This window comes from Glycine max, chromosome 10 (assembly GCF_000004515.6).
Source record: "Glycine max cultivar Williams 82 chromosome 10, Glycine_max_v4.0, whole genome shotgun sequence".
Lineage (NCBI taxonomy): Eukaryota > Viridiplantae > Streptophyta > Magnoliopsida > Fabales > Fabaceae > Glycine > Glycine max.
In genome coordinates, this window is record NC_038246.2 from 12,063,305 (window position 1) to 12,207,483 (window position 144,179).

Here is a 144,179-nt window from a genome sequence, read left to right on the forward strand (position 1 = left end):
ATCAAGTACAAGATTCTCCACTAAGTGTGCTTAGGTGTCATGAGGCATGTAAAGCATGAAAAACATGCACAAAGTGTGACTATATGATGTGGCAATGGGGTGTAGCAAGAAAATGCTCACCTTCTCCTCTAAAATTTAATTGGATTCGGCTTCTCCCAATTCAATTAAATTTATTTCTCAACACACACATCAAATATTCACTTAATACATGTGAAATTACAAAACTACCCCTAATACAAAAACTAGTCTAAGTGCCCTAAAAATACAAGGGCTGAAAAATTCTACATTTCTAGGGTACCCTACCTACATTATTGAGCCCTAAATACAAGGCCCAAAAATAATGAAATTCTAATCTAATATATACAAAGATAAGTGGGCTCATACTTAGCCCATGGTCCCAAAATCTACCATAAGGCTCATGAGAACCTTAGGGTCTTCTCTTGCATCTCTTTTCCAATCTTCTTGGAGTCTTCTATCCAATGTCCTTGGGGGGTAGGATTGCATCATCTGCTCCTTTACATTTCGAAGATGACAATGTCTTAAGTCATTTATGCTTTCAAAAGGCAACAATGCCTTCATTTACATTTTGAAGACGATAATGTCTTTAGTCATTTATGCTTTCAAAAGGTGACAATGCCTTCATTTACTTTTCAAAGATGACAATGTCTTCAGTCATTTATGCATTCAAAAGGCGAGAATGTCTTCATTTACTTTTCAAAGACGACAATGTCTTCAGTCATTTATGCTTTCAAAAGGCGACAATGTCTTCATTTACTTCTCAAAGACGACCATGTCTTCAATCATTTATGCTTTCAAAAGGCGACAATGCCTTCATTTACATTTCAAAAGATGACAATGTCTTCAGTCATTTATGCTTTCAAAAGGCGACAATGCCTTCATTTACATTTCAAAAGATGACAATGTCTTCAGTCATTAATGCTTTCAAAAGGCAACAATGCCTTCATTTACATTTCAAAAGACAACAATGTCTTCAGTAATTTATGCTTTCAAAAGGCGACAATGCCTTCATTTACATTTCAAAAGATGATAATGTCTTCAGTCATTAATACTTTCAAAAGGCGACAATGCTTTGATTTACATTTCAAAAGACGACAATGTCTTCAGCCATTTACGCTTTCAAAGACGACAATGTTTGTGCTTCATAGGACTCGACGTCCTCTGTTTCTATGCTTTTAAAAAAAGAAGAAAAAGAAAAAAGAATAATTTCAATGTCCTCATGTTTTCTCAGTTTCACTCCCTTGGTTTTTGCTAGTTGCCCGATCAAATAGCAAGATCGCTCGAACGAAATCAGTGTCCTTATCTTTACTTCCCTTTTATTTCCAATAAAAGATAAGTAAAGAGGGGCAACTGTCATACCCTAATTTCGTCCGGGGACTGTCATTTGCTAAAATTTTCATCCTTGCAAGCCAAATTGAGCTGCTTGATGCCAGTTACCGCACAATAGGAAAGGTTTTTCAACATTTTGGAAAAGAACACAAAAATACCCAAAGGGGAGGGCAAAAGGGACATTTTAAGGCTTTTTCTGACCCCTAGCTCGCCCAGGCCACGAAATAGCTTCATGGTAAAGTAACCAGCTCGCTTGGGCAAGCTGTCATGATCCCAAATGCTTTGTTTTGCTATAAATAAGCGTGAAAAGGGGCTGAGAGAGAAGTTTAGTGGTCCAGAGGTGAAGGATTGGAGAAAAATAAGAGAAAAAAAGAAGAAAGAAGAGAAAAGAAGCTAGATCACGGTCGAATTGCAACTGTAATCGATTTCTACATCGTTTTTCAATCATTCTTCGTTCGTTATTCGTTCATTCTTCATTCTTCATCCGGTCAAGTGTTTGTCTTTAAGGATTTGAACATGATTCATAGACCCTTAGGGGTCCTCTCTATTGTTTTGTGCATCTTCATCTTCGTCTCCTATCACCGATGATCGCTTTTCTTTTGCAAAGTGAGTTTTAACCGATCGTTAGTGCCACAATTTATCTAAAAAAAAAAGGATTGAAGGTTAATAAACAAAAACCAAAATAAAACCAACTCATAAACTTCTTCATTTCATCAAAAATCAAGAGATCATTTCAAGTTCCAACGCCTTAAGATTTTCTCCTCTTTTAAAAAAAAAATTAAAATTAAAAGATCGTTTCAAGGTCCAACGCCTTAACGATTCTCTCTGCTTTACGAATAAGTTTAAAACATCGTTTCAAGGTCCAACGCCTTAAACAAATTTTATTCATAATTAAAATCAATCTTTCAAAAAACATAAAATTAATGTAACACACAAACTTTTAGACTTAAAGAACTACATAGGTCTGAATTCCTCATCGCACCTGAGGATACATAGGAGCAAGGGCAACACCCTTATCGACCCCAAAAAGTAAAAAACATAAAAGGGAAAAGATAATAAACATAAAAAAGGAAAATACATAATTTTGAAGTCATGTTTTGCACACTCGATTAGAGGTTGTTGTCCCTTGTGACGGACGTGTGAGGTGCTAATAGTTTCCCCGTGCATAAACAACTCCCGAACCCTCATTTTCAAAATACGTAGACCTTTGCATTTTTGGTTTTTCTAGCATTTTCCTCGAATAAACGTTGGTGGCGACTCCACGCATTTTCTTCGTGAGAAGACGCCATTTTGTTTCGCCTCGCCCCCCTACCAAAGGGTAGGTTGCGACAGGTACCTGAGGTATGCTCATTGGTTTGTTGTTTCTTAAGGGTGTGACTTTGAGTTGTGTTGTACTTCACATATTCGACTTGGCAACCTTGAAAAATGTGAGGCATAACCAAGGTTGGTGATGTAGACAAAGGATCAAGCTGAATGTTTTGATGATGCCAAAGGATTACATGTTTCTCAAAGTTTTATTCAAGACAAAGAAATCAAAGATATTCAAGATGGATGATCAAGACAGTCTCTAGAGTCTTAGGAAGATTACATTAAATAGGAAGGGAATTCCAATTGAAGTAGCAAAAGGTTTGGCCAAGAAATTTAAGTTAAAAATGTCTTTTTCAAGAGATTTACTCTCTGGTAATCGATTACCAGAGGATGTAATCGATTACCAGTGGCCAAAACTAATTTACAACAGCTATTAAAATTTGAATTCAAAATTTGCACTGTGTAATCGATTACACATACCAGCAGTTTCTGAACGTTTTAATTCAAATTTTAAAGCTTGTAATCGATTACACACATACTATAATCGATTACCAGAGGAGTTTTTCAGAAAACATTCTCAACAGTCACATCTTTTTATCTGTTTCTTAAATGGCCATCAAAGGCTTATATATATGTGACTTGAGACACGAATTTAATAAGAGTTTTCAAGAACAAAAAGGTCTTATCCTCTTAAAAAGCAAAATAGTTTTATCCTCTTACAAATTCCTTGGCCAATACACTTGTGATTCAATAAGGAATTATTTGAGTGCTCAAATTGTTCAATCTATCTCTTTCAAGAGAGATTTCTTCTTTTCTTCTTCTTTATTCTGAAAAGGGATTAAGAGACCGGGGGTCTCTTGTTGTGAAAGAATTCTAAACACAAAGGAAGGATTGTCCTTGTGTGTTTAGAACTTGTAAAAGGAATTTACAAGATAGTGAAACTCTCAAGCGGGTTGCTTGGGGACTGGACGTAGGCACAAGGGTGTGGCCGAACCAGTATAAATCTGAGTTTGCACTTTCTCTTCCCTTAAACTCCTTTATTTATTGTTGCTTTACATTTACATTCAGATTGGTTATTTTGAATCATCTTTTAGAAATCTATCTTTAAGGGAATTTATAACTTGAATAGAAAGTTAAATAGAATTTTTAATTGGGGAAATAATTTGTAATATCTTAATTCAACCCCCCCTTCTTAAGATATCTGAGGCCACTTGTCCAACAGGTGAGAGTCTGTCATTATATCGTGATGAAGGCGTACTCCCTATTGTCCTCCAGTTGAGAAACATGTAATGCCACTGAGTTATTGGAGATCCAGTGGCAATTGGCCCAAAATGTGATGTGTTGTGAGACTAGTCAAGAAAACCAATTAGGGTGTGAGTGTAGTATGTTAGAAAACTATGATGCAGTGATTAGTAGAATGATGTAGGGTTATGAGGTTCATTTTGTGTGTGAATTTAGATGGATGGAAGACTCACTCCATAACCTTTTATTTTCAGAGAATGATGGATGGGCATATGCAAAAGCTGAAGATTGAGTGAGAAAGTTATGGCAAGTGTTATTGACGTGGATGGACTTGTTCGAGGAAAAAGAGGATCCTTTGAGGATGCCTCACAAGTTTAAGTGGGTACCAAAAGGTTTGAATTTTATTGAGTTTGTAACTTTCCAATTTTCACCTTATAGAAATGTATTTATTTTAGGAAATTAAATATTTCATAAAATAAATATTGTTTGATTTAAAGAGAATTATTATTACAAGAATTGTGATTATTTCTTTGAGTAATGTGTTTGTGTGAATTGTTTGATATTTAATTTTTTGTGGGTATGTTTTATTTGATTACATGAATTTTTAACGTATTATATGTTTCTAAAGTTGGTCCTAGAATAAGAATATCTTAGTTTTTGGGCTTATATAATAAAAATAATATAAGGTGTTGTAATGGGTGTCAATAGTAGTATTAGCAGTGCAGTAAGTAAAATTGGACAACACTAAAAAAAAAGGTGCAGAGTGTGTTTTGTGGTGCAAATAGTAAATTAAAATTCTATTTTATATATATATATATATATATATATATATATATATATATATATATATATATATATATTAAAAATAGGAATACAAACATTTATCTTTACTTTAAATAACCTAGAAAGTATCTAGAATATCTAATTAATAAAAGAAAATAAAAATAAAAATAAAAATAAAGAGGTAGGTTTAATAATAGACTCAAAGGTTAAGTAACCTTAGGGCTTATAGGTTCTTTCATTTATTATCCTATATTAGTACTATTTATTTCCTTACTACCCAACTAGCCTATAAATACCACCCTTCATTCTTTAGTTCTTCACACCAAAATTCTCACAATAAAGAGTTTTAGAGAAAATAGAGAAAAAGTTAGAGAGGAGGTAGCAAAGTTTGAAGCTCTCACTTGGTCGTGGTGGTGGTGGAGTGGCATGAGTTTGAGACAGGAAAGAAGGAGAGAATTTTCAACTTTATTCAAGCTTAGGAGAAATGGGCATGAGTGAGGTTGAATTTTTTCCAATAGGATGTTATTTTATAGGAGTGTAGAGATGGACCTCAAGGCCCTCTCATTCCATGGTTAATCTTATATTGTTATAATGGTTGCTATAAAAACTATTAGTATGTTATTATTAATAATTTGTATGTAGTGAACCGTTGAATTTGAATGAACATCATAATGAACTTGTATGAGTGTCTATGAACAAGATGAACATTGTAACACCCTAAGGATATTACCGTAATTATGCTTATTTTTCTAGAATGTGAAAATTAAAAACATTTATACGATGTTATCATGTGGAAGCTACCATATAAACATTGCAACTTGAATCCATATGTAAAATAAACACAACTTATTTCTTATTACATCTACCATGACAAGGCTCCATGCTCCACAACACGCATCATCACCTATTTCTTGAAAAGAAGGAAACTTAAAGGGGTGAGACATAATGTCTGAGTGAGTTCTCTAAGGACTTTACAATTGGGTTAGACTTTTCTACCCAAACATTCCATTGTTCATTTGTTTCTCATGGCTTTACCCTTACTTGGTATTTATCAAACTTCATTTCTTCTATGGATAGGTCTACATAAGCTATTGCCTAAAACTGATCCCTTATACTCACTAACTACACTAGTTCATCTTCACTAATATCTTGGAGTTTAATCTTAGTCAAGCTTATACTTACTCTTACAACACTAGCTCTCCCTCTTGCGGTAACTTCACTTTCCTTATTCGGGCTTTACTCTTAAACACTAACCTTGCTTTAGTCTATGCTCAAAAGCAATATACAATGAAGCCTATGCTCACATAGTGTCATTCTAGATAAATCTCTCTATATGCCCTTAAAGAGTCACATCTCATCCATTTCAAGTCATCACAATAGTTTCACATCACAATATACCATAACTAAGGATGGAACCATGCACACATAACACAACAACAACCCAAGGCATTCATGGAATCCACATCATCAATCACACGAGTTAAACCAACTCACAATAATGCACTATGCAATGAAATGCAATGTTCTTTTCTCTTTTTCATATGCATGTGGTACCAAAAAAACATTTTACAAAAGAAGCTTGATAGAACATGTAGTGACAAACCCATATATGATCACATTACTACACTCTCATCGAGACGAGACTCTCGGGGACGCGTTAGGGTTACCTAATCTTGTAAGGATACTCCAACCCATGGGATCAACATGAGTCACAGGGAGATTCTGAATTGGGTACTCCCCAAGGACAGCTCATACTTAAACTTATTCATGCCTTCTCCAGTTAAGCTCGACCACATCCCTCGACTTAAAAACAATGCACATTTATGATGCTTGTATCAAACAATCAAGCACAAGTAGTTTTTATTGAACCTCACAACACATAAAAAAGCTAGGTAACTCATGAGAAAAATACCACCCAGACCCATTATTGCCCCACATAAGCTAGGTCACCTATCTCAATGGCATTTAACTATAACTCATAATTACATGATGGTCTCTGCTTCACATGAATGCGAACCACATATAAATATTTTTAAAACATTATCATGACATCACTTGATTCACCATGCACACATGAACATCATATATTACAATTCACACATTCAATGTAAAACAAAACATTCAATGATTCCACAACACTCATAAATCACCATTCAAATTATAGCCTTAACACCCATGTATTCAATGTCATCAGTCAATCAAGTCATGTACCTAAAATACCTCTTAACCCTATGTCATACATCAATTTCAGTATCTATCTACTATGTGTGATGATTGGCATAATGATAAACATCAAATTTATTGGCTTTGTTTTGAATCAAATTAGCTTTAAATTTAGTTTTTACTTTGTCTTAGATAGAATTTTATGTTTTAGTTATTTTTAATGAATTTTTGATAGTTTTTCAACAAAAATAGGTCAATCTGGCAAGAGCTCCAGAGATCCAAAATCAATAGAAAGTTCTAGAAGAAGAAATTGCGGAATTTGAAGATACAAGCTAGGAAAATCAAGAGCTAGATATTTTTCAAGGATAAATCAGCTAAAGAAGAATATAATTACTTGAATCAATTACAGATATTATTTGTTTTTAATTTCTTGTGGTAATCTCCTTAATTAAACCCAACTACAATTTTATAAATAGGAGGCTAGATTCATTGTAGCAGTGTAGAAGTCCTGAGTAGTTCTTAGAATTATATTTTATACTTCCACCTACTAGACGTCTCCATTATTCCATTATACACTCTAGGTTTCATTATATTATTTTTATGAGTGCAATTCCTTCCACCTAAGAGAGGAAAGGATGAACCTTGTTTCACTTTAATTCTATCAATTTAATACTTCATCTTGAGTTCTTTATTTATTTTTGTACTTAATAATTTTATTTGATTGGACATCTTATAAATGAATTCAAGAATTGACTTGCGCTTTGGCAAGCCTTATTGAAACTCGAACATGAATCAAGTACTTAATTGAGATTATCTCTAGGGATAGAATAATCATGGTTAAGCCTCATTAATTCTCGACCATTAATGTTGATTGTTTGTGTTGATATGTCCAAGGGATTGGGTATCGACAAAGTAGTTTAGAATCTGTGACCATGCAAGAGCTAGGGCAGAATACATTAGTGAATTGAGGATGAGCAAGAGTGATGAGTAGAGAATTGTGAAGTTACAGTGAATCGAGTAAATTTCAAGTCCAAATCTAAACATTCATTCATCAAGATCGACGTCACCATCCAAGTCTAGTATTTATATCTTTACTTAATTATTTTATTGTCATTTAATTTTTATTGCAATTTATTTTATGCAATTTATTTTATGCTATTTATTTTGTGACAATCACAAAACAAAAACACAAAAACCTAGTTCTTAGTTAAATAATTACATAAAATTCTTCCTTCATTCCTTTGGGAGACGACCTAGACGATAGTTCAGTTACTACATCATGATTGGATTACGCGTATAAATTTAATTTAACGTGAAATAATACCTTAACACATAACATCCTTTAAGATTTTAGTATTACTTCCATCACTTTATGTTACGAGTCTTTGACCTTTATGAGGTGTAAACACAATATTTAGAGTTATACTAATTGTATAGATCTTACTTTTATCTTGTTTTAAATCTGAGACAATTGTTTGCAGGTTCAATAAACATGAAGTAGGATAATTAATCCACTCTGCATATGAATAAGGGAATAACCTAGTATTAACAAATAGTCAGGTCCACGATTTGAAGGTGATCAAATCCAACAACTCGACAAAAACAGATTCACCCCCCCTAGAAGATAATTTCATTTTGCTTATGCCATAGAGACCAAATGTATGTTCCCTATACAATGGAACAAGCACTAGAACCTTTCTTCCCAAAAATAAGATCTGAATGCTGCCAATATAAAGCTTCCATCGAGTTTGGCAAAACTGTTTCCAAACCCAGCCAATCATAGAAAAATTTCCAAATCCTCATTGATACATAGTTTTATTAAATCAACAAATTGTAATATGATAAATGAATATAAATGGTACCAAGGGTACCTAAGTTCTAAATTACAAAACAAGCATCCACATAGATTTAATGGTTATATAGTATTGACACTAATGTAGAGTGTAAATATTTGATAACCAAAAACTTGTTTCTCACAACCTACGACACCCCTCATAAGAACATATACCACTTTCCAAAAAGCATCATTGTACCAAGTTATAAATTCAATACAATTCCCTACTAGTAACAATAATAGCAAGCTCATCCCCTTCAACAACATACTACTATTTGAACCCGATGCACTCCTTTTCAAATCTTGAGTATGCCATTGGCAATAATTATACATACTACCCAACCATTGAACTGTCGAGCCATCAACTACACCATACATGGCCATCCAATAGGTTATCCTCCATGCCCTATGAAACCACCTACTGATCACCACATATATAAGTGGATGGATTAGTCGACCACATTACAAAAGAACACTTGAACCATGAGTGTTTATGACAAAGCCAAGACCAAGCTTGAAATTTAACATCCTCTATGATATGTAAAACCTCCATAGGGACATTCTCAAAATTATTTTTATTCCTAGTTTTCCATAACCAAAAAACGACAGAGCACCAAAGAACCTCCAATATTTCAACTTCCCGCTTGCATCTTGCAATTCCCACCATCTGTAGAAGATGCCCTTGAATATTTCCATGTTGAACTATTGAGAGAGACAACAATGCCAGGAGTAAAAAACCAACCATACCTGCCAACGACTTTGCACTGCAAAAGTAAATGCTCCATAGTTTCACCATGTTAATGACAAAACATGCAGAACAAATCAAAACTTTTTGACATGATGTTGTGTCTTAACATGTTATCTTTTGTAGGCAACTTGTTAAGCAATGACCTCCAGATAACAAGAGAGACTTTATTTGGAATCTTAATGTTCCAGATCCGAGAGAAAACTTCTATGGGACCATTTTCATCACTAGTAAAAGCCTACTGCTTGTAGGCCAAATATGTAGTGTACAAATCAGAAGGACAAGCTTTCCATCTCCATGTATCTGTAACAAACCTCCTCTCATGAACGTTAGTCAAAACATATTGAAATTGTTGGATTAGCCTATTTTCCCACTCAAAACTATTCATTCTCCATTTTAAAACCAATTCCCAAATGTTTTCTCTCCAAATAACCATGCCTCCAATTAATTTTTAAAGAAGAAACAAACAAGGTGTCGCAACCTACCCTTCGACGGGAGGGCGAGGTGAGACTCAAGGGTGCGTCTTCCCAAAAAAGAAAACGCGCGGGAGTCGCCACCAACATTTATTCGAGGAAAACATTAGAAAAACCAAAAAAGGTGTATGCGAATTTTGAGAATAAGGGTTCAGGAGTCGTTTATGTGTGGGGAAGGTATTAGCACCCCACGTGTTCGTCATAAAGGATGACAGCCTTTAATCGAGTGTGTAAAATCATGACTTCAATATTTGTTTTATTTTCACTTTTTTATGTTTTTTACTTTTTAGGGTCGACAAGAGCATGACCCTTGCTCCTACGTATCCTCGAGTGCAATGAGGAAATCAGACCTACGTACTTCTTTTAAAAGCATGAAAGTTATGCGTAAAATTGATTTTAAACTTTTAAAGGTTCATTTTAACCAATAAAAGTAAAAGAAACCGTTAAGGCATTGGACCTTGAACGGATTCAAGCGACTTTTGTGGATAAAAGCTCGATTACATGTTGATTTTAACTTTGGTTTCACTTATTTACTTTCAATCTCATTAAAAGACGACTTGTGAGGTAAATGATCGGTTGAAATTTTATTTTACAATGGTAAAATGAGATTACGGCACAAACGATCGGTTGAAATTAGCTTTACATGAAGAAATGAGATCACTAGTGGTAGAAGAATGAGATGAAAGATGTGCAAAGCAACAAAGAGGACCCCCAAGGGCGCATAGAGCGAATTCAAAACCTTAAAATAAATACTAGTCGGTTGACGAATGAAGAACGATGTAGGAATCGATCACGATTGCGATTCGGAAACGCCTTGATCTCGTTTTTTTCTTCTTCTTTCTCATTCTTCCCTTTAATTTCCCTAAATGTTTCAATATATGAAGGCTGGACCCCTTCCTTCAGCCCCCTCATGCCTATTTATAGGAAATGAGGGGACTTGGTTGATCAGCAGCTCGCCCAGGCGAGCTGATTACTTCATCTCTAAGTTATTGGGGGCCCAAGCGAGCCAGAGGCTAGCCTGGGTGAATTAGGGGTCAGAAAAAACTCCCAAATGACCTTTTCACCCTCCTTTTTTGGGTATTTTCCGTATTCTTTTCCGAAACATCGAAAAACCTTTCGAATTGTGCGACAACTGGTGTCAAACAGCTCAATTCGGCTAGCAAGAATGAAAACGTTAGCAAATGATTGTCCACAAACGAAATTAGGGTCTGACACAAGGAAATAATCATCCCCATCTACCCATTCATGTAACCAAAATTTATTTTTTTCCCTTCACCAACACACCACTCAAACCCCTTCTCAAACAATTTTTCCCTATTCTCACCACCACAAACTTTCCTTAAATCTTACCACCACAAGGACTCCCTCACTCTTGAATCTTCCCTCACTAAACCTCTCCAACCCTCATATTTAGACAAAGCACATCCCTTCACAAACTCTTCGGATAGTGAAAAAGGTTCCACCTCCATTTTCCCAAAAGAGCTTTGTTAAATTAGATTAAACTTTTTTACCCCTTAACCTCTCATCTTCTTACTCTTGCAAACATCCTCCCAACTCACCCAAGATACTTCTTTTATTTCATCATTTCCACACCATAAGAATATCCTTGGTATCCCCACCATTCTCCTCCAAACTTCTTTTTGTAATTTGAAGAAAAGACAAAGAAAAGAGGAAGAGACTTCAACACAAAATTTATTAAACAAATTCTACCCCCGAAGGACAAATTTTTATGTTTTCAAAGAGACAATTTTTTTGCAAATTTGGCAATGATAGGTTATCACAACTCCACCTTCCTAGGGTTCCTTCCTATATGCAATCCAAGATGTACAAAAGGCAAAATATGTGTCTTGCAATTTAACAAATTTGCATATCTTTCCACCACCCTTCCATCCACCCCAATAGCTCCAAAACAACTTTTGAAGAAATTGACTTTCAATTTGGAAGCCAATTCAAACATTCTCAATATTGTTTTAATAGAAAAAACATTATTTGCATTAGGCTCCCCAAAAAAGATTGTGTCATCGACATATTGTAGCATACTAATGACACAATTTTTATCACCACCTTGTAACCACTAAACAAATGCTTTGCCTTTGCTTCTCTCATAAAGCCACTCAACCCCTCAGCCACCACAAGGAAAAGGAATGTTGCCAATGAGTCTCCTTGTCGTAGTCCATTGAAACATTTGAATTCTTGAGTAGGGCTATCGTTCACCAATATTGACAACCAAGAAGACTCAAGACAACCTTTGATCCATCTAATCCAATTCCCATAGAAGCCCAACCTCCCTAGCATGTACAACAAGTAATTCCAAGAGACTAAATGATATGCTTTTTCAAAGTCTACCTTGAAAACAAGGCATGGCCTTTTACTTCTTTTTTTGCATCTACCACCTCATTAGCTATCAATACACTATTAAGTAGTTGTCTCTTTTTTACAAAAGCACTTTGACAATTATCTATCACCTTTCCTATAACCCTTCTCATTCTAATTGCAAGCACCTTAGCCAAAATTTTGTATAGACACCCCACCAAAAAGATTGGTCTAAATTGACTAAGGTTTTGAGGATTCCTATATTTAGCAATCAAAGTTATAAAAAGATGAGTTTGTACCTCTAGGGAGAACTCCATGTCTATGGAAATCCTTCAAAAACCTCATCATGTCACTCTTCAACATCTCCCAAAATTCCTTGATGAAATGGAAGTTGAATCCAAAAGGTCCTAGACTCTTTGTGCTCTCACAATCCCATATAGCTTGCTTCCCTTCTACCCCAAACTCAACCATTAGTATTACACTGTCCTCATATGAGATTTGTTGGAAAGGGACGCCATCTAGTTTTGCTCTATCAAAAATGTCTTCCTTGAATCTACTCTCAAAATAATTCTTCACTTCTTCCTTCACTCTATTCGGCTCTTCTTCCTACCTCCCATCAACATGCACTCTTTTCACCATACTTTTTCTCCTCTTCCAATTGATAATGGAATGGAAAAACTTTTTGTTGCAATTCCCCTCCTTGATCCACTTAGCTCTTGACTTTTGAAGAAGTAATAGCTCATTAAATGTTGCCACTTTCCAAAACTCTTGTTGTAGCTCTAACCTCTTCTTGAAATTCGCCTCATCCAACGACCCTTGTTCTTCAAGAATATCTAGTTCATTTAAGTCCTTCACAATTTGTTGTTGTTTCTTTTGCATCATACCCAATTGTTCCATATTCCATCTCTTTATAGCTATTTTTACCCCCTTCAATTTTTTCTTTTAAAACATAAGCTCCCCAACTTTGTACATTTTGGCTCAACCAAGCTTCCTTGAGCACGGCATGAAATCTTCCACCTTGAAACCAACCATTGAGCTCCCCGAATGATCAAAGGAATTATTCTTGATCAAGATTACACAATGATCCGAGACATCTCTATTCAATACATATTGTGAGCATCCTTGCCATGTCTCCAACCACCATCTACTAATCAAAACTCTATCATTTGCTGTTCCATTTGGGCGATACCATGTGAATTGCCTTCCTATTAGAGGAATGTCTGTTACTTCCATGTCTTCTATGAACTTATTAAATTCTTCAATCTCTCTCCCCCTTGTGAGCCAATCCTTACACCAATCATTTCTCCTTCCCTCCTAACACTATTAAAATCACCCATAGCACAAATTAATGATATGATAGAGTTCATTTTATAGTTTATCAACCCTTGCCACAATATAATCTTCTCTTTTCCTCCATATCACAAGGTGAATACACATTAATTATAATTACCTCCCTATTTCCTTCCACCCACACTCCCTCCAATGCAAGGAAACCTTCCCCTTTTAAAGAATTATTTAAACAAAATGCTTCCTTGGACCACAAACATAAATGTGACAAAGAGGTGATCAGTCGTTTCCTCCTCACGACCACAAAAAGGACAAAGATAGGAGTTACATGTCAGGGAATGTTCCTACGTCTGAGATTTGTCTTCAAAGGTAGTTTGTCAAGTGCAGCCCGCCATAGTAAAAACAAAGCTGGTTAAGGGGCCTTGATCTGCCACAACTTGAGATGAATTCATTAGGTTCCAATGTAGGTTTTTCAATTAAGAACCGATAGGGCAAGCCAACCCAGTAAGACCCTTCCACCTCAATTTTTCCAACATCTTCTATCCGACCTCTCACTATGAATGGTCACCCTCTTGATGTCCTCCCAAAAGCCACTCACACCCTCCCTTTCTCACATGAATCACTCCCTTCTCCCCTTAGGATCCACATCCACATCCCTTGCACCAACTTTCCCATATCATTCACCACCCACCCTTTTTGTAGAGAATTTTGAAAAACTCTACAGTTTTTTCACATAAAGCCTCTTCCCCCAACCACACATACTCCCCCGTACGGATCTTTTCCCATTCCCTATTTTCCTCATAACGTTGGAATCAAACCACCCCTATTGTTTACACACCTTGCGATGGTCTACCCACCAAGTAGAATCCATACTGTCACTACCTTCCGAACCCAACAAATTCCAACCACGGTATTTTGACATTAGAACTTCCTTCCAAAGTCCTTCATCTTCATTTAAAAACCTCCATTTTCACTTGACAAGAAGTGCAATATTGAAGTTAGTGTTAGTGATATCCTTAATGGCAAGACCACCCTTTTCTTTAGGTTAGGTGAGCAAATAGTACCCCAGTTCCAAATTGTTGCATTTTTTAATTAAAATTCAACGATAAAAACACTATTTTCATCTTTATGAACGCAAACGTTGCCGTTATTATTTTTTCTCAAGGAGAAACATTGATATTTAATATCTCTGTAATTGATCCTACGTTAAATTTCTCAAGAATGAATTTTATTTTTTATTTTTTATTTTATTTTCCTTTAAAAGAAGGATTGCTCCTAAAAAGTTAAAGTGCTTTCCCAACCTCACATGATGAAAATAAAAACGCGTTGGCTATAAAGACAAACAGTCCAATATTGGCGACGGTTTTTGTACTACATTCCACAGAAATGAAAAACACGAGGCTCATTTTGCATCGTGTTAAGTAAGGAAGAAAGCAGCGCATAAAAATAAAAATAAAAATAAAAACACCAAAAATAAACCTATATAAACCGTCTCCTCCCGCTATAAATTTTCAGCTCGAGTCACCAAAACGAAACACAAACAGTGTTCTCTCTTTCTTTCTTTCTTTCTGTCTGTTGTGCTCTCTGAACATGTTGATGGATTCCCCCTCTCGCTCCTCCGTCATCATCGTAGGTGCCGGCATCTCCGGTGAGTTACTTACTTCTTCTTCTTCTGCTCATTCTTAAAATTGTTCCGCGCAACCGCACAAACAACTGAAAGATATCGTTCTGGAATCTCATCATTGGTTGGCTTTGAAGGTATCGCTGCGGCGAAGGTGTTGGCCGAGAACGGCGTAGAGGACCTGGTGATCCTGGAGGCCTCGGACCGCGTCGGCGGCAGGATCTGCAAAGAGAGCTTCGGCGGCGTGACGGTGGAGCTCGGTGCCGGATGGATCGCTGGCGTCGGCGGCCAGCAACCCAACCCCATTTGGGAACTCGCCGCTCAATTCGAGCTCCGCACCTGCTTCTCCGACTACAGCAATGCGCGCTACAACATTTATGATCGCAGGTCCGCTCATCTTCCACGTAACGACGTCGTTTGCTTGCGTGCGCTTTGTCCTCTCTGTTTCAGTCTCATGTATGTATGTTTGTTGTTTCAGTGGGAACATCATACCGAGTGAAATCGCTGCTGACTCGTACAAAAAAGCGGTGGACTCGGCGATTCAGAAGTTGAGAAACCAGGAAGAAGAAGAAGAAGCATATGGTGATGATCATTGTAATAATAATATTAAAAATAGCGAAACGAAACTGCCTTCGTAAGTGCAAATCCCTGCGCGTCATTTTCAGCCGCAAAAGTCATTTTCTGAATGTTTTGTTATATATAATCAATCATGCCTTCAATTATTTTCCTTTTGAATTGTTCTGATTCTGTTCTTTTTTTCTTTCTTTCTTTCTTTTTTTCCTTTTTTTGTTGCTCATGCTTATTTTACGCTTCTTCCCCTTTTAGGACGCCGGAGACGCCAATAGAGCTCGCCATTGATTTCATCCTGCATGATTTCGAAATGGCTGGTACTATCCGTTCAATTCTCACTGTTAATTCGCTTCTAGATAGTGAAAAAAAAAATAGTAGCTTTTCAAACTCACACACAACAGAAAAGATTGTTCTTTATTTATTTCCTCTTAATTGGACTCTGCTCTGAAATTGGGAAATTATGGGTGCACAGAGGTAGAACCAATATCCACCTACGTAGATTTTGGGGAGAGAGAATTTTTGGTTGCAGACGAGAGAGGGTACGATTACTTGCTGTACAAAATGGCTGAAGAATTTCTCTTCACCTCAGAGGGTAGAATCTTGGACAATCGTCTCAAACTCAACAAGGTAATAATTATTTCTCAGAATTTTCTTATTAGAAGACTTTTCCTTCGCCTCTTACCTCGCGATACTTTATTGGTTTGTCTGTTTGCTTAAGGATTATTCATTCAATCCCTAATTAAATTCTTAATTATAAGAATTTTTTTAATTAATTCTCATCTCTTACAATAATAATTTATTTATTTAATTAAATATGACAATTATTTATATTGTTATTCATTTAATTATTCTTTATTAATATTTGATGAAAAAATATTAAAGAAAAAATATAAAAAATAATTAATGTATTTAAAGATAAACATACTTATGAAAATGTTCTTATGAACGTAGGAGTACATTACTCGGTGAAAATATGCGTTTGCTTGCTTACCCTGCCATGCGTTTTTTCCCTTTTCTTATTGTGTTTCGTTGTCTGTTATAGGCTCTATTGTCCCACTTTTGGAGTTTGCAGATAATGACTTTTTTTAAGCTTTTGTTTTTTGCGTGTATTTGCGATATTTCTGTCATTCGTCTCATGTCAACTCCCAATTTTTCTCGTGATGCTTTTGACTACTTTGTATTTTAAACGTAAATTATTCATTATTTTAATTTAAGTCCGAGAAGATTTTTAAATCAATTAATAAAGTATAATCAATGCCAAAGCTGCTAATCTCATAAAGAAATGCCTAATTGTAGAACTAGATTATACACTAGATTAGATTTATGTTAATTGTGAAGTATTTTCTTTTTTAAAAAGAGAATTAAAATAATGTGGATGTGATTTGTATTTTGTAGTATTAAACAAAGTCCCTTTTTTATTATTAAAAGTAATGTCAATAACTTTCAGTCTTGGGCGCAAAATTGTTGCTCAAAACCTTTTTATTCTTGTTCAAGTGGTGTTTTAAAATGTACTACTATAACATAAAGAATTATTTCATGTCATGGTCAACTGTCAAGTACACATACTTGGGGAAAAATTCTTTACAAAATTTGTGTTAAGGAAATCCTGTACGAATACAAATAATATACGCCTTGGAAAGATATTGAAAGCAGAAAACATATAATTGCTTCTTTTTAAAAAAAAACGTTCTTTTAAATACCATATATTTTATATTTATCCTGAATAAATTTTATTATATTTATAATTAATTTTTTAACATATTAATTTCATTCACCACTAATATTATTTTTATTTTTATACTGATTAATTTTTTATGATATTTTCAGTCATCATATTCAACCTTCAAGAAGTTTTTCTTGGGACATATTCAATGCTTAAATTATCTACTTAATTTCTTTATGAAATGAAATAATATAGGATCAAAATAAACCAAATAAAGAATTGAAAGAAGTGGAATTTAACCAGATGTTGAACTTGTACAAGAAGTGTGAGAAAGAAAAAAATAGCGGAATTTTGAAATAATATAAAGTTGGTTTTGGATAAAATATAAAATGGAAAGTAGTCGTTCACTAAAATTTAGCAAGCATGTGAAATCGTTAAAGAAAAAAGAATTAAATATATTTTTTATAATTTTTTTTATTTTTAATTCTTTTAAATTATGGTTGTTTTATTTTTAATCCTCAATACACTTTAGATTATGTTTTAAACAGTAAAAAAAATATCTGAAGTATCTTAAGGACAAACATAATTTACAAAGATCATAAATAAAAAAAATTACAAGAATGAAAGATAAAAAAAAATCATACTAAATTGAAGAGACTAAAATTTGCATTTAAACTAAGAAAAAAAAATATAAATCATTGCAGAAGTTCTGTTCTGTAACATCTTTCACGTATGTATCGTTCAGTTAGGGTATGAACACTCGATGGACAAGCACACGGGTTGTTCTACAAGTGAAAATTTTCAAGTCGTCATTTGAGTGTTCGAATTGACACTAAGCAGGTCGGTCTCGGGTGTATTTGACCATTGTTGCATATTTTCAAATTGTTACCATACATCAATATATGTCGAAACCTTTTGATAGCTCCACTAACCGGCAAAGTTTGACCCACAAATAATGGCACCTTATATATCAATCCCTTGTACACATCTCATAAATTAGTTGGCCCGGAGTTCCAATTTCTGCTTCCAGTCACACTATTTGAATTAGCCCAATCGCAATAACATGAGGTGATGTGTTATTTCATAGTAAACAATAGTAACACAAAGGAGTCTCGTCGATAGGCATTTATTAGGCAATACCTCAATTGCTCAAAATAAAAAACTATTCACTCCGTTTTATATATAGAATCTTTTTTTAAAAAAATTAATACCTTATAACTTAACTCATCAAGAATAATAATTTAGTTAATAACAATAAATTTATCTTAAATTTATAATTTTTTTAAAAAGTATCATCATTATTAATATTTTTATCTTATAATTATTTATCAATACATTATTCTTTTATTTTAACGAAAAATATTTCTAATTTAAAAATAATTAATATAACAAATATTATAAATTAATTCTTATAAAAAAATTATTTTAAACTTTAATGTTATAAATATCATATAAAACTCCAATTACTCATCATCAGCAAATGGGGTTCGTGCTCCAAGTCTGCCTAGATTCCTTTGTAATAAATATTCCTTTAATTCGAGGCGTTACTGCTCAGATTCTCATGGGATTTTATTGCTTTAGACTTCAATTTTACTTTTTAACTGCGTATGATTTATATTATTATTATTTTTTTATTTTTTTTTGCGTGGATTTGTGCAGGTCGTCCGGGAATTGCAATATTCAAAAAGTGGTGTTACGGTGAAAACGGAGGATGGTTTCGTTTACGAAGCCAATTACGTGATTCTGTCTGTTAGCATTGGAGTTCTCCAAAGTGACCTACTCGCCTTCAATCCAACCTTACCCGTACGTCTTCTATTTTTTTCCTCAACTCTCTATAGCATAACATATAAAAGGATTGGATTTGTTAACCAATTTCCTTGGTTAAGAATATTTTTTTAAAAAAATATTTATTATGAAGGTCATATGAAAAAATAAAAAATGTCATAGGTATTAGATAACATAATTTTATATATCTTAATAAAAAAATTCTTTTTAATTATATTTTTAAAATATTAACATTCGCCAAAAGAATTTGGTTGTGCTTAAAACAGTGATTAAAGAATAGAAGAGATTTTTTATTGAAATTATGTAAGAACACATTAAAAACTGGGGTCTCGCTGATCCGGTCTAAGGACATAAGATTGGTTAAAGAATTAAAAGAAAAATATTTATTTTTAAAATTATTGGAGGACACAAAGTCATAATCAATATAATTTTATGCATCTTAGTAAAATTATTTTTCTTTTTAATTTTTAACAGATGGCAAAAAAAAAACACTTAGTTAACATTTGTCTTAAAAATGATAGGTCATATTTTGATGCATTCTAATAAATAAAAAAGTCCCTTTTACTTTTGTAGCACTTCAAAGAAAAGATATTTTATTGAAATGGGTAAATTTATATTTTTCTATATTTTTTAATGCATCATCATATCATATGATTTTCATTAAAATCTTTTTTTATTTCTTAATTAATGTCGTCTCTACTTTTTTTTCTTAACTAGTGTGCTAGGAATACTTAGTATTTATGAATATAAAATGAAGTGGAACTTACTAATTGGTCCTAAAATATGTGGACATCTCCTGCTTCTCTTTCTAAGTGCATTATTTTGATAATCAAGGCCATTATTAAATGCACATCATATCATATGATTTTCATTAATTAAAATCTTTTTTTAAAATTTCTTAATTAATGTCTTCTCTACTTTTTTTTTCTTAACTTATGTGCTGGGAATACTTAGTATTTGTGAATATAAAATGATGTGGAACTTACTAGTTGGTCCTAAAATATGTGGACATCTCGTGCTTCTCTTTCTAAGTGCATTATTTTGAGAATCAAGGCTATTATATTGCATAATAACGCATTTACTGTACTTGCTACCATCCTGGTGGAAATGGAATCTTTAGGGTGTGGTTCTGTCTATACGGATCCCTACGGTAGTAGTTTCCCTTCTGTTCATTGGTTGGGAATGTAAAGAAATATAGAGATAGCTAGGTTTCGTATTAAATTGAGCTCTCTGGTTGATGACGCCAGAAGAAGTTTTTCGAGGTGTCTTCATATGTAGAAATCAGGGATCGCATGATCCACGGTATCAATGATCCACAGTCTCATCGTTGATAATCCATCAACCCTCTTGGTTAGGTTAACACATGGAAAGAGGACGCCAACTTACATATTTAGTTTTGTGAGTTCCAATAGCAGCGTCGTGCTGTCTTTAGAAAGATGCTACTAGCGCTACTTATCTTACAATGGTTGATAATTGATGCTACTAGCACTACTTATCTTACAATGGTTGATAAATGATTGCATTCAAGTTAAATATAAAAACTTTAAGGAATTATAAGGTTATCTCGATGTTAAAAAGAGAAGAGAGGCTGTAAGTTTAAATTCTTTATTAACAAAAATTAACAATTAACAATAGTTAATTAGCATGAATAAATGTGACTATGCGGAACACTTAGCTGTAACCTGAACAGAGCTTTACTTTTTAAAATGGAAAGGAAAGGTTTAAAGTTAACAGAGTGGGGTAGGGGACACCATAGAAAACGTTGGTGGATTTTTACTTTGTTGCATATTCATATGAATTTTAGAAACCTATTCTAATGCACTGTGTAATAAAAAATTGTAGTCTAACTTAAACCTTTCTAGTTAAGAGCAACCTGTGTGTTATAGCTAGGCCAACTCATGGTTTATATGGCCGATTCTGTATTAAATAATCTTTTACGGCTTCAACTCAAGACGAAATTGTGAAAACATATGTATATAGCCATCATATTAATGTCATATATGATGTCTGAAGGACTTCAATATTTAGTAAATGTAAATAGAAATTCTGAAGAGATATGCATGTGAACACTTAATGTATTTGATCAAACTGTGAACATCAAATTAATAATTATTAAGGGATACTATCGTTGAGGTACTTTGCCTTTTCCGTATACTACTAGTACTCAATGATGTTTTGATTAGTTAATAAATTTTGTCTTGTTGAACAAAATCTTCTCTGATTCATATAAAATAATGAAACAGAGATGGAAATTGGATGCCATCGAGAAATGTGATGTGATGGTGTACACTAAAATCTTTCTCAAGTTTCCGTATAAGTTCTGGCCGAGTGGACCCGATAAGGAATTCTTCATCTATGCTCACGAGCGGAGAGGCTACTACACATTTTGGCAGGTCGGTTATTTTTTTATTAAGCTGCTTCTTTTGCTTTCTATTTCTGTTTTGTTTCTATTCATCTTAATAACTCAAGTTCTGTGGGAAATTATTTATTATCTGCAGTCAATTTATTTCCAATGAACGTACTAGTCACTTACCTAACCTTAGGGACCAACCCGATTGAGCATACGTATCTTGCTTTTGGATGATTTAAAGTATAAACCAAAGATAATGGTTGGCATTCTGAGGATTTAAATAATACCTTGTTATAATTTTTGTGTTGTGCATGTGGGTCACATGGTTCATCTTAATCTCTAGCTATCAATTAACTTGTGGTTTATCTTGATTTACAATAAAATAGCTTAAATTATGTCTTTTGTTTTTACCCCCTTCCTGTGGTTAAACACTACTCTGGTTAAACATTAAATATTTGTAAAATAACAATCCCTGTAAAATGTACTAGAATCCTAATGCGGATCTCATTAGTAATCTCCAGATTTGAGTCAATTATCGGCTGAACTTCATAATGGATTTATTTAAAACTAGCTTTCAATATCATCTATTATTCTTGTCGTAATTCAACATACTAGACTTAATTGATAATAACGAATCTTTTGTTTGATATGGAAAAATAGCTTTGCTATTATCCCTCCCCTCCCCTGATTTACGCAAGGTGGATTAGGTGTATAAATACTTTTGCTTCAATTATTTCCATTTGTCTTATTATGATCATATTAATTGTAGCAATGGTTTTTCTTTGTTACGGTTAATTAATATTAAATGGTTCATTATCTTTCTACGATGTTGGTATTCCCTTGGAGTCATTTGTTTGAGTTTGGTAATGGGAACTACTGTCTACACTAGCTATGATTGGTTTCTTATTCATATAGAATATTAGGTAACATAACATATGTCAAACTATAGAAGAGTATTCTACGATGGAGGATTAAAAATCTAATTCCTTGGACTATTGAATTTTTGTACAGGATATTAGTTCTATTCTTGTCAATACTAAAAACCTATGCAACGATGCATTGATTTTGGATCTGAACTTGTATGATAAGTGAAAATGATTGAAATCCAAATCTTTATTCAGAATCAGAAAAGTTGTCTAGTTTCTTGGGTCATTCATCAAAATCTTTTTAGTTTATCTACTGATTTGTTGATTTGTTGACAGCACATGGAGAACGCGTATCCTGGGTCCAATATGTTAGTGGTGACATTGACTAATGAGGAATCGAAACGTGTGGAAGCTCAAGCTGATGAAGAGACCTTGAGAGAAGCTATGGCAGTGCTCAGGGATATGTTTGGACCCAACATCCCCAATGCCATTGATATACTTGTTCCTCGCTGGTGGAATAACAGATTTCAGCGTGGCAGCTACAGCAACTACCCCATTATTTCCAATCATAAACTTTTTCATAATATTAAGGTTGGTTTATTTACGCATTTTATAATTGTGTGACAGTTTCCTTTTTAATCTGTTCTGTTCTTAAATATATCAATCCATGCTACATTTTGTCTCTTATGCTATTCGTCTCTCTTGATATGATATACTGCAGGCCCCTGTAGGTCGCATTTTTTTCACTGGAGAGCACACTAGTGAAAGATTTAATGGCTACGTACACGGTGGATACCTGGCAGGTGAGGCACTAATATTTCAAGTTTGTATTGCTAATGGTTGATAATAGCAATAATAACTTGAAGACCTGACACGGGCTGCTTTAACTAACAGGTATTGACACCAGCAAAGCGTTACTAGAAGAAATGAGGAAGGAAAAAGAGAGTCAAACTCTGTTGTTAGAGCCATTGCTAGCATCATTAACAATGTCGAAACCAGAAACAGTCTCCAATATCCACAAGTGCGATATTCCTACACAATTATATCTCAGTGGCAAGCTTGGGGTACCAGAGGCCATATTATGACGACTATATGGGACTGTACCTTCTAGTCTAGATGATGCATATATAATACTTATGCTGAAGTGGGGGGCCTGCCTCATCCTTAACTCTCATTCAAGTCCTTGGCGCTGCCATTGCCCATTGGTGATGGAAATTAACAAGTCACTGAAGTAAGATGTGGTGAGGGGAAGAAGTGTTGGAACACTGCGATGTCTCCTCACTTTAGTCCCTTTCACTGGTAATTAATGAAGCTTAATTATAACTACTAGGTTTTAATTTTTGAAGAGAATTAATTAATTGGGATACACTTACGATTACTTTGTTCTTTATAGTCAGAAGCAAGATTACATTTTATGGATAATGGCTGATATGTATGTGGATCCTAAATTTTTTACTGGTCAACGATATCCATTTAAATTTTCTTGCAATGAACTCGATTTCCCAGGCTGAAAATATTTGTGTATACTTGAAAAAAAAAAAAAGGAAATTACAAAAATGAGAAAGACATAATCCTCTTAAGGTGTAATGCCTTTCATTTGGCACCGAATTTTTCTTTTTAAATTTAAGATGAGGAAGTTTGATAGGTTTTAAGGTAAAGAGAAGATTAAATGTCTCAATTTTATAAGAAAGGAAAGATGATATAGAAGAAATCTGTGTGGTACGCATTCATGTTGACCTGCATTGAGGGTGGTTAGTAGTTGTGGAGGATTCAAGAGTTTGAACTGTTTTTGAGGACGTTGTCGTTTTTTCTAGCGGGAATTTCGTTGTTTTTGTTGTGGTTGGCGTCAATGGAGATGGAGATTGCAGGGGAATAACTGTTTGTGACGAAGAAAGGGGGTTGGATTTAGAACCGGTTAGACCGTCGAAGTCGCCTTCTACCTCATCGAGTCATAGTGTCAATGGGTGGGCAAATAAGAAAGTGTGGTGGTATAAAATCAGGGTAAATTTGAAAATAGCCCAAATTTTAAAATGTTAAATTATATAATAAAATACTCAAATTGATAGACAAATGTCAAGTTTTTATTTATTCGAAGTATTATTTGCCTTTTGAATTCGGACTCTTTAGCGTTACTCAGCAAGTCTTGTTTTTTATCCCAAAAAGTTGAGTTCATGTTATTTATATTTTGTTTGGCAAAGGAGAAATATAAGAGAAAAAGTGAGAAATAAATTTGAGTGTGTTTAATAAAAGAGAATAATAAAAGGTGTAGGCTTTGTTAGTTATTTTTTTTTTTTTTTTTATCATTTTTATTCATTTACTAAACTTTTCCATCATTAGAATTTCAAAGCTTAAATAATACATTTTCTCAAATATGCAATTATTTATACCCATTACTGGTGGTATATGCATCAAAGGTCAAAGTATTAAATAAAGATATTTTAATCAAAATATAACAATGTTTTAGTTTCATCAAATGTTTCTTAATTTATATATAATAACCTTAAACATAAAAAATATGAAAAGAAAGTAGTATTTTTTTTAAAATCAAATACGGTTATTTTATTCCTTTATTCACTTAATTTAATTCACTTCCCTATTTTCATCCACCTTATTTTTTTCTATTTCTTTTCTTCAATCCAAATGAACTTTTAAATTCATTTGGGGTGATTGTGAGTTTTTATTTTTTATTTTTAATTGTAATTTCTACTGAAATGAGATTGAAGTGATTTTAATTTAGCTTTCAAAACACTTTTACATTTATTTTTTTAAAAGAAAGAAAGATTTATGAATTTTGGTTTCTAGTTTTAAAAAAATTCACACTTGCTATATTGATTATGACTTTCTCGTTGTCATCATCGTCATCATTATCATTGTCTTTGTCTTTATTATTATTATTGTCATCATTATTGGCATTGTGGCTACTACCTTAATTGCCATCATCACAATTATCATCATTGTCATCGTCAGAGTTACTATTAATGTCTTTGATTGTTGTCATTTGTAACTCTTACCATTGTGCACAAAACCCAAAAATAGGAAAATGAATAAAATTTATAACTAGCAAAACTTCTTACCACGTGAAATTTGTTGGATTGCTTTAATGCTTATGAAATTACGATTGAAAAACCATAACCCTGATGCTCCACTAAAAAACAATAAAATTTAGCTCAACAAGAATATAACTATGCACCTGATGTTTTATAATGGTAATGCTCTCACTAACTTCTAAATAGGGGTGGGAATAGGTTAGGCCGGCCTACAAGGGTCTACAACCTGGCCTACATAAAATCTGGTCTAGACTGGCCTATTTAATAAAAAAGATTATGCTCGGACTTTTTTAAAAACTTATTAAATTAAATAGATCAGACTTAGGATTATTAAAAAGTCTTATAGGCATGATAGGTCGGTCTATATATATGTATATATACTTATATTATTTTTTGGGTACCAATATATATTATATATGTGTCCTTGCATTGAACAGAACACACAGTATAATTAATAATATTTTTTTTGAAACTAGCAGACTTTGATTACACACGGTATAATCAAGTAAGATTTTAATTACAATTTAAGTGGTGTGAGTCACGTGCTGACTGCCATTTCATTATTTTTACTAGTTTTAAGAGATTCAGTTCATTCCCTTTATATTCCTCATTATTTTTATGGGCTTATTTTCCTATTCCTTTTAATGTTTCCTTTTCCTATCACGTTTCTCTCTGTTGAAGTAAAATAGAGAACACAATTAACAAAAATTGCAGAGCAAACAAAAATCGTATCATTTTCACTTCAAGCTTTGATAGAGGTAAAACTTCAAAACCTTGCCATTTTTTTCTTTCATCTTTTTGTTCCTTTAACAAGTTTCATTATGAGTCTTGATTTAGGCATGTTCAAGTTGGTTTTGTTACTTGGTGATATATGATTTCTATCAATACTTTTTTGCATGTCATTATAACTATTATATTTAGATAGCTTTTTCATTAGAGGCAATGTAGTTTTGGGACATCAATTTTAATGGTTCCTCTTGTTGTTGTCCTATGTTGTGTCATGTTTTAATTCATATTTTTACTATGTTTAGCATATGTCTTTTCCCTTGGAAATTAGTGCACCAATAGCATCCACTCATACAAATGATAATGAGGTGAATGTAAGTTCCTGCATATTCAAGTCAAGTAGAAGCTAACAATCAAGAAAATGAACATGAAGAACCAGTTGTTGGGAGAAAGAGGAAAAAAACTTTAGTTGTTTGGAATGATTTTGATGAAATGGAAATCTCCCCTGGGTGAAGAAAGCTGTTTGCAGATACTGCAAAAGTAAATTTGCTACTGGTGGAACTGGGTCAAGTACTACCCATTTGAAAAGACATTCCAAAAGTTGCATTCAAAAGAAGGCTAAAACAACTGCTGAAAGTAGACAACCCACCATTCCATTCTAGCCTTCAAATTCAAATAACCCTTTTATGATTCCCAGTGTTAGATACTCTAACGAAAAGATGAGGGAAATAATTGCAACTGCTATCATGGTTCATGAATATCCTTTTAGTGTTGATGAAGATTCTATTTGGATGTGGGCCTTCCAATATGCAAACCCTGATTTTCATAAGGTTACTCATAAAACTGCAGGAAATGATTGTTTGGCACTGTTTGAGATGGAGAAGAAAACATTGAAGAAATTGTTAGAAAGTGTGAGCAAGATCGGTTTAACTACATATATGTGGAAATCTAGCCATCAAGTAGTTGAGTATATGGTTATTACTGGACATTTCATTGACGCGGGATGGAATCTTCAAAAAAGAGTTTTAAGTTTTGTGAAAGTGCCTGCTCCAAGGCGTGGTATTGATGTTGTTGATGCTATTTTTAAGTGTTTGAAAACTTGGGGGATTGAAAATAAAGTTTTTTCAATATCTGTCAATAATGCTTCTTACAATGACTCATGCATAAGATGTCTCAAAGAGAATATATCTCTAAGTTGTAAGTTATTCCTTGGTGGCTCTTTGTTTCATGTTAGATGTTGTGCTCACATATTGAATTTGTTAGTGCAAGATGACCTTAGTACAATTAAGGATATCATTTTCAATATTCGTGAAAGTGTCAAATATATTAACCACAACGATGCAAGACTAAAGGCATTTTGTGATGTTGTTGAGCAAAAACACTTGAAAGAAAGGAAACTTGTTATTGATTGTCCAACAAGATGGAATTCAACCTTTAATATGTTGTCAACTGCTTTGAAATTTAAGACTGCATTTGCTTCTTACAAAGAAAGAGAGCCTCACTATAATTATGCACCTTTACTTGAGGAGTGGAATCAAGTTGAGAAAGTTTGTAAGCTGCTGGAAGTTTTTAATCTTGCTACTCATGTCATCTCAGGTACAATAACAAATATTTTTTTGTATTTTATTAGATCACTTTGGTATCCCTAAAAGTCTTTAATATAACTATTATTTAAACGTAGGTAGTGAGTATCCGACTGCAAATTTGTATTTCGCAGAAGTTTGGAAGGTTAAAAAAATACTTGACAAGGAGATTGAAGATGAAGATATCTTCATGAGAGAAATGATAGGTCCAATGAAGAAAAAGTTTGACAAATATTGGGGGGAACGTAATATGTTGATGGCTATCGCAAGTGTTTTGGATCCTAGCAAATTTCATATGGTGAGTACATGTTTTCCCTTGATATATTCTAAAGAAGATGTTGATGAGAATATAAAGAAGGTGAAAAGTTCATTTGAAGAATTGTATGATGAGTATGTAGGTCTATGTTTACAAGAGTCTACGTCTAGTGTTGTTAATTTGGATGATAATATTTCATCATCCTCCCAATTGAATACTTCAGTTGTCACTGGTTTTGACGATATGAGCATGCTACGTGAAAAGGAAGTTGTTTCTCCTATAAAATCAGAATTGCAAGATTATCTTGATGAAGGTATTTATGTTCCTAACACTAATTCCTTTAGTGCTTTGGACTGGTGGAGGAACAATAACATGAAATATAAGATGTTGTCTAAGATGGCTGCTGATATACTAGCTATTTCAATTTCAACTGTGGCATCGGAATCCACATTTAGTGCTGGAGGTAGAGTAATTGATGAATTTCGCTCTAAATTAAACGAAGAATCTGTTGAAGCTCTAATTTGTGATGGAAATTGGTTTCGTCAGAAATATAATGTGAAGAAAAAATCAAAGGTTAATATTACTTATTATAATTTTTATAAGTAATATTTAATCATTTTTTAACAACTTGTTCATTTATTTATGTAGTGTTTTTCAGTTCAGTAACTAACATATATGTATTTTTCTTCTTATTTTGAAGGCTGAAAAAGAAGAGATACAAATCACACTGAAGTTTTGATTGTCTGTCTTGTCTGGTTAGAAAGCTTGCATGCTGCATTGAAATTCTTATGGTGATTGTGTATGATTTGGAGGAGCTAATGATGAAATGGCGTTACTATTAATTTTATTGGTAGATATTTTATGTACCAGTTCTGTTCAAATGGAATGGAGATGTAGGCCAAGTATGAGGTTCTCTTTTGTTTTGGATTATTTTATATCATCTGGTAATTTCAGTTTATATTATTAATATATTTGTAGGATTACCAACTAAATTAACGTTAGATTAAAAATTAAGCCAAATTATATATTAAGGCCTTGTTTAGCCTATTATAGAAGGTGTATTATTTTTTTTTGGTAAAAACAACTATCAAAGGAATATTAAAGGTTTAATGTGAAGAAGTCTTTTAAAAAGGCTATCAGGCCAGACTAGGTTTTTAAAAAGGCCAAGCCGAGCCAAAATAAAAGTCTTTGATAGGCTATAGGTCAGGCTCTAAAAAATTCATTGTAGGCTAAGCTTAGGCCTTTTAAAGCCTGGCCTATTGCCACCCCTACTTCTGAAGAACTATCTTTTAAAAAATAAAAAATATATATCTTTTATATCCTTCAACCCTAAAAATAGAGATTGTCAATAAACTTCCATTCATGATATTAATCAAGTATTCAAGAAGCATAATTGTAAGATTGACAAAATGGACTTGGCTAGATAGGTTGGCTCGGGCGGCCTGCAAGTAGGGTCAGACTGGGCTCAAAAGAAATCAACTTGAATAGAAACAAGCATTTTTTGCTCAGCTTATTTAGCCCAACGAGCCAAATGGACTTGGACCAGACTAGCCCGATTTGTAATATATAATAAATATTAAATAAAATATAATATCTTATTAATACAATTTATAGTTTCAAATTACAATTTATACTTTTTTAAAGACAAAACATAGTCATTAAACATAAGATAAGTGTACACAAGAAGTGACAACTCCAAAACAACATTATTAATTTGAGTATTCATTAAACATAATTTAAATGGCTTTATCAATACTTGTTAGGCAGAACAAATGCATAATAAATATTTTTTTGCCATCGTTTAGCATGATTTGTTAATTTAGATAGCATTTTTTGCTTGATTTTGCTTTCGCAAATGCAGAATCGGATATTTGATAAATTTACTCCATCTTTCATCATATGTCTCAATATGATGTACAATTAATAAAACAAGTAAAAAAACAATTTCTCTTTAGCTTGACATCCTAATTCTGACATGCATAACATTTTCGATATCATATTTCTTATCGATGGCGCCAAAGCATAGGTATAATAATGGTCCATTTAACAAAGTATGATCAAAGTATGATCCATTTAACCAGGTGTCAACATTGATAATTTTAGTCAACAAGTCAAGTTATGTCTTGGTTCGAGTGGAATAACATTCCTTTTGTGCATGTCCATGGACTTTTGTAATTTTAATTTTGCATGTATTGTGATATATTAAAACAAGAAGTCAGTGAAAATTTTATAACTCGGTCAAGATTAACAACAACTATCAAGAACATGGATAACCATGAGCATGCAAATCATCATGATACGGCACAAGCCAGGATAAAGAATAAAGATATCAGGCAGCACAAAGTTAATGATCAGGCTCAGAATATTGATTGTAAGCAATTCAAAATATTATGTTCCAAATTACAGTTAATAATTTTAATTAGTTTGTTGATTTAGTAATACAATATCCATAATTTTTTTCACACAAGGACAAGCAAACTATAAGGTACATTCAATATTATGTGAATCCATTCCACATTAAATAAATTCCACTGAACTTAGATTCAATTCACTTTTTTAGTCAATATTCGTGATTCATCAGAGGATGAGAGTTCTGAATCAACACAAGGTACCAATTAAAATAGACTTTATCAAATTAATTTTCAACATTATAATGCTATAATCTAATCTAAATGCAATTTTCATGGGCTGTGTTTCAGTTTCTTCACCTGAGAACCAAAATTATATGTCCTCAGCTAATGAGCCCGCAATTAATAGAGAAGGTAACGATTAATATTGATAAACACTATGTTATTAGCTCACTGTCGAATATCTTTCACTCTACAAAACTACTTTTGTTTATCGTGTTTCAATTTACATGTTTTCCTAAAACATTTTCAATGACCAACTTCACTTTGCCATATATCATTAAATTATTTCAGGATATTCTGATCTTGGTGATCAACTCATGCAGTGTAGTCACTGTAATGCAAATATGTGGTATGATGAAAGAGTCTCAAAAGATAAAAGAACTACAGATCCAAGATTTAGTTTATGTTGTGGAAATGGCAAGGTTGAACTTCCATTGTTACAGAATCCACCTAAATATCTCTACCAACTTTTGTATGATCATGGTACATCTGATAGTAAAAATTACCAACAGAACATAAGGACATATAACATGATGTTTGCCTTTACTTCTGCTGGTATTAAGTTTGACAAATCAATTAATCATTCAAGAGGACCTCCTACAATAAGAATTCAAGGTCAACCATGTCATAGAATAGGTAGTATGTTACCGATGCCTGGGAAAGAACCAAAATTTGCACAATTGTATATTTTTGACACAGAAAATGAAGTGCAGAATAGGATTAATGCAATAAGGTAGTTAGTATTTCATTATTATTATTATAAATGCACAACATTGATCAACAATCTTACATTTAAACAGGATTCAATTGTTTATTCTGCATTACTAATCTTCCAACCATCGTATATATAATTGTTTATTTTGGTCAACAGTCCACATAATCAAATTCAAGAACACATTGTTTCACAACTTAGTGAGATGCTAGATGAATACAACGTGCATGCAAAAACTTTCAGGATGGCCAGAGATAGATTACAAGATGTTCAAGTGAATAATATCAAGTTGAAATTGATTGCTAATCGTGATAAAGATGGTCGTACATATAATGTACCAACTGTTCCTGAAGTTGCAGCACTAATAGTAGGCGATTTTGATGCAAATTCAAAAAGAGATATTATTATTGAAACTCAGCATGGACAACTACAAAGGATCCATGAATTACATTCTAGCTATCTAGCTCTACAATACCCTCTCTTATTTCCTTACGGAGAAGATGGATATAGACCTGATATTCTACATAGCAGTTGATCAGATGGTAAGAAAAGGAAAAGAAATCGTCTTACAATGAGGGAGCGGTTTTCTTATAGGCTACAATGCAGATCAAATGAATCTATGACTTTGTTGAATTCTAGGAGACTATTCCAACAATTTGTTGTTGATGGCTATACTATGGTTGAGTCAAAAAGGCTTTCTTACATCAGAAACAACAAAAAAAAACTTCGAGATGACAAGTTTTGTAGCTTACAACAGCCATTGGATGATGGAAGTAGGAGAGGCCTAAATAAAGGTAAAAGAATCATTTTGCCTTCAACTTTTGTTGGCAGTCCGCGCTATATGAATCAACTTTATTTTGATGGTATGGCCATATGTAGCCATGTGGGCTTCCCAAATATGTTTATTACTTTAACATGCAATCCAAACTGGCCTGAAATCCATAGATTGCTGAATCCGTTGAATCTGAAAGCAGCAGATAGGCCAGACATAATCTCCAGAGTCTTCAAACTAAAGTATGAACAAATGCTTATGGACCTGACAAAGAATCACATGCTAGGCAAAGTTATGGCATGTAAGTTGATTCTAAGTTTGTTGAATTTATATTATGTGTGACATTGTTATTTTACACTGCCAATATTAATCACACAATCATATCTAATAACTTTAATTATTTTCTATTAACAGACTTACTAATAAATTGTAGATATGTATACAATAGAATTTCAAAAACGAGGCCTACCTCATGTCCATTTGTTGCTTTTTTTACATCCTGATAACAAATACCCATCCTCAGATGAAATTGATCAAATTATATCATCAGAGATACCTTCACAGCAAGATGATCCAGAACTGTATTCATTAGTAAAAAACCATATGGTTCATGGTCCATGTGGAAGTCTGAATCCTCGATCTCCATGCATGAAAAAAGGCAAGTGTAGTTGTTTCTATCCTAAATGTTCCAACCACATACTGTTTTAGATGCTGATGGTTTTCCAGTCTATCATAGAAGAAACAACGGTAATGCAATTGAGAAAAATGGTGTTATAGTTGATAACAAGTATATTGTACCTTACAATCCAAGATTGCTCAGAAAATACCAAGCGCATATCAATATTGAATGGTGTAACCAAAGCACTTCTATCAAATATTTATTTAAGTACATCAACAAGGGATATGATAGGGTGAATGCTATTTTGATTGATGAAGATAACGATCAAACTGAGAATGGTGGCACCCATAATGATGAGATCAAAGAATATCTAGATTGCATGTATTGTTAAAACTTGATCTCTAATTTATCTGATCATCATTGTTATAACAACTAATTTTATCTTCCTAACAAATACATATGTCCCTGTGAATCTACTTGGAGAATCTTTGGATTTCCAATACATGGCAGAAAACCTGTTGTTGAAAGATTACACTTCCATCTTCCAGGCCAACATATTGTTCTCTATAAAGACCATGATGATATTGATGATGTATTGTCTAAGCCAAGTATCTCTGATTCAAAGTTTATTTCATGGATGAACACCAACCAAAATTCTGTTGAAGGGAGAAATCTTACTTATGCAGAATCTGTTTCTAAGTTTGTATACAATCAGAAGAAAAGATGTTGGCACCTTAGGAAGAAAGGCTATACCATTGGCAGATTACTATGGGTTCCACCAATTACAAGGGAATTATTTTTTTTGAGAATGATGCTTACCGTTTGTAAAGGACCTACCTCATTTGAGGATTTAAGAACAATTGATAATGTTCAGTATTCTACATATAAAGAAGCATGTTTTGCTATGGGATTTTTACAAGATGATAAAGAATTTATTGAGGAAATCAAAGAAGCAAAAGATTGGGGTTCAGCACATTATATAAGAAAGTTATTTGTGTTGTTACTTTTAACTGCAACAATGAGCAAACCTGAACAAGTTTGGGACCAAACTTGGCATTGGATGGCTGATGACATTGTCTATAATTATAAAAAATCATCAACAAGTCCAGGTTTATGCTAATTTCCCATCAGACAAATCAATATTGATACGACACATAATTTGACTTTTTTCTCTTTTGTGTATTAGCATTGCAGCTTGATGATAGAACTCTTCAAAATTTGGTCTTGCTTGAAATTGAACAACTGTTGCAAGCAAATCAAAGATCGCTAAGAGACTATCCTTCAATGCCATATCCAGAGGATGCGAATTGTCCAGCTTATCTAGACAATAGCCTTATATTAGCTGAACTGAACTACAACAATGAAGAACTTAGATCAGAGTTTGAACATCTATTTTCTCACATGACAGGTACATTAAGTACAGAGCAATTTACCCCTCTGAAAATTATTATGTGCATTTCCTTCTTAGCTTTTCTCATCTATAAATTAGTATTTTAACTTCATTCATTTATCTTTAAATCTAACACCACATATGGATGATTTCATATGAACAAGCTTCAATTTACAACCAGATTGTTGAAGCTGTTAATAAAGATGAAGGTGGTATGTTTTTTCTCTATGGATATGGAGGTACAAGAAAAACATACATTTGGAAAACACTTGCAAGTTCACTGAGAGCTGACAATAAAATTGTAATAATGGTGGCCTCTAGCGGCATAGCTTCTCTGCTATTGCCTGGAGGTAGAACTGCACATTCAAAATTTAAAATTCCAGTTCCAGTTTTTGAAGACTCAACTTTCAATATCCATCAAGGAACTCAATTAGCTGAGCTATTAAATCAGACAAGTCTAATCATTTGGGATGAAGCACCCATGGCTCACAAATTCTGTTTTGAGGCACTTGATCATAGTCTTAGAGATATCATCAAACACAACTCAAAGGACAATACAATCTTTGGAGGTAAAGTCATGGTCTTTGGTGGAGATTTCCGGCAGATCCTGCCAGTCATTCCAAGAGGCAGCCACTCTGATATTGTTAACGCAACAATTAATTCATCTTATCTATGGGATCACTGTCAGATCTTGAGACTGACAAAAAACATGCGTTTACAAAACAACATGCAAGCAACAGATCAAGAAGAAACTGCAGCTTTTGCACAGTGGATTATAGATGTTGGTGATGGTATTATTGGATATGAAAATGATGATTATGCTACTATTGAAATTCCACAGGAACTATTAATCACAGAATATAATGATCCTATTCATAGTATAATTAGCTCTACATTTCCGGATCTATCTCATCATCACAATGATCCTGAATACTTCCAAACCAGAGCAATATTAGCTTCCACAAATGAAACAGTGCAACAAGTTAATGATTATATGCTTACAATGATACTGGGTAATCATATAGTAAATTATCTTATTTTGTTTTTCATCTTTTAATCAATTTTCCTGGATTTAACATTTTTGGTTGATGAATTTGCTTTTTTATGTCTAAAATATTGATAGGTGAACAAATGGAATATCTAAGCTCTGATTCAGTTGACAAATCCGAAACCATTGAAAGTTGTCATTTCGGCTCACTGACAACTGAATTTCTGAATTCATTGACAACATCTGGCTTACCCAATCACTGTCTCAAACTCAAGATTGGAACACCAATAATGCTATTAAGGAACTTAGACCAAACTCAAGGGTTGTGTAACGATACTAGGTTAATTATCACAAGACTAGCAAAGCATGTTATTGCAGCTGACATAATTTCTGGGACAAATATCGGAGATCATGTTTATATCCTACGAATGTCTATGTCGCCTTCACAATCACCATGGCCTTTTAAGCTATTAAGGAGACAATTTCCGATAATGCTTTCTTATGCTATGACAATTAATAAATTCCAAGGACAATCACTATCTTCAGTTGGACTTTACTTGCCAAAACCAATTTTTTCACATGGCCAACTATATGTTGCATTATCAAGAGTTAAGTCAAAGAAAGGACTTCGAATTTTAATACATGATCAGGACAAAAAAAATGACTTCAACCACGAATGTGGTTTTCAAAGAGATCTTTACAAATATTAGAAGGTAAATCCAATTTATTTCCGATTACAAATTTAATTCTAACCATAACTGAATTTGCTTCTTACTCATATGATCTCTGATATACAGTTAAAACATCATCAAATGAGCCAATCTATAATTCATTAATTTTAACAAACCCGTCTTCCTTTATGGAGTGCATTTTCTTATTTGCTGCATTTTAAATTTTCATCCTTTTTCATGAACTCCAAATTAACCATTTCTTTCATGAATTGCACGAAAGAAAATAAAATGCTTATCTCAATTTAAATGCTACCATTCAGAAAATGAATTATATATGTTACTCTGTTTGTTTTCCTAACTTGATACACTTATTATTATTCTTTTAGTAGAACCATTTATCTTTTCTTAGATAATCAATTGGCCTTGCAAAATATTATCTATGCCAAATCATTATCGACTTCAGCATTAGACAGGTCATTCATCTAATGATGCAAATTGTATTTATAACAATACAAAAAATTAACTTACTCTTTGTTATATTCAGCAATAAAAATACCTTTTCACCTGCCTCCACCACCACAGTCTTTCATACTTATCATTCTGCCAATTCACGTCCAATCTTTCAACCCAACATTCAATGCTCCACGGTTCCCAAACCACTTAACTTGCTGTCACTTACACCCCCCCGAAAAGCAATGACCCTTCCATCACCCACTACTTTACATTATCAGACCACGGCTCATTTCTCTGCCACCTTCATTTCAACTCTAATGAAATTTTTCTCTCAAAGCGACTACCACCATGTCTACCGCTTCAAGCAAGGTAAGCCTAAACCCAAACCTGACTGCATGTTCATTCATTTCCTGATTTTTCTCTTGCATTTGGTTACATTTTTCATCCATATCCCGAACCAAAATTCAACATCTTGCCATCTATGTTTTCTTGAGTTTTTGAATTCCAATTTAGGACAGACATATTGAACAATCCTGCTTTTGAATCCATCATTGTCTCACTCAACTTTCTTTCCTGTGGCAAAGCCCTAATTCAATTTTCCCTGCTTCTGCTTCATTTATTTGTGCCCATTGTGTTAGGTTTCTTGCATACTACGTTATCATCTATCTTACCCTTTAGATATTAGTAACATTTAAATGTTATTTTTGTCCCTCACACTTTTTGCATTCATGTTGTGCTTTTATCGCAATCCATGTTGAAATTGGACATTTTGTTGATACTAATTCAAAAACCTGTTCCACTCATTCTGATGTTCTATTATTAAATACATAGTCAGAAATTTATATATTAATTTACTTTTGTTCATTGGTAACGAATCCAGAAAATTATTCAATAATTTTGAATGATGCTACTATATTGTCATTGCCAATGAACCCTAGGTAGCATGTCATCTAGAATAACATTTAATTCATGCATGTAGGAAAAAACAACCTATGCATATCCTGTGTGATTATACCCTATCCAAAACAAAACATATACAATATTAAGTTAAATCTTTTTAAATGTCTATTAAATTTCGTAGCATTCTATTACCATTATTTCGAACTATTGTATTAAGATTCTAATTAGTTCAGTTATCTGCACCATCTATTACATTGTTTTTATGATGCTGACTCTGCCCTTTCAAACTTTCTTGCTTTTGGTCCTTCATTACCATTATGAAGTGTATTTTCTTATTTGTTCGATCATATTATCTCTGATATACATCATCTATTATATTCTCTTTATAATCCTGATTCTGCTCTTTCAAAGTTTGTTGATTTAGGCCTTTAATTCGAATCATGAAATGCATTTTCTTATCTGTTCGATCATATGATATTTGTATTTGCTTTTACTGCATTTTCTGATCTCTGCAATGTTTTGTATTCCTTATTTTCATGCTTTGCATCTAGTTTCCTGCGTCTTATATTATATGCATCTTCTCTTATCTTATTTTAATTATCCTAAATTAGAACTATTAAATCCAATTACTACCACATTGCAACAAAACAACAATTTAGACCTGCAGACAATTGAATTAGTCAATATGCATGTTTTTTAAATGCTAAGCCCATTTTTTTCCTCATTGAACTGCAGTTGAGATTGCCTGCTATCAGACAACCATTGATATTGCAGTTTAAAGCTACCTTCCATTGTGACAAGGTTAAATCAAAGCCTTCCTTTCCATATTTTATCCTTTGTCCTTTTGATATTGTTTTCCTTTTTTAAACACTTTTTCCCCATTGCAGGACGCCATAGAAATACCAGGCTTTTATCAGCGCCAATGGCTACCAAATTATCCTGAAATTGTTGAATTTAAGTATGATGGGGAAACCTACGAAATTCTAGTCAGACAACAGAAAGACAAACTTTACTTTGCTGATGGCCTAACAAGATTCAGGACAGAATTGCAGATTTATGAATCTGTCACGATAAATTTCCTGGCCTGCGACCACCCTGCAAAATTTGACCTCCACTTCACTCCACCATTAGACCAGCAGAAATGCAAAAGGCGCCGTCCAACAAGAAAACACATCTGGACATATGAAATCACCCAATCAATGCTAGGCGCACCATATCCACTGGTAAAATATTCATATCCATATATATCTTCCATACAAATATTAATTTCAATGCCTAACTCCTTTTTTTTCCCCTGCAGCAACTTCCAACCTCTGTCACACAATGCCTAATCCACTGTGGTGATCATATGACAATTCTCAGAAGATTCGGACCTCCACTGCAATGGAATGTAGTTGTGCTCGACAAAGGCATCGGTGACAAGTATGTCACTCTCCCTTGGTACAAATTCCTTCAAGAAGGTGATTTTAGCCATTGAGACAAACTCTCATTCTATTACAGGCGTGCTGAGAAGATCTGGGAGGTTGTCATCAGGCGTGCAATTGATTGGGATGATAGTGATATAGATTAGGAAAATCTATGGTGTCATTTTGCAAAACAATGTTTGTTTATGTTTATTTCAGACATCTTTATATTTATCTTCAAACAATTTGAGATTACAACAATTTAATATGAATGTTGCTTCTTTTATCTTTTTATAATGTCTTTTTTATTATTTTTCCATCGAAAATCATTTAGACAAAAGACCCGTGCATGCGCACGGGCTACCGACTAGTTACATATACACGTAACAACATAAATTAAAAGATGCTGGAATATACAACCTAACGGTGTTATTCTTAATTCGAGGGAGGAAGACGGATTCAATTGGATAAAATTTAAAGATAAAGAGATCCAATTACATACTCAAAAATCTAAGGAACTTAATTGAATATTTTTAATAAATTGAGGGATCAAATTTGATATTAAAGGATAGTTATTTTAGATGTGTAGGGGATTGTTTATTTTGGCAAACAATCATCGACCTTATGGCTTTGCCTTGGAGTTTGTATATATGTTTTCTTTCTTTACTTGGGCACTCCTTGTGCTTATCTATTTTAATAAATTTCAGCTTATCTAAAAAAAAGATGCGTTTGTTTTGTTTTGAAAGGAAATGCTGAGGCTGTTTCAAGTTTAATTGGGATGGCAAGTGATTTTATGGCAGCATGAGTTTTATTCCAAAACCATTTTAAGAATTCAATATGTTATTTTTTTAAATGCGATAAAATATAAATAGGTGACGAGTCTTGGAATAAATCCGGATATAAATGCACATTCAATTAATAAGAAGATGCTAATATATGAATGGCTAAAAGAAATACTACGGACATGATATTCGAATCAATTAGCAAAGAAAAGATTTAAAGATTTTGTATTGATTTTCTTCTTCTATATTCAAACCTTATCATTTATCTTGTTATTTTTTTCTTCATTGAATGTTTTCTAAAATTTATTGAATGTTTTAAAATATTATAAATCTATAAACTCATTTGAAATTTTATGAATTTATATTTTTTTATAAATTTAATTAAAATCAAAACTACACAAGTTTTAGTCGTAAAAGTTTTTTAAAAAAATTCTTAAATGTCATAACATTATGTAAAGTTTTTTAAAATTTTCAGAATAATTTTTTATGTCAAAATTATTTTTAAAAATTCTAATCCAATAAATCCATTTTCTTACATTAACTTTTTGTTTGTACATGAGTATGCGTGTCGATAATACCGGTAGCCACAGTCAACGCAGTAGCAATTAGGTGTCGAAACAAAATACCACTGATAAAAACCCATGGCATCGTAGCCAACAATACTTTTTCATTTCTCTTTGTGGGAAGAAGAGAACAATGTTGAAGTTGGGATTTGTGTTTCTAATATTGATTCTAACGCCTTTACTGCCGGCGGCACTGTCTAAGTATGAAGCCATAGAGCCTTTGCTGCAGCGCTTGGACTCCAAAAGGGCACCTCCATCCGTGCAAGAAGCCGCCGCCATTGGTCTTCTCAAAAGGCTGCTTCCTATCCATTTCTCCAGTTTTCAGTTCAAAATAGTTTCCAAGGTCTTTCTCCTTTTTTTTTACTATAATGCATGATGTAAAAAGAAGGGTTTTTTTTTTTTTTTGATTTTTTTGTTGTTACGAGTCATGTATTAAAACTTTTGTAGACTTCTTATCATCAGTTTAGTCATGAGGTCACACAATTATAACCAGAGTAATGTTGAAAAGATCAATTTCTACATCATTATTAATGGTAAGAATTCAAAACAAAAATTTTAATACAATAAAAACTTAAAACAACAAAAGAATTTATTAGAAACTCAAAATAAAATTCGGTCTATGATGAACCTTGAACATATTTAAACTTTGTTTTATATTATTAGAATAGAAGTGACCGTTCTGAAAAGGAAATTTGTATAATCTTTTCCTATTCCAAATTGAAATGATACTTGTTTCTTATTAATGACAAAGATAGTTTTAAAAAAAATTATAAATTTAAGATAAATTTATTACTATAAACTAAATTAATCACTTTCTTTAAGATCAATTGGGTAATTTTAGGAATGAAGTGAGTATTTCTCAATAGAACAATAAAGAAAATCGGAAAACAGTTTGTTTCCTCTAACAGGCATTTTGTATTATTATAGACTAAATTGCATATCATAAGTTCACAACCCATTAGATCATGTGACAGTCACTTTACATGCTAATTCTGTTGGAAGCATCAATGACGATACTGTTCAAAGTCGTTAGCATCTGCATCTGCTCTCATTTTTTTTAGGATTGAATACAAAAATACGATTTTTACTATTTTCAGGATGTCTGTGGTGGAGACAGTTGTTTTCTAATAAACAATCACAACAAGTCAAGCCAGAATGAGCCTGAGATTATGTATGTCAGAAATTTATGCTGAAAATTATGATTAATGCTGTTTATTATTCCTTCTGAGTTCCAACTTTTCCTTAAATTTCTGAGATGGTTGGATTTCTTTTATTTACAAGTTACTACTAGATTTGATCCGGCTTCTGCTTTTCGTATATTTAAATTTGATTTTCATGCATACAATGCTAATGAGCTTCTTGGTTTGTTCTGTATATCATGTGGTGAAAATTCTAGCATTGAAATCTTCTGCTCATGGATATGAACACTTGATTTGTTTGCTTTCGTCCTTTAATATTAATTTGATTCTGACACTGTCATGTATATATATTTGTCAGCATTAGAGGAACCACGGCTGTTGAGATTGCATCTGGCCTCCATTGGTATCTTAAGTATTGGTGTGGTGCTCATGTCTCATGGGATAAGACAGGTGGCATTCAGACAACTTCAATCCCTGAGCCAGGGTCACTACCCAGTTTAAAAGATGAGGGTCTGAAGATTAAACGCCCTGTTCCATGGAATTATTACCAAAATGTTGTTACCTCTAGTTGTGAGTATCAAAATCAACTTTCCATGCAACAAGACATTTCTCTCTCATTTTTCCATACTGCATCACTGACTGAGAATTTGAACTAATGTAGCTGACAAGCACCAATGCTTAAAACTTTGTTCTAATAAAGAATGATAATCTTGGGAGTCAATTGTTCCAAAGGAGTTGAACTAATCACTGTTTGTAAATGGAAAATTTTCAACTAAATAAGTCCTAGGCTTGATTTGGAAGGGGAAATAACCTACTTGCGAAACACAAAATTCAGTGCATTCTCAAGGTCAGATAGGTAGCCTAAACATATTTCTGCTATAGAGAAGATCATAGACTTACTATATCCCAAAAACTGCTGTGCAAGATCATCCTGTTGAGATTTATAAAAAACAGAAGCACGTTTCAAGGTATTGCTAACTGCCCTTAGGCATACATAATCATCCTCTTGCTAAATGTAATACTATTAAGTTGGGTGAGTTGGTCTTCCCATGTTTAGCTTACAAATCCATTCATGTCGAGGAATTATTGGATTTTCAATTAACATGATTTCCTCACAAGGGGAAGGGGGGAGGTGCCATTACAAGCAAATATCATAAGCTAAATATTCTTCTTGGTTATTTGCAGATTCATATGTTTGGTGGAACTGGGAAAGGTGGGAAAAAGAGTTAGACTGGATGGCACTTCAGGGGGTGAATCTTCCCTTGGCATTTACTGGGCAGGAAGCAATTTGGCAAAAGGTTTTTAAGGTGAAGTGCTATTCACATGCTTGTGTATGTCTGGATAAAGCTTGGTTTAAGAAAAATGAATTCTCTAGTTTGAGGATATTAATCGAGCCAAAGATTTGTTCCTAGAATCTATGAAGACCAAAATATTTTTTAGAGTGCTATATAAAGCTTTTTTCCCTATCAGATTTTTTAAACAGCTACATGTTATGATGATATTAGAAGTTCAGTATTTTATTTATGCTGTTATTAGTGATACTATTCAAAATGCGAGTTTTTTCACAATTCTTTTACTCTTTGTTTCTTTCTTTCCCAACCTCTTGGTCTAACTTTTTCTGTGTCAAATATAGTTTGTAGCTTGTTTTCATTTGGAATTTGTTATGTGATTGACTATGCTACATGCGCTTATGCTTAGATGGATTATAGAGCACAAGTATTTGTTTGTTATGTCCTTTAGCATATGTTGTTGATTATGATAACTGGACCAGAAATTGCTGAATAGTGCGGTGTTATCATTGAAATTGTGCACCTGATATAAGTACCAGAGATAAGTTTGTACAGAGAATTGTAGAGACTCTTTTCCTTGCTTCCTCTAAACTGAACATAAAAGAATATACTGATATCCCAGACTTTTTGAGAGACCTGGATAAAATAAGTTCTATTAATAATATTTGATAAAATGCTAGAAGTTTCGATGACAATGCTAACCAACATCACATATCTGGGATAAAGTGGTTCTCTTAGCTTCTTTGTGGTGCTATGCTCCTGGACTTCTTTCTTCCTCTTCTCTCTAATCAATGTTTTTCCTACTTACTACTACTACCACACTATTATTATTGTTATTAATATTATTAACAGGAGAAGTATATGTGCTATATAACATATAGGAATTATATGAAGTCAGTGTGGGCATACTAGCATATATGCTCACAATACACATGACTCTTCCACTGACTTTGAACTCTCACAATGTAGTTATGGGAATCTTTAGCTGATCGCCTACCAAATTTAGATGCATTGCATGATTCTTGTTGATATAATTTATTTTCATAAGAACAACTACAGCTATTTAATATTTTGTTCTCTTTCAATAGCTACTTGACTAATATCTTCTAATTGTAGGATTTTAACATAAGTTCAAAAGACTTGAATAATTTCTTTGGTGGACCTGCTTTCCTTGCTTGGGCTCGCATGGGAAATTTACATGGGTAGGTAAAAGCAGTATGTAAACCCTGTTGTTGGTTTTTAATCTGTATAGAAAAAGCCTAGGAAATGATCTTGCAAATTAAGTTGTTTGTGTTTCATATTCATTTTTCATTCATATTTCATATTGTATAAACTATAAAGAGTGTGTCCATGCTGAACATTTAATACATTGACAAAATAATATGAAAATCATAATGCTTAGAGGAAAACAAAAGAAGAGAGTTATAGTTTGGTACAGTTTCAAAATTATTTAAAGTTTGCAGACCTTGTTTCTGTTTTAAAACTCAAAGGGCTGGTGGGACACTATTAAGAAATGCATTCTTCTAATGTTACAAATATCCAATACCCAAATCATAAGAAATGAAATTGTATATTGGGTACTACTACTGTTTTCCCTTAATTTTAGCATTAAGTCTCCTAAAGAAGAAAAAAAAATCAGTTTAATGAAAATTTAGGAAACACCTATCATAATCTCTTTATTGAAAGAGTGACTAAACAAAAATAAGGAATCAGAGCTACATGAGAAAACTACAAAAAAATTACTAATCATGCTGATCCTTAACTCTTGGGATTGGGTTCAGATCATCTAATAACACTTTTGAACTGAATGTACTTTGGTTTCTAATGAGATTTATCATTTCACAGCTGGGGTGGGCCTTTATCTCAAAATTGGTTAGATCAACAATTGGTGTTACAAAAACAGATAATCTCTCGAATGCTGGAGCTGGGGATGACTCCTGGTATACTTGCACCATAAAACCTGTAGATTTGTTTTTTGAGTTTCATTCTGTTAAATATCAACACATGTCACACACACGTGTGTGTGCGTGTGTAAGGATTTGCTAACACACTCGTTTTTTAGTTAGGTTATCATAAAATACACCGACGGTGTAGCTTGCTGATGCACTCTAACTAAAAAACAAGTGCATGTACTTGAGCAAATGTTTGTGGAGTTTGCTAACCTACACACACTTGTTTTTAGTTGGAGTACGCTAACAAGTTATAATTAGAGGTTGTCTTAAAGTACACCGATGGTGTAGCTTGCTCCCCCCCACCCCACCCACACACCCACCCACCCTCACACACACACACACACACACATATATATGCTTTGTGATTTTCAAATTCATGGAGGGTAAAATGTTGTCTACTTTTTCTAAATTTAGTGGTCTGATTTAACATTGACTCTTTATTTTCTAGTGCTGCCATCCTTCTCTGGGAATGTTCCAGCTGCTTTGACAAAGATATTCCCTTCGGCAAAAATAACTAGACTTGGTGACTGGTATTTCACTTCTCCTTTATATGATTGTTTATTTTTCAGTCATATTTTTGTGTTACTTTTTGCTGCATTCATTGCATGACTTAGTTGAAGAATTCCAAACAAGTGTGCAGATACAAAGAGAATGGATGGGTGGGGGGGGTTGCTTATGTGAAATTGATTATAGACTAAGTGAGGACAATTTCCTAGGCAAAATGTAAATGGGTGTGACTTCCTAAATAGTGGTTCCTAAGAAAACTATATGCATTTAACATTTGATGGATATGAATCACTTAACTTACCAGTGTTATCGATGGTGGACCATAGCGGATGGTGTTGTGGCATATGGCCAAAGGATGGCAAACAGAGAAAAATATTTTATATATATATATACGTGTGTGCGCTTGTATTCTTTTAATTATGTTTTTTTAATCATATTATATATAAATATATTCTATTATATATATAAGACAACATAATTAACAAAATAAAAAATATAAATTAAAAAAAATTGAAAGAATAACAGAATTAAAAACCATAATTTAAAAGACAAATAAAAAATAGTAGAATTGAAAGAATAATAGAACTAAAAAAGCATAATTAATAAAATAAAAAATAAAAACAGAATTGGAAAATATAAATAAAAAGTTCGGAATTTTCTATAATTAAAAATGTATAATATGAAAATATAATAAAAAAGAAAACAAATAATAAAATTAAAAGAATAATAGTCTTTAAAAAACAAATTAAAAGTAACATAATTAAATAATAAATAGGGTTAATTAAGTTTTTTGGTCCCTTAACTTTCTCAAATTATAATTTTTAGTCCCTCATAAATCTTGACAGCTTTTAGTCCTCTCTTAATTTTCTGTCAACATTTGTAGTCCCTATATTAAAATTAGTCCGTTAAGGGATGATGTGGTAAATAGATGTTCACATTAACAAAACACATGCATCACATTGGGGCACCATGTGGAACTATATGGAAGTGCCATGTGGCACTATATGGAAGTGCCATGTGGCACCCAAAGTAAGTGGCACAATGTTTTCGCTGCCTTTTTAGTCCTTTCAAAATTTTGAAATTCAGTTTAGTCCCAATAAAAAATTCAATCTTAACGTTTAGTCCCTCAAAAATTTGAATTCTAGTTTTTAGTTGTTAATTAAGTTGTTTTCTTAATTTAGCCATTTTTTATAGCAAAGTACCTATCAAACTCAAAGACAAGTTTTATCGTACAACTATACGTCCAACTATACTATATGGTAGTGAATGCTGAACTTTAAAGGGGCAACATGAGAAAAAGTAGGAATAACAGAAATGAAAATGTTAAGATGGACGTTTGGTTATAGTGTTATACAAGAAAGGATAGAATACATAAAGGATTTAGAGAAGAGAGAGAGTACAGTGATTTCTTATTGAGGAAATTCAACTCAACTGAAAACTGATTACAATTCAGTTTATATAGCAGTTACACAACTGTAACTGCCAACTAACCTGAGTTAGTTAGTGACAGCTATAACACAAATGTCCTAACTATCAGGCTAACTATTAACTGTCTAACTACTAACTATAGTTAGACTTACAGCTTTAGTTAAAAAGAAAACATTACAACGAGTAAGTGTACTCCTATAACCCCCCCGCAAGCTCCAGAGTGGTTGGCAGAAGGCTTTTCAACCACTCTGAGCTTGGTCCCGTATGTAGTGAAGTTAGAAAGGGTGAGAGCCTCAGTGAGAATATCTGCTCTTTGATCAGCAGCTGGAACATGAACAACCTGAAGATGTTTCCCAATAACCTTTTCACGAACAAAGAACAAGTCAAGCTCTATGTGCTTTGTGCTTGAGTACAAAACTGGATTATGAGCCAAGGCTACTGTGCTTAAGTTGTCACAGAAGATAACAGGTGGAGCATGAGGGACTTTTAGTTCAGCTAGGAGAGACTAAATCCAAGTAACTTCAGCTGTGGCCAAGGCTAGACTTCGATATTCTGCTTCTGTACTGGATCTGGCCACCACTGTCTGCTTTTTGGACCACCAGGAGACCAAATTAGGTCCTAGAAAGATGGCAGCACCAGAAGAAGATCTTCTGTCATCCGGATCAGATGCCCAGTCAGCATCACAATAAGCATGAACAGAGAAATGGGAAACTGAGAAGTTAGGCCGAGGCTGCATATGCAAACCAAAGTTTATAGTCCCTTTGAGATACCTAAGTATCCTTTTAACAGCCATCCAGTGTTGTTCAGTAGGTTTACCCATAAACTGGCACACTTTGTTGACTGAAAAACTTATCTCTGGCCTCGTAACTGTAGCATATTGGAGAGCACCCACAACAGATCTATAGAGAGAGGGATCTGAAAAGGATTCATATCCTGTACTAGTTGACTTACGGCCACCAACCATAGGATAAGAAAATGAATTGGCTTCATCCATAGTAGTCTTTTCCAATAGGTCTCTAATGTACTTTGATTGAGTAAGTATAAGAAATTCATTAGTTTGAGAGCTGACCTCAATTCCCAGAAATAGTCAAGATCTCCTAAATCCTTGAGAGGACTCAGAATTGAGTTTATATACGAGAGATTGATGAAAGTGGGATTATTTCCTGTGACAATAATGTCATCCACATAGACCAGCATGTAGACCACAGTAGTAGAGCCTGAATACACAAATGGAGGGATCACACTTACTGGATTTAAAATTGAAGGTAAGAAGAGTAGTTCTAAGTTTGTCAAACCAAGCTCTTGGGGCTTGCTTAAGTCCATAGATTACTTTGTTGAGCTTGCAAACAAGCTGTTTGTTGGAGTCCTCAAAGCTAGGGGTTGAGTCTTGTAGACTTCCTCCTGAACAATGCCATTGAGAAAGGCATCACTGACATCTAGCGACTGAAGTTTCCATTTGTGAGTGATAGCAAGTGTCAGAAAGATTTTTACAGTGACTGGTTTGATTACAGGTGAAAAGGTCTCATTGTAATCATAACCAAGCCTTTGTCAACAAGCCTGGCTTTATACTTGCTGACTGTCCCATCAGGGTTCTTTTTGACCCTAAACACCCATTTTCAACCAATGGGAGACCTTGAGGAAGGTATGTCTACAAGTGTCCAAGTGCCATTGTGAATAAGAGCATCATATTCTGCCTTCATAGCTGCATGTCAAGTAGGATTGTAAAGAGGGATGACTTAGTTGACTTGGGTTCAGCATGAGTGAGAAGCAAAGTTGGTTGGATCCTAGGTTTTACAATGCCAGCTTTTGCCCTTGTACACATGGAGTGAGTATTGTCAGGTCTGGCCAGCAAGGGAAGTGATTCTGCAGTGGGTGCTGAAGCAGATATCACAGGGGAGGATGAGGGAGCTGGTGCTGCAGTGGAAGAGACCTCTGGTTGAGAAGATGGTAAAGGACCAGCAGCTGCTGGTATAGGGATTTGTTCATTATTACTTAGATTAGATTGATGTTTCCACGTTCCAGTGCTCCGGGGACCCTTCTCTCCTTCTTTGAAGATCTGTTTTTGAATTTTCGGAAGCTTTTTCAGTGACCTTGCCGAAGAACACCATGCCGTCCACGTGCACAGCAAACTCAAAACACCACTGCACGGGGCCCCACGCAGGGCCCTATCGCGTGAAGTTCAGGAAATTGACGCGTGACACATCTCTGGCGAGCGTCATACTGGTCTCCATCATCACTGCAGGCCTTCATTGGCTGCCGTGGAACCATGTTTATCCGGCACAACCACATGACTCGAACCACCTTTAGTTTCTATTTGGTTGACCATATTTGTAACAAGCTCGATTTGTGACATTCATGCTTGAGCTTGAGGGGGAGTGTTAGAATTATATATGTAGATGATTGTGGAAATTAGACAGAATCATACGATTCTGATTGTACAGCTATAATTAGGATTTGCTATTATTTATTTCCTTTCTTAGTTGCAACAATCATAGGGATTTTGGTTCCTGATTTTTATGGAAGCAATTAATGATATACAAATTCAGCCTCATATGCAGGATATTAGGGTCTGGAAAGCTGATCCTAGTGGTATATATTCTACTAAGTCAGCCTACAGATTATTGATGACCAGCAATCAAATTCCAGAGGCTAACATCTTAAAGACTATTTGGAAGCTGAATATACCCCCAAGGGCTGCGATTTTCTCTTGGAGACTTATTTTAAATAGATTACCCACTAGAGGAAATCTCCTTAGAAGAAATGTGCTGATTCAGGATAATTCATTCCCTCTATGTGGGAATGCTCAAGAGGAGGTGGATCACTTGTTCTTCAATTGTAAATTGACCACAGGGCTTTGGTGGGAATCCATGAGATGGAACCAGATGTTTGGCCCCATTACACCTTCTCCAGCATCTCATTTTGCTCAATTTTGTGAGGGCTTTTTTGCAGGGCAAAACCAATCTCATCGATATGGATGGTGGGTAGCATTGACTAGCTCTATATGGCAGCATAGAAACCAATTGGTATTCGAGGGCAATCACTTTCAACCTTCTAAAGTGATGGATGATGCCTTATTCCTCATATGGTCTTGGTTACAGACCAGAGAGAAAAACTTTAGTATTTCTTTCAATCAATGGTCTTCTAACCTGGTGGAATATTTTAGTTAATATGGGCTGCGTATATTTATCCTATGTAGTGGGCTGGATATATTTATCCTATGTAGTGAGATTACTGTTGGGTAGTTATTTATGTTGGAAGGCGACACACTAAGTGTCTTGTATCCATGTACTTCAACAGTACCTCTGGTACTGCTATGATTCATATCAATAATATATATTTTTGCCTTCCAAAAAAAAAAAGTCTTGTAACCCTATTTATACACACCATAGTACCTTTTTTCAAATATAGAAAAATACAGTTCATTTTTCTATAATATATTATTCTCTTAATTATCATTAGAGAACAATTAGGGATTTGTTCATTATTACTTAGATTAGATTGAGTCTATGTAATTAATGTAGATCCTATTTGCTCATTATAAATAAAGGATTAGTGGGTCATCCAAGACACACAACATTACACAATAAGCAGAATAAAGGAGAATGAAATAAAACCAGATTTGAAAAGGGAGAATAAAATAAAACCAGATTTGAATAATCTGATCTCAATCTTAACTACTTAAATCTTCTAGAATAAAGGAGAATAAAATAAAACCAGATTTGAATAATCTGATCTCAATCTTAACTACTTAAATCTTCTGTAATCGTTATTTTAGGATAAAAGCACATACTATCAACAATACGATAATGAACTGCACACTGGCTTGTTTTGGATTGTTGCTGATAAGACCTTTTTAAGTTTTAAAGCTTCATCTCTACCATGTATTTACCATCTGAGGTATTTCATTATTCTTGCTTCTAGGAACACTGTTGACGGTGATCCTCGTTGGTGCTGTACATACCTTCTTGATCCATCTGATCCTTTATTTGTTGAAATAGGGGAGGCTTTTATAAGGAAGCAAATCAAAGGTGTGCTTGATTTCTCTTTTTTTTCCTTCCCTTTTTTAAATGATGTATATAAGTGGAGGGACAATTTTCACCTTACAAGTTGGTTTGATATGGTTGAGTTAGACCCAAACTCATATTTTAAGATGGTATCAGTGCCTATTCTAGTTTCATTGTGGACCACCTGCATTTGCCACGCTCCAAGCTGGAAGCCTTGGATGTGAGGGGGAGTGTTGGAAAGCTGCCTTAATTGAGATCCCCCTTAGTTGCAGCCTCTTTAGGAGCTGCCTTGCGGTCCTCTATTGGGTTGCCTTAATTGCAACGTCAAGAGTGGTGGTTTAGTCCTACATCAACTAGAGATATGACCAAGTTAAAGTATATAAGTGGGAGGCAACCCTCACCTTAAAAGCCGGTTTTGTAGGGTTAACTTAGGTCTAAACCCCACATTCTAAGATATGGTATTAGAGCCTATCCTAGAGCCACTGCTGGGCCACCTGAATTTGCCACGCTCTAGGCTAGAAGTCCTAGGTATGAGGAGGAGTGTTGGAAAGTCATAGTAATTGTGACCCCCCTTAGTTGTGGTCTCTTTAGGGGCCATATCACTACCACTCTTGAGGCAGCTGCAATTAAGGCAACTTCGAAGAAGTCGCAACTACAGTGGGTTAGGGGAGACAGCAATTAAGGCGGCTTTCCAATACTTGTTCATGTGGATATTAATGGGCACCACATTGCTGGGATTGCTGAGCATGGTGAGCCTTTGGTTCATGTTGACCAGAGAAAGGAGAGACAGGAATGGAAGGGGCAGTCATTGAATTGTGTTGAAACCTGTTAAGGGGAAAGGGAGGAGTCTAACACAATTCATAGGTGGCTATGGGAAGCATGAGGTGTGAGTATGGTGGAGGGAGGGATGAAGGGGGAGTATTGAATATGTAGATGGATTTCTCAGAGGCTTAGATCTTGAGGCAGAGTATAGGTTCTCTGTGTTTTTCTTTTGTTTTGTGTCTTACCTCTGCTACTCTCTACTTCCATTACTATAATGACTTAATTAGAGCATTGCTCTATACTGTTTCCTATTATACCAGAGTGAATACTTGGATCTATCACTTTCTTTTATTTTTAAGGTGAATACTTGAGTGATGATTATAATCTTCTGTGCTTTTTCCCCCTTTTCCCCTTCACACTATCTACCTCAATTGTGACTTTTTTTTTAAATTTTTTTACAGAATATGGGGATGTAACGGACATTTACAACTGGTAGACTCACTTATGCTCCACACTTTACATTATTTATTTTCTCTTGGACAATTTGGTTGCAATGTTGTAACTGGACTGGAGTGTTTTTTTTTTAATATCTTTGTTCCTGACATACAGAGTATATTTTTTTACTTCAGTGACACGTTCAATGAAAACTCCCCACCTACCAATGATCCAGAATATATATCAAATCTTGGAGCTGCAGTATATAAAGGGATTTCCAAAGGTGACAAGGATGCTGTCTGGTTAATGCAAGTATGTTTCAGTTGACTTGGGATCTTCTGGTTTCCTTTTTGATTCCTTGTATACCATGTGTTCTCTAATTCAAATTTTATAAGAATCTCAATTCCAGAAACAGCTGCTCTAAAGTGTGCCTATAAAGTATAAAGTACACAAGGACATCTATCTTTTAATTTTGTAGGTTAAAAGATCATATTGTACTTTAAATTGAACCAAGGAGGGTGGATACACTCTTTCTTTGTACACTTTATAAACAGGCTCAATTTAGAGGAGCCTTATTCCTCAACTCCCAAAGATAGAGAGATAGACTAGTTTGATGCCTCCATTATCTTCAGGAGTACCTTTCTTATATTCTCCTGTTCCAGATATCTTACAATAAATATTATTTGTTATTTTTATGTAAATTTCTTGTAGGTTTTTCTTGACATTTTTTATCGAATCATTTTCATTTTATAAGATCCCAACTTGGAAAATCATGGACAAAACTATAAGAGGATAAATAAATACATCATAGGTACTAGGCAATCATGGCCGAAACCGATGATTGAGCAGGTGAAGACACTGGTTCAAGGTTCAATGGTCTAACCTAGTTGAAACGATTTCTATTTTTAATGTTATATAATATTTTTAATACTAGGTTAAGCATATAAAAGCACTTGGACCAAGCCTGTATATATACTAAAACCCTTTTATTCTAAATAGCTCTAACATAAACGACTAACAAACTCATAACCATGCTGTATTCAAACACACGGTTTCAGTCTAAATATGCCTTTGTTCTTTCTCTTCAACAGATCTTATGTAATCAATAGTGATTCTATTTGCTTATTATTAATAAAGACTTAAGTGTTGTCATCCAATGCATACAACATACAACACATTACAGTAAATCCTTTCAACAGTAATATATATATATATATATATATATGGGAGGAGATCCATTTATGCCAAGAGAACTATTTTAGAGTTGCCTCTCATCCTTACCATTTATTTTCTTAAGATCTAATGGTTGTAATAAGTAACTAATTTTAACCATTAAATCTCAAGAAAATGAATGGTGAGGATGATGAGTTACTCTTGGAGTAAGTGGATCCCTCCTCTCTCTCTATATATAATGCAAAGAACATAAATACTCTCCGTACCCTAATCACAGGCATGATACACTTAATTTTCAACACAATCAAATGATTGAATCTCTTTTCGTTTCTTCTGCTGTGGATGTTTTTATGCTGTACTGTTGAAGTTGCTTTAAATAGCTGAAGAGTTACAATTATCCTCTTTTTCCATTTCTTTTCATGAATATTTTGGTGCCTTTATACAGTGACTTGTAGCTGACAAATATATAAATGAATTTGCAGGGCTGGCTCTTCTACTCTGACTCATCATTTTGGAAGCCACCTCAAATGAAAGTATGGAATTCAGAAACTGACCAGATATCTTTTGTTTTCTTGAGTAGATGGGCCCTACAAAGCTTAATCCACTTTACATGTCATATATGCAATTCATTTGTGCAGCCCACAAATGGTCGAAATATCATTTCCTGATTAACAGAATTGTAACAGAATGTAATAAAAGATATTTTGAGAGAGAAAAACTTCAGAAATGAGAAGTGAAAATATCATTTGGCACTGAACTTTGTGTTACAACTTGATATATAGGCCGAGATAGTTAGTTATGACAGCTGCCAATAACTAACCTACTAACTAACCTAATTAACACACTTAGCTGAGAATGCAGTTGAATACTGCTACTCTCTGTACAATACTCTAATACCCCCCTCAAACTCAAGGTGGGTGAGACTTTGAGGAAGTCTCAAGCACATTGAGTTTGGCTCTTAGAAACATGAATCTGTTTGGCAAGAGTGGCCTGGTGAGTGCATCTGCCCACTGATCAAGAGCAGGGATATGATGAACAACTAGCTGCCTTGTCAAAACTTTTTTCCTAGCAAAGAAGACATCAATTTTCATATGCTTGGTTTGTGAATGAAGGACTGGATTATGAGCTATAGCCACTGCATTTTGATTTTCATAGAAGACAATAGGGGTGCTGAAGGAAACTTTCAATTCAGTCAAGAGGGTCTGAATGCAAGATATCTCTGCAGCAGTCTGGGATAAACTTCGATATTCTGCCTCTATACTGGACCTTGCAACAACTTGCTGCTTGTGGGACCACCATGATATGAGACTAGGACGAAAGTAGATAGCTACCCCAGAAGTAGACCTTCTGTCATCAATATCAGATGCCCAATCTGCATCACAGAGGGCTCCAAGAGTGTATGGTTGCCCCAAAACAGCAGGTTTAAGGTGAAGACCATGCTGCTCTGTACCCTTCAATTATCTTAGGATTCTTTTCACTGCAATCCAGTGAGAATCTAAAGGGTTGACCATAAGTTTGCAGACTTTGTTTACTGTGTAGCTTATCTCAGGCCTAGTGATAGTCAAATACTGTAAAGCACCCACAACAGATTTGTATAAAGTAGGGTCAGAAAAGAGATCTGAGCCTGTTTTAGTGAGCTTGCAGCTGGAAGCCATAGGTGAAGAAATAGGCTGAGCCTCTGCCATATTTATTTTCTGCAACAAATCTCGGATATATTTACTCTGAGTGAGGAGTAATGACTTGTCAGGAAGTGTCTTAACATCAATTCCCAGAAAGTAGTCTAGCAGACCAAGTTGTTTTAAGAGAAAATTTAGAATTAAGCTGAGATTTTAGGTGCTAAATCAGCTTAGTGGAACTGCCAGTAAGGGTGATATCATCCACATAGACTAGAACATACACTGTGAGATGCGGTCTTGTACACAAAAAAGAGAGGGGCACACTTACTAGCAACAAAACCAAAGTGAATTGGAGTAGATTGCAGCCTCTCAAACCACTGTCTTGGGGCTTGTTTAAGCCCATACAAAGCTTTATTCAGCTTGCAGACCATAGAGGAATTTGATTGGTGGAAACCAGGGGTTTGAGACATGTAGACAATCTCCTTTATTCATCTTTGGAGATGTAGATTCTGCCATCTGCTGCAAGACACTTATAGCCTTTATGAGAAAGTGAGTAACCTTCCTGAGATCTTGGTTGTAGCTTGTGCTGATTATAGGGTCTGAGGAGGGGAAAGCAAGCACAACAAAAAATCTTGAGAAATTTGTAATCTGGGAGTCTTTTGTACAGCCTTTGGAAAGGTACTTCATTCTGAATAGCTGTTGAAGGAAGCCTCTTGATTAAGTAAACACTGGAAATGACAGCATGATCCCAATATTCCAAGGTCTAAGCTTGAGATAACATAGTCAAGGCTGTTTCCACTATATGTCCGTGCTTCCTTTCTACCACACCATTTTGGTGGTGTGTATGAGGGCATATGAGTCTATGAATAATACCAAGCTCTGCAAGATACTTAGTAAAAGGTCTGTATTCCCCTCCCCAATCAGACTAGACAGCTTTAATAGGCAAATTAAATTGAGTTTTCACCATAGTTTGAAACTGTTTAAAGATAGGTAGTGTCTCTGATTTATTTTTCAACAAGTACAACCAAGTGAAACAAGTGTGAGCATCAACAGAAGTTACATAGTATTTATAAACAGTGTAAATGAGTTCAAAAGGAGTTGAATACACAGTAAGAGAGGGAGAGGAGGGAAGTTATGAGATTTGCCAATGCAACAATGGGAACAAAAGTCAGAACTTGTTTTATTGATAAGAGGTAGATTACAAAGTTTGAATACAAGTTTCATAACATCAGCATTAGGATGACCTAATCTGGAATGCCAAGTGGCAAAAGAAACAGTACTATAGAAACTGTATTTACAGCAGAGACATTATTGATTCTGTTTACAGAAGGTGAAACAGAGTCGGAAGAAGATGCTCTTGACATGGTATTGACAGTGAAAGAAGACTGAAGTTGCTGTTTAGTTAATTGAAGCAAAGCTGGGAATTGGTAAAGGCCATCTTAACCAACCAATCCCTTAAGAAGAACTTCCTTAGAGACCTGAGATTTAACAAACAAAATTCAGGATGAAACTCAAAAAACACAGAATTATCTTTTTGCAAAATTGACTCACTCATCAAATTTTTGGTTATGGAAGGGACTGTAAGTGTATATGAGTAACTAACTCAGTTGAGTTTACTACTGTAGTTAATTAACAGTTAGCTTTAGTTACTTTTCAGTTACAACTAATTCTCAACTGAATCTCAACAGTATAAGTACTGTTCTTGTAAGAGATCTCAGTGGCTTTTGCATATTCTAAAATGAGATATACAAATCTCTTTTTCTCTCTCTAGAGTTTCTACAGGGACAAACAAAAGATTATTATAAATAAGAGGAAATTTAGGATTAAAAGGAGACTGGAAAGATGATTCACCTGAGGAATTGATGCTCAATCCCTGACCATTACCAATGGTGATTTGGTCTAGTCCTTCAAAGGGTGTAGTCTGGTGAATATTTTGAGGGAGATTTGTGACATGATGGGAAGCAGGTGGGTGGGTTTGTGAATGGGCTTGTGGAGCAGGTGCTTGAGGGTGATTGTAATGAGGCTGGCTAGGGTACTGGTTATGATACTGGTTAGGGTACTGATTGGGATAATGGCTAGGAGGGGGTAACATCTGATATTGAGACTGGTTAGGGTACTGATTGGGGTACTGGTGAGGGTATTAGGGTAGTGATTTGGCTGAATTGGATAGTTCATGGGTTGTGTAGGGACATAATTGTCATTATGTCTGTAGTAACAATAAGAGGCATCATGATTGTATTTGTAACGACCTCTACCTCCTTGGCCATCACCATTTCTATAGCCGTGACCACCACCACGGCCACCACGAGAAAAATTTCGTCCACCACCACGATCATTGTTGAGAAAGCGATTACTCCCATTATAGGAATATGTTGAATCACTGCTCTAAGTAACACTATTCTGAGCCTGAGCAACATTTGCTTGTGGGTCTGGAGTACCAGTGGTGTTAGGAAACATTTACTGAGAGGAATTGGGGGTATAATTAGGTTTAACAGCTTCTGTGAGATTGATAGAAGCAAGCAATTGCTTGCGAGTCTTATCAATACGTCACGGAGCGTTAGAAGGAAAGAGGGCTAGTAGATGGAAATGGTGGTGGCTTGCGCTGACTTGGACCATTTGGAAGCAAAGAAATGACATCATATTCTCCAATGGGACATTCAACGCTAACAGATTATTAGATGATGCACTTTTTTTGTTATGGACATGGCTCACACACTTGGAGAAGGATTTCAATATACATTTCAATCAATGGTCCTCCAATATCAGAGCAGGATTTTCTAATAGTATAGGATAGCATCCTAAGGCAAACTTTGTATTATCTCTTTTCCTCAGCTTTGGTTCACTTATTGTATAGGGACCAATCCTGAGGTGACTATTGTATTTTCAGTACCTCTGGTACTCTATTAATATATTAGTATTTTTGCTGATCAAAAAAAAAAAAATACGTGTTTCATGAGGGAGAAGGAGAGTCTCTACGTCATCAATGGTAAGAGCCTCAAACCTGCAACTAATAAGAGTAGCCAGCGACTCAAATTCATTAGTAAGCCATCAAGAACTATATCAACATGCTCACTGACTGGAACTACTTCTCCAATAGGCGACAGAGAATTGATCTAGGTCTGAACTTGTTGAACATGTATCAGCAGTTGCCTATTAGTTTGTTATTTTCTACTAATTGTTTGACCAAGTCTTTAGAATTAGTTATTTTATTTTCTGTTACTTAGTAGCTGTTATGTTAGTGGTTTGTTATTGTTTAGGAAGTCAGTTATTGTTGTTTCTTTCAGTTACTACAAATCTGTATTTAAACAGATGATCATTCAATAAAAAAATGTGCATTCATCTCCCTTTATTTTGTGAGTTATGCTTATTTTACAACAAAACTTGAAGAAGGTATTCAGAACTTGAGCGATTGTCAAGATAAATATTTCAAAGATCGCCGCAAAGCTGTTTCTTCTTTCCACGAATGATAGACTGAAAATGTGAATGAAGCTTGTCCCAGAGATGCGCGAAAGCAAGAGCTAATCCTGTTGTTCTCAAAGCAGAAACTCAGGTGAAGTTTTTCCAGCATCACGATCGGCAAGCGTCGCATAGCGCAGTGGAATCTGTGGATTGGTGAGAAGATAATGAAGACGATGTCTTTTAATCGCAGGTTCAACCTGTTGACACCGTAACAGATAATTGGACTTCTTGAGTTTCTCCAATATCGAATGTGAAAAATCCTTTGTAGTTGCGGTGGAAGATGCGACGGCGACTGGTGTTTCTGCGGAAATTGGTGTCAGAATTTCTTCAGAAGCAGAAGCCATGAAGAGGAATAAATGGGGATCGAAAAACTAGCTCAATGATACCATAAAGGAAACAGAGAGAGAAAAAGGAAAGATGCACTGAGGTGAAAAGTTGTTACTATTCAACCCAAACAGAAAACAGTTTACACTTTGGTTTATATAGTGGGTACAGTAGGGTAACTGCCAACTAACTAGAGTTAGTTAGTGACAGCTGTTACACAACTGTCCTAACTACTAAACTAACTATTACTAACTGAAAAATAACAGTAGTTAGGCTAAGAAAGAAAAATAACAAGTACACAGTAAGAATACTCCTATAATAAGAAAACCTTCAAGATGATGACTTCAGATAACAGGTTCAACATGTTGAATCCAGAGAAGATTATTCTTCGCATGCAGCTTCTGAGAGATAGAGTGTGTGAAGGTCTTTGAAGTGCTTGCCGGCAGAGGAGGCGGTGGAGGAGGAGGGGAGGAAGGAGGAGAATTAGGAATTGATGTGGAAGCCATGAACAAAAGCTAGGTTTTTGACCTAAGCTCTGATACCATAATAGAGGTTGAGGGAATTTGAGAGAAGAGACGAGTTGCAATTGAGAAAGAAGATATTATTCAACCCAATCTGTAATGTAGTTACAAGACTATTTATATATGATGAGATCATGGATTCTGACGAAGAAGTGCTAGAGAAGTCCATTTCTCCAATTGGCCCAATAACACGCGTAAGAACAAAAACAATGGAGTCCTTAGTTTCTTTGAAGGAGAAAACAATAATGGGTTGGGTTACATTGCTAAGTTATGAATAAATGTAAAGAAAAAGGTGCTGAAGTGTCCATACTTGGGCCCATTGGCCCAATAGCTATTTTGGGCTGGAATTGAAGCATTTTGGAAGAAGACCAAAGGACAAATCTGATGGGGTGCATGGAGCACTTTTTTATCATTAATAAACATTATTAGAAACTAAACAGTATCATAAAAGAAGATTAGAGAGTTTGAGAGAGAGGAAAACTCAAGAATCAAGAAAGGAAAAATATATTTGGCCAGTGAATATTGTGTTACAAAGATATATATATATATATATGTATATATATAAAACAGTTACTGAAACTGTTTGTAGCTAACTTTGAACTAACTAGGAAGACTAACAAGCTTCCAAACTATCTTTTAACTAACTCCCTTTAACTAAGAGTGCAGTTGAATACTGCAACTCTTTTGTACATACTCTAATAAACGTGAAGCTTTAATAATTTTTAGCAGAGCACTTTGTTTTTATTGCCATTTAATGTATTTTGCTGTTTTACTAGCCCACTAAGTTTGCCCATTAACTCATTCAATCTATCATTGCTGGGTAAGTGGAAATGGAACCTGTTTCATAGCCAAGGAGAGCTGTGGGCTAGGGTACTAGAATCGAAGTATGTGGGTTGGAGGGGTTTAAGCGAAATAACTAGAGGGAAGGGTGAATCGGTATGGTGGAGGGATCTAAAGCTCGTGCTTAATCACTCGCATCATGGAGCGATAATGAAGAATACAACAGCATGGAGGGTTGGTTGTGGGGATAAGTTTAAATTTTGGGAGGACGTATGGATGGGGGGAGAGGAGTCGTTACTTGCAAGATTCCCTAGGTTGTATAGCATTTCTACTCAGCAACACCAAAGTATACAGCATATGGGGGTCTTCAAAGATGCAGGTTGGGAATGGAACTTTAGGTGGAGAAGACCACTGTTTGATAGCGAAGTACATTTGGGGGTGTCATTCTTATTAGATGTTGCACGCCACCCAATTCAGCCTCACAAAGGTGATCAGTGGGTGTGGAATGCAGACCCGAGTGGGCAATACATGGCCAAATTTGCCTATTATGTGTTTCGGGGGAAATAGCTGAACAACAACAAGATGGAGCATTTGAGGAGCTGTGGAAGATCAAGCTTCCATCTAAAATTGTTATATTTGCATGGAGACTAATCAGAGATAGACTACCAACTAGAGTAAACTTGCGGAGGCGACAAATTCAGCTTGGAGATTCAGGATGTCCATTCTGCGGAGTTAAGGAGGAGAGCGCAGGTCACCTATTCTTCTTGTGCAGCAAGATCATTCCAATATGGTGGGAATCTTTATCTTGGGTGAACTTGTTGGGTGCCTTCCCAAACCATCCAAGGCACCACTTTTTCCAACACATTTATGGAGTGACAGAGGGAATGACGTCTAGTAGATGGAAATGGTGGTGGATGGCACTGACATGGAACATTTGGAAGCACAAGAACACTATTATCTTCTCAAATGGCTCATACAATGCCAACGGAATCCTAGATGATGCAATTTTCTTACTATGGACGTGGCTCACAAATTTGGAGAAGGATTTTAATACTCACTATAATTACTGGTCTTCCAACATTAGAGCAGGGTTCCTAAATAGAATAGGATAGAATATTAGTGCAGATTTCTGTATAACCTAAATGATATTTCAGATTGGTTCAAAGAAAACTAATTGTCTTGGGACCAAATCTGGACTGCTATTTGTATTTTCAGTACCTCTGGTACTCAATTAATATATAATATTATATTTGCTGAAAAAGAAAAAGTCTGCCCACTACTTTAGTGGATATTTATGATTACTTAGTGAATCTTTTCTACAAAAGGCACCATGTACTCAGATTCCAAATCAATTGAGTGAAATTTATTCACATTGCTTATTACAATTGTTTCCAATTCTTATCTAAGTAAGTTTTTAACTTAGTGGCAAATTATCCGAATTCTTATCACTCTCAATTTCTTCTTTTCTAGAGTGTGGCGAATTCAACTGGGTTACTTTAGGTTGTGGCGTTTCTACTTATCAACCTAGAGTTGGCCAGATTCTACTCTTTTTCTTATTTCCATTTTCTGGGCGCATCAATATAGCTGAACTAACTGTCAACTAACCTAAGTTAGTTGGCACAACAGTCACATAGCTGTCATACACTAACACTCTAAACTACTAACTGAAACCAGACTAACTACTAGTGGTTAGTCTATCAGTTAACTATTAGAAGTAAAATATACACTGTGAGTAATGTGATACTCTTATAATTACAAATAAATAGAGGATATTCTGTTTATTCTAAATCAAAGGTTATGTTCCTATAAACCACTATTACTAATAGAATCAGAATATTATATTATTATTCTCTGTCAATAGAATTGATAGGCAGATTATTTGGCATTATTTGTGCAGATTTGTTGGTCCTTTTAAACCAGTATATCTTGCATGATTGTATCACTGTAATTGTGTAATTATATCCTTAATTAGTTACCCCAGCTGTAGGTTACCATTTATAGTTTTTTAGCAAACTTCAAGGCTAGAAATCAAATTGTATCATACTATTTAAATGAGAATTCTCCAAAGGAGAACACAGTTTTCACCCCAATTTCTGAGTTTGACATTTTCAACATTTTCTGCAGTTACTAAAGCATTTTGGCAAAATGATCATTGACTTCTAATTCCAATGTGGTGGTAGTATTAGGATCCCATTCTAGATACTCATGTAGCATACTCTGCATTATAAATCTTTGTTTTCCATATTCTGCCCTGTAGCAGTCTACATGGTAATGCTTTTTAATGCCAAATTGCCAATGCTGCTTCAAATTGATATTTTTTTACTATGCGTGATAATATTTGCAGGCACTTTTACATTCTGTTCCATTTGGGAAGATGATTGTTCTTGATCTATTTGCTGATGTAAAACCAATATGGAAAAATTCCTTTCAGTTTTATGGTACTCCTTATATCTGGTAATTAACACTTTGTTAGCTCTTGTTACTAAATTCTATAAAGAAATACAATATTCTAAAGAATTATGCATTCTCAATCTTACTTGCTTCAGGTGCATGCTACATAACTTTGGTGGCAATATTGAAATGTATGGCACTCTGGATTCAATTTCTTCAGGGCCTGTTGATGCTCGTGTCAGTGCAAACTCAACAATGGTACTTTCAATATTTCCTGTATCACAAATACACAGATATCAACAATAGTTTGAGTTTTTATTTGTTAGAACTTAGAAGCCTAAATGGCACAAGCAATGCTGATAAAACCTATCTCTTTCTCGCGCATATTACATGACTCCTTAGAATTTGGGCTTAGGGCCTAACTCAACCCTACAAACCCTGTTTGTAAGGTGAGGACTGCCCAAACTTTATAAGCTCTAAGTCATATCTCTAGTTGACGTGGGACTAAACCACTACTCTTGAGGCTGAGGCTATGTACCATCTTTGAATTTGAGCTTAGGGCCTAACTCAATCCCACAAAATCGGCTTGTAAGGTGCTAATGATGCAGAGAGACAACTAGAAAAGATAAAACTGTTGTTTTATTGATGAATGAATAGCCGGTTACAAGACATACAGAGAACTGTTTATAGAGGTAAAAGGTACAATTGTCATAGTGATAGTTGCATAACTAACTAAACAGAGTGCTAAGCACCTAAGCAACTGCCTGAGTCGGAGAACTGGTCTCTTATACAATACTCACACATGCAGTGAGGACTCACCAAGTTTTATAAGTTGTAGTTAAGCCATATCTCCTAGCGATGTGGGACTAAACCACTACACTTGAGGCTACAAATAAGGCAATCCCTAATGGATTTAGAGAGTAAAGTGATTTCTTATTGAGGAAATTCAACACAACTGAAAACTGATTACAGTTCAGTTTATATAGCAGTTACACAACTGTAACTGCCAACTAACCTGAGTTAGTTAGTGAGATTTGTAACACAGCTGTCCTAACTATCAGACTAACCATTAACTGTCTAACTACTAACTATAATCAGACTTACAGCTTTAGCTAAAAAGAAAACATTACAATGAGTAAGTATACTCCTATACCCTCTGCAAGCTGAGGAGTGGTTGGCAGACTTTTCAACCACTCTGAGCTTGGTCCTGTATGTAGTGAAATTAGAAGAGGTGAGAGCCTTGGTAAAAATATCTGCTCTTTGATCAGCAACTGGAATATGAACCACCTGAAGATGTTTCCCAATAACCTTTTCACAAACAAAGAACAAGTCAAGCTCTACGTGCTTTTGCCCTTGAGTGCAAAACTGGATTATAAGCCAAGGCTACTGTGCTTAAATTGTCACAGAAGATAACAGGTGGAGCATGAGGGACTTTTAGTTCAGCTAGGAGAGACTGAATCTAAGTAACTTCACGTCTTCACCTGTGGCCAAGGCTAGACTTTGATATTCTGCTTCTGTACTGGATCTGGCCACAACTGTCTGCTTTTTTGACCACCAGGAGACCAAATTAGGTTCTGTCATCCGGATCAGATACCTAGTCAGCATCACAGTAAGCATCAACGGAGAAATGGGAAACTGAGAAGTTAGACTTACAGCTTTAGCTAAAAAGAAAATATTACAACGATTAAGTATACTCCTATAATCCCAAAAGAGGTCGCAACTAAGATGGACTAGTGGTGACTGCAAATATGGCGACTATCCAACAATGAATATCTATTCTTCATTTTGTTGTCTTAACATAAAATATCTTCAGATGTTAGCTGGAAAAAAGAAAAGAAAACATTGAGCGATTATGTTTCTTGATTAATGACATTTTGATTTTTAAAATTTTGTTAATTATTTTGCAGGTAGGTGTTGGTATGTGCATGGAAGGAATAGAACAGAACCCTATTGTTTATGAGTTGATGTCTGAAATGGCATTTCGTGATAAGAAAGTTAAAGTTTCGGTATTGTTCGTATGCTCTGTACTTGTACTGTTACAGTTGATTTATTTGAATTAGCTTGAGAAAATCTCTCAGCCTCATGAATTGATATATTGTCAAATTACAAATTAGAATCCCTCAATATTAGGTATTGACAAAGTTATTTATAGAAATACAAATGCTATTGTGGACCACCTTTATAGGTGGTCTACCATGCACCATCTTTAAGAACTATTAGATTCATCTAAACCCCTTTCCCTCCAACGACCACCGTTCACTTCCGGCAGTAGTGACATCTTGGTTTTTTTCCCCTTTTTTCCTCTCCATCTCTACCTCCGGCAGAACCCTCTCCACCCGGTCTGCTAGAAACATTGTCATCGTGGACTCTGCCAACAATCTCCCACTCCCATCCAATTAACACAAAAAATACCCATTGAAGAAAGCATCGTCTCTTCCGATTTCAATCTCCTCCACGGTTGCGTCCAGATTGGAAAAGAAAGCACCCATTGTGTGTATGCTTCAATTTGCAGGCACATGAGGAGGTTCCAGTATCTCATCTGTGACCACACTGGCAACGGAATCGGTCCTCAGATCCAGGCATTTCCAATTCCAGATAAAAAATGGCTGAACAACACTCAGCCTTCTAACCCTCTCACACCACCATTCTCTGATTCACCCTCCACCCTCAACCCACAAAAAAAAAAAAAACATGAATCTTTATTCTTTGGTGCCATCATATCAAACCCATTTCAGATTCCTTAAAGGGGTGTTGATACAGTTTAGATTTGTTTTTGGAGTTATAAGGTTGGCTTGGTGGTTAAAGGAGAATGGAGGGAGGGAAAAGTCATGGGTTCGATTTTCCCCCTAACAAAATACTAACAATTAATAACTAGCATTTGCCGATAAAAAAAGGAAAGTTTAGATTCTTTTTCTTTCAAATTTGAATAATTTTCTAGGAGGTTGGATAGAATAAACTCATATCTGATTCTGATTTGATCCTTAATTTTCTTCTATCTTCAATTTAATTTAACTTATTTTGTAATCAAATTGGCTAGAGAATCTCTCTAACCAATTTTGTCTATTTATACCCTCATTGCAACTTTCTATTAATCAATAAATAAGAAAATCATTCTTTTCTCCTGAACTACACTAAGTTTATGCACATTTGTAAACATACTTGAGATCATGTGTTGAAATTTTCTCTCTATCATTCAAACCTTTATGAGTGGGTTGAACTTTATTTCCGTGCAGGAATGGATCAAGAGTTATTGCCATAGACGATATGGTAAAGTTATTCATCAAGTCGAGTCTGCTTGGGAGATTCTTTATCATACAATTTACAATTGTACCGATGGAATTGCTGTATGTATTTCATGTATTGATTTCTGTTTTACAATTATCTAGTGATATCTTTATTGTATTTCTATCTTAGAGTATTTCAGAGTACCTTACATGGTTTGTTTCCTTATTTAATTACAATAAAGTCTTCTTATTGTGTTAGTAGTCTTGCTCTAGTATTATAATTAACTAGTACTTGACCTAGTATTTTAGTTTAAATAATGTAGTTGAAAATCAGGAAAAAATAATTACATTTAATGTGTAGAAGTTCTTAGCTAGAAATTAGGGATTATTTGATTCATTGTATCCTTAATTACTTCCTATATTTCCAAAGGAGATAGTTCTTGCTCGTTAACTTCTGAGAAATCGAGTGCGAGAGCCTCTTCAGAGAGGAAGACGATGAAGAAGCCACCGGTGGAAGGGAGGAAGGAGGAGAATTCATTGCGGAAGCGGAAGACATGAATGAAATCAGGATCAGAACTGAGCTCTGTATACCAAAACAGAGTTTGAGAAAGAGACAGAGACAGAGAGATTGAGAGTGAGAAGATATTATTATTCAACCCAAGTCTTGAATCATTACATGCTCAGTTAATATAGAGCTTAACTATCATAACAGATCTAACTGAGTAACTAACTGTAGTTAGTTAATACAGTTGCCTACAGCTGTTATGACGGCTGTCAACAGTTGTACTAATGAGAGAAAAATAAGCCCAATAGATATACTCTAATACATATATGATATATTATTGTCTTTTTTTGTTTCACTTATTTTTATTTTAAAAATTTTGTATTTTATTGATCATATATCTTACGATTCATAAAACGATTCGATTCACGATTAGTAAAATAGCTCTTCCGATTCACAATTCGAACCTTGATTCGATAACCATGCTTCATAGTACCATAGTTTTTAGTGTTCTTGACCTTTTGGTGTTGACCCACTCCATTGGAAGCTCGATCCTTCTAATTATGGATACAAAACATGGCATGTCTCGATGTTGGTATCACAAACTTTTTCTGCTAATTATGGATACAAAACATGGCATGTCTCGATGTTAGTATCTCAAACTTTTTCTGCTTCATGTTCTATTGACGAGATATTAGGTCTTGCTTGTGAAGGACATTCTTGGGCAAGCCAATATTACCTTTTGTGCGAGTGTCTGTGTTTTGACTGTCAGTGTGCATGTGTGGGTGGTGGGAGATCTTAGGACCATCATGGTGAAGGAGTTGTATTGTAGTTCCTTTTGTTGACATCAGTGTCTGGTATGGAAATTCTGATTGGGACAATTTTCCAATTATGTCAGGACCATAATCATGATTTCATTGTAATGTTTCCTGACTGGAATCCATCCACAAATTCTGTAACTGGCACATCCAACAACCAGAAGATATACCTGTTGCCACCTGGAAATAGAAGGTACTTATTTCAGGAAACACTATCTGATATGCCACAGGCACATTTGTGGTACCCCTCTGACGATGTAATTAAGGCATTACAACTATTCCTAGCTGGTGGGAAGAATCTTGCTGGAAGTCTCACATATAGGTAATCTATGAATTTACTGTGCTAAATTTAATTCTATGTTAATCACTTGTTAATTATTAACATGAACCATAATCCATGTTAAATTGTTCTTTGTAATAATTCACTTGTAAACATCCATCTTCCATATTTGATTGAGGTAGACCAGTTTCTCTGCATGGCATGATACCAGATCGATCCTTTTTAATTACTTTTGTCAATGGCAAGTCACTCCAGGCCATCTGTGGATAGTAGTAATCAGGACAATAATTTAAGAGAAATAGTTGGTAAAGCACTACTTCAGGCATCAAAGGTAAACCAACCTTCAAAAGTAGCATTGGTATATATATGTTGTGTGATGAGAATGGCATATCAATCTGAATGTAATGAAAATTTCTCAATATTAGTCCAACGAATAAATATTTTATAATAATATGGTCTTGTCTTGAGGTATATATATATGTGATGCTACCCAAAGGAACCAAACTTGTGCATTTCAATTGATTTATTTAGAAAATAGAAGTCCATATATAGTTAAGCAGGTCAATCACTTCTGATGTATGGAATGGTTATAAGTTTGGTGCTGTTGTATATTCACCAAAGGAAAGAATAAAGTGGAACTAGTTCTGGTCTCAAGATCAATTTGTTGAATTCCTAGTGTGCTCCAGTATGCTCCAGACTGGGAAGAAGTCAAACTTTGCTTTGCACGAAGCTATACACATGCACACCCAATGAACATGTGAAATAGAAAGAGCAAATGATTGGGTCAACAAAATGGATTAATAAATTGAAAAGCTGAATATCATTAGTGCTGTCATCTTTCTGACAGGTATGACCTGGTTGACTTGACACGGCAAGTATTATCAAAATTGGCAAACCAGGTATACCACAAGGCAGTTACTTCTTATCAGAAGAAGAATATTGAAGCTTTGCAATTTCACAGCAATAAGTTTCTTCAACTGATAAAAGATATTGATGTACTGCTTGCTTCGGATGATAACTTTCTTCTTGGAACTTGGCTTGAGAGTGCTAAGAAACTGGCAGTGAATCCAAGTGAGATAAAGCAGGTAAGGGACAGGTATTTACCTTACAAATAATCCTTCTCAGTTACATACTTACACCTGTTTTCAAGAAGTCATTTAGATTTACTAAAAAGAATGATTTAAATTTGCATGTTCCACTCACTACTGCTAGAATTAAAAACGCTGATAAAAAAAACTGTTTTAGAATTAAAAATATAGCATATTCCATTTGGCAGCTTGAGGAGTGTTAGAATTAGCACGTTTCATATTGGCTCATTGCTGATTGTATGTAATTATAGCTGTTTGTATTTCATTATGCTGTACATATTATATATGTTAGATTTATACGTTATCTTGTTTCTATTAGTTGATAGAAATCAGTGATTGTATTTCCTAATTGTGAAATATGCGTATTTAATATGATTGATTGTATATCTGAAATTAGGGATTTCACTTGCTATTAATCATTATTAGGTTTCCCTAATTTATGTATCAATTCAAATTATAAATAAAGGCATTGTGTGTGGTGAAGAACACACAACACAATAAATTCCTTTCTTACACTAACAATCAGTAATTGATTATGTAATTAATTACTGATTCTATTTCTCTATTATAAATAAGTTCATATGTGTGGTCTCAAGACACACAATTACACATATTGTAATATGGTATCAGATTAGGGTTCGATCCCTCTTTTTCTGTTTTCCTTTTTTTTTCTCCCGTGTAGTTTTCCTTCGCGGTGAACAGTACTGCACTGTGCCACTGCCCTTGTTTGGCAGCCTTCCTGACACCCTTTTGTCGGCAATGTTGTTAATGGCGGATGGCGGTTCATGGCGGAAAGTCAAAAATCCGCCATAAAAATATAGTGGATGGCGTAGCGGAAAATGGCGGATGTCATGGCGGAAAAAAAAAAAGAAAAACATATATATAAACTCATTGAAATTGAAAAAAAAAAGGATTGCATTCAAATAAACTAAAAAAGTTTCATGAGTTCATACAATAATCAAGTACCAACACCAAATAAACTCATCAAAGAGTTCAAAATAAGAAAATGATAAAAATTTGCAGAGAGAGATGAGAGAGGAGAGAGGAGAGAGAGACAGTGGGTGAGTGAGTGTTAGGAAAAGATGGAAGAGGAGAGAGAAGGGTCCTCGTCTGAGCACTGATCGGAACAGGAACGAAGACTATCAACGCTACCAGCGAGTTAATTGGCGAGAACGCAATGACATAACATCCTTTTACTTCACTAGATTCCCTGAAGAGACTACGGAAAAAGACTTATGGCGGCACTTCAAGCAGGTGGGAGATGTGAGGGAGATTTTCATAACTCCAAAACGAAACAAAATGGGAAAGAGATACGGCTTCGTTAGGTTTAAAGGGGTGCAAAATGTTCATCAGGTGGAGAAGAAGCTTGACAGCATGGTGTTTGGAGGGTTAAAAATGTTCGTAAACACTCCCAAGTTTGGGAGATTAAAACATGAAATCTCACAAATAGAGGGGAAAGGAAGAACAGGGGGTAAGTATCATCTGGAGGGGTCTAGAGTCTTAGACTCGACAATGAAACCAGAAAAAAAGGCTCACTCTCAGCAAGGGTCGTACGCGGAGGTTGTGAGGAGACACACTTCAAGAACAGCACAAAGGGGAACTCTGTATAAAGGGGAGGTTAATTGCCATAGCTCGAGGTCATCAGTGAACCTCGAGATACAGGGGATTGGGCAGCAATGGCTTAAAGGAGCCTGGATAGGGAGACTAAAAAATATGGCAATGTTTGATAGGGTAGAGGAGTACCTGTGGTGGGATATTGGAGAGAACATATACCCGAAGTACATCGGAGATGACATGGTGCTTCTCCAAGGTCTCTCAGAACAAAAAGCTAAGCGAATATTAGAGGAAGACAAAGAAGGGTGGGGAGACGTTTTCAATTCCTTAGAGCCATGGAATTCACAACTTCGAGTTGGCTCTAGACTGACGTGGGTTCATTGCTGGGGAATACCACTGATTGCGTGGGATATGAAGTACATTAAACAAATAGTGGCCTCTATAGGTGAAATGGTGGACGCTGACGATGATGTAGAAGAACTCAAGAAGTTGGACATGGAAAGGATCCTAATCAGGACACCATGGAAGCCTCTCATACAGCACACCGTGAATGTCTACATACAAGGAGAGCCATACGAGGTGCACATAGTGGAGGAAAGCGGGAAGTCGTGCGCCAACTGTCAACGCAGACAATGGAGTGACCATAGTTCATCGGAAGAGATACAGTCGGACGAAGGTGAAGATGGAACAACATGGGGAGACATCCCGTCATCGTGCTGGACTCGCATGCAACACCAAGACAAAGAGGAGTTTCACGGGGAGTTGACAGGAGAAGCTACGATGTTGGGGCCAAAGGAGACAGCGAGGAGATCGCCGGAAGGAAACACACCTCGCGACGGCAACTCAAGCAAGGTCGGGCCGTTACCCAAACAAGGAAGTGCGAAAGGGGAGGAGAGCGCGAAGGAGACGAACCCACATGTCGGAGAGACGCAGGTGATGGCGGCAATCCCAGTCGTGGACGGTCTGTCCGACGGTACTAGGGAAACGTTGCAGACGACGGAGGAGCAGGAGAAGTCGTCGTGGTCGGAAAACCTGGACCAGAGTCAGAATTTCGGCGCCGAGAGGGTCGAACCGGTACGGCTAACTCCAGGTTGGCATGCTGGATCAGAATCGAGGGACAAAGCTAGTGACCAACAGGTTATAGCGCAATTTGTCATAGTGCAGACAGAGGACGTATTGGTGCAGATGCATGGTAGGGAGGCACAGGGGACAGAACAGCTAGCTTGGATACATGAGGAAAGTCTTCGGCAAAAGGAAACCCATGCTCCAGGGGAAAGTGAGGAGAATAATCACAAAAGAGGAAACAGGGGGCCAGATATGAACGTTGAAGAGAGGATGAGGGATTTTAAATATGCAGAACCACGTGACCAGCACATGGGACGGGAAGTGGATGGGCCTTTTAATATTCACACCCCGTATAAGCTATGTCACCCCCAATTAACATACACAAACAGTCCCAGTCAAGCCCAATGCAGTTCTTGGAAGGTCTACTCCCGAAAAGGAAGGGGCAAAAAGAATCAAGCCCAAACGCGTGAAGCTAGTAGCCCGCGGGAAGTCATAGCTTATGAAATAGGGGCATCTCCACCACACCACCAAAATACGTCTGCAAACCCAGCAGAGAGACAGATAAGTGATTCCCTGCAGCAACATAAGGCACAACCACAACTGATACATGACGGGGATCTCCAACAAAGACAAGATGGGGATTCCTAAGCAGCAACTAATTATCAAGAGGCAGAAATTATTTGGAGTATGGTTACAGATCTAGGACTGAATACAAGCAACTCTCAAAAAAACGGTGTTCAGCAGCTGGTGGAATTGGAGAGCAGAGATGTTGAAGAGGTTGAAAGGTTGGGAAGCAGGAGGCAGAATCAATGAACATTATATCATATAATGTGAGAGGTTTGGGGAGGGGGATAAAGTGGCCCACAATCCGTAGGATGGTCAGGGAGAATCATATAGACATGTTATGCTTACAGGAGACAAAAAAGGAGAGTGTTGACAAGTGCATGTGCACTGCTTTGTGGGGGGATCCAGATATCAGTTGGGAAACACAACCATCGGTCAATTCGGCTGGTGGCATTCTATGTATATGGAATGAGAATAGCTTCAAGGTAGAAAGCAGAAATTTAGGAGCTGGATTTATAATGTTGACAGGCAAATGGAGGCAGGAATCACAGTTAGTACATATAGTTAATATATACTCACCATGTAATCTTCAAGATAAAAGGGCGTTGTGGGAAAACATTAAACAGCTGAAAAGTCAAAATCCTGAAGGCTACTGGTGTATATTGGGGGACTTTAATAATATAAGAACAGCTGCAGAGAGAGTGGGATGAAGTCAGAGGGGGCTGGACGAGGGAAATATCCGGGAATTCAATGATTGGATAGCGGAGTTGGAAGTACAAGAAGCACCTTGGGTGGGGAAGCGTTTTACTTGGTTTAGACCAAATGGTAGAGCGAAGAGCAAGCTGGATAGGTTTTTCATTTCTCCAGAATGGTTATCCAAGTGGTCTGCCTCATCACAATACACACTCAAGCGGAACTTTTCAGATCATTGCCCTGTCTTGCTCAAATCTCAGAATATTGATTGGGGTCCTAAGCCTTTTCGCATACTAGATTGCTGGCTTAAAGATCAGTCCTTCAAGAAGCTGGTTAAGCAAACCTGGTCCCATAATAATCAAAGAGGGTGGGGTGGGTATGTGCTAAAGCAGAAAATTAAAGCTCTCAAAGCCAGAATCAAGGAGTGGAACAAGACACACTTTGGAGACACTTTCAGTAAATACAAGAAAATAGAAGAAGATCTAAATAAGCTGGAAGAGGAGTCAACTGATAGGGCGCTAAGCCAGCAAGAGGTGGAAGTTAGAAGACAGTTGCAGCAGCAGTTATGGGAGGCAGCCCAGGCACATGAATCATTGTTGAGACAAAAGGCACAATCAAAGTGGATTAAACAGGGTGATTGCAATACCAGATTTTTTCACTTGATGATAAATGCTAGGAGGAGAAACAATTGTTTGAATGGGGTGTTGATTGATGGTGTGTGGAGAGATGAGCCTTCAATAGTCAAAGAGGAGGTGCGGTCTTTTTTCAGGCAGCGTTTTCAAGAAGCTGATCAGGCAAGACCAAAACTTGATGGTATTCAGTTGCAGTCCATTGATTTCCAGCAAAACCAAATGCTGGTGGAGCGTTTTAATGAGGAGGAGGTCAGGAGGGCGGTGTGGAGCTGCGGTAGTGATAAAAGTCCGGGACCGGATGGACTCAATTTTAAATTCATCAAGCTTTTTTGGGATATCATCAAACCTGATTTCCTAAGATTCCTAGATGAATTTCATGTAAATGGAGTGGTGCCTAGGGGACTTAATGCATCTTTCATAGCTTTAATCCCAAAGGTACTAGATCCTCAAGTGTTGAACGAGTACAGGCCTATCTCACTGATAGGATGTGCTTACAAGATTTTGGCAAAGATTTTGGCAAATAGATTGAAGAAAGTTATGCATTCCATCATAAGCGAGCGTTAATCAGCGTTCATAGAAGGCAGACACATGCTTCATAGTGTGCTAATAGCAAATGAAGTAGTGGAAGAAGCCAAAAGAGGTCGAAAGCCATGTGTTATCTTCAAAGTTGATTATGAGAAGGCGTATGACTCGGTGTCGTGGGATTTCCTGAAGTACATGTTGTCTAGAATGGGTTTTTGTGATAAGTGGATTCATTGGATTGATGGCTGTCTAAAATCAGCATCGATATCAGTCCTTGTTAACGGCAGCCCTTCATCTGAGTTTACGCCTCAAAGAGGACTTAGGCAGGGAGATCCTTTATCACCTTTGTTATTTAACATCGTTGCCGAAGGTCTTAATGGCCTTATGACCAATGCTTTGGAGAAAAGGCTATTCAAGGGATTTTTATCAGGCTCAAATAAGGTGGAAATTAGCCTCCTTCAGTATGCAGATGATACCATATTCTTCGGGGAGGCCACTATGGACAATGTTAGAGTTATTAAAGCTATTTTGAGGGCTTTCGAGCTTGCATCGGGATTAAAGATTAATTTTGCAAAAAGTAGTTGCGGGGCGTTCGAAGTGTCAGAGGAATGGATTTGCGAGGCAGCCAATTACTTGCATTGTAGTTTGATGGTATTTCCTTTCACATATCTTGGTATCCCTATTGGGGCCAATCCGAGAAGATGCCAAACGTGGGACCCTATCATCACTAAATGCGAGAGAAAACTAGAGAGATGGAAACAAAGACATCTGTCTTTTGGGGGGAGAGTGACCCTTATAAATTCCGTGCTAACGTCCTTGCCTATTTTCTTTTTCTCTTTTTTCAGGGCACCCAAAAAGGTGGTGGACAAGCTAGTGAGACTTCAAAGAAACTTTTTATGGGGTGGTACAACCGAGCAAAATAAAATTGCTTGGATCAAGTGGGAAGTGGTGTGCTTGCCAAAGGAGGAAGGAGGTTTAGGGGTTAAAGACATCACATCTTTTAACGTGGCACTTATGGGCAAATGGAAGTGGGAGTTATTTCAAAGCCCGGGGGAATTGTGGGTAAGGTTACTTAATTCAAAGTATGGAGGATGGAGAGGATTAAATGAGGACCCGAGAGTTGCTAGAGAATCTATATGGTGGAGGGATTCGAAGAAATTGTGTCAACACACACAGCAGGGGCAGCTTTTGAACAATTCAATAAGATGGCAGGTTGGGTGTGGAAACCAAGCAAAATTCTGGGAGGATTCATGGATAGGAGGTGAGACTAATTTATTAGAGAAGTACCCCCGGCTATACACCATATCGGAACAGCAAAACCAATTAATACAGAACTTGGGAAATCACAAAGATGATGGCTGGGAGTGGGAATTTAAATGGCGAAGATCATTTTTTGACAATGAGATGGACATGGCAGTCGCATTTATCCAAGAGCTGGAGGGAATCAGAATCAGACCATTAATTGGTGATCAGTGGGTGTGGGAATTTGACCCAACTGGTCAGTACTCAGCTAAGAGCGCCTACAAGGTGATTAGACAGCATGCTAATTCGGAGGTTCAGGGGGAAGAGTATAAGGAATTGTGGAAGCTTAAGGTTCCATCTAAAGTGGCTGTATTTGCTTGGAGACTACTCATGGATAGGCTACCAACTAGAGAAAACCTGAGGAAGAAACAAATTGAATTGCAGGACTTCACATGTCCCTTTTGTGGAAGTGTGGAAGAGAGCGCGTCACATCTGTTTTTTCACTGCAGGAAAATAATTCCACTTTGGTGGGAATCATTGTCTTGGGTGAGATTGGTGAATGTCTTCCCTATACACCCAAGAAATCATTTTATTCAGCATGTGTCGTATATTATGGAAGGAATGGCTGCATCTAGATGGAAAGGATGGTGGATAGCACTGACTTGGACAATTTGGAAGCATAGAAATGATATAGTTTTTTCCAATAGTAGTTTCAATGCAAACAGAGTGATGGAGGATGCACTGTTTTTGGTTTGGACGCGGATGAAAAACTTAGAGAAGGATTTCACCACTCACTACAATCAGTGGTCTTCAAATCTGACTCAAGGTTTTTTATGTAGTAAGCATTAGGAGTGCAGGGCAATCACTAGTATTAGGACCTGTTTTGTACCCCATCATGGGGTGGTATGATAAGTGGGCTGATCACAGAAATGTAACACTTGTAATCTTTTTCATGTACCTTTTCAGTACCCCTGGTACTCACTTAATATAAATATATATTATTTTGGCTGATCAAAAAAAAGAAAATGATAAAAACATAATGCAAAGTGCAAAGTGAAGGTTGAGGCTCTAATCATCTTCTCCAATCCCAACATAATCATCTTTGTTGTTATCATATGGTAATGGAGCATCTCCCTCTCCCTCTTCCCCATCAGACTCCTCAAAATTGACCATGATTTCTTCTTCTTCAGATTCAACATCAATATTCTCCTCAACATCTAGATCCTCATTATTTTCTTGGACTGCTTTTTGCTTCCTTGATGAAGATCCAACAACCATTGCCTGTTTTTTAGAAGTTTGGGCAGCAGCAACACTTGTTTTTTGCTTTTTCCGCCTAGTATACATCCTACACTCTCCAACCCCCGAAGCCTGATACACAGTTGCCCAATTTAGAGCATCATCATCTTCAAATACCAAATCATTTCCAGCATCATTATCATCATCTTGATCCATCTCTCCCACGAGCCATTCATTGCATACATCAATATTATTAAGAGAAATTGGATCAATTTCATCTCTTGCATTATATCTTTGCTTCAATTGTTGGTTGTATTTGACAAACACCAAATCATGCAACCTCTTGTGCTCAAGCCTATTTCTTTTTTTGGAATGAATCTACAACATAACAAATAAATGTTGATTTTAATCTCAAATATACTCCAAATAAAACTTGATCATCAAAATTAAATAAAATTAAAAAGTATAGTTAGAGTTTTGTCACAATTACTTGCTCAAACACACTCCAATTTCTTTCACATCCTGAAGCACTGCAAGTCAAACTCAAAATCTTAATAGCTAGCTTCTGCAAATTTGGAGTTTGTGACCCAAACATTCGCCACCAATATGCTGCAATACCAATTACCAACCAAGAGCATAACTTAGAATTCTGAATTATAACACTAATACATAAAAAAAATAGTATGATAAAAGTTTCTTACTAGGAGAATGGGTTTTCCTTTGAGCCATTGCAAAGTCGGAACCAAAGTGGTCAGCACCAATCTTGTAAAGATGCAACTCGGTTAGAATTTTCTGTTGCACATCAAATTGTGGAATCAACTTCTTAATGCACTCAAACAAACCATTGGTGGCCTCAAAATCAAACTCCAAGTCAGTGTTGTCATAAAAGAACTCTGGATTTAAGAAGTGGGCAGTTGCATGCAATGGCCTATGAAGCTGACAATTCCATCTTTTATCAATGATTGCAAACACATCTTTGTACTTGCTTTCATTGTTGTTGAAAGACTTGATAATTGTTTCTTTTGCCTTGTCCATTGCTTCATAAATATAGCCCATGGCTGGTTTCCTTTCACCATCCACAAGATGAAGCACTTTCACAAGTGGAGCCATGACTTTAAGAGTGTAAACAACACTATTCCAAAAAGAAGGCATGAACACTACCTTTGCAGCTTCTTTTCCCTTAGGCTCCTTAGATAGCTTTTTCAAGGTCCATTCATTAGAAGTAAACATTTTTCTAATATTGGCTTTCTCTTTGTGAAGCCTTTCCAAGGTTAGATAAGAAGTGGCAAATCTAGTAATAACATGTCTCACCAATTCCCTCTTGTTTGTAAAATTTCTCAACAAACTTAAGGTACTAGAATGGGCATAGATAAACCCAACTAGATTAATTGCCCTTCTAATTGTCTTCCTTATCAAGGGAAGCTTCCCAATATCTTCAAGCATCAAATCAATACAATGAGCTGCACAAGGAGTCCAATAAATATGTTTCCTTTTCTCCTCCAACAACTTACTCGCTAAAACATAGTTGCTCCCATTATCGGTTACAACTTGAACAACATTCTCTTCTCCAACTTCCTCCACAATGGCATCAAGCAACTCAAAAAGCTTTTCACCTGTCTTTACAAAATCAGAGCCATCAACAGACTTCAAAAACATGGTACCAGCTTGAGAGTTAATCAAAAAATTAATGATGCATCTTTGTTTCCGATCAGTCCATGCATCGGACATAATAGTACAACCATACTTGACCCATTGCTCCCTATGGCCTTTCATCAAATTTTCAGTATATTCAACTTCCTTCTTCAAGAGTGGAACTCTGATGTCATGATAGCTAGGAATGGGCAAATGTGGCCCATATTGACCAATGGCTGCAACCATGTTCTCAAAGCTTTTCAATTTAATGAGGTTGAATGACAAACTTGCTTGGTACCAAAAGCGAGCAATATGTTAATGCACCTTTCAATACTTCATTCTTATCCATTGACTCTCTTATGTTCATTTGCCTCAGCATCTCCATTTTTCTCCGATTGATTGCATTTTCTGGATTCTTACAAAATTTGTCCATTGGTCCTTTTTTAGTCCCACACTTTGTCTTTGCACTTGCAGCAGCATTACAAGAGTCCGCAAACTCATCTTCTTCACTTCCATCACATCCAATCGGTTCACCAAATTCAAAATCTCTTATATTTGCCATATTACCACTGCCAGAAGTACTGTAAGTGGTTCCACTTTTTTTTGTAGCCATATATTCCTTCAACTCTTCGACTACATTTGGGGGAGTTTTCTTGCAAGCTGCAACGTTGCCCGACTTCCCAATCAGGTGTTGTTTGGCTCGGGTTATTCCTCCCTTAGTGATTTTTCCACAGAAATTACAAACAATGGTGTTTGTATCTCCTTCCACTAGTGAATGGCAATATTTCCAGCCCGGGTCTGCCTTATTTTTCCTCGTTGCATTTGCAGTAGCAGCATCGGATGATGGTTCAGCCATTTAAAAGAGGATTGAACAGAAAAAAAAAATTGTGGTGTCAAATAGGAAAAAAAAAGGGACTGTTAACAGTAAAAAGGGGTGTCAAATAGCAAAAGGAAAAAAAAAAGCTGTAGATAGAAAAATGGGGTGTCAAACAGCAAAAAGCCCAAAACAAAATTAAAAAAAAAAGATCAGGTCTGACCCGCGTCTTCTTCGTCTTCTTCCTTCGCGCGTCTTCTTCGTCTTGTTCGTGCGTTGTCGGAGCTCGTCGCCGCCGTTCGTGCGTTGTCGGGGCTCGTCGCGATGCGTGCACGTGCGAACTGCGGGTAAGGGGTGGTGTCGCGGCGGCGGCTGGGTGTGGCGGGGTGCGGGAGTTACGCAGGCAGTGGAGGTTCTGAAGGTAAGCTTTTGGAGGGACGCAGGCAGGCTGTTCTGAAGGCAAGCTTTTGGAGTCTTTTAGTTTAATGAATAACCGGGTAGGGTTGGGTCGGGTCGGCCTAACTCCTACCGCGAACAAAAACCAAACAAATTTTCGCCATTTCCGCCACCCCGCCATGACCGCCATGGCGCCGCCATCCCAAACCCGCAATGCCACCGCTATTCGGTGGCATTTTTTCGAAAATCCGCCACGGAAAACCGCCATGGCGCCGCCATTTAACAACACTGTTTGTCGGTGACTACCTACGACCACCGTCGCCTATCTTCGGTGACCCTGATACTATAAATGCGCTGACGTCCATGACGCGCGACATCTTCTTGGCTATGTACTTCACGCATGCGCAACAGAACGACAAGTGGAGTAGTGTTAGGAAGTCCCACATTATTTGCCTCAGTTCTTGGGGTGCTGCTTATATATCTGTTGGGCAACTTCACTTAGTGTCAATTGGTTTTAAGTTAAAATCTAACAAGTAGTTTCCGACGCCAGCCCCCCTGTTTGGCTCCTATTTGGCGCTTGTTTGGCTCGTTTAGCTCCTGTTTGAACCCAGTTGCCTCCTATTTGGCTCTTTTTGTTTCTTGTTTGGTCTCATTTGGCCTCGTTTTGGGTTTGAATTTTACTACATGTTTCTTATGGGGTGATGCACTTTTTACTGAATTTTACTTGATTAATCGCATGCCCTTGTTCGTCCTCAACAATCACCCCATACTCTATTTTGTACCCGCAACAGAACCTCTACTCTGTTCCTCTTCGTGTCTTTGGTTGTACTTGTTTTGTCCATGATCTTTCCCCAGGTAAAGATAAACTCATTGCTAAGTCTCTTAAGTGTGTTTTTCTCGGTCACTCTCATCTATAGAAAGGATATCATTGCTACTATCCACAACTTCAACGGTATCTTGTTTCTGTTGATGTCATTTTCTTGGAGTCTACTCCATTCTTTTTTGAGACCGTTGTCAGTCTTGCACCGTTGACTGATCAACCTGTTGTTCTTGCTCTGGTCGTTGTCACTGATCCACCACTATTAATTGTTTATTGGTGAAGGCCGCTACATCCACCGGTGATTCCACATACTGATCCCCCAGCATCATCTCCTGCTCCAACCGGCCCTCCAACGATTCCTCCTGCACCTGAATTTACCATTGCCCTAAGCAAAGGTATTTGGGACACTCCCAATTCTAACCCTTTATATGCTTGTACTCTTAATTGTCATCGATTATGTCTTTCCTATTTCTCTTTTATCTCATCTTTGGATTTTGTGTCTATTCCTAAGTCTATAGGTGAAGCTATGGCTGATCTGCGTTGGCGGCAGGCGATGTTGGATGAAATGGCTGCTTTACAGACTAGTGGCACATGGGAGTTGGTTCCTTTGCCTCTAGAAAAGACTATTTTTGGTTGTCACTGGGTTATATAGTGAAGGTTGCCCCAGATGGTATTGATCGGTTCAAAGCCCATTTGGTGACTAAGGGCTATACTCAAATCTTTGGCCTTGACTATGGGAATACCTTTTCCCCTGTAGCCAAGATTACTTATGTTCGTATGTTTCTTGCTATGGCTGTTATTCGTCATTAGCCGCCTATGAAGCACGGGGACGCCTGCTAGGTGGCATTCCTCATTTTTGGTACTGCACAGGGACGGGACGGGTACGGTTAGGGGACGTAATTGACTTATTGGGTACGGCTGACCAAGACGGGGGAGAACGACTTTAATTTGTGGGGACCTATTGGGGACGGTGGTGACCTACACGTGCGTCCCCGTAGTCCAAAATTTTAAAAAAAGGAAAAACATAAAAAAGAGGAAAGAAGACTAAAGAAGAATCGGTTGTCCAAGCAACTTGAAAGCCAAAGATTGAAGGAAAGGAGTCTTGGCACGAAAGTTAGCCCACCAATTCCTAGGATCCAAAGAGTATCTCTTTGTAAGAGAAGTTGGATTTTCAAATGGACCCGTCATAAGTGAGAATTGAGCATACTCATCATAGACTTTATCAAAATCATCATTATTTGGAAATAGTCTCCGAAAGCACTTCATTTTTTCACGAGAGATTTCCTCATCTCTATGAGGAGCAACTCTAGAGTGATCCTCATAAAGTCATCCATCACTATAATACCTTCATTAAGTATAAAACAAAAATAAACATTACACATTTATCAAAAGGAATTATTTTTATTAACATAGAAAGCTAACTTTAAAGAATATATACCTTGGATTCAGTGTTTGTATGATAACAGTAAACACTTCTATAATATGGAAAATAGATTAGGCTTCCTAACTACAGGTTTTGTTGATGGATCCTTGTCCATGGATTTTGGTATAGTCCCCTCATGTTTTTTGTTATTTTCTCTTTAATCAATATATCTGTGGCTTGCTGAGGGTTGTTTAGAGGTGGATGTCAACATTGTTGGGATGCATCCTATTTTCCATGACTACAGCTTGCCATTTTCTATAAACAATGAGATGCTTCATATTTTACTCTCATTGCTCACTATATCTCTGAGAATTGCTATTACTTTTTTAGATTTATTAAATTTAACTCTTAAATGTGCCTCAAAATATAATAAAAGTGAATTGTTATTATCAATAACTATGCATTATTACTTGTAAAATGCTATCGAACAAAGGAAGTTTAGCAACACTTTTGTGGGGGAAAGTGGATCTCCTCCCTTATTCTATACAGCAGAATTCTTTTTATTATTTAAAAAACCTATGCACCCATATTAGTGATATTTTTTTTTGTGTGTGAGAAGGGTATCCTTAATGCCTACTGTTTTCATTCGATAGCAAGTTTCATTTCTCTCTCTCTTTTATTGACTGTACATGAATTAACTAATTCTCATCTTGCTTACCAGTTAGATGACAGTCAATTAAGCAATTGAGATGGTTTAATGCATTTATCTTTTCTCCACAGTATGAATGGAATGCTAGGACGCAAGTGACAATGTGGTTTGATACCAATGAAACTACTCAGAGCAAGCTCCATGATTATGGTAAAACTTCACTTTAAAACTTTGCTATGCTATTCCATTCTTAATTCATGTTTGACGTTTTCTGTTTTGTCTGGTTCCTGATTAGCTAACAAGTTTTGGAGTGGGCTTCTGGAAAGCTACTATCTCCCTCGAGCTTCAACCTATTTTAGTCATTTGACAGAAAGCTTGAGACAAAATGACAAGTTCAAGCTGATTGAGTGGAGAAAACAATGGATTTCACAGTCAAACAAATGGCAGGAAGGTAATGAGCTCTACCCAGTAAAGGCCAAAGGAGATGCTCTGACCATCTCTCAAGCTCTCTATGAAAAGTATTTTCAAAATAAGTTGATAAACCATTAAACTGGAGAATATGAGTGCACAGAACTATTTACATTGTTCCATATTCTTCATACAAAAGTAATATTGAGCCCCCTACCATATTGGGCTGGTTGTGTTGTGTTCTTGTGATACTTGCAATTATTTTCCCAATGCTTGACAGTAGTTGACATTATCTCAGCAATTGAGCTTTCAGATAAATGTGCGTTTCGAATGAATTGTTAGCTAATTATTTTACATGCGTTTATTAAAGATTTAAATATATTTTTGGTACCTAGAATATACTCAATTTTTTCAGATCACTACCCAAGTTATTTATTTATTTTGGTACTTGACATTTCTAAACTTTTACATTTAACACCTGTTATTAGTCTTTCATTAAGTGATGATGTGACCTATCACGCTATCTTTGCCACATCTTGTTGCAATAGTGAGTTGTTGTCTTATGATTTTCCACATAATTATACTTTTTTATTTTTAAAACTTTAAGAAAAAAATCTCCATTAAACACTTCTCGATCTCCCTCTCACTTCGAGCACTGGGACCTCTGTCTTCAGTTGCATTGCAAACACCTCCGTGACAGTTGCCTTATTCCTCGCATCACACTCCCACCCGTTGTCGTCAGCCTCGTCAATGATCTCCTCTCCTTTGCGAAATGAAGAACAACAGATATGATAACTCCACATTTTCTTTCCTCCTAACTTTTTATTTTTCAGGAAAATTATATCCTTATTTTTTGTGCTTGTTAATGGATAAATGATCAGAAGTAAAATTCACAAGTTTCTTAAAGTTATGAGTAAAATATGCTAAATTAATTTGTTGGGTAAAATTCACCAAAAGTTAAAAAGTTGGAGATAAAAAAAATGCAATTAAGTCTAATAAAAATGTCTTCCTAAATTTTTATAGAATGAGAAATAAACTAACTTGTCAAAAGTAGCATGTGTAGTAGTCTTTTGAGTTAATTAAGTTTTTAACCTTTAAACTTTTCAAATTGCGGGTTTTAGTCCTTAAAAAGAATTTTGACTGATCAAAGTTCCTAAAGTTTTTTTTTCATTACAACTTTTAGTCTCTATCGCTAAATGATGACATCATGATCTCTGAAACTGTCACTTTTTATTTTTATTATTTAATGCGGTTCATTTTCTATATGTTAAAAATCACCCAAAATTGCTTTGGAACTTTATTGAAAGGTATTAAACATTTTCTAGCACCTAAAAGGCATAAAAAAATTGCTTCTCTAATACTCCAACCTTTGTATCCGAGATTAATCTCTCTGTTCCACCCACAAAATACAATCACATGGTAATAATAATGGGATATCAACAACAAGAAGGAAAATGCAGCAAAATATTTTTTAATGGAATCAAACATTTTATTTAAAAATCTAAACCCAAAAATCCTATTCATATTCCCATTGCAAATGCTTGACTTGGCCCTCCACATTCTCACCCTCTTCAACCTATATTGCACTTCCCACTACGCTCGTCGTATACCTCGCCACCACCCTTTCTAACTCCACTGACGCCACCTTCACTGCAACTGCATTGCCCTCTACTCAAAGCCACGCTAATCCCCAAAGAAGACCTAAACACGATGCTAGTGTTAAATCAATGCTTGATAGTCTCCTAGTTGAAAATCATTACTTGTTTAAGCACAACAACCACATGTGCTACGACAAAGCTAGAAGAAGTCAAAACAACCAGATTCAAGGTTTGGCAATTGGGTTTTAGGCTTATTTAATTAGGATGTGAGTGTTGAAGAGATATGTAAGGCACAAAGAAGGTCCTACTTCAGTCATGGCTATTGGCACTGCCACTCCTCCTAACTGTGTGATAGGGGTGTACACGGCTGAAGTTGGGCTGGGTTTGACTTAAACCATCACCCAACCCAATCAAAAAATTTCAACTTAGATTGTGTTGAGTTTGAATTTTTTTTACCAAATCTAACCCAAATCAATTTGATCATGAATGAGTTGAATTGAGTTTGGTCAATTGGGTCACAACATTTTAAAAATAATTTTATTTTGCAAAATTTATATTTGAATAAATTGCGCAAAAATTAAAACAAATTGAATAATAAATATGTACTAGTCTCAAATGGACTTTTTTTAAAAATTTGAATTGTTTCGTGGCTTATAACCAACATCCTTCATGTCCACAGTCCATTTTTTCAAGACATGATATATCTCACCACTTTGAGGATGTTTCTCATCTGAAGTACTTCACACACCCATCAATAGTGATATAAAATAAAACTGAAAATAATATACAGTTTGTTTGGATAGCAAAATAAAATTGAATTTTGATTTTGTGTATATTATTATTATTATTATTATTATTATTATTATTATTATTATTATTATTATTATTATTATTATTATTATGTTCAGGTTGGGTTGGGTCATGGGCCTAAAATACAAAGAGTGTTGCTAGGCGCAACCAGCATTCTTAAAAAATGGCAAAATTGTCCTTGCTTGGTTTTCCTCTTACGGATCAAGTTGATTCGGAAGTCTCTTACGGATCAAGTTGATTCGGAAGTCTCTTACAGATCAACTTACGGATCAAGTTGATCCGGAAGTCTCTTACGGATCAAGTTGATCCGTAAGAGGAAAAATAATTATAATATACTTTAAAGATACAACATATTTATTTATAATATAATTAAATCTATTTTTTTATTTTATTAATTATAATATATTTATAAATATTGATTTATTATAAATAATTAATTTTTTAATATTTTTTAGAATAAATTTGTTTAGAAGATGATATTAAAATACTTACTCAGTCCCATTATAATTATTGTTTAAGGTTATTTTATACATATTAATAAAAATCAATAAATACATAAAAGATAATATTATAAAGAATTAATCATACCATTATTAATGTTATAAAGAATATAAAAAAATAATTAGTATTATATTAAAAATTAAAATATTAACTACTTTATAATACATTTTTTTACATGATCATTAGTATAAGTGGGAAAATAGTAATTATAAGAGAATTTAAAAATATTAGTACGTTATATAAGATCTTAGATAACGAATGATGTCCATTTTTTGTTTAATTTTTATTTACACCCTTTTCAACTTCTTTATTTCAATTATATTTAAAGTTATATTTTAAATTATTTTTTATTAGTTGGTAAACTAAGTTAACTAGATCATTTTAATAACACGGGCGTATATAGACACAAATGGAATACACAATCAATGAAAATAAATAAAACTAACATTAGTAATGAAAATAAATAAAATCAACAATACTAATGAAATGAGTTCATGTACAATATCTGTATATACAAGGAATATCAATGTAAAATATGTACATAAACTACGCCTGATCAGTGCGCCGCTTGCGTCTACACATAACGTATACTAGATGGTCCTGTGTCACACTCCTGGCCAATCTGAGACATTCTTCGATTACCTCATGTGTCGATGAGCCAGGCGTGACCACCCCTAGACTCAGATGGCGCTCCAACCTCTCAGCAATGTCATCACAAACTTCCTGTTACATACAAAACAAACTGATTACACAAATTATTATGCAAATATTGAGGTAAATGGTGTAAATTATTAGTATTACTTACCATTGCATGTCTGGGCTCCTCCACAGATGTCAACGATGCTCCTGGCTCCGGCACGTGAGGGATATCCGTCTGCGGGGCCTGAGGGACGACTCGGGGCTGCGGGGCGTGACCATGAGGCAGATGATCTAATGCGTGGCTTGGTGTCATGAAAGGATGAGAGATGCAGAAGAACCAGTCGATGTAGTCACTGGAACACGCCCCTGGCATAACGCACACCTCACCTGCAGGTACGATATGATCCTCGTAGTGCATCCATCTATCGTGTATATCATCATATGAGACCCATTAATCGACAGGAGGAGCAGGAATGGTCTGCGTGTAGCCAAACTGCCGCACGACCCTCTCCGGTCGGTAATAAACAGCAACAGGCCCCCAACGCAAGAGACCGGAATAGCATGATCTGACGTGGAAGTCCCGGACTTCCTGATGCTCCCCATAAGGGATCCAACAGACATCCGGAATCCGGAGTCGGTCCAGGCACTCCCTGTACGATGGCGTGCGAAAGCTCTTCACGGTCTTCTTCGTTGCAGTCCACCTGCACGCACGCGGAGAAGCCTCGTCGTAGTCCTGATCAGCGGTGGACTCCGCAACCGAGGGAAAGTGCTCGTAAATCCAGCACTACAGATGTAACATTCAAATTATAAACATTAATAATGAAAGTGTAACAAAATTTAAAGTTGAACATTTTTTAGCCTGAATGAATGAAAAAAATATTTATTACCTGCAGCAGTGTGATGTAATCACCAAGCTGTCGACTGTGGCTCATAGATGCATCGTTCAGCTGGTCGTACATATGAACCAAAGCAGCCACTCCCCAGGCGTACCTCTCTGTCATACTGAGGTCACAAAGGGCCTCCAAGTAGACAACATGGACATTGGTTGCACTCTTGTTAGCAAACAGAGTGCAACCCAGTAGGTGAAGAAGATATGCGTGAGCCGCAGCTGTCCAATGACCTGCCTGGCATCGATGCTGATATATATCACTGTCGCAACGTGCCCTTCACGGGCGAGCGAGGGCGAGGCTCACGGGTGTGCTTTCCAAAGGAGGAAAGGTGCGCGGAGTCGCCACCAACGTTTATTTGTGGGAAACGTCGGAAAAACCGAAGGAAACCGGTCAAAATGAAAATTCTAAGTTCGGGAGTTGTATTTACGCTTGAGAAGGTATTAGCACCTCTCACGTTTGTCCCAAAGGACAACAGCCTATTTTTTAGAATGGTGAAATTGTGTTATCTTAACTTTTATTTCTTTTTATTTTTTGAGGTCGACAAAAGCGGGGCTCTTGCTCCTACGTACCCTCCATCAAAGAGGAAATCAGACCTACGTAGTTCTTCCTTATGCGTGAATCAAGTGATTCTTTTTACTTGAGGGGTGATCATTTTAAGGCGTTGGACCTTAAAAATGATCCTTTTTACTTAGTAAGACACTGACATGATGAACTTTCAAAAACCTATTTTTGTGGACGAGCTTGACTAGGCGAGTTTGGTTTTAGCCTTAGTTTCACTTTAGTTATTAGTCAATTCGATTAAGAATGAGAAATCCCAAAGAGAAAACGTCCGATTGATTTTTCGCTTTACTTTACTAAAAGGTATTTTTTTGATTATTATATTATTATTTTACCTCCTTTTTTTGATTTCCAACGTGGTTACGGCACGACCGAACGGTCGGAATTCATTTTAACCAAAATTAACGGATGATACAATTCAAACGATCGGTGGAAATTTATTTTATTTTTAGATTAAGTGAGAAATGACTTAAATAAATGGCTTAAGCACGTCAAAAGGGGGTATAAAAAGCAAATGAAAACGAGAATAAAAATACATGAAACAAAATGTGGACCACCACAGGTACATAGAATGAATTGAAAAACTTGGTTTGAGGTACTTACCCGTTGAAGACTGAAGAAAACGAAGAACGAACGATGAATCTTGAAGAACGGTCGAGAATCTTCGCGTAATTACTCACGGAAACGTTACGGAAGCGTCTCGGCTTGGATTTTCTTCACATAAATAATTTTCCTCAGCAATTTTGAGAGAGAGAGAAGTGCCTAAGGGGCTGACCCTTTTCTTCTTCACTTCTCCCCCTATTTATAGCAAAATAGGGGAGAAGCTTGCCACCCAGCTCGCCCAGGCGAGCAAGGTTGCTTCCTCCAGAAGCAACGGCCTTCTGGAGGAATCTTCTGGAGGGCCCAAGTGGGTCTGGTTGCTATTTGCACCCCCCTTCTATTTTTTTGTAATTCTTTTTCCGTAACGTTACGAAACTTTACGAATTTCATAACGATACTTATTTTCCTTCCACAAGGTTACGAATCCTTATGGATTAGGTATTTACTCTTTTTTTTTAGCTTTCGAAGAAGTTACGGAAACTCACAGATTGCGCAAAAACACCTCTTTTCGATTTCCGCCACATTACGGAATTTCACGGATCGCGCAAGCCTGCTTCCTTTTGATTTCTGAGACGTCTCGGGACTTCATTTATTGCGTGTCATCAAGTAATAATCCCCGGACGAAATTAGGGTATGACAGTTGCCCCTCTTTACTTACCTCTCATCGGAGATAAGAGGAAAGCAAAGATAGGACACTGATTTCGTCCGCCCTGCCCTTTCCGTGATGATGACTCTCGTCTCTACTCCTTCTTTTTTCTTCTGCACAAAACAAAATACAAACAACAGCAAGAACAACAAATATAATATACATATACACATATACACATATTTGGTGAAGGAACCGATCCGGAAAATAACAGAATAACGTGCTTCCCAGTCACCAGAGGCTTTGCGCTTGATAAAGGAGGACAAATGAACAACGCTAGGAAATGACATTCATGGGGCTCCGAAAAAGGGTGAGAATGGAGGATTGCCTTGAGGGTCCTCACTTAGGCAATCAGGAAACACAGTTCCAAACTCGAAAGTGGAGGACACATGAACAGCGCTAGGCAATAACATTCATGGGGCTCCGAAAAAGGGTGAGAATGGAGGATTGCCTTGAGGGTCCTCACTTAGGCAATCACGAAACAAAACTCCAAACTCGAAGATGGAGGACACATGAACAGCCCTAAGCAATAACATTCATGTGGCTCCGAAAAAGGGTGAGAATGGAGGATTGCCTTAAGGGTCCTCACTTAGGCAATCATGAAACTCAGCTCCAAACTCGAAAATGGAGGACACATGAACAACCCTAAGCAATAACATTCATGTGACTCCGAAAAAGGGGTGAGAATGGAGGATTTCCTTGAGGGTCCTCACTTAGGCAATCATGAAACTCAGCTCCAAACTCGAAAATGGAGGACACATGAACAACCCTAAGCAATAACATTCATGTGATTCCGGAAAAGGGTAAGAATGGAGGATTGCCTTGAGGGTCCTCACTTAGGCAATCATGAAACTCAGCTCCAAACTCAAAAGTGGAGGACACATGAACAGCCCTAAGCAATAACATTCATGTGGCTCCGAAAAAGGGTGAGAATGGAGGATTGCTTGAGGGTCCTCACTTAGGCAATCATGAAACTCAGCTCCAAACTCGAAAATGGAGGACACATGAACAGCCCTAAGCAATAACATTCATGTGGCTCCGAAAAAGGGTGAGAATGGAGGATTGCCTTGAGGGTCCTCACTTAGGCAATCATGAAACTCAGCTCCAAACTCGAAAATGGAGGACACATGAACAGCCCTAGGCAATAACATTCTTGTAGCTCCGAAAAAAGGTGAGAATGGAGGATTGCCTTGAGGGTCCTCACTTAGGCAATCATGAAACTCAGCTCCAAACTCGAAAATGGAGGACACATGAACAGCCCTAGGCAATAACATTCTTGTAGCTCCGAAAAAAGGTGAGAATGGAGGATTGCCTTGAGGGTCCTCACTTAGGCAATCATGAAACACAGCTCCAAACTCGAAAGTGGAGGACACATGAACAGCGCTAGGCAATAACATTCATGGGGCTCCAAAAGAGGGTGAGAATGGAGGATTGCCTTGAGGGTCCTCACTTAGGCAATCATGAAACACAGCTCCAAACTCGAAAGTGGAGGACACATGAACAGCCCTAGGCAATAACATTCATGTGGCTCCGAAAAAGGGTGAGAATGGAGGATTGCCTTGAGGGTCCTCACTTAGGTAATCATGAAACACAACTCCAAACTTGAAAGTGGAGGACACATGAACAGCCCTAAGCAATAACATTCATGTGATTCCGGAAAAGGGTAAGAATGGAGGATTGCCTTGAGGGTCCTCACTTAGGCAATCATGAAACTCAGCTCCAAACTCGAAAATGGAGGACACATGAACAGCCCTAGGCAATAACATTCATGTGGCTCCGAAAAAGGGTGAGAATGGAGGATTGCCTTGAGGGTCCTCACTTAGGCAATCATGAAACACAGCTCCAAACTCGAAAGTGGAGGACACATGAACAACGCTAGGCAATAACATTCATGGGGCTCCGAAAAAGGGTGAGAATAGAGGATTTCCTTGAGGGTCCTCACTTAGGCAATCATGAAACACAACTCCAAACTCGAAGATGGAGGACACATGAACAGCCCTAAGCAATAACATTCATGTGGCTCCGAAAAAGGGTGAGAATGGAGGATTGCCTTGAGGGTTCTCACTTAGGCAATCATGAAACTCGGCTCCAAACTCGAAAATGGAGGACACATGAACAGTCCAGGCAATAACATTCATGTGGCTCCGAAAAAGGGTGAGAATGGAGGATTGCCTTGAGGGTCCTCACTTAGGCAATCATGAAACACAGTTCCAAACTCGAAAGTGGAGGACACATGAACAGCCCTAAGCAATAACATTCATGTGACTCCAGAAAAGGGTGAGAATGGAGGATTGCCTTGAGGGTCCTCACTTAGGCAATCATGAAACATGGCTCCAAACTCGAAAGTGAAGGACACATGAACAGCGCTAGGCAATAACATTCATGTGGCTCCGAAAAAGGGTGTTGGCGGGACCGAACGGTCCACCGGGTTTTTCCACCTAAAAGGATAACATGCTTTTTGCAAAGAAAAATAAATCATTCGCGAGAGCACCACATCTTAGAGAAACAATATACTTGTGCCAAGGGTAATCTTCCTTGTAACCGAGAATGAAGGGTAGGATGTCAACTTCTAGCTTTCAAATGAACACGCAGGGGAAACATCGGGCTAAGCTGAAAATAAATCACTCATAGTGTATAAAACTCACAAGGCATGTGTTTTATCCTATTCCCAAACCATAACTGCACCATGACTCTATTTTGCACGCGACTTCCTATCGAATCAAAGATCAAACGTACGATCACGGACCAATAGGATTTTCTCGAGGTCAGCGTTTTTGGAGAGGAAGCTGGGTGTTTCGGTCTTTTCCTCTTTGTTCATGTGGGGTGGGATATTGCCAGTCAAGAATGATTCTGAGTGGCAATCTGGCTTTGAAGAATTTCTGTCTTCTTTCTTTCATTGATCGAGAATTGCTTCTTTTCCCTTTTCACTTCTTTTCGATCTTTGATCGGGAATCCTTCTTTCCTTTCTTCTGTTCTTTTCTTTATTTTTTTCTTTTTTCTTTTTTCTTTCTTTCCATTTCTTCCTTCTCTTTCTTTTCACTTTTCCTTCCCCCATCCCTTTCTTTGGGAAATTGGGTTTTAGCATTCTATTCGCTCTTCCTTGAGGAGATTCCGCTGTCCTTTGCTTCGGGGGAAAGTATGAGGATTCCTTTTTAATAGGCCAAGGTTCAAAAAGGTCTAAGATTGTGTTTCAATGGGGTCTTTTATCGTGGGAACCCAATCTTGATATTTGGGGCGAAACAAATCTGGGTGTCAAGGTGTCGGTTTCGGGCCGAACTTCCATATTATTCCATAAGGCACGCGTGACAATGATGATTAGAAAATAACGTGCAAAATTAGTCATGGCTACAGCCAGGTGGGCACTCAAGCATCCCGTTTATGGCATTGTGATACTACGGTTGGGAATTTACACAAACAGACCCAATGTTTCCAAGTTATGTTCTTTCATCAGTTCAATGAATTCATCCATCCTTATCTCGGTTCATTCCGGAAAATAAACTCTTAGCATCAATCCCTTGTTTCCAGAAGATGCGTTTGCTCTTTACGAATGATTTATACTTCTTAACTATAACATGTCGACCTTCGCGGTCTTTCTTTCTCTTTACTTTTTGTTTTATTTTTATATATGTTCACTAAAACTATACACTGCAGTCCTTTATGAGGAAAACCTTTCTTTGTACATCTATATTTTTATACATGACAAACTTTTTCTGTACACGCATTAGAACTCTTCTCTTTACGTCACACGGTCTATATACAAACCCTATTTACATTCAAAGATTTTTCATTTTTCCCAACACACACTTATGGTTCACACAAAAGTTTCTTCATATACACTCGTTGCTCACACACACAAGAATTCCTTTCCACGCATCATTTACACACAAAAACCTTCTATGCACATTTTCCCTTTTACATACATGTATAAATAAAAACCTTTTTCTTTTCTTTATGAACATGACTTTTATTCACAGCGCTTCTTTCTTTTTATTAGGATTTTTGGTTCATTTTATTTTATTTTTTAGGACGACGTTCCTAAATGAAAAACTCTACACAGTTCCAGAATTTCAACAACACTATTGACAACAATGAAACAAGTACCGACGTAACAACTCAAACGATATGTATGTACAAAACAAAAGTCAAAACATGAAACAAATGTCAGTCCTTTAGTCAAACGCAAAATAAGATGATATGTAACAGAAAAAACAAATGGAAACAAAAAGAAATATGGATCAAGAGATCTCCCAATCATGTGGCCCCGCTCCCTCCTAAGAAATCAAGTAAATCGGTCATCTCTTCGTCCTCGCGGGCCTCATCTGCCTCGTCGGGAGCCTCTGCTGGTGCCTCTCCTGCCTGGGCCTCAGGCCAATCTCCAGGCCATGCGACCTCTTCCCTGAACTGGTCCGGAGTAGGGCACGGAAAAGAAGCAAAGCCCTGGCTCTACAGGCTGAGACTCATCACCCTGGAAGACAATCATGGGTCTGTACATGTGCCCGGTGGTTGGCCGCCTGCTGGCGAACCAAATGCCGCAAATACTGCTCCGTATCAAACAATCCGGCTGGACCAGCCTGATGAGGTGGCGGCGCGTCCGCGGCCTGTGGTGCATCACCCTGGACCTGTCTCTGCGTGCAGTACTTCTCAATAAAAGCTCGGGTGATGGGCGGCCGAATCACCTTGTTAGGTGCGACGGGGACGCCGAACGACTGGCAGAGTCCTGTGATCATGGCGGGAAATCCCAGGGCCCTGTTGGACATATCTGGGTCCAGAGGGTGCCTGGTAGGCGCCATACCTGCAAATATATAGATGGCATCAGCGATTAACTGAGCCACATGGATGCTCATCCGTGTCAGGATGGCGTACACCAGCTGACACTTCGACAGGGGGAGGTCGGAATTATGATCGCTGGGCAGGATGTTGCTGAGCAGCAAAGTCATCCATATCTGAGTCAGGGTGGTCATGTTGGTGCGCATGATCCGCACCCGTCTCCCGGCAGCAGTCCGGGCAAAATCCTGTCCCGGTATACATAGCAACTGGGCGATGGCCTCCTCATCGAACCCATCGGACCGGTTCCTCCTCTGGCCATACTCGCACTCCTGGCCCTCTTCCAACACTAAAGGATATCCCAGGAGCTGGCCGATAGCATCTGCATCGAACAGGATCCACTGACCCCTCACCCAGGACCTCATATCATGCACGCCCTCCTCTGTTGGCCAAGCGTTGGCATAAAATTCGAGGACTATGTCTGGATCAAACTTGGCCATGGGGGTAACCAGTGATGCCCACCTCCGGCGAACTATCTCCTCCTGGAAATCGGTATACTCATCGTCCCTGAGCTGGACGCGTCGCTCCCAGAGAAATGACCATCCCTTGATGGCCTCGAAGCGCTGCTGGTGTTCAGCGCTCCTAAAACGGTGACTATCATACTCGGGAGCGGAACTAGTTCCTTCGGCCGCCTTATCCTTCCTGGATCTCTTTGAGGCGAGTTTCCTCAGGGTCATTTCCTGCGAAAACAAACATTTTGAAGTTAGTTTTACAAGATAACGCTTATCTTAACGCAAAAAGGTCGTGCTAATCCCTCTGACGGAGAACAGACTCATGTAATCTATTTATGCACACGTGTATGTGTAGAAACTATCCTATTATTTACATCAACATACAAGGATATTCAAAACATTCTAATTACCACACATATATTTTTTGGAAAGAATACTTACACGCATACTCAAGGTATTGTGCCAAAATTACATATGTTCATATCCTAACTATTTTGCTACCACAAACTACCCACACACATTTGAAGTATTTTATTAACATACAAATTTTTGTTGTTTCATTCATATTTATTAATGCATATATGCACACTGGAGAGCCAATCTCACGTCGCGCACACACTTGCATTTGAAAAGGAACTTTCATGCCGTCTATCCACACTTGAGGGGCAATTCCACATCATATATTCATTTGGGAAGCATTCTTGTGCCATTTTTGGCATGGATACATTTTTTTTTGAAAGGCTTCTTATGCTACTTGTGGGGAATGAATTAAAGCGTGAAAAGGGAAGCAACAACTCAACAATGGAAGCTTGGGGGCTGCTGTTCTCGTAGTTCCCGTGAGCTTGGGGGGTTTTTGAAGTGAGGGGGAAGAGTTTTGGGTGAAGAAAACGTTCCCCCTCCACCCCTTTAATATTTTCGTACAGGGGTTGCTCGCCCAAGCGAGCTCAGCTCGCCCAGGCGAGCTAACCTGTACCCTTTTTTTTTTTAGGGGTGCATTAACCAGGCCTCCCCCCTCTTATGGGTTAGCGTTTTGCCTAACTTGAACCTACTTAAGTTAGAATTAGGTTTCGATTACTTATTTAAAAACAAACAGTAGTAAAAGAAACCGCGAATGTAAAGGATACTGGGCTGCCTTGCAGCGATGTTCTCTGCTTGTTTAGCGCTGGGAAAGGGCAACGATCGGTCGGTCGTGACCCTATCCCCACTTGCATCCGTCCCCATGTACCTGCAAGTAGGAAACAAAATCTGTGGCCAATCGTGTCCGGTCATCGTCTTACCTTGGTTGATTTCCGCAGTCAACTTGTCTTGACTTCTAACTGTGACTTGAGACGATTCTGCTCCTTGCTATCACAAGATATGCATGCGCATGTGCATGTATGAATGTTTCTAATGCGATGATTTTATTTTAGTGAAGGCTGGTTAGGTTCAATTTTAAATAAGCGTTTGGGGCACCCCATACACCGAGCGAAGAGGGCTCAAGCTATAACAAATCTAAAACACAAGGTTTGAAACCAAAGGGAGGACAAAAAAAAACCTCGCCCATCTTTTCTTCTTTTTAAAAGAACAAGAACAAATACAGAGGAAGGGAATTCCTGGAGGAAACCAGGAAGAACAAAAACTCAGGATTAAAAGAACATGCAAAGGTCCCCTCGATTGCCCCAGATTTCAAGCGTAATATCGTTTAACTACATCAGAGTTCACGGGCGAGGGCAACTCCTCGCCATCCATGTGGGTGAGTATCAGAGCACCCCCAGAAAAAGCTCTTTTCACCACGAAAGGTCCTTCATAATTCGGGGCCCACTTGCCTCGATTATCTTTAACAGCGTGGGACATCTTCTTCAGCACGAGGTCCCCCTCGTTGAACTTGCGCGGGCGTACCTTCTTGTCGAATGCGTTCTTTATCCTTCGTTGATACAAACGCCCATGGCTCATGGCGGCCAAACGCTTACCTTCAATAAGGTTAAGTTGGTCGTAGCGTGCTTGAGCCCATTCTGACTCTTCTAGGCCTGACTCTGCCATTATCCTCTGAGAAGGAACCTCTACCTCAAATGGGAGTACCGCCTCCATCCCATAAACCAAGGAATACGGCGTTGCCCCAGTAGAAGTTCGCACCGAGGTTCTGTATCCGTGTAGGGTGAAAGGCAACATCTCATGCCAATCTTTGTACGACACTGTCATCTTTTGGACAATCTTCTTGATATTCTTATTCGCAGCCTCTACAGCCCCATTCATCTTTGGCCGATAAGGGGTAGAGTTATGATGCTGGATCTTGAAGTCCTCGCACATCTCCTGCATCATCTTATTGTTCAGATTGGTGCCATTGTCAGTGATGATCTTCCTGGGGAGTCCGTATCAACAAATCAACTCCTTCTTTATGAATCTAACTACCACATTCCTTGTGACATTAGTATAAGAAGCTGCTTCGACCCATTTGGTGAAGTAATCTATCGCCACAAGAATGAAGTGGTGACCATTCGATGCTTTGGGTTCGATGGCCCCAATGACATCTATTCCCCACATAGAAAAAGGCCAAGGGGCGAACATAACATTGAGAGGATGTGGCGGAACATTGACATTGTCCGCGTATGCCTGACATTTATGACACTTCCTTACATGAGCGCATCAATCACTTTCCATGGTGAGCCAATAATAACCGGCCCTAAGGATTTTTCTGGCCATAGCATGCCCATTGGCATGTGTCCCAAAGGAACCCTCGTGGATCTCCTCAATCATGAAGTTCGCCTCTTTGGCATCTACGCATCGTAGGAGGGTCATGTCGTGGTTTCGTTTGTACAGGATGGTACCACTTACAAAGAAACCAGTAGCCAATCTCCTCAACGTCCTTTTGTCATTGTCAGAAATCCCTGGTGGGTATTCCTTGTTCTCGACATACTGTTGGATGTCGAAATACCACGGTTTCCCATCCCGCTCTTCCTCTATTGCATAACAATATGCCGGCCTGCCTTGAGATTTGAATTCGATGTATGGCAGATCCCCATGTGGGGCAAGTTGAAACATGGATGCCAGGGTGGCTAGTGCATCAGCCATTTGATTCTCTTCCCGAGGTATGTGGTGGAAGGAAATGTCGTCAAAGTACTTGGCTAACCTCAAGATGTGAGTTTGATAGGGTATCAACTTCGAATCCCAAGTTTCCCATTCTCCTTTCAACTGGCGTATCACCAAAGCTGAGTCTTCATACACCTTGAGTAGTTTTACATCAAAATCAATGGCCGTCTGAACCCCGAGGGCGCACGCTTCGTACTCGGCCATATTGTTGGTACAATCAAAACCTAGCCTAGCCGTGAAAGGAATACACTGATCATCCGGGGATACAAGGACTGCCCCTACTCCGTGGCCCAAAGCATTTGATGCCCCATCGAAGCAAACAATCCATTTGTCTAGGTCCTCATGCGACCGCTTCTCTTCAAACAGGGCCATGATATCCTCATCTGGGAACTCGGGGTGCATCGACCGATAATCCTGGAGGGGTTGCTGGGCCAAATAAACTGCTAAGGCACTTCCCTTTACCGCCTTTTGGGTGACGTAAACGATATCGAATTCAGACAAAAGTACCTGCCACCTAGCGATTCGTCCCGTGAGGGCCGGTTTCTCAAAGATGTATTTCACGGGATCCATTTTGGAAATAAGCCACATGGTATGGCTGAGCATGTACTGCCTAAGCCGATGTGATGCCCATACCAGCGCACAACATGTCCTTTCCAGCATTGAGTAATTCATCTCACATGCGGTAAACTTCTTGCTCAGATAGTAGATGGCTTGTTCCTTTTTCCCAGAATCATCATGCTGACCTAATATGCACCCCATAGATTCGTCCAACACGGTCATGTACAGGAAAATGGGTCTTCCCGTTACAGGTGGCATGAGTACCGGGGGATTTGCGAGACTCTGTTTGATTTTCTCGAAGGCCTCTTGGCAGTCATTATTCCACAGGACCGCCTGGTTCTTACGTAATAGCTTAAAAATGGGTTCACAGGTAGGGGTGAGTTGCGAGATAAATCTCGCGATATAATTCAACCTGCCCAAAAATCCCCGAACCTGCTTCTCCGTGCATGGTTCCGGCATTTCAAGGATAGACTTCACTTTCTCGGGGTCTATCTCTATCCCTTTTTGACTTACGATGAATCCTAGCAGCTTCCCCGACTTCACCCCAAAGGTGCACTTGGTTGGGTTCAGTTTTAATTGGTATTTCCGCAACCTTCCAAACAGCTTACACAGATTGACAAGGTGTTCGTCCTCAGTCCGAGACTTGGCAATCATGTCATCTACGTAGACCTCTATTTCCTTATGCATCATGTCATGGAACAACGCCACCATGGCACGTTGATAGGTTGCCCCAACGTTTTTCAGCCCGAAGGCCATCACTTTATAGCAGAATGTCCCCCATAGGGTGACGAAAGTGGTCTTCTCTACATCTTCGGGGGCCATCTTTATTTGATTATACCCCGAGAAACCATCCATAAATGAGAAAAGGGCGAATTTGGCTGTATTATCTAGCAATATATCAATGTGTGGCAGGGGAAAATTGTCTTTAGGACTGGCTCGGTTCAAGTCCCGGTAGTCTACATACATTCGAATCTTGCCGTCCTTTTTCGGGACTGGGACAATATTGGCCACCCACTCCGGGTACCGTGCCACAGCTAAGAAACCTGCATCAAACTGCTTCCTTACTTCTTCTTTAATTTTTAAGGACATCTCGGGTTTCATTCTTCGTAACTTTTGCTTAACCGGGGAAGACCGAGGATTCAACGGCAACTTATGCTGCACAATGTCGGAATCCAGACCGGGCATGTCTTGATACGACCACGCAAAGACATCTTGATACTCTTCGAGAAGGGTTATGAAGCCTTGGCGGATAGGCACGGTCATACCGGTTCCTACCTTTACCTCTTTCTTTTCCTCCGGGGTCCCCAAGTTTACCAATTCGGTTTCTTCTTGGTGAGGCTTCATTTCACGTTCTTCCTGAGCGACCAACCTCTCCAATTCTGGTGACAGGACGTCCTCTTCCTCTTCCTCGTTTACCGTTTGGCTTATATCACGATCGAAATTGATTGTCAAACCCTCGTTGTTAGGTTCCTCAAAGAATCAACCCTCACATCTATACCAAACAAGACAAAAGAAACAAAAACATGCAAAATGATATGAGAAAAGGTGGAACCGCAAGAACAGATGAAACAAGATCTCTTTGATTATTTAATAAGGTAGGTTTCACAAAACAAAAGAGAAAGGAAATCTATAGGCTCTAATTACATTGAATTAGCGGTATAGACTTCTGACTGGCTTTTCACACGCCAGTTCCCCACTTGGGAATCGGGGTGGCATGGTTGCACAAAACTTGGTGGGTCTTGAGGGAACTCCTCTTCTATTGCGGCCACCTCCTCCTCGGACACCATTCCAGCGCTGGTGAAACACTGGCTAATACGGCCGGGCCATACCCTATCCGCCCGAAATCTTGACGGCACGTTCCTCCTCCCCGGCATCCCGGGTTCGTACCCTAATCCATACTTGTATGGATTTCCCTTGATATCGACCACGTCGGCATTCCCGAGGCAGTCCTTGCCTAGACCCATTCCGGGCTCAAATCCGTTCCTGAGCATAACACGCGCTGATGCAAGCTCCATTGGAGCTTGTAGGCCTAGGATCTTCTTCATCAATGGATTCCTTTGCTTCTTGGAAGATGAATGGCAGCGGAATGGAGAAAGGGAGAGAGAGAGAGGAGACGCCTCTTCAAGGAGAAGATGAGTCTAGAAGAAGCTCACCACCATAGGAGGCCATGGATAAGAGCTTGGAGGAAGAAGGAGATGAATGAAGGGAGAGGGAGAGAAGAGCACGAAATTTTGTGCTCTAAATGAGCTTTGAAATCTGAAGTTTAATATTCAAATCATCAAAGTTCAAAAAAATGCACACACATGACCTCTATTTATAGCCTAAGTGTCACACAAAATTGGAGGGAAATTCAAATTTCACTTGAATTTGAAATTGAATTTGTGGAGCCAAACTTTGGAGCCAAAATTTCACTAATTATGATTAGTGAATTTTAGTTATGGTTCAGCCCACTAATCCAAGATCAATTCCAAGATTCTCCACTAAGTGTGCTTAGGTGTCATGAGGCATGAAAAGCATGAAGGACATGCACAAAGTGTGACTATATGATGTGGCAATGGGGTGTAGTAAGCAAATGCTCACCTCCCCCTCTAAAATTTAATTGGATTGGGCTTCTACCAATTCAATTAAATTTATTTCCAACCACACACATCAAATATCCACTTAGTGCATGTGAAATTACAAAACTACCCCTAATACAAAAACTAGTCTAGGTGCCCTAAAATACAAGGGCTGAAAAATCCTATATTTCTAGGGTACCCTACCTACATTATGGAGCCCTAAATACAAGGCCCAAAAATAATGAAACCTTAATCTAATATTTACAAAGATAAGCGGGCTCGTACTTAGCCCATGGGCCCGAAATCTACCCTAAGGCTCATAAGAACCCTAGGGCCTTCTCTTGCATCTCTGGCCCAATCTACTTGGAGTTTTTCTATCCAATGCCCTTGCGGAGTAGGATTGCATCATTCCCTCCCCCTTGAAAAGGATTTGACCTCAAATCCTGAGGTTCTTGATACTCTGGGCTCCTTCCCTTAACACCTGTAAAAAGAACAAAAACATATGTATTAGTGGTGTTTAGTATGTTGAAGTAAGGTAAGGTCTGAAAACTCATTTCCTGGGCATCTTCCCATGAAGGAACATGGTTCCTCACCAACTCAATGAGTGGTGCTACAAGTATAGAAAAATATGGGGCAAACCTTTTGTAAAAGTTCGTTAAGTCTTGGAAGCCCCAAATTTTTCTTACACTTGGTGGAGCGGGCCACTCAGGAATGACCTTTATTCTCTTAGGGTTCATGGGAACCCTTTGATCACAATTTAAAAAATTAAGAAAAGTAAAGCAATAGAACATACCTTTTTCTGTATTTTCATGTTGATTATTCCTACCAAAAAGTATGACAAACCTAAGGTGTCCCATATGAGTGCCTAAGTTTGTATTGAAACTAAAAATAAGAACAAACCTACCTAATGAGTCCCTATGTACACAAATCATGAAGATGTTGGGTGCATGAGTAATTTTACAAAAGAGTGTTGCACCACCCAAAGCATTCATCACACCACCTATTTTAGGGATTTGGTGCCTAATAATACCTATTTTGGGCACCAACAAAGCACAAGGATTTAATCTCTTGCGAACCAAACCCTCATCCAACAACTCCTTTACTTGAGGAATAAACTCAAGCCTAAGAGATGTGGCAATGCTAACAAGTGTCTTTTTACAAAGGAGAAAATGTGGAGGTTGTCTAAGAAGGGAAATTTCTTTAATATTTGTCTTTATTTCAAAATGTCTTTCCTTCTTAGCTAACCTCTTAGAGGAGACACTTACCTCCTTACACTCCTCCTTAACCATTAAAGGTTGTCCTTCTTCTTGGGGGTAGATCTCTTCACTAGATTCTTCCCCTTTTGCTTCTTCACTTTTACTAGAGGAAGGTGAAGTAGTAGCCTCATCTTGGCTACTATAAATGTCTTGGCCCCTCATAATCATGGTTTTCTTGGTGGGGCATTGAGAAGTAATGTGTCCTCTTCCAAGACATTTAAAGCACTTCATGGAGCTAGTCTTCTCTTGCATACTAGCCTTAAGGGGTTGCTTTTCTATTGTCTTCCCCTTATCATCTTTGGGCTTAGAAGGTCTCACCCCTAAGATTCCTTGACCTTGGTCTTTCTTTGGATAAGAGTGAGAGCCATAAGATTTTGAAGTAGACTTCCTTTTAAGTTGTTGCTCTACCCTTATTTCCCAATCTAAATTGGCCTCTACATTGTCCTACCCATGGAAGTATGGGAGTTTAATGTTAACCTCTTGAGGCTTTCTTTCATTTTCTCTCCTATGGGAGTGAGGTCTAAGATGTGACCTATGCCTTCCTTCATAATAGTCACGAAGTTCTTCACTTAGGCTCTTGCAAGAGTTATGACTACTATAGGAGACATGTTTTTCTCTTTTCATTTCTTTCATTATTTTTCTTCTTTCTTCCTCTCTTATTTTCTTTCTTTCATCTTGACTTATTTCTTCCACTCTTTTTTTACCTTTTTCTTTTCTCTCTTGTTTTTCTTTCCACAACTTAAGGGATCTCAACTCATCTAATATCTTATACAAGGGGTCCTTAGGAGTAGAACCCTTACCATTAACACTAGATGAAGAATGAAGACTCATGTTGGTTCCTAAGTTATGGTTCTTTCTTGTTGGGGGTTTGAAAACAAAAGGTAAAATAAACTATGGTTGAAACTAGCCAAAATAAACACTAAAAGAGGTGTGAAAGATAAGGTAAAAACTAATTAGTAAAAGGCAAGCTATCTAGGCAGTTTGACAATGGAGGGTAAAGGAAATAAGCTATGAAAATAAGCAAGAAATTAAAGTGCAAGAAATGCAAACTAGGCGGATCCTAAGAGTGTTTGGATGACCTCATTTAAGGTTCCCAACAAAACACTCACTATCCTAAGGGGAAATTGCCTAAAATTATTACACACAAATGGAAGTAGGGTGACCTAGCGGAGGCTCCCAACTTACTTCCAATGAAAGGCCTTTTTGTTACAAAATTTGAAAGCAAAGCAAATTGCCAATTACAAAATTACAAAGAAAAAAGTCCTCAATTGTGGTGGCTATTCTCTCTTTAGTGTTTCACTCAATTTGGAGTGCTTCTTAGTCCAATAGCTCTTAAGGTGGTTGGCCCCTTGCTTCTTGACTCAAATTCTTCAAGATATGGCACCAATCCTCCTTTCCAATTCCCTATATGGCAACTCACAAGCAAGGAAACAAAGAGACAAGCAATAACCAAAGACAAAAAAAATGAAATGAAAGCTAAACCAATAGAGTTTTAACAAGACAAATTTCCAAGGATTATTCAACAATTAAAGCAATGGAAAGCACAAAAAAGCAAGCTAGGACTCAAAGAGAAACCTAGAATGGCTCTAGAGTAGAGTAGAAAAACTAAAAAAAAAAAAAAGACTCAAGAAACCTCTAGTTTTGGCACTTGTTTTCACAATAATTTTCAATTGAAATTTCAGAACTAGGATTGGTATAAAATAGGCACCAATTATAGAACAAATTTTGAGCCAAAACAACAAGCACACTTTCCTTTCACTTTTTTTTTTTCCTGGACATTGATTTTTCTGCCAACTTGTGAGATTTTTCTTTATTTTTCCTTTAATCCAAATCGCTTGGTTCTTTTTTTATAATTTTGGTCCAGATGTCTAAAAAATTCAGTAAAAGTTTCAGCTCAAAAAACGTAGTGACCGATTCCCAGTAGTGTTTCAGCTCAACCTAGAAATCAAGAGTAGTGTTTATGTTGCTTAAGGCTTGGATAGTTACAATTTGTGTTTGCTTATGCTCAATTATCTTGAATAACACAATTCAAGAGAGCTTAAGACTTATTTGATTCACAAATCCAGCCACAACTCAACACCACATCTCAACTTCATCATAGGCATCATGTAGGAATCTTAGAAAACAAAAAAGAGTTCAACAACAAGACTACTTCTAGAAATTGATTTAGAACATGTTATGAACTAAATAACATGCATGAATTAGACTCAAAATTCAAAAGATAGGCTAAGAATGACAAGAATACATGAACAAATGTATCTAGAATTCAATTAACAAAATAAAATTCAACACAAACTTAGAACATAATGTGACAATTACTATGACTAAACATGACTCTAAGACAACATGGATTAAGTGATTTACACTTAGATTTTTGTGTTTTTTTTTTCTAATCAATATTTTGGAACAAAATTTAGATCTAAAGGTTCAGCACAAGAATATTATGAATGAAAATTGATAGAACCTAAACTCAACACAAAAACAAGATTCAAGAGTAGATCTACAAATTTTGAACCATAGAAATGCAAGAACAAGTGTAGATCTAAGATTTAATCGGTTTATTTTTTTTTTTTTTTGAATCTACTCTAAACAGCACCAAACCACAAGACAATGGAGGATATAGATGGAGAATAAGATGAAGAACAAGGAATTAAAGAGAATTCACCGAACAAAAAGATAGAGGAAGCAAAAGAACATCACCTAGATGAAGATGCTCTTGATACCACATGATGCAAGCTCCATTGGAGCTTGTAGGCCTAGGATCTTCTTCATCAATGGATTCCTTTGCTTCTTGGAAGATGAATGGCAGCGGAATGGAGAAAGGGAGAGAGAGAGAGGAGACGCCTCTTCAAGGAGAAGATGAGTCTAGAAGAAGCTCACCACCATAGGAGGCCATGGATAAGAGCTTGGAGGAAGAAGGAGATGAATGAAGGGAGAGGGAGAGAAGAGCACGAAATTTTGTGCTCTAAATGAGCTTTGAAATCTGAAGTTTAATATTCAAATCATCAAAGTTCAAAAAAATGCACACACATGACCTCTATTTATAGCCTAAGTGTCACACAAAATTGGAGGGAAATTCAAATTTCACTTGAATTTGAAATTGAATTTGTGGAGCCAAACTTTGGAGCCAAAATTTCACTAATTATGATTAGTGAATTTTAGTTATGGTTCAGCCCACTAATCCAAGATCAATTCCAAGATTCTCCACTAAGTGTGCTTAGGTGTCATGAGGCATGAAAAGCATGAAGGACATGCACAAAGTGTGACTATATGATGTGGCAATGGGGTGTAGTAAGCAAATGCTCACCTCCCCCTCTAAAATTTAATTGGATTGGGCTTCTACCAATTCAATTAAATTTATTTCCAACCACACACATCAAATATCCACTTAGTGCATGTGAAATTACAAAACTACCCCTAATACAAAAACTAGTCTAGGTGCCCTAAAATACAAGGGCTGAAAAATCCTATATTTCTAGGGTACCCTACCTACATTATGGAGCCCTAAATACAAGGCCCAAAAATAATGAAACCTTAATCTAATATTTACAAAGATAAGCGGGCTCGTACTTAGCCCATGGGCCCGAAATCTACCCTAAGGCTCATAAGAACCCTAGGGCCTTCTCTTGCATCTCTGGCCCAATCTACTTGGAGTTTTTCTATCCAATGCCCTTGCGGAGTAGGATTGCATCAGTTATGACCATTTGAATTTCTCGAGAGAGAAGGTAGCGACGGACTTGGTTCCACAGAGGCGCAGCTCACCACCTCAAAGGATTGGAAAGCCGTTTCCAATGATTCTTCCGCCGTTTCTACGTACGGTGCGGAGGAGGGGCAGCTCACTAACATATCCTCTTCACCCGACACTATCACTAAAAGTCCACCCACTACGAACTTCAATTTCTGGTGAAGCATTGAAGGGACCACTCCCAGGGCATGAATCCACGGTCTTCCCAAGAGGCAGCTATAGGCAGGATTTATATCCATTACTTGAAACACCACATTGCAAGTGTGGGGGCCTATCTGAATGGGAATGTCGATTTCCCCCATTACTTCTCGCCGAGTACCATCAAAGGCCCGCACCACCATCGAGCTTGGTTTTAAACGTGACGCACTAAAAGGAAGCTTTTCCAAAGTGGTCTTCAGCATTACATTTAAACTCGATCCGTTGTCGATAAGTACCTTTGCGACAACATGGTCCATACATCTCACCGACACATGTAGAGCCTTCTTGTGTCCTCTCCCCTCAATGGGAATCTCTTCTTCCGCAAACGCGATATAATTGTTGGTGGTTATATGATTAACGATGCCTTCGAAACCCTCCACTGAGATATCATGTGCTACATGGGCATCGTTAAGGACCTTCATCAACAGCGCACGATGAGGCTCGGAGTTTATGAGTAGTTCAAGCAAGGAGATCCTTGCTGGAGTTTTATTCAGTTGCTCGACTACCTTAAACTCGCTTTGTTGGATGAGGCGGAGGAACTCATGGGCCTCTTCCAAAGTCACTGTTTTTCCTTGAAGTCCCTCTTTCTTTTCGGCTCCTCTTGCCACGGGAGGATCTACTTCTTTCGAGGGGGTGGCTATGTCTGTGGGCTCTTGGACCATGGGCGCCTTCCCTTTAGAGGGCAATTCCGCCGGGTGAGGGGAAGCGAACACCCGACCACTGCGGGTTACGCCACTGAGGCCGGTGATGTTGGTTACCTTAGCTGATAGGGAGTCAACTTCGGTTACAACTCTTTCGCTGGACGCGGGAGGGGTATACTTCCACGGAACGGCCTTATTACTTTGATATGCAAATGGCGTTGGCTTGGGCGCCGCCCGAGGGTATATGGGTGTGGAGCCGGTCCCTTTTCTAGTAAAACATATCACTAGGGCCTTGGGGGTTAAAGGAACCTTCTTCTCTTCCGACTGCATGCAAATTTGTGGTTCTTCCCTCCCCCCTATGGATACTTCAAGCTGCCCGCAATCCATGAGCCGCTGAAGCAATTCTTCTACTGCGGGACAGGTTTCCATGTCGTGCGACTCCCCGAGGTGAAATAAACATTCGTCCCTTTCGCCTCCACCTCGGGAGACCATGCATGCCGCTTGCAGTGATTGATAGATGAAGCGTCTAGAAGTAGCCACGTCTCCTAACCTCTTTGTCCGTGATGGCCCGTCCTCTTCGATGACGTTCACGCTAGCCCCTCCATGACTAGCTAGCGGGTTGGTTTTAACATTTGGGCCTTCCTCCTGAAACGCTAGCCAGCCGGCACTAATCAGGTGCTGCACTTTATACTTGAATGGGATGCAGGAGTCAATATTGTGTCCAGGAACTCCACTATGGTACACACACTTGGCACCCGGATCATACTACTTGGGGTAGGGTGGCTGGAGAACCTTCCCGGGTATGGCCACCACCAAGTGATTCTCCAATAATGAAGGCCATAACTCGGAATATGCCATGGGAATAGGAGGGAAGTTGTCTTTCGGGTGCTGTGCGTATTTATAAGTCGCGCCGGGGGCTGTATTATTACCTGGCCGGGGTGCGGCTGGAGCTGTGCGTTGGGCCGACGCTCTTTCTGTTGCGGGTGGTCCTTTTACTTGAGTCGGGAGGGAATTCTCGGCTCGGATTAAAAAATTTGGGGGATTGGGCTGGTATGAGCTTTGGATGTTTTGGGGTGCTTTCATCCATGTTGGGGCGGTGGTGACCGCATGGGCGTCTCCTTCCTTTTTCCTCGCGCCCACTACTGGGGCTCTTCTATTGTTGTTGGGGGCCATATTGGCAGCATATTCGAACTTGCCTTTTCGTAGCCCGGATTCAATCCTTTCTCCGGCGAAGACGAGATCCGCAAAGTTAGCTGGCATGTAGCCTATCAGCTTTTCATAGTAGAACATGGGTAACGTATCTACCATAATTGTGATCATCTCCCTTTCCGTCATGGGCGGTACGACTTGGGCTGCGAGATCTCTCCATCTCTGGGCATATTCCTTAATGGACTCATGCTCTCGTTTAGTCATACCCTGAAGTTGGTTCCGATCGGGAGCCATGTCCGTATTGTACTGGTATTGCCTAATGAAGGCAGTTGCCAAGTCCTTCCATGATCGGATCTGGGAAGCTTCCAGATTGGTATACCATGCTACAGCTGCCCCGGCCAAGCTGTCTTGAAAGAAATGGACCAACAACTTTTCGTCCGCAGAATACGCCCCCATCTTCCGGCAATACATCCGGAGATGCCCCTTTGGACATGTCGTCCCTTTGTACTTATCAAAGTCTGGTACTTTGAACTTGGGAGGGATGACGATGTTGGGCACAAGACATAAATCTGCCAAATCCGAGAATGGGTAATTGCCGAGGCCCTCGACTGCCCTCAACCTCTCTTCAAGCGCCTCAATCTTTCCCCTATCTTCCGCAAAGGGAACAGATTCTTTTACGGGTGTGGGTGAGGCCGGGATATGGCGGACTATGTTCGGCTGGGGTAGTTCATGCGGGGATGGATCTTTGAGGTGGAGCAGGGGGCCAAGATGGGTATCTCCTTCCCCATCGTCTTGTCCGGGATAGTCTTCATAAGGTGGGAGTTGCCCCTCAAAAGTAGGGGCTTGGCTTAAATCTTCCGGAGTGGCACGGGGGGTGAAGTCCGGAGGCAGGCCATAAGGATAAGCTTGCGGACTATACCTTCGACCGAACACGGCCGTGTTTCTGTCTAGGCCCGGATTCAAGGCGGGCTACAGCACCGGCTCCGCTTCCCTAACTGTACTGGAGGCGGTTGCGGTGGCTTTATCCTCGATGGTTTTCTGGAGTTTTAACATGACCTCCGAGATGGAAGCCATTTGATCTTTTAAGGCCGATAGATCGGCCTTCATCTGTTCCTGCACGCCCTCTTCATTATCCATTTTTCTGGATCGAGTGTTATAGGGGTGCCTTGGTGTTTTCTTAGTTATGATGAAATTCCTAAAGAAATAAACAACGGTGAGTATGCCACCAAAACATGAGTATGCAAATGGATGATCGGAGCACTTGGATCCACCCCAAGATTTTTAGATAACGTAATGAGTCCAGAACTTCTCATTTTATAAAAAGAACAAAGCTTTCATCTAGCCTAGATTATACAAAGGTGTTACAAAAGAACCTAATGATTCCTAATTATATGGGCCATCAAATCTATCATGTGTTGACAGTAATTGATTAGCCCATGAATCTCCTCGGGGGCAGTACACACTTCGGCCATGGCTTTTGCTTTGGCTAATAGACGCGGGAGGTCTTGACTTCCATTCAAGGTCAAGGCGAATCTATCCATCCACATAGTCGCTTCTTGATGCAACGCATCAATCACCCTCCCCCTTGCTTCTTTTTCGGCATACACTTGTGCAAAATCCTCCACTAGCTTTTGTTCATGGGCCATGGACTGGTCCAATTCTTCCTTGTATTGCCCTATGATAGCTAGCATGCTTTGCTCCGTGGCTTCCACGTGTTGAGCCAAACTCCTTTTGGACCTCGCGTAAGCAACTAACTCTTCTTTTAAGATCATGCCATGCACCCGTGACCGATCTCTCTCCTCTCTTCGGAGCTTGAGCTCATTGTTGCTTTCTCTCGGCCATATTCCTCCTTGCGGGCCCTTTTGGTTTCTTGTTCAAGGGCTCATGCAGTGGCCGCGTTTTCCTCTTGTAACTCGGTGCACTCCTTCCGAATGTGTGTAGCAGCTGATTTGAACTTCTCCTTGGCGAGTCTCGCCTTCCCTAGCTCTAATTTTAGAGCTCGAACTTCTTCATCTTCCTCCGGAGCTTCGAAGTTCTCCTCATCGATAACTTTCAATTTGGAGAGCCAATCTAAGCCCCGCGTGTGAATTCTTATCCATCCATGATAACCTCCGATGACGCCGTTTTGGATGCCTCTAAGCTCCTTGTCTTTCCTCAACGGACTCCTCCACGCCTTGTGGATTCTTTGTATAACCTTGAGACCTTGCGTGCCTAGATCCCTCACAAGGAAAGGCGAGAGACTTTCTTCGGTTGGCGCTCCCCTCATGGGATACCCTAGTTGTCTTATGGCGAGTGCGGGATTATAATTAATACAACCCCTAGTCCCTATCAGTGGAACATTAGGATAGTCCCCACACGAGAAAAGAACTCCTTCCTTGCCTTCCTTCCACCGAGGAAACCAATTGATCGTGCTGCCCCCTATCCCAGCCAAATGTTGGTCCCAATCGACTCTTCCTTTTTCGGCGCATGAGCGATAGCTTTGAAGCGGACACGGGTGTCTCGTGTCTTGTCGGAATAGGTGTGAAATCAACCACACACAGAGCGGGTAAACAACAGACAATCCGTGCACTGTTTTTCTCACACCTCCGGTCAAAGGTGTCGAACAAATCTGCCAAGATAGCTACCACTGGACTTTCCTTGCTATGGTGATATGCGAGGAAAGCATCAATGGCGGCTAAGTCTACCAAGCCGTCAACGTTCGGAAAGAGGACAACCCCAAAAATCAGCAAAGCTAAAACATCCGCAAACGGGCCCCACTTCTCTTGACTCGCCATATCCCTTGCCTTGCCTTCCAAGTATTTCTGAGGCAGGCCCACTACGCCGTTCCGAATTTGCTTCATGCGATCCAACTCTTTTGCTGAATCTCCAATCACAGCTGCAACCTTACTCAAGGAAGGAAGAAAGCCGGAGAAAAGATACGGTTTTCTCCCCCCGAGAGGGCATCCTAATATCTCTTCAAACTCTTCAATAGTTGGTACCATTTGGAAGTCCCCAAACGTGAAACACCTCAACGGCTGGTCATAGTATTGGGCGAGGGATACGACAACTTCCGTAAATACCTCCGCTACGGTCAAATCTAGAATCTTCCCGTAAACTTTGCGGAAGGCTTGCCTTTGGAAGGGTCCCATCAATCGTCCCAATTCCTTGAGGCTAGTGACATCTAGACCTTTAACCTTGACTTGATAAAACCTTTTGCCGTTTTGATTTGTCCCCATCATTTTACCTAAAAAAGGGGTGGATCAAGACTCCGACATGAATGATGCAATGCGTATGCATGAAACAGAAAGAAAACAACACAAAGGGGTAATTCACACATACGAGACCGCAGAGATCCAATTTTAATGCTACGTTTTGGGCATGACGACGCCTCAACGTAGCATTAAAAAGGTTACGTATTACTCCAAAGAAACCAAACATCACTAGCAAAACTATAAACTAGTGCTATTTACCAAAAATGCATGAGAACGAATGGCACGGAGCGTGTTTGCTCTTTGACCCTATTTGGGAACCTAGGACAATATCTAGGGGTCTCTAATAACTACTCCCTAACAATTCATAACTCACACGGCTGTTTTCTAGAGGTATCATCACTCAAGATAATAATATTGTGGCAGTATGGAATACCAGCGACAACACATTATAAAGAGAGGAAGCTCTAGATGAAGTTTCACTATTATCAAGCAAGTCGGAGACTTAGCATGATGATAGATTCACCTCCACTCCTTAAATTCCCATGAACCTGGGTATAGGGCCCCTTTTTTACTCAAACCCGTGGGTGCTTAGAATGCAGTGTAAAGAATGCGAAATAGACAACAATTATTTACATTTTACACAGTTCAACAAATGCACACACGAAGTTTCACAAATCCACAATTCCTTAAAATAGGCCTAACTCACAAAAATAGTCCCTAGTGGAGTCGCCAACTGTCGCAACGTGCCCTTCGCGGGCGAGCGAGGGCGAGGCTCACGGGTGCGCTTTCCAAAGGAGGAAAGGTGCGCGGAGTCTCCACCAACGTTTATTTGTGGGAAACGTCGGAAAAACCGAAGGAAACCGGTCAAAATGAAAATTCTAAGTTCGGGAGTTGTATTTACGCTTGAGGAAGGTATTAGCACCTCTCACGTTTGTCCCAAAGGACAACAACCTATTTTTTAGAATGGTGAAATTGTGTTATCTTAACTTTTATTTCTTTTTATTTTTTGAGGTCGACAAAAGCGGGGCTCTTGCTCCTACGTACCCTCCATCAAAGAGGAAATCAGACCTACGTAGTTCTTCCTTATGCGTGAATCAAGTGATTCTTTTTACTTGAGGGGTGATCATTTTAAGGCGTTGGACCTTAAAAATGATCCTTTTTACTTAGTAAGACACTGACATGATGAACTTTCAAAAACCTATTTTTGTGGACGAGCTTGACTAGGCGAGTTTGGTTTTAGCCTTAGTTTCACTTGAGTTATTAGTCAATTCGATTAAGAATGAGAAATCCCAAAGAGAAAACGTCCGATTGATTTTTCGCTTTACTTTACTAAAAGGTATTTTTTTTATTATTATAGTATTATTTTACCTCCTTTTTTGATTTCCAACGTGGTTACAGCACGACCGAACGGTCGGAATTCATTTTAACCAAAATTAACGGATGATACAATTCAAACGATCGGTGGAAATTTATTTTATTTTTAGATTAAGCGAGAAATGACTTAAATAAATGGCTTAAGCACGTCAAAAGGGGGTATAAAAAGCAAATGAAAACGAGAATAAAAATACATGAAACAAAATGTGGATCACCACGGGTACATAGAATGAATTGAAAAGCTTGGTTTGAGGTACTTACCCGTTGAAGACTGAAGAAAACGAAGAACGAACGATGAATCTTGAAGAACGGTCGAGAATCTTCGCGTAATTACTCACGGAAACGTTACGGAAAGGTTACGGAAGTGTCTCGGCTTGGATTTTCTTCACGGAAATAATTTTCCTCAGCAATTTCGAGAGAGAGAGAGAAGTGCCTAAGGGGCTGACCCTTTTCTTCTTCACTTCTCCCCCTATTTATAGCAAAATAGGGGAGAAGCTAGCCGCCCAGCTCGCCCAGGGTGGGCTTGGTTGCTATTTGCACCCCCTTTTTACTAAATGCACCCCCTTCTATTTTTTTGTAATTCTTTTTCCGTAACGTTACGAAACTTTATGAATTTCGTAACGATACTTATTTTCCTTCCACAAGGTTACGAATCCTTATGGATTAGGTATTTACTCTTTTTTTAGCTTTCGAAGAAGTTACGGAAACTCACGGATTGCGCAAAAACACCTCTTTTCGATTTCCGCCACATTACAAAATTTCACGGATCGCGCAAGCTTGCTTCCTTTTGATTTTTGAGACGTCTCGGGACTTCATTTATTGCGTGTCATCAAGTAATAATCCCCGGACGAAATTAGGGTATAACAATCACGTACCCATTGCAGACATATGTACAGTCTGCGACACTGGACTGTCTCAGCCCTAGCAGACTCTGGAGAGACCATCAACAAGTCCACCAGCATCTGAACCGCATCGTCCACGTGCAAGGGCTCAAATGCGTGTAAGTCGCCAATAACGGGAAGATGGAGAAGAGAGGAGACGTCGTCTAATGTGATGGTGAGCTCTCCCACCGGGAGATGGAAACTAGACGTCTCCCGATGCCACCCCTCCACAAACGCGGACAAAAGTCCTCGATCGCCGGTGTCTACCGAACACGCGATCAGAGGACTTAGTCCTGTACCAGCAATAAGTCCCTCAATGGCAGGGACAGGCCTACCTAAATTGTGGACCTTCCTCCTATGAGAGGATAGCTTCAATTCAGGACGCTCCTGAATTGAAGTATAAAGGAACGCAAAATTCGTTAAAATTATCATTTAAAGGAAAACTAATTTCAATCATAAAGCATAATTTACAAGTAACTAAAAATAAATAGTATAAATACCTCTCCCGTCCATACCTTGCAAGCAACGTGATCCGCAAATGCTGTCAACACGGATGGGTCGCTCGGACCACCCGAAAATCCCTGAGGCTGATCCTCAGCCGCCTTTGCGCCTGTGTCCGCAGGAATGTTTGCAGGAATGTCCTCCACAGCAGCTGGTGCCTCCATCGAGTCATCTTGAACATCTGGCGCAGGGATGACTGACTCATCGACGTGATCCGCAGTCACAGCGACTCGCTGCCTCCGTGTGGATGCAGTAGGCCGTCGACGCTGTGGAGCATCATCGGAATCATCACGATCTCCTCTGCCCACACCTCTGCCAGTGACTTGACCTAAGGCACGACCTAATCCTCTAGTCCTAACCATGATCTGCAAATGAGTACCGCAAAATCCATCACTCATTTCATTCTCTCAAATTTTATGCGTGAGTCTCACAAAGCCACCAAAGCCAGATGACAAATGAAAATGATTAAAATCATTGAAAGCATTGACTAAATCAATAAGCACACACACTTGTGTGTTCGAAATCATTGAACGAAGATGGAATATCCAACTTCATCACCTATTACATGTGGTTGTCAAGTTTTCGACTGCAAAGTTCAATCACAATTGAATTTATCTTATTATTTTCAGTAGTTAGTATCTGTGATAGACCTGATATTTTGTATCTGATGTTGCTTCACATTGAATTTATCTTATTATTTTCACTAGTTAGTAAGAAATTGGAAACATGTGTCTATGATAATTGTGAAAACATCCAAATTTGATATCAATCTCTATCACAATCGTAGTTACATTGTTAACCATAAACAATAGGAGATGGAACTAGTGCTAAGAAATAAGAGAGTGAGATACATATATATATAGTTAAGGAAGATATTCATAGATGATAACCTTCTTAGGTACCTGATAGTAAGCTTGCTTGATCATTAGGTACCTTTTTTTAACCAAGGAAGATATTCTTAGCCTTCCCTACTTCCAGCTGATTTTTTGTGTAAATATTTAAAATTTTATAAGGCTATAGTCTGTTTATCAATTATGACTTCTTACCTTTATCTACTATTTTCACAGAATCAAGAAATTATTGCAATCAAGGCTCCAAAAGCTAGTTGCATCGAGGTCCCTGATCCTGATGAGGTGGGATCTACCTTCTGCTAATATGAATGTTGCAACTTGTTTGGTATAACAAGCTTTTAATTGATTTCTCACTCAAATAAGCTGGAATTAGGTTTTCGGCAAAGGCAGTACAAAATGATTGTTCGAAGTGCCATTGGACCAATAAATTTGTATCTCTTGAGGTACTTATTTGCTGTAACATTGAAGCCAAAAGTTTCCTTATTACTATGTTATCTGTGTTTGCTTTTGTTAAAATCTTTGCTCTTTGTTAACTTAAGGTCATTTTTTTCCTTCTTTCTCTTGGGTCTTCAATAACTGATAATTTTTAATCTTTGAAGCAAGGACGACCGCAAGTTTGAGGATGATAGTGCCAAACGGATGAAATTAATGGATCCATCATGGAATAGTGATCCCATCAGAAAGAGGGGTGTGGGATTATTAGAAAGCCAACATGATGAAAAAAATCCTTCTGAGCGTTTCAGTTTGCAAGGTTCACAAGCATTTGGAATTCAAGAAATTACTCCCACGGGTTTTGAAGTATGTATTACTTGAAGCTCTAAATGATAAAACCATAAGCTGGGAAGACAATGTTTAGTCATTGTGTTTATTTGCAGATGGAAGATGACTATTGGTTTCAATCAGATCCTGGAGTGAGCCAAACAGAATTGTGGGGTAGCAATATCTTCTAAGCAATCTTTATTATATGAATTTGATTCTTGGATTTCACCACTACACAAGAATACAAGGTGACCAATTTAAAGCTCATAATAATGAATGATCTTTTTTGTCTCTTTCTTTTCTGTTCAGGAAATGAGTAGTTGGTTCAGATAGATGTGCTTCAAGACGATTAATCCAATAAGAAGTGTGGGATTTGCTTGAACACAAGCTTCACTTAAAAGCTAAGTCTTTACCTTTGTTCCAAATGCAAATTAGATTTAAGTCTCTTGTTTTTATTTTTCTGCCATAACTTAAGCCTATACATAATTCTTTACCCCATGTGTGGTTCCTAAAGATTAGTATAATCATCACATACTAGGTATCTTTTGGAATTTTTTAAATGAAGAAGAGGATACTATTTCGATAATCAATATATAATCATAGTTCATGCTAATCAATCTAATCAATATAATCAATATAATCATAATTCATGCTAATTAATATATACTATTTCAATAATTCCCTGAAAGAGGATACATCTATATATAATCATAATTCATACTAATCAATCTAATTCATCTTGAAAGAGGATACAATTTGTAAAATGAAGCTGTGGCTATTTACGGATCACCTGATCCGTAAACAACTCCAAGCTTCCCTACTCCGACATCAATGGCGGAAAGGACAGTGGTGCTTACCTCGACGGCCGACGCTGACGATGCACGACGGTGGATGCTGGTTCGTGGTTCATGGCTCCTCTTCATGGCAACACGGCTCCCTTCACAGTGGTTCGTGGTTTGTGGCCGAGGAAGAAGAAGAAGATGGTAGCGTGAGGAAGAAGAATGGCTAATGCCTTTGTGCGAGGAAGAAGAAGAAGAATGCGAGGAAGAAGAGGCTTTGTGCGAGGAAGAAGAAGAATGCGAGGAAGAAGAAAAGAAAAGAAACTGCTGGGTGCGCGAGGAGAGAGAGAGTAGCGGGAGAGAGAGAGCCATACGTTTTTTTTAAAAAATAACCCAGGGGCATAAAAGACTTTTCATATAAAGTCCTGGGTTCACCAACAAAAATGCTGGGTGCACCTAGCAACACTCAAATACAAAACCCATTACCCAATAGTTTAATATTGGATTTAATTGGGTTGGGTCGGATTTAACCCAAACACAAAAAAACTCAACCCAATATGTTTGGGTCGGGTTGGGTTCTCGGGTCACACAGACCCGTAAACACCCCTACTACGTCAATTAGATTAAACACCTATTCTGACTAATATTTTCTCATAACCAAAAGGGAGCACACGACCAAACTCAATAATTACAAGTGATTTTTACATTATTTGGGTATGTCAATTGTATAAGTGTTTTTTTTTTTTGGTTACAAAATTAGTTGAGAAGACCGACTTCCTAGCTTTCAAAAAAGAGCATATCATTGAGAAGTTTGGAATAAATTGATAATTAGTTATATTGATGTGGAAAAGAAATTACTAAAATTATATTTAAGCTTTTTCATTATTTGATTAAATACGTTGTATCAAAATTTGGATAATTTATGTAAGGAAACTTACCTCAGTTAATTGAGTAATATAAAATATTGTACATCCATGTAACGGAGTTGGACTGCTCTTTATGAATCAAAGGAAAACCCGGATAATGTAAAATTGTAAATTCTAGAATGGGGCTACTCATCAGGGAAACGGTCCACATATTCCCAACACAATCATATATGCAAAGGATAATTAAAATAGAAAAAGAAGAAGAAAATTAAAAAAAAACAAAAAGTGTCACATGAGAGTCACATTAGTCTGGCGAATAATCTTATATTAATTAACAAGATAGCTTCTGGAATTCCATTTTTCTTTTCACTATTAAAAAAAAAAAAACCAATCTTCTTCACCTCTTGCAAATTGCACTGAACCCATAACCTTGTTCATGACCTCTTGCAAATTGCACTTAACCCATAACCTTCTTCACCTCTTGCAAATTGCACTTGAACTATTTTTTTTTGAAAGGCAACTTAAACTATATATTTGACACTAAAACACGGCCACTACCAAACCCCTTCTAAGATTATTTTCGTACTCAAAATCAATTTTCGAACGTGAAATAATTAAATCAGGCACTAAAGTATATTATTAAAATAAAATAAGACATTGTGAAAATTGATAAAAGGATAGACTTTCGTATCATTACTAGTCCTTTGTAATAGTTTTTAAATGCTTTCCACTTTTGTTTTTTCAAATTTATCCAACTAATTTTTTCACATTCCATTTACTTCGGGCATCAGTCCTAATGCAATTTCAGGTCGCTTATACGTGGATATATCAATATTCAATCAATCTTACTATTTTTATATCCTTAATCTCATACAACATGAAAAATCCACTTCTTATTATTACAATAGAAACACATGTTAGCATTGATTAAAAGACAACACTAAATTTAAAAAGACCAGAATGACATAAAACAGAAATGAGCTAAAACATATATTAAAAAATCATTCTATGTCACAAGTAGTGACCAGAATGACATAAAACAGAAATACAAGAAAGTTTATCAGAAACAAATGTTAGCATTGATTAAAAGACAACACTAAATTTAAAAAGACAAAGCTAAATGCTGCAATCAATTATCGATCTTGATGTTAATGGATTTCGGTTTCTTTCATTTAATTTTTTTTTATAGAATTTCTATTTTGAAATGAAAGAAAAATGTGGGGATAAATATAAATGAAAAAAAGATATTAAAACATTGATGATCTAGATTTTTCAACTTGTTTTAAATGTTTTATTTTAATTTAATTGTTAATTTAGGTCTTGTTTGAGGTGATTTTTAGTCATGAGTTTCAAAAAAATAAATTAAAACAACAATTTGTTTTTAGTTTTTAAAATTTAGTTTTATTTTTTCTTTTAATTTTTAACATTGGCAGAACGATATTGCTTTTTTTAAATTTTTTTCTTTTATTATACAACATCGGTTTTGATTAAAATTGATATTATTTTTGCATTTTTTTAGTATTTTATCTATTTTGTTAATATTACCCAAATTAAACCTGCAAATTGAAAACAAAACCAATCTAGGCAGTACAATATATTATATTTAAATTATTATTGAATAATTACTCTCAAATAAAAGAAATACTGAAAGTAATGATACAACAATCTCAATACATGAAATCATCTATAACCTAAGCTAAACATAACTCTACAATTGTAAAATTCCTTAAACGTGTTTCATCTTTAACTCTTAGAAAACATCTTGTCCAGTGAATGGAAATTGCCTTTATTCTCTTTGGTTCCAATGATCTTGGATCAGTAAAATACTGTATGATATAATAAAATATAATTTTATCAGTGTAAATAATAACAATTATAACAAATGAAATTAATTTTCAAGTAAACAATTATCATTGAAACCTCCTAGGACTATGGTTGACATCCAATGCATGACATAATAGCCGTAGTCAGTGCTTCCTCTTTTTTTATTACACTAAATTCAATAAGATATTAGAAGTTATCCTAAAATTAGTGTACAGAGTAATAAAATCTCATTTTGAAGAGATCAAGCATTGTTTAAATGACTTTAACTAGAATTCATTTAGAAGTTGCCTTGGATTTACTCCCTTGATTATCATTCAATCCCTTAAAAGCACTGATTAAGAGACATATGCATGCATGTGTATTGTACAATTAAAATATTTATGTCAAATACTAATGATAAAGTAAATGTGTTACAAATTAGAATTAACCTGTTAATAATTCATTTCAAGTAATTGTTGGGCTTATTGTGCAAGGAACAGAACCAGGCGACAACATTATCCTTAGGACATATAACCACTGATCGAGGCCGTACCCGAGTCAAATAAACATAAAAATGCAGTAACTAGGAAGTGATCCTAGGTCGTTTCCCAACGAGCAGTGACAAGCCAAATGTTCATAATATGCTTGCAGTAACAGTAACGATGGGGGGGGGGGGGTTTGGTTGTTTGGTAATTAAAGAGCAGAACAAATAAAATGGAATACGAAACTACTAATATTAAAAATGGGTTGTTTCCTCTGATTCAGAAGCCACTCTCTTATCCTGGGTTATGGAGAATTCGTCCCTAACAGTCAACCACTTAATCCAACCCTATTTCAATTTACTAAGCGAAAATCAACTTAGGGTTTTCAATACGTGATTAGGCACCACATACACCAGTTAGCCCTTCGTCCATTAAGCATGAACGCAAGTTAGGCTCAGAGGCAATTAATCGAACACGAAGCGTGCACTGATTAATATTCACGAAATTGGGATAACTGGTGAAGGGAAAACTGCCAGGAAACCACATTACAAGCAAAACCTCAAAGAGAGTAGGGCTTCGTCCTCAAAAGGAAACAACACCAGAAAATCTAGCCTTCCATGGATTCAAACAGAAAATGCAATTGAAACATGAAGCAGAAATGTAAATGAACGGAAACGTAAATGAACAGAAACGTAAACGAACAGGAATGTAAAATGGAACAGAAACGTAAATGAGAGTAAAAGAAGAAGCAAGAACGAAATTGTAATTAGAAGCAGAAAACGTAAAATTGCATTACGAACTCAGAAGCCGCAAAACAAAAAAACGAAAAACCCTAAAACAAAGCTCTGAATAATGAATAGCATAACAGAATAGAATGCCCTACACGAATCCCAAGGCAGCTATTTAAAAAGAGTCACTCAAAGTCACTGGGCCCTATTACACAATACTCTGGCCCAAAACGAAATAAACACTGAACAACATAAAATAAAATTGCGAAATTTCCTAATTAGAAATTAACTAAGGTAAGCGCTGCTTTATTTGCCCTCTTCAAGTCCACAACCAAAATCCGGATTAAGCCCAATGTTTCATTAATTCCTGAAATTAGATTAAAAACATCAAATTAGCTAAATGAGCCCAAATTATAAAACTGCCTAATTAATTGACAATTAAGACCAATCAATAATTAAAATGGTGCAAAAAGGGTTTAGAAAATAGAAGAAAATGATGGCACATCAACCACCAATTGCCAATGTCCATTGAATTGGAGAACATTAAGTTATTATAATGCACACATTATTCAAAATTGATTTGTTTAGTTTTACTTACCCATTCAAGTAGGCTCGTAGGTAGACATCTCTTTGTGAGTTCTGTATCCATTTCTTAATATAATTCTTAGATTCAAACTGCAATTGCCTAGATCTCTGTATGGACTGTGGCTCAAGGAATCCATACATGAAGGCATTCCTTGATTGCATACTTAACTCATTCATATGCCTATTGTTGTTAAAATAAAATAAATTATGCATCAATTTAAAGCAATCAATTAGGTAATGGACTATAATTTAAATTTACTTACATAATCCACAATTGTATAAAATCGATGTTCAGACATTGATCACTGTGTGTTATTTCCCCAAGATCTTCATGCTTTATGTATAAGCAGACATTATCATTGTACACCCCAAACATAGTTGTATCCCATGACACTTGTATAGGCTTAAGCAAAAGTTGCAGCATCATCAATGTCATCTGGTATATGGGATCGTCATCAGGTTCTAACCTATCAATAGGCTTCATTGGTCCCTTTGGTACCTGTTTATCCTACACAGTTAATAAACATAAGTCAATGACAATCAACACTTTATTTGTAACAAATCCTTTTTTAATAATAATACACACAACAAAAAAGAAATACATTTTTTGAAAAAGGTTGTACAAGATGTGTCAGCCAAGCAAGGAAAGTGTTAAGGGTCTGTCCCACTAACTGAACCTCTTCAGTGGGTACAGGGATGCGAACATCAGCATCTTAAACTTCCTCAACACCCACCTTCACCTAATCATTACCCAAAGGGATGTGGTGCACAGTTGTTGATCCCTCATAAACTCTTCCAAGGGCAACTAAGTAGGGAGGATTGTCATCAACATACAACCCACGCCTGTATGATGCAGTCGTATCTAGGTTCTGCCCCGAGGGATCGACATAACTTCCTTTTATGCTCACACGGGCAACAAAATGAGCTACCTTAAGCTCATTAGGAGGTACGATTTCCTAGAATTTCATTTGGGACAACATCTGACTAAAGAACAACATTAGTTGTCTCATCACTTTTCAATGGTCGACTGCTCTAACTTATCCTTGATATTTTGTGTCAGCTCTTTCTTAAGATTTTGTTTGATTCATTCTAGCTCTTCTGGGCTGATCGATGTAGATGTGTGGGAGCCTACTGAAGTCGGTCCAAAGTATTGCCTGATTGTCACATTAGCTCTAGCAGCACAGACACAATCAAGATGCTCTGGTCGCCCAATGGCAACAGTCAATACATCCTAACGTCCATAGGTTACAAAGCTATCATGTGCGGACTGCTCTTCCAGGAAACCCTACAATCAACAAAATATGAAATTGTTTATGGACTATCATTGAAACTAAAAATTAACTTACATCCTATTAGCAATTTGTCGTGCCATCTTCCACTTCACGTGTCATCTAATAGGAGATAGAGGATCAACAATTGTTTCAGTGCTCCCTGATTAGGCTACTTGCTCCAATCGTTTCTTTTTTTTTCTTCCATTAACTTTTCTTCAAGATAGTCATAGCCCCCATGAGACAACACATGAGGGGTAGTGTTTTGTTTCTAGATGGACTGCGCCTTCTTTCTAACATCCCATGACAAATACACAATATATAAAAAAAGCGCTTAAATAAATTGTAAATGTCAATTTCAAAAAGTGGAATGACCACAACTAACCTCCCATGAAGGGTTTCTACGACTTTGACAAAATTGCATCTCTTCTCTTTGCTGATACCGTACTTCTCATAGACTTTTTCATCATCATCCTCCTTGCCTTGTGCTAGAGCCTATTTGGAAGTCAAATCTGACTTAAATTGCCTCCATCGCTCTCCTATGATCTGAAGGATTTTCTTCTTGGTCATTTTATCGGATGTTTCCGGAATATGAAATTCAGCTTGAGATACAAAAAGACACGTAATAGTTAGTGAATAACAACAATGTATGCAATTTAATCCAACCAATTACAATAACATACAAGGTGTACTTCCAAAATTCAGAGTTGGGACACATCAGGGTAGACGTGGCCAAAGTTGGCTCCTGGACTTTGCACCTCGGCTTTAAGAGTGGCCTTTGTCAAGAGGACAAAAGGGGGGACCTGCAAAACAAAGGACTCCGACAGTCAAGTAAGTATATGAGTTAGCAGATAAAGCAAGTATATATGTATGAGAGCAAGTGTGTGTAAGCTCAAGGTGTGAGCGAATGCATTGTGTGTTGAGGGTTCCATGGAACCTGGTATTTATAGGAGTGGAGTGGAGCTGCGAGCCCTTATCTATAAGGGTTGTTATAGCCTTTGCAGATAATTATCGGCTTGTAGATAATAGTCGGTAACCTATAGATAATGTTAGAGATAAAATGTAGCTTAAAGATAAAAGCTAGTAGATAATTGTACCTTGTAGATAATATATGGCTTTGTAGATAATTAACTACCTGCCAAGAGATAAGGAGATTCAAATATATTTAAATATTAATAGGTTAAAGATAACTAACAGTTAGGGAGCCCGAATGCTAAAGGTTGAGTGTCTGCGCTCTTGTTCCAGGGCTGGCGTGGAGGGTAGACACGTGTCTCAAAGTGCCATGTAGGGTGCCACATGTATTTTATGGACTCTAGACAGTACATAAGCCCCCCAAGCTCTAAGCCAGCTTATGGGAGAAAGAGGTTATCCAATGTTGAAGATTGTTTGATGTCTACGGTATTAGCCTTGACAAGTAGGAGGGTGATGAGTTTGTCAAGCCCCCAAATATGGATGAATGTTATCTGGTGTCAGTTTTAGTAACCTCGATAGGTGATAGAATTGCAGGTCGATGTGGCTTGTCAAGCCCCTGAGCCTGGACTGGTATTATTCAGGCTACTTCTGTTAAGTTGTCCGGGGTGGACATGTTTTTGATTTTGCAGGCAAGGTCTGACATGTCAGGTGAAGGAAGTCTCTAGATTTGACAACTCTGTCATTTTCTAACCATTGGAAAGTGCATTGAAGACAGACGTTACGTTTTGTTTGCTACTGCAAGCATGTGCAACGAAAGTGTAGTATTCTTGCATACGTGTCACTTGTGGAGTTGGCATGTATTGGAGTTGTGGTGCGTGGGTTAGTGAGGGTACGTTGTGATGCAAAATTTTAGGGCACTACTTTCATTCCGACCAGTTATCAAAGAGTCTATCTCCCTTTTAAATGGAGTGGACGTTTGATTTTAGGTCACCGTTACTTCAAATTTTTGCCTTCTTTCTCAAAACTTCCTTGCTTCCTTGCTTGCTTCTTGCAATTCTCCTTTTTCCTACATTCATTTTATTTACTTCTTTAAGGTATTCATTTTCTCTGATCATGTCTTCATTCTTGTTTGATTACGCCACCAGCATGGGCGGTAGTGATTCTGAGGGCTCGATTGAGCAACCCTTGATGGACCGGGAAGTCATTTCCATTGGTAGTTCCTCCTCCTTGGATGCTCGTCGTGGTGCCGTCGATAGCAAGTCCTCCTCCTTGGAGAAGGTGAAGGCTTCATGCCATACTAGTGGAGGAAGTTCTCACCTTCGCGGGAGGGTGCGACCTTCCGTTGCTTCTGGGGAGCCTTTCCTGGTTACTATGATCCTCCCCCCTGTTGCTTTTGGGGGAGTGAGGAGAGGTAGTGGCAATGGAGATGCCAGGGCATTTGCCCACGTTCGATGTAGCCATAGTGCTGGCTCACCATCGTCCCCACTTGCTATTGTTGGCTGTCGCAACCTGCCCTTCAGCGGGGGCGCGAAAAGGCTTCTCGGATGGGCCAAGGGTGCGTCTTCCAAGGAAAGAAAACGCATGGAGTCGCCACCAATGTTTATTTGAGTAAAACATTAGAAAAACCAAAATGGAAAAGGTCAAGGGTCTATATATTTTGAAAATGAGGGTTCAGGAGTCATTTATGCAAGGGGAAGGTATTAGCACCCTACGCGCTTGTCACAAGGGACGTCAGCCTCTAATCGAGTGTGCAAATCATGACTTCAATATTTATTTATTTTCCCTTTTATCTTTATTTTCCCATTTTAAATTTTTTTGTGTATTTTCCCTTTTTATGTTTTTTTTTATCTTTTTGGAGTCGACAAGGGTGTTTCCCTCACTCCTACATATTCCTCAATTGCAATGAGGAAATCAGACCTAAGTAGTTCTTTAAGTCTAAAATTTTGTTGGTTAAATTGTTTTTATCTTTTTTGAAAGATTTATTTTAACCGAAAAAAATTCATTTAAGGCATTGGACCTCGAAACGATCTTTTGATTTTTGAAAAGAGGAGAGAGTCGTTAAGGTGTTGGACCTTGAAACGACCTCTTGATTTTTGAAAGGAGAGAATCGTTAAGACGTTGGACCTTTGAATGATCTCTTGATTTTTTTTTTGATGAAGTGAAAAAGTTTATGAGTTGGTTTTATTTGGTTTTGGCTCATTAATCTTCAATTCTTTTTTAAAGATAACTTGCGGCGTTAATGACCGGTTAAACTTATTTTACATTGATGAAAAGAGTTTACGACACAAACAATCGGTCAAAATTTATTTTAAAAGTGATTAAGTGAGATTACAACACAGATAATCGGTTGAAATTCATTTAAACAGTGATTAAGTGAGATTAAAACACAAACGATTGGTTGAATTTTATTTTAACAGTGATTAAATGAGATTATGGTATGAATTATCGGTCGAAACTCGCTTTAAACAAAGAAAAAGATCGCCGATGATCGAAGAAGGAGATGAAGATGCAAAAACAATAAAGGGGGACCCCTAAGGTTCCATAAATCAAGTTCAAAACCTTAAAGCAAGCACTAACTGTACGAAGAACAAAGAACGGATGACGAACGAACAAAGAACGACCGAAGAACAAACGACGAACGATGTAAGAATCGATCACGGTTGCAATTCGGAAAAGTTTCGGCCTATTTTTCTCTTCTTTCTTCTTCCTTTCTCTTCTTTCTTCTTTTTTCTAGATCTCTGGGAACTCAGGGACCCTTTACTTCATCCTTCCCACGCCTATTTATAGCAAAACAAGGCATTTTGGGTGAAGGTAGCTCGCCCAGGCGAGCTGATAACTTCATCCAGAAGCAACCTTGCTCGCCTAGGCAAGCTAGTTACTTCATGATGAAGTTATCTAGGTGGCTCAAGGGCTGAAAAATGTTCCAAAAGTGACCATTTTGCCCCTCTTTTGAATATTTTGCACATTTCCTTCCGAAATGTTACAAAACCCTATGGATTGCGCGACAATTGGTGTTAAGCAGCTCAATTCGGCTGGTAAGAATCAAAATGTTAGCAAATGAAGATCCCTAGACGGAATTAGGGTATGACAATTGCCCCTCTTTACTTATCTTTTATTGGAAATAAAAGGGAAGTAAAGATAAAGACACTAATTTCATTCGAGCGATCTCACCATCCAACTGGCCACTAGAGGAAGTCCAAGCAGTAAAACCCGTGAAAGCATGAAGACATTGAAGTTCTTCTTTTTTCATTTTCTTCTTTTTCTTTTCATTTTCATTTTCTATATATCTATTTTTATTTCTTTTTTTTAAAGCATAGAAACAGAGGACGTCGAGTCCTATGAAACACAAGGACAAAAGACATTGAATTCTTTGAGATGAAGACATTGTCGTCTTCAAAAGTGTAAATGAAGGTCATTGTCGGCTTTTGAAAGCATGCAATGACTGAAGACATTGTCGTCTTTGAAATGTAAATGAGGGTCATTGTCGCCTTTTGAAAGCATGCAATGACTGAAGGCATTGTCATCTTTGAAATGTAAATGAAGGTCATTGTCTCCTTTTGAAAGCATGCAATAACTGAAGACATTGTCGTCTTCGAAATGTAAATGAAGGTCATTGTTGCCTCTTGAAAGTATGCGATGACTGAAGACATTGTCGTCTTCGAAATATAAATGAAGGTCATTGTCGCCTTTTGAAAGCATGCAATGACTGAAGACATTGTCGTCTTCGAAATGTAAATGAAGGTCATTGTCGCCTTTTGAAAGCATGCAATGACTGAAGACATTGTTGTCTTCGAAATGTAAATGAGGGTCATTGTCACCTTTTGAAAGCATGCAATGACTGAAGACATTGTCCTCTAAGGAGCAGATGACCTTAATTTGTCTCTGCGTGCCAACGGACTTGATTGTTTTTGGAAGGCAAAAGGAGACTGCAATAGTCTCGATCGAAAGACATTGAAGTCTTCGAAAAGGGGCAGATGACCATAATTTGTCTTCACGTGTCATCAGACTTGATTGTCTCTGGATAGCAAAGGCGGTGCGGATGACCATAACTTGTCTCTGCATGCCATCGGACTTGATTGTCTCTGGATAGCAAAGGTGGTGTGGATGACCATGATTTCTCTCCGTGTGCCATCGGACTTGAGTGTCTCTGGATAGCAAAGGTATGGATGACCATAATTTGTCTCCGCGTGCCATGGGACTTGATTGTCTCTAGATAGCTAAGGTGGCGCAGATGACCATAATTTGTCTCTGTGTGTCATCGGACTTGATTGTCTATGGATAGCAAAGGTATGAATGACCATAATTTGTCTCTGCATGCCATCAGACGTGATTGTCTCTGGATAGCAAAGGTGGTGTGGATGACCATAATTTGTCTCTACGTGCCATCGGACTTGATTGTCTCTGGATAGCAAAGGTGGTGTGGATGACCATAATTTGTCTCCGCGTGCCATCAAACTTGATTGTCTTTGGATAGCAAAGGTGGTGCGAATGACCATAATTTGTCTCCGCGGGCCATCGGACTTGATTGTCTCTGGATAGCAAAGGTGGTGTGGATGACCATAATTTGTCTCCGCATGCCAATAGACTTGATTGTCTCTGGAAGGCAAATGAGACTTTAATAGTCTCGATCGAAAGACATTGAAGTCTTCGAAAAGAGGCAGATGACCATAATTTGTCTCTACGTGCCAACGAACTTGATTGTCTCTGGAAGGCAAAAGAGACTTTAATAGTCTTGGTCGAAAGATAAATGCGAGGACTTTGAGTCCTCTGAAGCAAGCCAATAGGTACTAGTACCAAAGTGCTTAACCTTGTGAAAAAGCAAGAGGTTGACTCTATGAGAGGGTCTCTTATCCTAAACTTAAAGATTAGATTTGGGAATGCATTCATAGCCCAATATGAACATGATGTTCGGGATGTAGATGCATGCAAATCTCGAAATGCAGTAAATGCAGGCTTTGTACGCAACAATGCAATGCAATGGAAAATTTTACAATGTTCATAACATTCTTTCCTATTTTTGTGATTTTTGATTTTGATTTGATATTTTTCTTTTAGTGGAAAACACAGATTGACTGTTTTTTTAAGGATGTGATAACTCATGCAACCTTATCCTATCTTTTGCAAATCTCTTCGGGGACTCCCTCAGAGTGTATGTTCTGTTTGAATCAGTCACTTGACAATTTTGGAGTGACGGCAATGGAGTCGTTTGACATTTAATTAATCAATTGAAATATTGATCCCAGGGTCCCCCCCCCTTTTTTTTGTTTAGAACATCAATTACTTAACAATGGAAGAGAAGGTAAAGAAAAAAAAATTAATGGAGGTTTAAGGAGCACCTACTTGAAGCTCTTGTGCTCTGATGACCAAGTGATGGAAGCTAGCTTGTGGAGCTTCTATGGAGGCTGGATCTTTGAGCTTCAATGAGGTCCTTCAATGGTGATTTTTCACCATGGAGATGCAGCGGAAGACAAAGGAGAAGAGGTGAGAGGAGGCGCCATCCATTAAGGAATAAGCCATGGAAAAAAGAGCTTCACCACCAAGATGAGCCTTGGATAAGAAGCTTGGAAGGATGCTTCAATGGAGGAAAAGAAAGAGGGAGAGAAAGAGAGAGGGGGGAGCACGAAATTGAAGGAAGAAAAAGGGAGAGAAGTTGAACTTTGAGTTGTGTCTCACAAGACTCTCATTCATCAAAGTTACCACAAGTGTTACACATGCTTCTATTTATAGACTAGGTAGCTTCCTTGAGAAGCTTTCTTGAGAAAACTTCCTTGAGAAGCTTCTTTGAGAAAACTTCCTTGAGAAGCTAGAGCTTAGCTACACACACCCCTCTCATAACTAAGCTCACCTCCTTGAGAAGCTTCTTTAAGAAGATTCCTAAAGAAGCTAGAGCTTAGCTACACATACCTCTCTAATAGCTAAGCTCACATCCTTGAGATGAGAAGCTAGAGCTTAGCTACACACCCCCTATAATAGCTAAGCTCACCCCCATGACAAAAAAAACATGAAAATACAAAAAAAAAAGTCCTTACTACAAAGACTACTCAAAATGCCCCGAAATACAAGGCTAAAACCCTATACTATTAGAATGGCCAAAATACAAGGCCCAAACGAAGAAAAAACCTATTCTAATATTTACAAAGATAAGCGGGTCATGCTTAGCCCATGGGCTCGAAATCTACCCTAAGGCTCATGAGAACCTTAGGGCCTTCCCTTGGATCTCTAGCCCAATCTACTTGGAGTCTTCTACCCAATGCCCTTGCGGGATAGGATTGCATCACCAAGTGACCCCCCCCTTTTTTGTTTAAGGTCATAGAGTGATGCCATGGTTCTGTTGATCCCGCCGAAAATTGATGACACGGGTTGATCCCTAAAGAATTTATATAACGAAGCTACCCTTGGATTCGAAAGAAATCCCAAAGAGTTTGCATTAGATGTATCCTATTATCCCAATTGGTTTTGGGCATTTTCCATGAGCTCTTGGTCAAATAAGCTTTCTTCTCAGATGTGCAAGTGCGAACCTCAGGTTTTTTTCTTTCTTTCTTATATATATATATATATATATATATATATATTTAACAATCACAAGCGTGTGCGGGTTTTATTCTAGAATCCCAACTTAAAAGCAAATTAGTCATTCTTTGATCTACATGGGCTTTATTTGGCTTGTAACGTGGTCGGGGTAAAAGGGCTATGAAAGAAAGGATTAGACAGGGTCAAAGAGTGTTTGAGGGTTATATTGAGTAAGAACCTCAAGAGCGTCTTGCTCATACCTTTTGTTCATTTCAACTTTTGAGTTGGGCTCTACTCCTTTTGTCTTGTACATTAATCTTCCATTGTCTTTTGTGCCTTTCTTGTAGAATTTGGAGATCTTTTATCTCTCTTTTTTTTTTTCTTTTTTACTCGCCTTTGGCGGATTTTATCCCTTTTTTTTTGTTTCCCAACTTCATGCATGTGTTGTTTGCATTTGCTCTTCCCGTCGGTCTAGCGGTGGTTCCCATTCAGGGTTTCTATTTTGCTTTTGCTGCTTTCTTTTTGTTGTTTTCAGAAAACAACATGCTTTGGCTCAGAGGGGGTAGCAAAGGATAAACTAGTGTTTGGAATATTGAAACATGGTCATGTGTCATTTCAAATCCTGACTTAGATCTTTTTGTAGTTTGGATTTTGGGACAAAACCTTAATAACACGCCCCTGATTGATCTTTTTTGTTTGTTTTTCTCTTTTTTTTATATTATTTTATTATTTTTTTCAACCCTAATTTTTTCTTAGGCCTCCTTTCCGGGTTTTCAACCTACTGGGTGGGAACTTTGATTTCCCCCTAGGTTCACTTAAGGCTCACGCACGGTGCCCCTTATTGCCCCAGTGTAGGGCTCTGAGGTATCTATTCATGCCTTTTGCTATGACCTTGTAGCAAGGAAGAAAAGAAAGAAAATGTGCTGGATTTTTCAAGGACGAGAAACATTTGAAGAATTTTTCAATTGACAGATTAAGTCAAATGACTCTTGTTCTTTGATAACTCATTTTTCTCTCAAAAAGACAACTTTTAAGAATGATAAAATGAGGTCACATGAATGTTTGTACTTTTTATTTGAAACATAGTCAATCAAACATTTTTGTTCTTTTTTTCTTTTTACCTTTTTTTGTTTTGAACTTTACTCGTCGTTTTATGGCACCCTCACCAAACGTGTAGAACAAGTAATTTCTGATTGAATAGTCTTGGAAGTCAAAACTCAGGAGCACAGGTCACTTGAGCAAACAAACCAACGGCTTTCACTCACATTCCAGTGGAAGTTAAATAAGCAAAGATGTAATTGTGAGAGGATGAGAGACAAGGATGTCAAATTTATCCATATTATTAGCATTGTAACTGTGGTTTACAATAATGGCATAAACTTGAAAATCCTAATGAGTCATTAGAGACATCTAGAAACAACCTTCAAATTGCCCTATGTATAGTGTCGTTTGCCAACGTCAGAATTCACGAGCGATTCTTCTCAAATTTTAGCCAGCCCGCATCAATTAGACCTTGCACCTTATGTTTCAGGGTCCTACAATGCTCAATGAAATGCCTTGGAACTCCTCCATGGTAAGCACATGTTGCGTTCTAGTTGTATCCTCGGAAAAATGGAGGTTGAGGAACCTTGTCTGGGGTTATGGCTACCATTGACTTATCGAGTAGATATGAGAGCAAGTTAGCATAGGACACTAGAATTGAGGTGAATTCTACAGGTTGTTTTGCTGGAAAATTCCCTCTCTGGTTGGTGTTTTGGTTTGTGTTAAGGGCGGTGTTTGGCATTGGATGTGCGGCAGGCCGGCTTTGTGGCTGATTTGGGGATGGCCTTTGTGGATGATTGGATGGTGGGTAATGAGAAGGGCTGATATTGGCTGAGTAATGACATTGTTGAGCTGGTGGAAACTTTGGCCATGTAGGAATGACAGTCACAACATGGATTCCTTCCTCCTTCTCATCCTCTCTATTTACCCCAGGCCTTTTATTTGTCAAAGCAGGATGATCAAATTTTCCTCTTTCCAGACCCACTTCGATCCTTTCGCCAACAAAAACTAAATCGGCAAAGCCTGAAGGCGCGTAACCCACCATTTTCTCATATTAGAACATTGGTAAGGTGTCTACTATCATTGTTATCATCTTTTTCTACGTCATTGGGGGCGCCATTTAGGCTTCCAGATCCCTCCACCTTTGGGCATATCCTTTGAAGGATTCGTGCTCTTTTTTGCACATGTTCTGTAGTTGCATTCTATCCGGAGCCATATCAAAATTATACTAATACTGCCTAATGAAGGAAACCATTAGGTCCTTCCAAGAATGGACTCGGGAAGATTCCAGGTTAGTGTACCAGGTGACGGCTGCCCCAGTAAGACTTTCATGGAAGAAATGCATCAACAATTTTTCATCTTTCGCATATGCTCCCATTTTCCTGTTGTACACCTTCAGGTGATTCTTGGGGAAAGTTGTCCCCTTGTATTTATCAAAGTCCCTTACCTTGAACTTCGGAGGAATGACCACGTCAGGTACTAGGTACAACTATGCCATGTTAGCAAAAGCATGATCTCCGTTTCCTTCAATGGCCCTGAGCTTTTCCTCTATTTGATCCAATTTCCCTTTTTCGCCATAGCAGGAGGGACTCTCCCCGTCGCAAAATGCAAGGGTTGTGGTTGTGGGCGAAATTGAGGGTCCTCCAAATTGTCTGGCAGGGGTACACCACCAACTGCTTGCCCCTCAATGGCGTATCCGAGGCGAGGCTCGAAGTTGGCTAGATTGTGGTGGGGTATTTCATGTGCCTCCCTCATGGGTTGAGAGACATGTGCATGATCAGATTTAGGTTGTTGGCTCTCAACGAGTATGGGAGTGGAGTTATTAACATTCTCATCGTGAGTATGCACCACATCAGGTGGTGTATAGTTGGGAGGCAAGCCATATGGCAGGAAGGCATGCTTGTTCTGAACTTGCACAAAATAGGGGCCTTCCTAACTTCTTGCCTCCTTGACCTACCATATTCGAGGTTGGATGATTTATTTGGTTGAGGCCAAATGGGGGAGTCGGGTTCACCTCAGCAACAGCACTGGTAGCGGCAACTGCAGCCACATTGACCACCATTATCTTCTTCATGCTCATCATGGCCTCCATCATTGTGGCCATTTGCTCTTTCAAGGCCTCTATGTCGGCCTTTATCCGCTCTTGCCCCTCGTCTACTTTACCCATTACTCTAGCTCTAGCACACGTTCGGTAAGGGCGCCATAAAGTGAGTTTTTTCCTTTTGATAACAATGATTACAGTTCTAGTTTCAAGGAAAGAATGCAATGAGCAATGCAGCCAATGAAAAACATGGATGCATGTGAATGATGCATTGTTGAAGTACTATAAATTTTACACAAGACATTCAGTAGGACACAGGGTTGAATCAATTAAGACGACATTGTTTATTACATCTTTTCAGAGTCAAAGTGAAACTGGAAGTAACATGGACATCACCAATCCTTAATTTTGTAAATCATGTGTTGACAGTAGACAAATAAGCGATGTAACTCGATTCATCTTCTACCCCAATTTTTGCAAGCTGGTTACTTCCATACTTGACTTTGACTCGATGAAACCTTTTTCTTAAAAGCATGCGCTTGGTTCAACCCCATAATCCAAGGAATATCAATTTTGATCGCCAATACTTCGATGACACCTCATAGAGATGAATGACTCAGGCATACTTATGCTATGCATGGCAAATGAAATTATGGGATTGACATGAGATGCCCTAGGAACCATCATTTTCCTAGTTAACCATGCATTAGGTACATGATTTTCAATCATTTTTTTAGAGAAGCGAGCGTATAATCCCAACATGGTAGGTTTATAGCTATCATCATGGTACCCAACACATGTAACTAAGAATGTTGTGTGAACTTTCACACTTTATTGTGACTTTTTTTTGTTCTTTTTTTTGTTTTTGTTTTTTTTTTGAAGAGGAAAATGCAAGGATCATGCATGAGTGGGCATAACATGCAAACGATGGAAATAGAATATATGTAGTTGGCAGAATAAAAGCATGCTAAATGAAGATGTATGACAATGCAGTGATTTATGCAAATGCAATGCACAAATATGATAAATAATGAATGTAGGAATGATATGTCCATTATGACGCCATGAAGAGATGCATGATGCAATCAAGGAACATCCCAGAGTAAATTTGCTATGTGCCCCCCTAATTGAGGAACCAAATGGAAATGATCCAAAAGTCCACTTCTAGTGATAACTCCAAAGGGTGGCTTAATGTAACTTTACTGGTCTCTAGAGATATCATCCTCTTAGGTAATACATTGTGGCGATAGGGACTATTAGCAACAATGCATCACCAAAAGAGAAAAACTCTAGATGAAGCTTCACTGTCATCAAGCGAGTCAGAGACCCAGCATGACCACAAATCGACCTCCACTCCTTATGGCTCACATAGACTCGGGTATAGGGCCTAATATCTCAATGTGTGTGCGAGGTGTAGGTGCCATGTGTGTGTAGAAAAAGTATTTCTAGCTATGAATGTAATTGATAGACAAACACACACCAAACACAACAACATAGCAAAGGTTATATACAAAACAAAAGAGAAAAAGGGAAAATAAATAAAGAAGAAGTCATGATAAAAACATTGCACACTGACTGAATGGCCAAATTCTCTAACGGTCCCAGTGGAGTCACCAATTGTCGCAACCTGCCGTTCGGCGGGGGTGTGAAAAAGCCTCTCGGATAGGCCAAGGGTGCATCTTTCAAGGAAGGAAAACGCGTGGAGTCGCCACCAATGTTTATTCGAGGAAAACGTCGGAAAAACCAAAATAGAAAAGGTCGAGGGTCTGCATATTTTGAAAATGAGGGTTCAGGAGTCATTTACGCATGGGGAAGGTATTAGCACCCCACGCGCCCATCACAAGGGACGACAGCCTCTAATCGAGTGTGCAAATCATGACTTCAATATTTTTTTATTTTCTCTTTTATCTTTATTTTCCATTTTTATATTTTTGTGTATTTCCCCTTTTTATGTTTTTTTTTTATCTTTTTGGGGTCTACAAGGGTGTTTCCCTCGCTCCTACGTATTCCTCAATTGCGATGAGGAAATCAGACCTACGTAGTTCTTTAAGTCTAAAATTTTGTTGGTTAAATTGTTTTTATCTTTTTTGAAAGATTGATTTTAACCGAACAAAAGTCGTTTAAGGCGTTGGACCTCGTAACGATCTTTTGATTTTTGAAAAGAGGAGAGAGTCGTTAAGGCATTTGACCTTGAAATGACCTATTGATTTTTTTTGATGAAGTGAAGAAGTTTATGAGTTGGTTTTATTTGGTTCGCTCATTAATCTTCAATTCTTTTTAAAGACAACTTGCGGCGTTAATGACCGGTTAAACTTATTTTACATTGATGAAAAGAGTTTACGACACAAACAATCGGTCAAAATTTATTTTAATAGTGATTATATGAGATTACAACACAAACAATCGGTTGAAATTCATTTAAACAGTGATTAAGTGAGATTACAACACAAACGATCGGTTGAATTTTATTTTAACAGTGATTAAATGAGATTACGGTATGAATGATCGGTCGAAACTCACTATAAACAAAGAAAAAGATCACCGATGATCGAAGAAGGAGATGAAGATGCACAAACAATAAAGGGGACCCTTAAGTGTCCATAAATCAAGTTCAAAACCTTAAAGCAAGCACTAACCATGAGAAGAACGAATGAAGAAAGACCGAACAACGAACCACGAACGATGTAGGAATCAATCACGGATGTGATTCAAAAGCGTTTCGGCCTTGTGTTCTTTTCTTTCTTCTTCCTTTCTCTTCTTTCTTTTTCTTTCTAGACCTCTAGGAACTTAGGGACCCTTTACTTCAGCCTTCCCACGCCTATTTATAGCAAAACAAGGCATTTGGGATGATGGTAGCTCGCCCAGGCGAGCTGATAACTTCATCCAGAAGCAAGCCTGCTCCCCCAGGCGAGTTGGTTACTTCATGATGAAGTTATCTAGGTGGCTCAGGGGCTGAAAAATTCCCCAAAAGTGACCATTTTTCCCTTCTTTTGAATATTTTGCACATTTCCTTCCGAAACGTCCCAAAACCATACGAATTGCGTGACAATTGGTGTTAAGCAGCTCAATTCGGTTGGCAAGAATCAAAACGTTAGCAAATGAAGGTCCCTGGACGAAATTAGGGTATGACACTGGCTATGTGTGGGTGAGGGGCAATGTTCTTAAGAATAAGTCCTCTTTTACCTCTGTGGTGAGTGTCGCTGCTCTACAATGTCAGGTGAAGCTGGTAAGCCCTGAGGACTCTTGCAAGATAGTCATTTAGGCTTGCGGGAGTGATGACTTCTCTTTCCTTAGAGTGGCGTTGGGTAGTCCACCCTTCTTCTGTATGTATAGGTGCTTGTTTGAGGTCTTGGGACTTGACCGCTTTGCCGTGTGCTCTTCTTGAGCACTTGAACGTGGCCCTTCCTCAACTTCACCCAAATAGTTGGGCCATGGTAAAGGCCTTTGAAATTTTGTGCCCCTTCTTCAATATTCGGCCTAGTGTGCTAGTTTTGTTCTTCTTTCAAATGAAGCTAACTAGAAAAATTGGTAGGGTCTCCATGAATAGCATGTCCCAGAAGCTGTTTGAGTTTGACTAAAACGTCTTTCGCCACTTTAAGAACCGTTTCTTTAAGGTCTTGGCTACTGATGTCCTGGTTGATAGTTTGTCACTAATGTTCAACAAGGATGGGGAGCCCCACTTTCGGTTCTACTGGCAGTCAGACCCTGCTAGGTTCAAGTCATTTGACAAGGATTTGTTGACCCTTGTGGAAAGGGTCGACAAAGCTATTTTGGAGCAGCTCCCGACCTTGTTGGACACACGGGACATTTTGTCTCTTCCCTCGGTGAGCGATCCTCTTGCTGCCTTGGACAATAAAGTACCTAACCTTGTCCTCCTTTGTGTCTGAGGTAGATGTCGGCCTAAACTAACACTTGGTTGCGCTGTTGTTGCTTGTTTTGCAAGCGTTATGGGTGACTTCGCCCAGGCCACTCATGAAGCAGGTCAGACCTACGGGTGGGACTGTGCCATCGTCTGCTGCTACTCTTGCTGTCGGAGAAAGGGGTTAACCTATTGGTAAGGTTGACTTTATTGTTGTTGTTGTTGGTGAGGTCACCTCTAGTGCCCCTTCCTTTGTTTTGGCAAAGAGGAAACAAGATGATGGTGTTGGGCCGTCTGGCCATAATAAGTAGAAGGCCTCTGTGAGCGTTCGTGCCCTAAGGCAAGCTATAGGGTTGATGCTCGGTGCGGGTAGCTTTTCAAGTGTGCAAGATATGCCTCCGACTCCACCGACCGTTAAGGCTCCTGTTGGCAATGTTATAGTTACTGTTACTCCTGCTCCCCCACCTCCTCTTGTGGCGCTTGTTTAGGAGGTTGTTCCTGCATGCTACCTGCTTTGGATGGTTTTGTTGTGGTGCCCTCGTCTACCATCGTTGCACCTTTATTGAGTGTCGGTGTGGCGACTGCTAGTGCTCTTGTAATGTAGCCTCCTTCTTCTTTAGGTCCACTGGTTCCACCCTCTACTATATTGGCGGTGGCATCACCTTCCTCGTCATCTCACCCCTGTGTCTCATTAGATCACTTGTACACCTCTAGCGATGTTGATTCGTTGTAGGGTGCAAGTTACAGGCTGGACCATAAGACCTTTTGTCTCATTAGATCACCTGTACACCTCGACTGGGGTGCAAAATGCTATGGATTCTGCCAAAGTCTTTCTCTAGAGAATTTTGGTGATTCTAAAGGAGAATGGACAACAGAACCAAGAGACTTTTCACAAGGTGGCGTCCTTGGAGGCGGAGGTCGCCAAATGGAGGGCTACTACTCGCACTGTTTGGAGAGTAGAGCGCCTTAAGGTAGCTAACGCCACCATCCCCTTCGCTGAGGCTGTAAGGTCGAATCACTGATTGTCTTCCAAGATTAGCGGTGTCTTGGCCAAGTTGTTATGCACAAGGTTGGACAATGATGAATTGTTCACACGCTGTAAGGGTTTGCAGGTGTTAGACATGTGGCCGCAGATATCTTAAGAAGGGGGAGGGGGTTGAATTAAGATATTACAAACTATTTCCCTAATTAAAAATTCTACTTTGATTCTAATGCAAGTTCCAAGTTCCCTTAAAGATGAATTTCTAAATGACGATTCAAATTAAATAATCTGAATGTAAATGTTAAGCAACAATAAATAAAAGAGTTTAAGGGAAGAGAAAGTGCAAACACGGTTTTTATACTGGTTCGGCAAAGTTGCCTACGTCCAATCCCCAAAAAACTCGCTTGGGAGTTCCACTATCTCGCAAATCCTTTACAACTTCTGAAACACACAAGGACATCCCTTCCTTTGTGTTCAGATGCCTTACAACAAGAGACTCTCAGTCTCTTAGCCCTTTGATTAGAAAGAGAGGGAGAAGAAGATGATCTCTCTTGAAAGAGATAGATGTTTACAATGAAGCACTCAATTCCTTATTGAATTTCACAAGTGTTTGGCCAAGGAATTATTTGAAGATAAGATGATTTGTATTTGAGAGGATAAGAAATTTGAATTCAGTGAAAAACTCTCTTAATCATTTGAGAGGATAAGACTTTTTGGGCAATCAAAAACTCTTTTAATCTTTTGAGAGGATAAGACATTTTGGGCAATGAAAAACTCTCATCATCTTTTGAAAGGATAAGATATTTTGCACAAGAAAAACTCTCATAATCTATTGAGATGATAAAATATTTTGAACAAGCAAAACTCTCAATCAATTTCATTCCCAATTCACACATATATATAGGCCTTTGATGGCCATTCAAAATTCAAATGAAAAGATGTGACTGTTGGGAATATTTTTCAAAACTACTCACTGGTAATCGATTACAATCTTGGTGTAATCAATTACACAGTTATTTTTCTTCAACATTTGTGACTCTTAATTTAAAATTTGAATTTCCAACGTTCAAAGTCACTGGTAATCGATTACAATATTTGTGTAATCGATTATAAGGTTTCAAAAATCTTTTAAAATGTTTTTAAAGCACTGGTAATCGATTACATGAACTGGTAATCGATTACATGTTTAAAAAATATTTCGAAGGCATTTTAAATGTTTTAAGCTTCTGGTAATCGATTACAATATGTATGTAATCGATTACACATTTTGAAAACCTTTGAAAAATGTTTGAAATGATTTTAAGAAAGCTTTTGTACTTCTGGTAATCGATTATAACCAGAGAGGAAACTTTAAAATAATTTGTTTTGAAAGAAAAGTAACTTTGCCAAATCTTTGTGCTTTCAAATCTAACTTATAAATCTAACTTAAGAATATATCTAGTCAATCTTACTTGAATATCTTGGATTGCTTGATGTTTACATGAATTATCCATGAAGACAAATCTTTCTTGAAATCAAAATCTTCTTGAGTTAGTCTTGGATATGCTTGACTATTGGCATCATCAAAATCTTCTTGAAGCTTTGCTTCTACAATAGGAAGAGAAAAAAGACTTGGTTGGCAAGGTGAGAGGGACGAGCTTATGAAGGTGGTTGCTAATTTAGAGGCCTGACTTAAGGAGTCAGAGTCTAGGCTGGAGGAGTTCGAGCTGTGGGCTACTAGGGAGAAGGAGGCCAACAAGGAGTTTAAGGAGGAACTACTCGTTTACAAGAAGGAGGCCGTGGAGCAGCATGAAAAGGGCTTTAACAAGGTTTTCAGGAAGGCCGAGTTCTTCTCTGATGGTTATGAGGAGTAAGTATGACTTCCACCTGATTGAAGGTCTTGCCAAATAATCCGGTGGTAGTTTTGTTGAACTTGGACCTTTGATGGTGGTCATCGTAGTTTCCGTGAGCAAGTGGACCAAGGAGATGCCTTGGGTTTTGTGGTACCAAGGGCGGACCTTCCGATTTTGATAGACTTGTATTCTTGCACAGATAAAAATTAGGAACAGAAAAGATCGTTAAGGGCAAACCTTGCGTACTTTGGGTTCCCGTGGAGATGGAACTTAGTAACAGAAAGGGCTCACTAAGGGTGAACCTTGTGTTTATCAAGCCTTGGACTAGAGACATGTTTTGCCATGGGTTTTGACAACCCTATAGAGCTATGTTGAGGCTTACCAAGGATGGGCCTTGGATTTTGTGAACCTATGAGGATCACTAAGTGTGGAGCTTGGGTTTGATGAGTCTTATGTGCGGCGCGTGTGCTATGCTATTGCATACATGCCACTATTTGTGGGTGGCATATACTGGAGACGTAGTGCCGTGAATCAATAGGACTCACCAACAATAGGCCTTTGGTTTTGAGAGCCATTTGGAGGATCGACTATGGAATTGTCCAACCTGGGTTTTGGGCGTCATTCTCTTCCATACATGTCACTCGCCATGGGCGACACATACTGGAGACTTAGTGGCGTGCTCTTGCATACTTGTCACTCGATGTGGGTGGCATGTACTGGAGTCATAGTAGCATGCTCTTGCATACATGTCACTCATTGTGGGTGGCATGTACTGGAGACTTAGTGGTGTGCTCTTTCGTACATGTCACTCATTATGGATGACACGTACTGGAGACTTAGTGAGGTGCTCTTACGTACATGCCACTCACTATGGGTGACATGTCTGGAGTCATAGTAGCATGCTCTTGCATACATGTCATTTAGCTTTGGGTGGCATGTACTAGATACTTAGTGTTAGAAAAAGGGCTCACTAAGGGTGATCCTTAGGTTTTAAGAGTCTTAGAGCTATGACTATGGATGTTCTTGTCATGATAAGAAAATTATGAAAAGCAAGGGGTGTAGAATTTTCCCCTGGCAATTGAAGTAGAACTTACATTAGGTCAACTGAAGTAGAACTTTAGGTGGGTGGCATTCCATGTTCTTTGAATTGCTTTGCCATCCAGTTCTTGTTGTCTGTAGGCTCCATTATCTAGGCTTGTTGTGACCCTGAATGGGCCTTCCTAGTTGGGGCAAGGCTATCCCGCTCGGGGATCTTTTCTGGCTTCACCTTGGACTCGTCATATGAGGTCACCAGGTTGAAAAGCTCATGGTTGAAACTTTGTATTGTATCTTGTTGCTGCTTGGAGTTTGGTGGCTTCTTCCCTGATCCTTGCCATTTCTTAGACTTTGTCTATTGTTTGGAGTTCTACCCTCATGTTTTCTTCATTTTGTTGTTGCTGGAACAACAGTCTTCCTTTCGATGGTTCCCCGAATTCAATGGGGATCATGGAGTCTATGCCATATGTGAGTTGGTAAGGAGTTTCATTGGTTGCTATCTGGGGTGAACAATGATAAGCCCAAAGTATACTGGGGAGTTCCTCTTTCGATAGACCCTTAGACTTGTTGAGTTTAGTACATAGGGCCTTGAGGATGATTCTGTTAGTTGCCTCTGCCTTACTGTTGGTCTGGGGATATTTGACAGAGGTGACTAGGTGTTTGATGCCTAGCCTTGTCAGGAAGTCTTCATAAGTCTGAGCTTTGAATTGAGTATTGTTGTCCGGAACAATAGCGTATGGGAGGCCATACCTGCATATGAGGTGTTTCCAGGTGAATTTTTCCACCTTGTTGGTCGTAATTTCCTGCAATGGTCTTGCTTCTATCCACTTGGTGATGTAATTGATGACGACTAGTAAGTATTTAACTACTCCTGGGGCCTTTGCCAGTGGTCCCACTATGTCCATTCCCCACATGATGAAAGGCTAAGAAGAGCTCAGGTGTGGAGACTGTGCATGACGACTAGTAAGTATTTAACTAGCTCGCACCACTTTGGTGGAAAGGGAGTGTCCTCCGGTGTGGAGACTGCAAATCCCTTCATGACGTAGTTTTCCTATTGATTATTTAGGCATTTTAGCAAGGGTGCTGTTAACCCTCTTTTGAATAACTCACTATCAAGGATGATGTAGTAACTGGCCTTTTGTTTGAGGCGTTGGGCTTCGTCCTCGTTTGGTGGTAGTACCCCCTGAATTAGGAAGTTCTTGTAGGGAGTTATCCAGTTTGGTTCCTCCTCTTCTCTAGCCATAACTTCCTCAGCGTCTATGGTGGGAGTCTGGAGTGTCACATAGTCTTGAGGTTCTCGACCTTCTTGGTGCTGGCCAACTTGGAGATCAGGTTTGCTCTGGTGTTGCTCTCCCTGGGAATGTAGTACATTTCAAAGCATTCAAAATTGTTGATAAGATTTTTGGCAATGTGATAGTACTTGAGCAACACTATTTCCTTAGTCTGGTATCTGTTAGCAACCTGTCCCTGGACAAGCTGGGAGTCTATGTAGCATTGTATCTTCTTGGCCTCAACTTCTGTTGCTAGTTCTAGACCCACGATGAATGCCTCGTACTCGGCCTGGTTGTTTGAGGCTCTAAAGTTGAGCTTAAGGGCTTGCTCTAAAGTGACATTGTTATGGCCTTCAACGATGATTCCTCTCATGCTTCCTTTTACATTGGACGTATCATCCACATAGAGGTTCCACTAGTCTGGGGTGGTTTTCTCATTTCTAGCGAATTCTGCTAAAAAGTCAGTCATGAATTGTGTCATCATGGGGATGCAATGTTTGTATTGGATGTTGAACTCTGAAAGTTCTACAAATCAGACCACCATCCTTCTTATGAGTTCAGGCTTTCGCAAAACCTGCTTGATGGGGTAGTTGTTTTGACTACCACTTGATGACTCCGAAAGTAGGTCCTGAGTCGTCAAGCAGAGGTAATAAGTGCTAGAGCCACCTTTTCTATCATATGGTAACGCTTTTCAGTGTCATGGAGTATGCGGCTGGTGAAATATATAGGGAGATGGTGCTTCCTTTCCTCTTGTATAAGGGTTGAGCTAACGAATTTGTAAGCTTTTGAGAGATATAGGAGTAGGGGTACTTCTGGTTTGGGTCGGCTCAAAACTGGCGGTGTGGCAATGATTTTCTTAAAAGCGAGGAAAGTTTGTTTGCAGGTCTCGTCCCATAGGAAGGGCTCAATTTTCTTGAGCAGTTTGTAAAATGGCTTCACCTTTTCGGCGAGCTTCAGGAGGAACATGGATAGGGATGCTAGCCTATCATTTAGTTTTTGGACTTGTTGGATGTTGGCCAGGTTGTGTATCTCCAGTATGGTGGTACATTTGTCAGGGTTGGCTTCAATCCGTTGGTGAGTTATGATGAAGCCGAGGAATTTGCCTCCGCCTACCTCGAAAGTACATTTTTCAGGGTTGAGGCACATGTTATATTTGCGGAGTTTCCCAAAGACTTCTTCTAGATCTGCCACATGTTGGGCTATGCTTTGAGACTTGACGATTATGTCGTCCACATATACCTCAACATTTTGTCCAATCTTTTGTTTAAAGACTCAGCCCATCAATAGCTAGTATGTAGCACCTGCATTTTTTAGGCTGAAGGGCATAACCCTGTAGCAAAAATTTTCATCTTCAATGATAAATGTTGTTTTCTCCCGGTCTGAAACATGCATCCTGATTTGGTTATATAAGGAGTAAGCGTCCAGGAAGCTTAGCACTTGAAACTTGAATGCTCTATCGACTAGCCTGTCAATGCTAGGTAAAGGGTAAGCATCTTTGGGGCATGCCTTGTTTAGATCAGTGTAGTCGATGCACATTCTCCATTTTCCGTTGGCCTTTTTTACCATGACGACATTGACGAGCTAGGTGGAATACCTGACTTCTCTGATGAAGTTAGCATTAAGGAGTTTGTCCACTTCTTCTTTGACAGCATTGCCAAGCTCATGGCTGGTGAGGTCCCTACTGAGCTGCATACACTGTCTAGGTTTAGGTCCGAGCTGCAGCTTGACAAGCTCTTCGATGGGTTTTGGGCCTCTGTCAGAGGTGTCATCATGCAGATCTATATCAAATTTATCATCTAGGCTTGTTTGGTAGACAGTCAAGGCTCAGATTGGAGACCTTTTGTCCATGCTCATGACTTAAGTACCTTCCGCCGCTGTGGGGTGAGGCTTGGCAGGTTCCTTGGTGGGAGGATAAGGTGCTACCTTTAGGCTCTCTGTGTAGCACTGTTGTGCTTGCTTTTGGTCTTCCTTGACGGTTACAATCTTCCCAATTAGGGTAGGGAATTTCATTTTCAAATGCAGCATGTAGACTATGGGTCCAAGCTAGTTAAGTGTCTTTTGGCCGATCAAAGCAAAATATGATGTATCCGCATCAATAAGTAGGTATCTTATGGTGAAGCTCTTGGAGAGTTGGCCTTGACTAAAAGTGGTCATTAAGTCAACCTAGCCTCTGGTCTCTGCTCTCTCGCCTATAAAGCCAATGAGTGAACCAGCGTGAGAGTGGACAATGTTAGGGGAGACCTCAAGTCTTTGGAAATTTTTCCAGTACATGATGTCAATATAACTATCCTAGTTAATGATGACCTTGGACACCATGAAGTTTGCAATGATGATGGAGACAACCACAGGGTCATCCTGGTTGACGAGGTTGATACCCTTGAAGTCCCTATTTGTGAAAGTGATAGGTGAGAGACTTCGTTGTAATGGTGCATCGACAAAATTGATGTTGATCTCTTGAATGGCATGAAGATGGGTGTTTTTGGGGCTACTTGGATTGTCCTTCATAGGATAATCCTCTCGTAATGGTGTTGATTACACCTCTGATTTGCCGGACGGGTTCTGGTTCTTATGGAGATGGCCGCTCATGCCACTACTACTGGTGTCTCTGTCTACCTCGGTCTTCCACTTTATCTCTTCTTTTGCCTACTTCATGGTTCCAATGCTGCTTCTCTTGGTGTCATCTAGGTCTTGCTCTTCCTTGGTGGTTGTCTGGCCTTTTGACAAACTAGGCTAGGTTCCCAACTAGTATAAGCTTTTCTATCTTGTTCTTTAGGGCCCAACAATCTTCTGTGTTATGAGCAATACCGCAATGATACCTGCAGTATTTGGTTGCGTCTAACCTTGACCTTGGAGGTTTTGTCAAGTTTATCCTGATAGGTAAATCCAAAATGAAAGCTTCCTCTAGATTGTAGTGCGATTGGCCGATAGGGGTGTGTAATAATCATACTTGGGCCCTTTTGGAAGAGGCTGGTGCTTGTCTGGCTTGTCCCTCTTGTCCAACTTATGTAAGTCGGTCTTAGTGCTTCCTTATTGCTGGTTGCACTTCTGTTCAGCTTGTCTAACTTTGTTCCTGAATCTAGACATTTCTTCCATCTAGATGTAGCCCTTGGCTTGTTCGTGCAACTCGTCCATGCTATTGAGGGGTTTTTTGCACAATCTGTCCATGAACTTGTCGGGCCATTGGGCGAGGAGCATGTAATGAAATGCTACCTCTGGGTTAAGATTTCAGGTCTGAATGGATGTCTGCCTAAATCTGTTCATGTATTTTTTGAGAGACTCATCGTCTGCTTATCGTAGATTGGCCAAGGCAGTCAAGGTCATGCAGTGAGATCTGTTGGTCGTGTACTGCACACTAAAGCGTTCGACGAGGGTGTCAAAGATGTCTATGGATCTTAGTGGGAGTCCACTGCACCAGGTCAATGTCACCCTCTTCAGGGACATTGGGAAGACACACATAGGATCGGGTCGTAATTGATGTATAGATTCGCCGTGAGTCATGAAGGCGTCTAAATGCTCATCTGGATCTGTGGTCCCATCATACTGCTCAAGGTTGAGTGGTTTCCACTCCAAGGGTATGTTAACCTCCATAATGCGATCGATGAAGGGATGCTAGCGAGTAGTCCGCACTGCTGGACGGTGCATGTGGGAGAGACTTAAGTCATCTAGAGGGTTAACTGTGCGTCCGAGGTGTGATTCCCCTAGGGTGCAGTCAGGAAATGTGTGAGCGGAGTGCTCTTCGCCCTAGGGGCATCTGATATGAGCTTCCAGATGATCGTGGTCGGCCTTTAACTTTCTTAGCTCTTCCTCATGGCGTCACTCCCATTTCCACAATGCGGTTTTGGAGTTGCTGAAGAGTATCTGTGTCTATCATAACTGCCAAATGAGGATGGGAGCCTTCAAAAAGGGTCTCGCGTTTGAGGCAAGACCGGGTGCTAACCATGGATGAACAAGAGAGAGGTGATGAAAGACTGTGGGGTATGTTTTACCGCGGCCCCACGGTGGGCGCCAAATGTACTTACCAAAATCCGGAGCTGGGACATTTTGGGGTGGATGTGGTAGAACTGGGCTCCTGGACTTCGTACGTCGACTTTGAGAGTGACCTTTGTTAAGAGGACATGAGGGGGGACCGAAAAAACAAAGGACTTTGATACTCAAGTAAGTATATGAGTTAGAAGATAAAACAAGTATATGTGTATGAGAGCAAGTGTGTGTAAGCTCAAGGTGTGAGCGAATGCATTGTGTGTTGAGGGTTTGATTGAACCTGGTATTTATAGGAGTGGAGTGGAGTTGCGGGCCCTTGTTTGTAAAGGTTGTTATAGCCTTTGCAGATAATTATCGACTTGTAGATAATAGTTGGTAGCTTATAGATAATGTTAGAGATAAAATATAGCTTAGTGATAAAATCTAGTAGATAATTGTACCTTGTTGATAATGTGTGACTTTGTAGATAATTAATTACTTGCCAAGAGATAAGGAGATTGAAATATATCAAATAATAATAGGTTAAAGATAACCTGTTTGTTAGAGAGCTTGGCGGCTAAGGGCCGAGTGTTTGTGCTCCTGTTCCAGGTCTGGCGTGGAGGGTTAACACGTGTCTCGAAGTGCCATGTAGGGTGCCACGTGTATTTTATGGACCCTGGACTGTACACAAGGTTTAATTGAAATACCTGAATTTCCTCCCAAATCAAATCCTTTTTAGCTACAGGAGCCTATTTCTAGTTAACATATGTAACATCCACCTTGTCTCGAGCTATGACCCCCAAATAGGTCCTTAATTTATTTCTGTGGGGACCATCAACTTTCCCAATGGTA

The 144,179-nt window shown here is 38.1% G+C and overlaps 5 protein-coding genes and 1 pseudogene across 6 annotated transcripts; 5 read left to right on the forward strand and 1 right to left on the reverse strand.

Moving 5' to 3' along the window:
- Positions 1 to 14,850: 14,850 nt before the first annotated feature.
- On the forward strand, positions 14,851 to 23,839 carry LOC100805182 (polyamine oxidase 1). Its single transcript, XM_003535793.5, has 10 exons — positions 14,851 to 15,143; positions 15,254 to 15,503; positions 15,595 to 15,750; positions 15,942 to 16,003; positions 16,159 to 16,313; positions 19,009 to 19,152; positions 21,378 to 21,527; positions 22,687 to 22,941; positions 23,072 to 23,153; positions 23,245 to 23,839. The coding sequence occupies exons 1-10, from the start codon at positions 15,086 to 15,088 to the stop codon at positions 23,433 to 23,435; spliced, it is 1,503 nt and encodes a 500-aa protein (XP_003535841.2). The 5' UTR covers positions 14,851 to 15,085; the 3' UTR covers positions 23,436 to 23,839.
- Positions 23,840 to 26,842: 3,003 nt separating this feature from the next.
- Positions 26,843 to 28,701, forward strand: LOC106794198 (zinc finger BED domain-containing protein RICESLEEPER 2). Its single transcript, XM_014762647.1, has 3 exons — positions 26,843 to 27,719; positions 27,805 to 28,535; positions 28,663 to 28,701. The coding sequence occupies exons 1-3, from the start codon at positions 26,843 to 26,845 to the stop codon at positions 28,699 to 28,701; spliced, it is 1,647 nt and encodes a 548-aa protein (XP_014618133.1).
- Positions 28,702 to 30,227: 1,526 nt separating this feature from the next.
- LOC100790548 (uncharacterized) lies at positions 30,228 to 35,790 on the forward strand (annotated as a pseudogene).
- A 4,043-nt stretch (positions 35,791 to 39,833) lies between these two features.
- On the forward strand, positions 39,834 to 81,428 carry LOC100805725 (alpha-N-acetylglucosaminidase). Of its 2 annotated transcripts, none has more exons than XM_003535794.5 (19): positions 39,834 to 40,188; positions 40,943 to 41,016; positions 41,343 to 41,554; positions 42,170 to 42,291; positions 43,390 to 43,475; positions 44,119 to 44,213; positions 44,674 to 44,755; positions 50,082 to 50,188; positions 51,388 to 51,418; positions 51,556 to 51,673; positions 53,017 to 53,067; positions 61,579 to 61,688; positions 61,781 to 61,883; positions 63,533 to 63,631; positions 64,859 to 64,969; positions 66,250 to 66,491; positions 67,297 to 67,534; positions 80,851 to 80,929; positions 81,015 to 81,428. In XM_003535794.5, the coding sequence occupies exons 1-19, from the start codon at positions 39,979 to 39,981 to the stop codon at positions 81,266 to 81,268; spliced, it is 2,424 nt and encodes an 807-aa protein (XP_003535842.1). In that variant the 5' UTR covers positions 39,834 to 39,978; the 3' UTR covers positions 81,269 to 81,428. The 2 variants fall into 2 exon arrangements, 1 of the variants encoding a protein (XP_003535842.1); XR_416302.4 differs by having other exon boundaries at positions 39,858 to 40,188; positions 67,297 to 67,545; positions 81,015 to 81,149.
- Positions 81,429 to 92,826: 11,398 nt separating this feature from the next.
- On the reverse strand, positions 92,827 to 112,161 carry LOC102664034 (protein MAIN-LIKE 1-like). The gene is made up of 3 exons (XM_026124214.1): positions 111,778 to 112,161; positions 111,253 to 111,649; positions 92,827 to 92,873 (listed from the first exon to the last, which is right to left on the reverse strand). Exons 1-3 carry the CDS (start codon positions 112,159 to 112,161, stop codon positions 92,827 to 92,829), a joined length of 828 nt encoding a protein of 275 aa, XP_025979999.1.
- Positions 112,162 to 112,299: 138 nt separating this feature from the next.
- Positions 112,300 to 113,564, forward strand: LOC121172951 (transcription factor E2FC-like). The gene is made up of 6 exons (XM_041006173.1): positions 112,300 to 112,391; positions 112,693 to 112,753; positions 112,831 to 112,896; positions 112,978 to 113,092; positions 113,213 to 113,412; positions 113,490 to 113,564. The coding sequence occupies exons 1-6, from the start codon at positions 112,300 to 112,302 to the stop codon at positions 113,562 to 113,564; spliced, it is 609 nt and encodes a 202-aa protein (XP_040862107.1).
- The last annotated feature ends 30,615 nt before the right edge of the window (positions 113,565 to 144,179 follow it).

Coding starts and splice junctions, on each gene's coding strand:
- LOC100805725 (XM_003535794.5), top strand. CDS start 39,979: ATGTTGAAGTTGGGATTTGTGTTTCTAATATTGATTCTAACGCCTTTA. Junction 43,476..44,118: donor CGCATGGGAAATTTACATGG/GTAGGTAAAAGC, acceptor ATCATTTCACAG/CTGGGGTGGGCCTTTATCTC. Junction 44,756..50,081: donor ATAACTAGACTTGGTGACTG/GTATTTCACTTC, acceptor TCTTGCTTCTAG/GAACACTGTTGACGGTGATC.
- LOC102664034 (XM_026124214.1), bottom strand. CDS start 112,161: ATGAGTGATGGATTTTGCGGTACTCATTTGCAGATCATGGTTAGGACT. Junction 111,650..111,777: donor CGGATCACGTTGCTTGCAAG/GTATGGACGGGA, acceptor ACTTCAATTCAG/GAGCGTCCTGAATTGAAGCT. Junction 92,874..111,252: donor CATATGTCTGCAATGGGTAC/GTGATTGTTATA, acceptor TTGTTTTCGCAG/GAAATGACCCTGAGGAAACT.
- LOC121172951 (XM_041006173.1), top strand. CDS start 112,300: ATGGAATATCCAACTTCATCACCTATTACATGTGGTTGTCAAGTTTTC. Junction 112,392..112,692: donor AATTTATCTTATTATTTTCA/GTAGTTAGTATC, acceptor CTTGATCATTAG/GTACCTTTTTTTAACCAAGG. Junction 112,754..112,830: donor ACTTCCAGCTGATTTTTTGT/GTAAATATTTAA, acceptor CTATTTTCACAG/AATCAAGAAATTATTGCAAT.
- LOC100805182 (XM_003535793.5), top strand. CDS start 15,086: ATGTTGATGGATTCCCCCTCTCGCTCCTCCGTCATCATCGTAGGTGCC. Junction 15,144..15,253: donor CGTAGGTGCCGGCATCTCCG/GTGAGTTACTTA, acceptor TTGGCTTTGAAG/GTATCGCTGCGGCGAAGGTG. Junction 16,004..16,158: donor GCATGATTTCGAAATGGCTG/GTACTATCCGTT, acceptor ATGGGTGCACAG/AGGTAGAACCAATATCCACC.
- LOC106794198 (XM_014762647.1), top strand. CDS start 26,843: ATGAGGGAAATAATTGCAACTGCTATCATGGTTCATGAATATCCTTTT. Junction 27,720..27,804: donor TGCTACTCATGTCATCTCAG/GTACAATAACAA, acceptor ATTTAAACGTAG/GTAGTGAGTATCCGACTGCA. Junction 28,536..28,662: donor ATGTGAAGAAAAAATCAAAG/GTTAATATTACT, acceptor CTTATTTTGAAG/GCTGAAAAAGAAGAGATACA.